General features: G+C 40.0%; 1 protein-coding gene and 1 pseudogene across 1 annotated transcript; one reads left to right on the top strand and one right to left on the bottom strand.

Moving 5' to 3' along the window:
• Window positions 1–42,947: 42,947 nt before the first annotated feature.
• On the top strand, window positions 42,948–104,562 carry LOC135228392 (uncharacterized). Its single transcript, XM_064274170.1, is given in 7 exon segments — window positions 42,948–43,006; window positions 43,091–43,393; window positions 71,917–71,949; window positions 74,069–74,073; window positions 81,738–81,986; window positions 104,025–104,127; window positions 104,213–104,562. Coding segments are annotated over 7 exon segments (1,089 nt in total). The 5' UTR covers window positions 42,948–42,960.
• Window positions 104,563–108,347: 3,785 nt separating this feature from the next.
• LOC135228331 (large ribosomal subunit protein uL18-like) lies at window positions 108,348–109,398 on the bottom strand (annotated as a pseudogene).
• Between the last annotated feature and the right edge of the window lie 34,781 nt (window positions 109,399–144,179).

Here is a 144,179-nt window from a genome sequence, read left to right on the forward strand (position 1 = left end):
GCAGACCATGACAGCTTCTCCAACCCCCCAAACAAAAGATTCAAAATCTTTCCCAAATGAAGACACAATTTTGGAATTATCAGATACAGAATATAAAAAACTAATTTACAGAATGCTTAATGATATCACAAATGAAATTAGGATATCTGCAGAAAAAGCCAAGGAACACACTGATAAAACTGTTGAAGAACTCAAAAAGATTATTCAAGAACATACTGGAAAAATTAATAAGTTGCAAGAATCCATAGAGAGACAACATGTAGAAATCCAAAAGATTAACAATAAAATAACAGAATTAGACAACACACTAGGAAGTCAGAGGAGCAGACTCGAGCAATTAGAATGCAGACTGGGACATCTGGAGGACCAGGGAATCAACACCAACATAGCTGAAAAAAAATCAGATAAAAGAATTAAAAAAAATGAAGAAACCCTAAGAATTATGTGGGACTCTATCAAGAAGGATAACCTGCGGGTGATTGGAGTCCCAGAACAGGGAGGGGGACAGAAAACACAGAGAAAATAGTTGAAGAACTTCTGACAGAAAACTTCCCTGACATCATGAAAGACGAAAGGATATCTATCCAAGATGCTCATCGAACCCCATTTAAGATTGATCCAAAAAGAAAAACACCAAGACATATTATCATCAAACTCACCAAAACCAAAGATAAACAGAAAATTTTAAAAGCAGCCAGGGAGAAAAGAAAGGTTTCCTTCAAGGGAGAATCAATAAGAATATGTTCTGACTACTCAGCAGAAACCATGCAGGCAAGAAGGGAATGGGATGACATATACAGAACACTGAAGGAGAAAAACTGCCAACCAAGGATCATATATCCAGCAAAACTCTCTCTGAAATATGAAGGCGAAATTAAGATATTTACAGACAAACACAAGTTTAGAGAATTTGCAAAAACCAAACCAAAGCTACAAGAAATACTAAAGGATATTGTTTGGTCAGAGAACCAATAATATCAGATATCAGCACAACACAAGGTCACAAAACAGAACGTCCTGATATCAACTCAAATAGGGAAATCACAAAAACAAACAAATTAAGATTAATTAAAAAAAAAAAATACACATAACAGGGAATTATGGAAGTCAATAGGTAAAAGATCACAATAATCAAAAAGAGGGACTAAATACAGGAGGCATTGAACTGCCATATGGAGAGTGATACAAGGCGATATAGAACAATACAAGTTAGGTTTTTACTTAGAAAAATAGGGGTATATAATGAGGTAACCACAAAAAGGCATAACAACTCTATAACTCAAGACAAAAACCAAGAAAAACGTAACGACTCAACTAACATAAAGTCAAACACTATGAAAATGAGGATCTCACAATTTACTAAGAAAAACGCCTCAGCACAAAAAAGTGTGTGGAAAAATGAAATTGTCAACAACACACATAAAAAGGCATCAAAATGACAGCACTAAAAACTTATTTATCTATAATTACCCTGAATGTAAATGGACTAAATGCACCAATAAAGAGACAGAGAGTCACAGACTGGATAAAGAAACACGATCCATCTATATGCTGCCTACAAGAGACACACCTTAGACTTAGAGACACAAACAAACTAAAACTCAAAGGATGGAAAAAAGTATATCAAGCAAACAATAAGCAAAAAAGAAGAGGAGTAGCAATATTAATTTCTGACAAAATAGACTTTAGACTTAAATCCACCACAAAGGATAAAGAAGGACACTATATAATGATAAAAGGGACAATTGATCAGGAAGACATAACCATATTAAATATTTACGCACCTAATGACAGGGCTGCAAGATACATAAATCAAATTTTAACAGAACTGAAAAGCGAGATAGATACCTCCACAATTATAGTAGGAGACTTCAACACACCACTTTCGGAGAAGGACAGGACATCCAGTAAAAAGCTAAACAGAGACACGGAAGATCTAATTACAACAATCAACCAACTTGACCTCATTGACTTATACAGAACTCTCCACCCAACTGCTGCAAAGTATACTTTTTTTCTAGTGCACATGGAACATTCTCTAGAATAGACCACATATTAGGTCATAAAACAAACCTTTGCAGAGTCCAAAACATCGAAATATTACAAAGCATCTTCTCAGACCACAAGGCAATAAAACTAGAGATCAATAACAGAAAAACGAGGGAAAAGAAATCAAATACTTGGAAAATGAACAATACTCTCCTGAAAAAAGACTGGGTTATAGAAGACATCAAGGAGGGAATAAGGAAATTCTTAGAAAGCAACGAGAATGAAAATACTTCCTATCAAAACCTCTGGGACACAGCAAAAGCAGTGCTCAGAGGCCAATTTATATCAATAAATGCACACATACAAAAAGAAGAAAGAGCCAAAATCAGAGAACTGTCCCTACAACTTGAACAAATAGAAAGTGAGCAACAAAAGAATCCATCAGGCTCCAGAAGAAAACAAATAATAAAAATTAGAGCTGAACTAAATGAATTAGAGAACAGAAAAACAATCGAAAGAATTAACAAAGCCAAAAGCTGGTTCTTTGAAAAAATTAACAAAATTGATAAACCATTGGCTAGACTGACTAAAGAAATACAGGAAAGGAAACAAATAACCCGAATAAGAAATGAGAAGGACCACATCACAACAGAACCAAATGAAATTCAAAGAATCATTTCAGATTATTATGAAAAATTGTACTCTAACAAATTTGAAAACCTAGAAGAAATGGATGAATTCCTGGAAAAACACTACCTACCTAAACTAACACATTCAGAAGTAGAACAACTAAATAGACCCATAACAAAAAAAGAGATTGAAACGGTAATCAAAAAACTCCCAACAAAAAAAAGTCCTGGCCCGGACGGCTTCACTGCAGAGTTCTACCAAATTTTCAGAGAAGAGTTAACACCACTACTACTAAAGGTATTCCAAAGCATAGAAAATGACAGAATACTACCCAACTCATTCTATGAAGCCACCATCTCCCTGATACCAAAACCAGGTAAAGACATTACAAAAAAAGAAAATTATAGACCTATATCCCTCATGAACATTGATGCAAAAATCCTCAACAAAATTCTAGCCAATAGAATCCAATGACACATCAAAAAAATAATTCACCCTGATCAAGTGGGATTTATACCAGGTATGCAAGGCTGGTTTAATATCAGAAAAACCATTAATGTAATCCATCACACAAATAAAACAAAAGACAAAAACCACATGATCTTATCAATTGATGCAGAAAAGGCATTTGACAAAGTCCAACACCCATTCATGATAAAAACTCTTACCAAAATAGGAATTGAAGGAAAATTCCTCAACATAATAAAGGGCATCTATGCAAAGCCAACAGCCAATATCACTCTAAATGGAGAGAACCTGAAAGCATTTCCCTTGAGAACGGGAACCAGACAAGGATGCACTTTATCACCACTCTTATTCAACATCGTGTTGGAAGTCTTAGCCAGGGCAATCAGGCTAGACAAAGAAATAAAAGGTATCCGGATTGGCAAGGAAGAAGTAAAGTTATCACTATTTGCAGATGACATGATTATATACACAGAAAACCCTAAGGAATCCTCCAGAAAACTACTGAAACTAATAGAAGAGTTTGGCAGAGTCTCAGGTTATAAAATAAACATACAAAAATCACTTGGATTCCTCTACATCAACAAAAAGAACACCGAAGAGGAAATAACCAAATCAATACCATTCACAGTAGCCCCCAAGAAGATAAGATACTTAGGAATAAATCTTACCAAGGATGTAAAAGACCTATACAAAGAAAACTACAAAGCTCTACTACAAGAAATTCAAAAGGACATACTGAAGTGGAAAAACATACCTTGCTCATGGATAGGAAGACTTAACATAGTAAAAATGTCTATTCTACCAAAAGCCATCTATACATTTAATGCACTTCCGATCCAAATTCCAATGTCATATTTTAAGGGGATAGAGAAACAAATCACCAATTTCATATGGAAGGGAAAGAAGCCCCGGAGAAGCAAAGCACTACTGAAAAAGAAGAAGAAAGTGGGAGGCCTCACCTTACCTGACTTCAGAACCTATTATACAGCCACAGTAGTCAAAACAGCCTGGTATTGGTACAACAACAGACACATAGACCAATGGAACAGAATTGAGAACCCAGACATAGATCCATCCACGTATGAGCAGCTGATATTTGACAAAGGACCTGTGTCAATTAACTGGGGAAAAGACAGCCTTTTTAACAAATGGTGCTGGCATACCTGGATATCCATTTGCAAAAAAATGAAACAGGACCCATACCTCACACCATGCACAAAAACTAACTCCAAGTGGATCAAAGACCTAAACATAAAGACTAAAACGATAAAGATCATGGAAGAAAAAATTGGGACAACCCTAGGAGCCCTAATACAAGGTATAAACAGAATACAAAACATTACCAAAAATGATGAAGAGAAACCCGATAACTGGGAGCTCCTAAAAATCAAACACCTATGCTCATCTAAAGACTTCACCAAAAGAGTAAAAAGACCACCTACAGATTGGGAAAGAATTTTCAGCTATGACATCTCCGACCAGCGCCCGATCTCTAAAATCTACATGATTCTGTCAAAACTCAACCACAAAAAGACAAACAACCCAATCAAGAAGTGGGCAAAGGATATGAACACACATTTCTCTAAAGAAGATATTCAGGCAGCCAACAGATACATGAGAAAATGCTCTCGATCATTAGCCATTAGAGAAATGCAAATTAAAACTACGATGAGATTCCATCTCACACCAGCAAGGCTGGCATTAATCCAAAAAACACAAAATAATAAATGTTGGAGAGGCTGCGGAGAATTTGGAACTCTCATACACTGCTGGTGGGAATGTAAAATGGTACAACCACTTTGGAAATCTATCTGGCGTTATCTTAAACAGTTAGAAATAGAACTACCATACAACCCAGAAATCCCACTCCTAGGAATACACCCTAGAGATACAAGAGCCTTCATACAAACAGATATATGCACACCCATGTTTATTGCAGCTCTGTTTACAATAGCAAAAAGTTGGAAGCAACCAAGGTGTCCATCAACGGATGAATGGGTAAATAAATTGTGGTATATTCACACAATGGAATACTACGCATCCATAAAGAACAGTGACGAGTCTCTGAAACATTTCATAACATGGAGGAACCTGGAAGGCATTATGCTGAGCGAAATTAGTCAGAGGCAAAAGGACAAATATTGTATAAGACCACTATTATAAGATCTTGAGAAACAGTAAACCTGAGAAGAACACATACTTTTGTGGTTACGAGGGGGGGAGGGAGGGAGGGTGGGAGAGGGTTTTTTTTATTGATTAATCAGTAGATAAGAACTGCTTTAGGTGAAGGGAAAGACAACACTCAATACATGGAAGGTCAGCTCAATTGGACTGGACCAAAAGCAAAGAAGTTTCCGGGATAAAATGAATGCTTCAAAGGTCAGCGGAGCAAGCGCGGGGGTGTGGGGAGCATGGTTTGTGGGGACTTCTAAGTCAATTGGCAAAATAATTCTATTATGAAATCATTCTGCATCCCACTTTGAAATGTGGCGTCTGGGGTCTTAAATGCTAACAAGCAGCCATCTAAGATGTATCAATTGGTCTCAACCCACCTGGAGCAAAGGAAAATGAAGAACACCAAGGCCACACGACAACTAAGAGCCCAAGAGACAGAAAGGGCCACATGAACCAGAGACCTACATCATCCTGAGACCAGAAGAACTAGTTGGTGCCCGGCCACAATCAATGACTGCCCTGACAGGGAGCACAGCAGAGGACCCCTGAGGGAGCAGGAGATCAGTGGGATACAGACCCCAAAGTCTCATAAAAAGACCAAACTTAATGGTCTGACTGAGACTAGAGGAATCCCGGCGGCCATGCTCCCCAGGCCTTCTGTTGGCACAGGACAGGAACCATCCCCAAAGACAACTCATGAGACATGAAAGGGACTGGTCAGCGGGTGGGAGAGAGACGCTGATGAAGAGTGAGCTAATTATATCAGGTGGACACTTGAGATTGTGTTGGCAACTCTTGTCTGGAGGGAGGATGGGAGGATAGAGAGAGAGGGAAGCCGGCAAAATTGTCAAGAAAGGAGAGACTGAAAGGGCTGACTCAAGAGGGGGAGAGCAAGTGAGAGTAGGGAGTGAGATGTATGTAAACTTATATGTGACAGACTGATTGGATTTGTAAACGTTCACTTGAAGCTTAATAAAAGTTATTAAAAAAAAATGTCAATATTTAAGAGTTCAAATTAGAAATTCCAGAATTCAGGAGAAATGGTGCATGGATAGTGTGTGCATATGGCCAAAGACAGAAGGAAATAATCAAAGAAGAAATAAAGTTTTCTATGTAAAACGCCATGACGAAATTCAGGCCCAAGAGAGAAGATTTAAAAACTGAAAAAGACTGTGAAGAAATAAATCTTTACAACATACTGCATCTCAGGATGAGAGTAGAGGGCTTCAGGGCAGTGCCAAGCAGACCAAAGATAAGCTGTATTATCAGCACCCCACCCACTGAATCAGTTTTTATACTCCTCAGGTCATGAATTAGCGGAAAGGAATCTCATGAGGAACACTTCTGTTGCTCATGTAGAGAAAAAGCGTGAAGAAGAGAGTGTCTGGTGGGATGAAGAATTATTTTACCAAGGCTTTTGGTCTTTGTCCCTGGAATCTGAGAGGTAAGTTCTACAACATTGAAATATGCTGACTGAATGGAGTGCTTTGTTTATTAAGACAACCCTGGGCTTGGTGAATGAAAGACCCAGGCAGAGGACTGTTTTCGCAAAGGAACAGCCAGCATCCTTTATCCAGTGAGAATGCTAGAGAAAGGGGCCTCCCTTCACTCTTTTTCACCTCGCACATGCAAATACACCTCCCACATGCAAATCCCTGTTAGCTAGCCAGATGAACTCACAGCACACATTGACTTAAATTCAGGTTCCTCTTCGAGTGGGAGTACATTATCTGGGAGACATGGATCTCATCCACGGGAACATGAAGCACCTATGGGTCTTTCTCTTTGTGGTGGCAGCTCCCAGAGGTGAGTGTCTCAGAGATTCAGACATGAAGGTATGGGGATGCTGCATCTGAGCACATGAGTCACTGTGGTTCTCTTTGTCCCCAGGTATTCTGTCTCAGGTGCAGCTGAAGGAGTCAGGCCCAGGAGTGGTGAAGCCCTCGCAGACCCTGTCCCTCACCTATGCTGTCTCTGGATTCTCTCTAAGCAGCTACGCTGTAGGCTGGGTCCGCCAGACTCCCGGAAAGGGGCTGGTATGGGTTGGTGTAATAGATAGTGATGGTTGCACATATTATAACCCAGCTCTGAAGTCCCGGCTCAGCATCACCAAGGACACCTCCAAGAGCCAAGTTTATTTACAACTGACCTCTGTGAATCCTGAGGACACGGCCATGTATTACTGTGCAGGAGGCACAGTGAGGGGAAGTCATTGTGAGCCCAGACACAAACCTCCCTGCGAGGGGCCAGTAGCCAGATGGTCTGTAGGGGATATTCAGGACCCACTCAGCTTAGTGGCCCATCTTGTCAGCAGGTGCAGGGGAAGGAGTCAGGAAATAGTTTCTTCTCAGAAGCTATGGTTTCCCCACCTGTTCAGTGCCTCCCTAGGGACCTCCATGCATAGTGATTCTAGGAAAACTTCGTGACTCTAAAACTGACTGCTTTTCACATAAAGGAGTTTTGTCTGTTTCTCTGCAACTGTTCCAAGACAGGCTCCACAGTAATATTTCTTGATGAGACCTCTGCTTTCAACTTGCTATACTATTTAGTGTCATTGGTAGCCAGGTTTAGAAATATTTAATGCAGGAAATTCTTCTCATTTTCAACCCCAGTCTGCTCCCTACCTTCAGATGAGTTTCCAAATTTTTCATTCTCGTGAGTGCTCCTCAACCGAGGTTCACTCAATGCCTTTAACTTAGAATGACCTGGGTAATGCTGCACACGTCGATATTAGCATCCATCTATTACAGGGGTAATTTAGTGTTTCATAAAATTCTTTGTGTCATTAAGTGGATAGTTCTATTAATAGCTACCATTGATTAATGGCACTCCATCTGATGGGCCCCTGTTGTGCAGTGCTTAAGCACTGGGTTGCTAACTGGAGGTCAGGAGTTCAAACCAACCAACATCTCCGAAGGTCCAAGATGTAGTAGTCTTCTTCTGTGAACATTACAGCCTTGGAAACCCTATGGAGCAGTTGTATTCTATCCTATAGGGACTCTACGACTCAGAATTGACTCTGCAGCATTTTTTTCTTTTCCTGTTTTTGAGCAATAAAGCCCTGTTTCTGCAGTGGTTAAGCACTCAGATGGTAATCAGTCACTCAAAGAAGAAAGATGTGGAAGTCTGTTTTTTTAAGGATTTTAGCTTTGGAAACCCTATGGGGCGATTCTACTCTATATTGTTGTGGTACTGTGTATTGAAATCAACTCCATGGTAATGGTTATGTGCTGGGTATAGTGTTAAATTCTTTACTGGCATTTTATTGTTTCATCATGATAAAAGCCTTATAAACCACGTATTATGTGTTTGTCATTTTACAGACAAGGACACAGTAATTTGGAGAAATTAAAGAAAACTGCTTAGATGCTTACTCATCTATGCCAAGAAATATGCAAGACAGTTTCCTGTCCAACTGACTGGAAGAGATCCATATTGGTGAAGCATATTGAATATACCATGGACTGCCAAAAGAACGAACAAATCCATCTTGGAAGAAGTGCAACCAGAATGCACTTTAGATGCAAGGATGGAGAGACTGCGTCTTACATACTTTGGACATGTTGTCAGGAGGGATGAGTCCCTAGGGAAGGACATCATGCTTGGTAGAGTACAAGGTCAGCGGAAAAGAGGAAGACCCTCAATGAGGTGGATTGACACAGTGGCTGCAGCAATGAGCTCAAGCACAACAACGATTGTAAGGATGGCTCAGGACCGGGTAGTGTTTCGTTCTCTTGTGCATAGGGTTGCTATGACTAGGAACTGACTTGACGGCACCTAACAACGATCTTTATGGGAACCAATCTCCAGATCTTTCTCCTACAGAGCAGCTGGGTGGGTTTGATTTTTGAACCTTTTAAGTTAGCAGCCAAGCCATTAACCATTTTGCGACCAGGGCTCCAGGGGAGGACTAACCAGTAAGCAAGGCTTGCATGGGATTACATGTGTTTTCTCACAAATCTGTAGCACACAATGAAAATCCATGTGATTTTATAGATTTTAGAGAATGCACTTCACCACCAGCGTTTCCAACAGGTTGACAGGGCTATTCGAATACAGTAAAATCTTCAAAAGCTAGAAATTTTGTAAGACTGAAACCTATCAGTCATAAAATACTCCCTGGGTGTTTATGAGGTAGAATTCTTTATAAAGTGGTAGAAAAATGGTAAGCACCTTGTCAAAGGTGGAAACTAATGAGACCCAGAAAAACAGTCTCATCGATTTCCAGCTCTCAAAGGTTAGAGTGAATATGCATACATATTATATTGTTATTTGCTTACTATTTATTCTGTCAACCACAGAGGGAGGAATGTGTTGGAGTATCCAAATACAATGAAAATTTGTCTTTTTCATTTTTAGTTCCATTAGTTAGGACAGTTACATCCTTGAGAGTTGACAACTTTATTTTTATGTAATGCCCATCTTATCCCTAATGATGATCATTTTATTTAAAAGCCTGGAAACCCTGATGGTGTAGTGGTTAAGTGCTATGGCTAATAACCAAAGGGCCAGCAGTTCAGATCTGCCAGTCACTCCTTGGAAACTCTATGGGGCAGTTCTACTCCTGTCCTATAGGCTTGCTATGAGTTGGAATTGACTTCACGGCAAAGTGTTTGGTTTTTGGGTTACTATGAGTCGGAATCGACTTGATGGCAACATGTTTGGTTTTGGAGTTTTATTTAGAAGTCGACTCTGTCTGAAAATAATATTGCTACTCAAGGTTTTTTTGTTTTGTTTTTTGGTCCAGTTTTTCATGGTAATGTTCCTCTATATTTTACTTTTAACCTTTCCACATATGTGTATTTAAAGTGATTTTCTGGCAATAAAATATTTCTGCTATTGCTTTTTTTTAATTCAGTGTGTAAATTAGTTTTTAAATGGTAATTTTATATTAATTTCATTCAAATTTGTTATTCATACCTGGATTAAAATCTAGTACTTTGCTCGGTGTTTTATATTTGTTACAATTCGTTTTACTCCTTTTTTTTCTCTCTTTCTGCTACCTCTTGCTCTAACTTAACATTTAATGACACTATTTGTAACTCTTCTCTTGACATGTTATGTATTTTCTTTTTGAAAAAGATTTTAATTGGTTACTCTTCAGTTTACCATATGCATTTTTAAAACAATCTTACTCTGTCTTCAAATTGTTTTAAGCCCCTTCTTTTATACTATAAGGGTGTCCTAAAAATATACAGGTGTTGAGCCAATATCTGAATTCAAAAACAAAAGCAAAAGTTACACACAGGCATTTTATAGAATAATACTTTACTCACATAGACAAGAGACAGAGCAGGGGTAATTTCAATAGTGGGTGCTGGTCCCCTATAGCCACCGGGTCTCATTCTACAGACGAGGCAGGGATGGTGGTCTGCACACACCCCTCTTTGTACTGCCCTTCATGGACACCATTCCCTCCCATCCAGCAACAGATATAGAAATGGGGTTGTTCAGGTGCTATGTGACATCCATGCAGAAGCAGTTTCTGAGAATGTCGACATGTGCTCAGGGCAAGACTTAAGGAATGAATTCTAGACCATGAGTTACAATGAGATGTGTTTTGGGTCAAGAAGCACAGGGAAAGTAAGTCACTCCACACACTCATCTCATCAAGCAGCCAGACCGACACATCTTGTCCTAAGCACAAAGTTCGTTTGAGGACCACACGGAAAGGCAGCAGACTCCGCTTGGACTGTACCTTTCCACAATTTCCAATTCCTTCTCCCCATCCCTAGTTAACTTTGGAATATGTTACAAGCATACAATGCATAGTGTCTTAGTTATCTAGTGCTGCTATAACAGAAATGCCACAACTGCATGGCTTTAAGAAAGATAAGTTTATTCTCTCACTGTCTAGTAGGCTACAAGTCCAAATTCAGGGTGTCAGCTCCAGGGAAGGCTTTCTCTCTGTGTCAGCTCTGGGGGAAGGTCCTTCTTGCCAATCTTGCCCTGGACTAGGAGCTTCTTTGCGCAGGAGAATCAGGTCCAAAGGATGCGCTCTGCTCCTGTTGCTGCTCTTCTTGGTGGTATGAGGCCCCATGTCTCTCTGCTCGCTTGGCACTTTTATATCTCTAAGGACATTGGTTTAAGATACTCTCTAACCTTGTAGACCTCATCAGTATAACTACTTCTAATCCATTGTATTACATCAAAGAGACAGGATTTACGACACGTAGGAAAAGCACATAAAATGGTGGATCATCACATAAAATGGTGGACAGCCACACAATACTCAGAATCATGGCCCAGCTAAGCTGCACAGATATTTTGCGGGAACATAGTACAACTTATGACACACAGCTATTATTACTTTTTAAAGATTTATCTTTTAGAGCAATTAATACAATTCTAAGTATAACCTGTGTTTATTCCATATTTGACACTTTGTACAGATTTTGATTTCTGGTTTATATTACAATCCTCTTTCTGTAGAATATTTTTAATCATTTTTTGACTGGTTATTGTGCTAGCAATAATTTAATTCAGTTTCAGGCTATCTGAGAAAATGTTCATCTATCATTTACTTAAAAAAATTGTAGTGGTAAATGTACATATAACAAAAAAATTGTCTTTTTAACCTTTCTATATGTACAATTTAGCAACAAGTGACTTAGCATGTTGATCAACTATTACCATTACCTGTTTCAAAATTTCCCCATCACCTATAACAGACACTCAGGATATATAATTCTAGGCTGACTTTTGTTCACTCCCAGCATGAAATACATGACTTCATCATTTCATTACTTCAATGGATTTGAATATAAATCTGCTTTACTTGTTTTCACTGTTTCTCTGTAAGTAATGCAGCTTACTTTCCAACCAGGATGTCTTTGTCTCTGGATCGAAGCAAGATTTATATTTTTAATCATTATTTTATTGTGGTACAATTGACATAGCTTAGTTATCTACTGCTGCTATAACAGAAATACCAGAAGCTAATGGCTTTAACAAACTGAAGTTTATTCTCTCACAGTTTAGGAGGATAGAAGTCCAGAATCAGGGTTGCAGCTCCAGGGGAAGGCTTTCTCTCTCTGTCAGCTCTAGGGGAAGGTCCTGGTCATCAATCTTCCCAGGGATCCTGGGTCCAAAGGACATACTCACTCTTCTTTCCTGGTGGCATGAATTTCCCCTTCACTCAGCTCCGTTCTCTCTCCATTCTCTCTTTTATATCTCAAAAAAAAGTTAACTCAATATGTACCCACAACTGCCTCTTATCCTGCCTCAATAACTTCATAGAGAGTAGGCATTTCAACACACAGGATAATTGCATCAGATCACAAAATGGGGGACAACCACACAATACTGAGAATCACAGCCTAGCCAAGTTGACACACATGTTGGGTGGAGACACAATTCAATACAGAACATAAACTTTGCATTTTAACTGGCTTTATCTGTTAATATGATGACATTGATTAGATTAAAAATCTTCAACAACTTTTATCACTATTGACTTCTAAAACTTTTTCATCATTCCAAACAGAAACTCCATATCCATTAAGCAATAACTCCCCATACTTCTCTGCCCCCCAGACTATGACAATTACCTACCTACCTTCTCCCTGTTCTAGGTAATTCATGTAAGTGAATTCATACACTATTTCTCATTTTGTGTTTGGCTTATTTTACTAGGTATAATATTGTCAAGATTCATCCATATCAGAACAGGTATCAGAACTTAGTTCCTCTTCACGTGCTGATGATTTTACACTGGACATATACACCACTTTTTTTAAACCAACCATCTGTCAATGTGACCTTGCATTGGTTCACTTTTTTTAAAATAATTTTTTATTGTGCTGTAAGTGAAAGTTTACAAATCAAGTCAGTCTCTCACATAAAAACTTACATACAGCTTGCTACATATTCCCAATTACACTCCCCCCCATGAGACAACAAGCTCCCTCCTTCCACTCTCTCTTTTCGTGACCATTTTGCCAACTTCTAAGCCCCTCTCCCCTCCCATCTCCCCTCCAGGCAGGAGATGCCAACATAGTCCCAAGTGTCCACCTGAACCAAGTAGCTCACGCCTCACCGGCATCCCTCCAACGCATTGTTCAGTCCAATCCATATCTGAAGAGTTGGCTTTGGGGATGGTTCCTGTAGTGGGCCAACAGAAGGTCTGGGGGCCACAATCACCAGGGTCCTTCTAGTCTCAGTCAGACCATTAAGTCTGGTCTTTTGTATGAGAATTTGGGGTCTGCATCCCACTGTTCTCCTGCTCCCTCAGGGGTTCTCTCTTGTGCTCCCTCTCAGGGTAGTCATCGGTTGTGGCCGGGCACCATCTAGTTCTTCTGGTCTCAGGATGATGTAGTCTCTGGTTCATGTAGCCCTTTCTGTCTCTTGGGTTCATTATTATCTTGTGTTCCTGGTATTCTTCATTCTCCTTTGATCCAGGTGAGTTGAGACTCATTGATGCATGTTAGATGGCTGCTTGCTAGCATTTAAGACCCCAGACGCCACTCTTCAAAGTGGGTTGCAGAATGTTTTCTTAATAGATTTTATTATGCCAATTGACTTCGATGTCCCCTGAAACCATGGTCCCCAAACCCCTGCTCCTGCTTCGTTGGCCTTTAAGGCATTAGGTTAATTCAGGAAACTGCTTTGCCTTGTTTTAGTCCAGTTGTGCTGACCTCCACTGTGTTGAGCGTTGTCCTTCCCTTCACCTAATGTAGTCGTTGACTGCTATCTATTCAGTAAATGCCCTCTCTCTCCCTCCCCTCTCTCATAACCACAAAAGAGTGCGTTCTTCTCAGTTTAAACTATTTCTCAGGATCTTATAATAGTGGTATTGTACAATATTTGTCCTTTTGCATCTGACTAATTTGGCTCAGCATAATGCCTTCCAGGTTTCTGTGTGTTATGAAATGTTTCAAAGATTCAGCACTGTTCTTTATCAATGCATATAATATACCATAATTTATTTATCCAATCATCCACTGATGGGCACCTTGGTTGCTTCCATCTTTTTGCTGTTGTAAACAGTGTTGTAATAAACATGAAACATGGGTGTGCATATATCTGTCCGTGTAAAGGTTCTTATTTCTCTAGGATATATGCTGAGGAGTAGGATTGCTGGATCATATGGCAGTTCTATTTCTAGCTTTTTAAGGAAGCACCAAATTGATTTCCAAAGTAGTTGTACCATTTAAGATTCCCACCCACAGTGTATAAGTGTTCCAATCTCTCCACAGCCTCTCCAAGATTTAGTATTTTGTGTTTTGTGGATTAGTGGCAGCCTTGTTGGAGTGAGATGAAATCTCATTGTAGTTTTGATTTGCATTTCTCTAATGGCTAATGATCTTGAGGATTTCCTCGTGTCTGTTAGCTGCCTGAATGTCTTCGTTAGTGAAGTGCCTGTTTATATCCTTTGCTCATTTTTTAATTGGGTTGTTTGTCTTTTTGTGGTTGAGTTTTAGCAGTCATGTAGATTTTAGAGATCAGGTGCTGGTCAGAGATGTCGTAGTTGAAAATTTGTTCCCAGTCTGTAGGTGGTCTTTTCACTGTTTTGGTGCAGTCTGTAGATGAGCATAAGTGTTTGATTTTTTTGATTTTTAGGAGCCACCGTTTATCTTGTTTCTTTTCGGCATTTTTAGTAATGTTTTGTGTTCTGTTTATGCCACGTATTAGGGCTCCTAACATTGTCCCTATTTTTTCTTCCATGATCTTTGTCATTTTAGATATTATGTTTAGGTCTTTGATCCATTTGGAGTTAGTTTCTGTGCATGGTGTGAGGTATGGGTCCTATTTCACTTTTTTGCAGATGAATATCCAGTTATGCCTACACCATTTGTTAAAAAAACTGTCTTTTCCCCAATTACCAGACACTTGGCCTTTGTCAAATATCAGCTGCTCATACGTGGATGGATTTATATCTGGATCCCCAATTCTGTTCCATTGGTCTATGTGTCTGTTGTTGTGCCACTACCAAGGTGTTTTGACTACTGTGGTGGTATAATAGGTTCTAAAATCAGGTAGAGTGAGGCCTCCCACTTTGTTTTTCTTTTTTAGTAATGCTTTACATATCCGGTGTTTCACCCCCTTCCATATGAAGTTCATGATCTGTTCTTCTATCTCATTAAAAAAGCCGTTGGAATTTGAATCGGAGGTGCATTGTATCTATAGATGGCTTTTGATAGAATAGACATTTTTACTATGTGAAGTCTTCCTATCCATGAGCAAGGTATGTTTTTCTACTTCTGTAGGTCCCTTTTAGTTTCTTGCAGTAGTACCTTGTAGTTTTCTTTGTATAGGTCTTTTACATCTTTGGTAAGATTTATTCCTAAGTATTTTATCTTCTTGGGGGTTAGTGTGAATGGTATTGATTTGGCGATTTCCTCTTCAATGTTCTATGCACCCTATCATTGGGTACATAAATTTTTTTTTTTTTTATCTTCCTAGTAAATTATCCTTTTAATTATTATATATTGTCCTTCTTTATCCTTTGTGGTGGATTTAACTTTAAAAGTCTATTTTGTCAGAAATTACTATTGCCACTCCTGCTCTTTTTTGATTGTTGTTTACTGGATATATTTTTTTCCATCCTTTGAGTTTTAGTTTATTTGTGTCTCTACATCTAAGGTGTGTCTCTTTTAGGCAGCATATAGACAGATTGTGTTTTTTAAATCCAGTCTGCAACTCTCTGTCTGTTTATTGGTGCATGTACTCCATTTACATTCAGCATAATTATCGATAAGTATGTTTTTTTTTTTTTAGTTTAGTGCTGCTATTTTGATACCTTTTTTTGTGTGTTGTTGACAATTTCATTTTTCCACTTACTTTTTTGTGCTGAGAAATTTTTCTTTGCAGAATGGGTGTTCCCCCTTTTCATAGTAGTTGAATTTATTTTTGTTGAGTCATTATGTTTATCTTGGCTTTTGTTTTGAAGTATGGAATTGTTAGGCCTCTTTGTGGCTACCTCAATATTTACCCTTTTTTGACTAAGTAAAAACCTAACTTGTATCGCCCTACATCGCCGTGGTTTCCTCTCCATATGTAAGATCTATGCTTCCTGTATTTATTCCCTCTTTATTGACTATTGTAATCTTTTACATAATGACATCAATGATCGTCTTTTGAGCAATTTTTTTTTAATTAATCATATTTTGTTTTTGTGATTTCCGTATCTGAGTTGATATCAGGATGTTCTGTCCTGTGACCTTGCGTTGTCTTGGTATCTGAGATTATTGATTTTCTGACCCAAGAATTTCCTTTAGTAATGCTTGCAGTTTTGGTTTGGTTTTTGCAAATTCTCTAAGCTTGTGTTTATCTAGAAATGTCTTAATTTCACCTTCATATTTGAGACAGAGTTTTGCTGGATATAGGATTCTTGCTGGATATAGGATTCTTGGTTTTTCTCTTTCAGTGCTCTATATGTCATCCCATTGCCTTCTTGCCTGCATGGCCTCTGCCAAGTAGCCCGAACTTATTGTTATTGATTCTCCTTTGTAGGTGACTTTTCATCTATCCTTGGCTGCTATTAAAATTTTCTCCTTATCTTTGGTTTTGGCAAGTTTGACGATAATATGACTTGGTGGTTTTCTTTTGGGATCTATCTTGTATGGGGTTCAATGAGCACCTTGAATAGATATCCTTTCATTTTTTACGATGCCAGGGAAGTTTTCTGCCAAGAGATCTTCAACTATTCTCTCTGTATTTTCTGTTATCCCTCCCTGTTCTGGCACTGCAATCACACACAAGTTATTCTTCTTGTTAGAGTCCCACATGATTCTTAGGGTTTCTTCCTTTTTTAAAATTCTTTTATCTGATTTTTCTTCAAATATATTGGTCTCATTTGCCTTATCCTCCATCTCCCACACTCTACATTCCAATTCCTCAATTCTGCTCCTCTGACTTCCTATTGAGTTGTCTAATTCTGTAATTTTACTGTTAGCCTTTTGAATTTCTGAATGCTGTCTGTCTATGCATTCTTGCAGCTTATTAAATTTTTCACTATGTTCTTGAATAATCTTTTTGATTTCTTCCACTGCTTTATCAGTGGGTTCCTTTGCTTTTTCTGTAGATTGCCTCCTTTCATTTCTGAGGTCCTCCCTGATGTCTCGAAACATTTTGTATTTTTTTTTTTTTTATATTCTACATCTGGCAATTCCAGGAATGAATCTACATCTGGGAATGATTTTGATTCTTTGATTTGGGGAGGTTGTAGAAGCAATCATGGTCTGCTTCTTTATGTGATTTGGTATAGACTGCTGTCTCCAAGCCATCTATAAGATACCATAATGTTTTCTTTTGTATTTGCTCACTGAGTCTTTTCTTCTTGTTTTGTTTTGTTACAATACACCCAGATGGGCTAATAGATTGCACTGTCTTGATTGCTGTAGCTTTTGAATCACTTCTGTCCTGTTACTATCTGGCCTGGGCTGTTACCTGGTATATCAGCCTATAAGTTCATTCACTATTCTTGAATAGAATCAGCTCAGGTGTCCTGGTACCGGGTCACGTAGTGTGTGGTATATGCTCTCACCTATTAACTTAGAGGAGTAGTGGTGATGGTTGTATGCACCAGTTTCTAGTAGCGGCAGGAGGTCACACTCAGAGGAGGGCAGGATGCTGACAGTCTTCCCCCAAGTATCAGTGAGGTAGGGGTGGCTCTATTCTCTAGAGTTCTCTGGTGGGTGGGCTCTGCAGCTGTACCGTAGGCACCCAATGCTACAATTAAGAGACGTAAGATGAGATGATGTGCTTGGATGTGCGATCTTTGGATGCTAAAGCTGAATCCCAGGTTGCACTTCTCTGGCCAATCCAAATAACCAAAGTCTCCACTTATGTGGGCCACTCCTGTTGGAGTTACCATCTCCTCCACTTTTTTCTTTGTCTCCATCTCAACTATGGCCTTGTCAAGTTCTAAAAAGGCCAGGGTCCTTTAACAGCTGCAGTATGGCTGTCCTGCCCCATAAATGGCCAAGTTCTTTGGGGAACTCAGATGTGCATGAGTTCAATAGTCTCTATATTTTGAAATTCCCTGAAGTTCACCAGAAACACACATCTACAATGTTACTGGGCTGGCACCCATGAAATGTAGAAAAGAAACCAATCCCTGAACTCCTAGGCCAATGTCTAAGGAAAGTAAGGAAGAAATAAAAAAGAGGAAAAAAACTGGTACTTTTTTTTATTTCCAAAATGTGTACAGCAATCATTACCAAAGTCCTAAGTCCATTATTTCTGACTATAAAGAGAAAAGGAAAAAAGCAATAGTAATCCCCATGAAGACATTGATTATTTCAGGTTTACCACTGATATAATAAATTGTGTTTGTACCCTCACAAATTAAATTTCCTTGAAGCGTTTTCATTTCCCACCCATAATTTGTGAACTAGGAATAGGCTACTGCTTAAGAACAATCTCGAAGATCACATACTATGTTGCCTATTTCCTTTTGCTGTGTATGTTTTCCAGCATGAAGTTCTAATCACACACTTTTTTTCTCCAGCATTGTATTTCTGCTTGGGGCTGTCAGGAGGTTGTGATGTGAGCTGACTCATAATACCCTGGAATATAATCCCACAAGGAAGGGATTGTGTGTTTGATTGGTTTCTTGGTAGGCCATTTGGAAGGTTGGTAATTTGATTCACTGATTTTTCCTAGGTACAGAAGAGTACCTGGTGTGTGACTGACTCTCAGATCTCCAAGTGAATGAATGAGAGCCAATCAATCAATGCAGGTACATTGGGGTTCTGTGACTGATGTAAGATTGCATACGCTGGAATCTGGGGAGGTTCCAAACTCAACCCACACATGTGGCTGCCATCACTTGCACCTCTGCCACCTTCCTGTCTCTAACTTGCTTTAGGAATTAGGTTTGGAGAAATCCCCTTGTGGCGCTTCAGCCCTGTTTATCCAAGAGCTGTTCATGGACCTGAGACCTTTTATCAGCCAGTGACACTGACAGTCAAAAGCCTTGTGTGGTTTCCTGTTTAAATACAACCTCCGTGCCAGGGAACTCCAGAGCCTGCGGAACTAGAGTGACCTTGCTCCACAAATGCCTGTTTCTTCCTCACTATTCCTCTGGTGGTAGTGGGTCTTCCAGGAGATCACTGTCAGGTAGACAAAGTGGGTCACGGAGAATTCATAGAGGGACAGGGTTTTTAATGTGTTTGCTTCCATTCGTCTCCAGGTGTCCTATCAAAGCCCTGAAGGCACAGTGTGTAAGTGCTTGGCTGCTAACCAGAAGTTCAGTGGTTTGAACCCACTGGTGGTTCCTCTGGTGAAAGATATGCCAGTCAGATCCCATAATGTTTACAGTCTTGGAAAACATATGAGGAGTTCTACCCTGTCCTATAGAACTGCTGTGACTTCTTAAGGATTCAATGGCAATGGGTGTGGTGTATGAGTCCTGTTCCAGTTTCAGCTACAGGAGTCAGGCCCTCAAGTGGTCAGGTACTCAGTGACCCTCCCCCTCACCTGCACCATCTCTGCTTACTCAGTCTCCTGAAGTACTGCTACTTGGAATTGGATTAAGAAGCTCCCAGACAGAGGCCTTCAGTGGGTAGGAAGTACAGACAGTATGCATTATACCTCCAAGGCCAACCCAGACATGTCCAATAATCAATTCTCCTTGAACCTGAGCTCTGTGACTCCTGAGGACGCAGACATGTATGACTCTGCCAGGGACACAGTCAGAGGAAAACAATACAAGCAGAAAAATCTGTCTACAGGGCAATGGGAGGAGATGCTGAGGATCACAGAGCACAAGCCCCACAACCAGGAACGGGTGTTGGGATGAGCAAAGATGGACTTTCATACTTTGTACTGAGTTAGCTTTACTTGAACTGCTCAGCATCAGATTCACAGGAAACCCTATTTACACATTGCAGGATTCCATTTTTTCTCTTAATTTTAAACTAATAAAGAAAAAAAATTTTTTTGCACATTCTATACGGAAGGGTGTGCACAATCATCAATCCCTTGTCACCTCAATAAAGATGACTTTCAAAACAGTTCCTATTGTGGTGAAGGAAAAATAAGTTTTGTTTATGTTGTCATTTGCTTTGAGAATCATGTCACTCTTTATAGAGAAGAGACTTTTCTATACATGCCTTTTTCCAGCTGTGGGTCCTTTGTGTGTCCTTTTGTAAAAACAATAATAATAATATTAAGGTAAAATTCACATGATGTAAAATTAAGTGTTTTGAAGTGTAGAGCTCAGTGACGTTTAGTGTATTCACAATGTTGGGCAACAATCAACTCTATGTAGTTCCATGACATGCTCATCACTTGATGTGGAAACCGGAACTCATGAAACAGTCATTCCCCTTCTACACCTCCTTCCAACTCTTGGTAATCACTAATCTACGTCTTCTTCTTAAACTAGAATTTCAGAGTCAATGAAATATCACCCTTGGGAGATGCAGATCCGGGGTCCATAGGGTGCGTGTCAGGTGATGAGAAGAGCTTTCCTGATCCAAAGAAGAATTTTACATCTCTCTGCCTACAGCCTGGTGTTCTAATGTACTTTCATGAGAAGGAAATGGTTCTGGTGTTCAACTCTGTGAGGTACTGGGAAGGTGTCTCATGGCATCATTATCACAAATCTTCCCACAAAGGCCCTTGCTTGACTGCCTTTTGAATAGAGGAAGGCTTATGTACTAGTTTGCTGTTGGCATTGAAGTATTTTTTTTCTGTTAAAAATAATATGTCAATATTTAAGAGTTCAATTTAGAAATTCCAGAATCAGGAGAAATGGTGCATCGATAATGTGTGCATATGCCCGAAGACAGAAGGACATAATCAAAGAAGGAATAAAGTTTTCTCTGTAAGAAGCGATGACAAAATCCAGGCCCAAGAGACAGGATTTGAAAAATAGAAAAAGGCTGTGAATAAATAAATCGTTACAACACACTGAATCTCAGGGCTTCAAAGCAGTGCCAAGCAGACCAAAGATAAGCTGTATTACGAGCACCCCACCCACTGAATCAGTTTTTATACTGAGGTCATGAATTAGAGGAAAGGAATCTCATAAGGAACACTTGAAGTGCTGTTGTAATGAAAATGTGTGAGGAAGAGAAGGTCTGGTATCCAGAGGAACTAGATGGTGCCTGGCTACAACCGATGACTGCCCTGACAGAGAAAACAACGAAGAAACCTTGTGGGAGCAGGAGAGCAATAGGATGTGACCTCATATTCTCATAAAGCGACCAGACTTAATGGTCTGACTGAGTCTAGAAGGAGCCCGGTGGCCATGGCCCCCAGACCTTCTGTTGGCCCAGGACAGGAACCATTCCCAAAGCCAACTCTTCAGACTTGGATTGGACTGGACAATGGGTTGGAGAGGGGTGCTGGTGAGGAGTGAGCTTCTTGGATCAGGTGGGCACATTAGAGTATGTTGGTATCTCCTGCCTGTAGGGGAAATGAGAGGGTAGACGGGATTAGAAGCTGGTGAAACAGACACGAAAAGAGAGAGTGGAGGGAGGAACTGGGCTGTCTCATTAGGGCGAGAGTAATTGGGAGTATGTAAAAAAAAAAAAGAGTATGTAGCAAGGTGTATATAAGTTTTTGTGTGAGAGACTGACTTGATTTGTAAACTTTCACTTAAAGCAGAATAAAAATTATAAAAAAAGAAAGAGAGAGAGAGAGGTCTGGTGGGATGAAAAATTACTTTTACCAAGGATTTTGGTCTCTGTTCCTGGAATCTGAGAGGTAACTTCAAAAACATTCACATATGCTGACTGAATGGAGTATCTTGGTTATTAAGAAAACCCTGTGCTTGGTGAAGGGAAGACCCAGGCAGAGGGTATCTCCCAAGGGAACAGCCAGCATTCTTTATCCAGTGAGAATGCTAGAGAAAGGGGCCTCCCTTCACCCTTTTTCACCTTTATACACAAATGCACCTCCCACATGCAAATTCTCTTAGCTGGCCTGATGAACTCACAGCACATATTTACTTAAATTCAGGTTCCTCCTCATGTTGGAGAACATTTTCTGGGAGACATGGATCTCATCCACGGGAACATGAAACACCTATGGGTCTTTCTCTTTGTGGTGGCAGCTCCCAGAGGTGAGTGTCTCAGAGATTCAGACATGAAGGTATGGGGATGCTGCATCTGAGCACATGACTTACTGTGGTTCTCTTTTTCCCCAGGTATTCTGTCTCAGGTGCAGCTGAAGGAGTCAGGCCCAGGAGTAGTGAAGCCCTCGCAGACCTTGTCCCTCACCTGTGCTGTCTCTGGATTCTTTCTAACCAGCTACACTGTAGGCTGGGTCCGCCAGACTCCCGGAAAGGGGCTGGAATGGATTGGTGGAATAATTGCTGGTGGAAGCACATATTATAACCCAACTCTGAAGTCCCGGCTCAGCATCACCAAGGACACCTCCAAGAGCCAAGTTTATTTACAACTGACCTCTGTGAACCCTGAGGACACGGCCATGTATTACTGTACAGGAGGCACAGTGAGGGGAAGTCAGTGTGAGCCCAGACACAAACCTCCCTGCAGGGGGCCAGTAGCCAGATGGTCTGTAGGGGATATTCAGGACCCACTAAGCTTAGTGGCCCATCTTTTTGGTAGGTGCAGGGGAAGGAAGTCAAGAAAGGGTTTCCTCTCAGAAGCTATGGTTTCCCCATCTGTTCAGTGCCTCTCTAGGGACCCCCATGCATAGTGATTCTAAGGAAACTTCGTAAGTCTAACCTTAACTGCTTTTCACAGGAGGAGTTTTGCCTGTCTTTCTGAATCTGTTCCAGGACAGCCTTCACAGTAATATTTCTGGATGAGATCTCTGTTTGAAATTTGGGATACTATTTAGTGTCATTGGTTGTCAGGTTTGGAAACGTTTAATGCGGGAAATTTTCCTCATGTTCTACTCCAAGCCTGTCTCCTAACTTCAGATGGATTACCAAACTTTTCATTGTCATGAGTGCTCCTCAATCTAGGTTCATTACTTGGGTAATGTTGTACATGTTGATATTAGTATCCATATATTATGGGGGTAACTTTGTGTTACATAAAATGCTATGTGCCATTAAGTGTGCATTTCTCTTAATAACTACCATTAAGGGTTTTCTATTTGCTGGCCCTGGTGGTGCAGTGGTTAAGCACTGGGTTGCTAATTGAAAGGTCAGCAGTTCAAACCAACTGACATCTCCAAGGGGCAAAGATGTATTAGTTTGCTTCTGTGAACATTACAGCCTTGGAAACCCTATGGGGAAGTTCTGTTCTGCCCTATAGGGCCTCTGTGAGTCAGAATTGACTCCACAGCAATGTTTTGGTTGTTGTTATTGTTGAGCAATGAAGCCCTGTTTGCACAGTGGTTCAGCACTCAGATGGTAACCAGCCATGAGCAGAAGAAAGATGTGGAAGTCTGTTTTCTTAATGATTAAAAAATGATTACAGCCTTGGAAATCCTATGGGGCTGTTCTACTCTGTCCTATAGTTTCACTGTGTATCGAAGTCAACTCCATGGCAATGGTTATGAGCTGGGTATAGTGCTGAATTCTTTATTGTCATTTTATTATTTAGTCATCATAAAAAAAAACAGTCTTAAAAACCACATATTATATATTTCTCATTTTACAAACAAGGACACAAATTCGGAGAAATTAATGGAAACTGCTTATGGGATAAAATTGACAATAACAACTGGAAAGATTAGTTAGGAAACAGGGGAAAGGAAGTAGGTGTTAATAGGGAAGGCACAACTCAGAACATCAGGGTGACAATGTATAACTCGAGGAAAGTAATCAATATCACTGAACTGTACATGTAGTAATTGTTGAATTGGTGTATGTTCACTATGTATATTATCTACAATATCAAAAGTAAATTAAAGAAAAGGAAAAATATATTTGCTGTTTTGTTGCAACCTCAGTTCATTGTGTTGAAGTTGTCAGTTTGCACTCTGTCCATGTTTGTTATTCTTTATAAACTTTTTTTCTGTCCCTAAATCTTTAATCTGAATAGTAGCTTTCATTATAATAACCAGAAACTGGAAACAATCCAAACATCCATCAATAGTCAAATAGCTAAATAATTTGTGTATTTTTTTATATGCACAGACTGAGCATCAAAACCAATGCATTTTTGTTAGATATGAAATTATGGATTCAGTCCCACATAAATAGGTTGAGTGAGAGAAGCTAAACAAAAATCAGAACATCCAGTCTCTTATCATTTAGATGTAAAGAAATTATGGCATATGAAATAATATGACAACTATGGTTTCAGGATACCACAATCACATGAGAAGAACTAATTTTCCCAAATGTTATCATTGCCACCAATTGAGGCTGATGCAGAGCTCATTATAATTCTTCTGTTTATACCTCCAGTTGTCATTTTATGATTTCCAAGTTGTACCATCAATGAGCCAAACTGTAGGAAATATTTTGAATTTTATAATAAACATTTATATATTGTACTCAATAAAATATCTCAATGAAATATCTTACTTTACATTTTCACTGTACTCTGATATAATTGGATTTGTCTCACCTTTGCACTTAATTAAGTTACAATATTAATAACAGTTTAAAATGTATTACAGAATGACGTGTCTTCAAAACACTTCTAAGGTATTATCTGATCGAATCACAGATAGTGGCCATCAGGGGGCAGCACTGTCATCCCTGTGAGACAAGAAGGCTTCAGAGCTTTTAGTTCATCTCAGACATTTCTTCCTATCCAGGTAAATTCTGACAAATACCACATTGGTGATCACAACACTAATGGGGATAATGAGCCATTACGCAACTGACTACAGCTAGTGGTGCAGAGACACTTGAAGCAGAGATGGAGGGGTGGTGGAAGGCCATGGAGCTGGCTCATGGCATTGTATCTTGGGCTCACCTATCACTGACACATTTCTCTGTGTAAACAATTGGGTTAGGAAGTAAAGTACTCAGTGTATACTGAGTATTCAGTTCTATTCTGGTGCACAGTGAAGGTGCTCAACCTGTATAAACCTTCCTTGGCTGGGACCTCTTGCTTGACAACATGGTGCTTGACTCCAAGGAGAGACCCATGATTATTAATTTCTGGATGAAATCGCTTCTATCTTCTTATACCATTTTCTGTTGACCTGTGACTTTCAATAACTGACCAGTCAGTGTAAGACAAGAGTTAAATGAGTGGTGGAACAGAGTTTCACTTCTTAAGCGTCCACGACAAGGCTTAACTTACTGAGCACACCAACCCACACCATTCCATTGGCAAATGGACTGTTCTCATGGTGACGTGCTGAATTAACACATCCTCTGGTTTCCATACTTCCTGCTGTGCTTCTGCTCACAGTGCTCTGTGATTCTTTTTACCAAGACAACACTCTAGGCTATTCCATCACCAACCCCCCATATTTGTGCTTCTGGTGTTAACTTCTGTAATTTTTAATCTTCATATCTTGTCAAACATTTTATTCAGAACCTTGGAAATCTCCACACAGTAGGAGTCCAACTTCCTCTCTTGTAATTATACTCACCTGTCTGTCCCATGATACACTTCTGGGGCTGAATCCACCATCCACTTAGAAAGGGACTACAGTAGATAGATACATATGTACTACTGGTAGAAAAGGGCTCCAGGGACAGCTTAACCAGTAAGCAAGTTATGTAAGAGAATAGAGTAAGCAAAGAGTGTGTGGGCTCACTTGTGTTTACTTATTAACTGGTAATAAACAATTTCACATGGGTTTTTCATTTGGTGAAACCTATGTGAAATTGTACACTATAGTTTACTACACTGCCTAAGAGTAAATTATATTTTATCTACAAATGTTGTATTTGTAAATAATGGTATTTACCTTCAGTTGTGCCATTAGTTGTATTTAAATATATTTGTTAATTATGGTTGGAATAGACAGAGGTGCACACAGGAAAACATTCCACTAAGTTTTTGACTTCCTAAAAGCTACTGGAAGAAAAAACAATGTTATTTCGATTGGTGATATTGCAAAGTGGTGGAATGTTCAAGAAAATGCAGTTAAGTCAAGTAGGTTGATAGTGCTCTTCAAATATAATAAAACCTTCAAAAGCCAGCACCTTCATAAAGCTGAAACCTGACAGAGAAGAAAAACTCACTGCGTGTTTATGAGGTAGGATTCTTAAGAAAGAGTGATAAAATAGTGTTAGACACTTTCTCAAAGGTAGGAAACTTGTAAGACCCAGAGAAACAAGACAGTCTCATTGAACTTCAGATAACAAAGCTCCTATTGAATATACATAAAGAAGTGATAGAATTTATTTCCTCATTGTGCCTCAATGAGCACTAAAGGGAATATCATACAATCTCATAGACTTCAATGTGTGTTCCTGCCTTATGCCATGCAACTATACTAAACTTATTTTACCCATGAAAAGAGCTCTTGTATTTTTAGTAAAGTATCTTTCTTTTTATCCTCAGAGCTGTGACATCTATTCAGTGCATGGATTTGTCTTTCCTGCCTACACTTTCCCTCAAAGCATCTCCAGCTATGGAATCACAGAACAACTCACACACCAGTAACTAACTTCACATAACCTTCCCTCCGACAAGAATATACTAATGAAAAAGAATAAGACGAGACTGGCCCAGTTCTTGGCTCATCTACTCCCTTGTGCTACAACCCTAGAGCAGACGGTTGTGGTGTTCAGCAAGGCTAAGTAACGTAACTGATCCAGATGTGGGGTAGTAGACGGGATGCATAACCTAGTTGGGGGTCTTCCAGAGATGCCGGGCACCTGGGCCATCATTTGGAAGAGGGAGAGCTCTAAGGATTTGAGGGACATTGTTTTGTTTTGTCTTTGATCTTCATTAGTAAGTGCTTCAAGTCCTCTTCACTTTCAGCAAGCAAGGTTGTGTCATCTGCTTAATGCAGGTTAATGAGTCTTCCTCTAATCCTGATGCCCCGTTCTTTTTCATATAGTCCAGCTTCTCGTATTATTTGCTCAGCGTACAGATTGAATAGCTATGGTGAAAGAATACAACCCTGGTACAGACCTTTCTTGACTTTAAACCAATCAGTATCCGCTTGTTCTGTCTCAACAACTGCCTCTTGATCACTGTAAACGTTCCTCATGAGCACAATTAAGTATTCTGGAATTTCCATTCTTCACAATGTTATCCATAATTTGTTATAATCCACACAGTAAAATGCCTTTGCATAATCAAAAAGCACAGGTAAACACCCTTCTGGTATTCTCTGCTTTCACTCAGGATCCATCTGACATCAGCAATGATACCTCTGACTGCACGTCCTCTTCCGAAACTGGCCTGAATTTCTGGAAGTTCCCTGTCTATATTGGCCATTTTGAATCAGACAATCATATAATTCTACTATGCTGGGAATGACAACTTGAAGAGGAATGATGTTGCATTCATCATCAAAAAGAACATTTCAAGATCTATCCTGAAGGACAATCCCATCAGTGTTAGGATAATATCCTTATACCTGTAAGGAAGACCAGTTAATACTACATAAATTCATACTAATAAATTCATAAATTCATACTAATATACATTGTAGAAAATCTATACTTACAGAAGTGGTCACTTATGGAATGTCCTCACACAGACCTGTACAGGCAGGCTCCAGCTGAAAACAAGGAATCATGAGAGATAGAGGGGTACAGGGAGAGCTGAGGCACTTCAACAACCCCTTTCAGGCCAGAGCCCAGGAAGATTGGAATAAAAGGATAATCTGCTCAGATCTGTAGTAAAGTAGGAACAGGTAAAAAGCTGAGTTTTTCATGGTTCTGAATAATGACTTAGCATCACTGAGTACAAACTCTGTGTATATCTTACCAGGACAGTCTACATGCACTTTTGTTAGCCTAATGCCAGGTTGGTAGGTATTCACAAGGCCCATTGTAGAGGTGAAGAGGAACCAAGGAAGAGTACAGTGACCTGGAAAAAGTCTTGCAATTCTCAAGGGATTGAGGATGAATATGAACCAAAATCTGTGGTCTCTGGAGCAGCATTCTCCATATAATATATTCTGACCCAATGTCCTCCCAAATGCCACCCAGTGGTATGCTGGGATAAATAAATAGTATGAGTGTGTCAAATAACATGTTCCTGAAAGAAGGAAGAGAAACAGAAGTTAAGTGTTTCCCTAACAAAAGAAAAAGGGTATTTTCATAAGTGTTTATTTTCTCACCATCAAAATGTTCTCTCTCTCTCTGTGATGAAAATACGTATGATCTCCATCTCTAGGTCCCTCAGCATTCAGTAGAGACAGGGTCATGCCTGGGGAGTGAGTCTAACTTTCTTCTTCCAGTTTATTAATTACAGATTGAGACATTACCTGGCTCTTTCCTGATTTCTACCTGGAGCCTCTCACAGTAAAATCAAGCCTGCCCCTTTCAGGTTAAATCCCAGAATCTATATTTTACATACAAATTTTATATTCGGAAATAATGGCATTTAGCTTGAGTTTTGCCATTAGTTGTATTTAAATATATTTGTTGATTGTGGTTGGAATAGACAGACATTCACATGGGAAAACATTCCACTAAGATTTTGACTTGGTCAAAGCTAATGGAAGACAACGCAAATGAAAAACATGGTGATATTTTGATTGGTGATATTGCAAAGCAGTGGAATGTTGTATAAATTGCAGTTAGGTCAAATAAGTTGATAAAACCAAAAAGCCAAACCCAGTGCCTTCCAGTAGATTCCGACTCATAGCACCCCTATAGGACAGAGTAAAACTGCCTTATAGAGAATCAAAGGAGTGGTTGATGGATTTGAAGTGCTTACGTTTTGGTTAGCGGCTGAACTCTAAACCACTACATCACCAGTGCTCCAACAGGTTGATAAAACCAAAAAACCATTGCCATTGAGTCGATTTTGACTCATAGTGGCCTTATAGGACAGGGTAGAACTGCCCCCCTAGGGTTCCCAAAGAGCATCTGGTGAATTCGAATTGCCGATCTTTTCATTAGCAGCCATAGCTCTTAACCACTATGCCACCAGAGTTTCTAATAGGTTGATAGCACTATTCAAATACAGTAAAACTTTCAAAGGCCAGAAGCTTCGTAAGACTGAAAGCTGTCAGAAAATGAAAACTCACTGGGTGTTTATGAGGTAGGATTCTTAACAGAAAGTGGTATAAAAATGGTAAGCATCTTGTCAAATTGGAAAAGTTGTGAGACCCAGGAAACTAAGGCAGTCCCATTGAGTTCCAACCTGCAAATGTTAGAGTGGATATACATGTGTGTGTGTGTGTGTGTGTGTGTATATATATATATATATATATATATATATATACACACTTGTTTTCTTACTACTTGTTCTATCAGCCACAGAGGAAGGAGTGTTGGAGTATCCAAATATAATGAAATTTTGTCTTTGTCTTTTTTTGGTGACATTAACCTGGAGCGTTAAACCTTTGGAGGTGAGAACTTTATTTTTATGTAATGCCCTTCTTACCCCTAAAAACCATCCTTTGTTTAAATATCTATTCTATCTGAAAATAATATTGCTTCTCAAGGTTTTTTTTTTTTTTTTTTTAATCCATGCTTTCATGGTACACACTTCTATATTTTTCTGTTAACCTTTCCACGTATGTGTATTTAAAGTGATTTTCTGGTAAATAACATGTTTCCGATATTGATTTGTTTTTCAATATGTAAATTCATTTTTAACTGGTAATTTTGTATTATTTCCATTCAAAATTCTTCTTGATATACCTGGATTAAAATCTAGCACCTTGCTGGTTGTTTTACTTTTGTTGTAATTCATTTGGCTCCTTTTTTTTTCTCTTTTTCTGCTGCCTCTTGTTTTAACTAAGCACCTAAGGCACTAACTGTAACTCTTCTACTGACATGTTAATTATTTCCATTTTGAAAAATGATTTAATTGGTTATGCTTCAGTTAACAATAAGCATTTTAAAAACAATCTTACTCTGCCTTCAAATTGTTTTATGCCCCTTGTTTTATAGTGTAAGGGCAGTATAACACTATATAGATGTCAAGCTAATATCTGAATTCAAAAAACAAAAGCAAAAGTTACACACAGGCATGTTATGGAATAATGCTTCATTCACATAGAAAAGAGACAGAGCAAGGATAGTTTCAGTAGTGGGTGCTGGCCTCCTATGGCCAGTGGGCCTCACTCCACAGCCGATGTAGTGATATTGTCACACGCACCCCTCTTTGTGCAGTACTTGATGGATATTATTCCCTTGCAACCAGCAACAGATATAGAAATGGGGTCGTCCAGGTGTTATGTGACATGCATGCAGAAGCAGTTTCTGGGAATGCTGACATGTGCTCAGGGCAAGACTTAAGGCATGCATTCTAGGCACTAGGGCACGAGTTACTATAAATGTGTTTTAGGTCAAGAGGCACAGGGAAAGTAAGTCAGCCCACACGCTCATCTCATCAAGTGCCAGACCGACATATCTGGTCCTAAGCAGGAGGTTCCATTGTGGGCCACATGGAAGGGCAGCAGACTCTGCTTGGACTGTACCCTTCCACAACTTTCAATTCCTTCTTTCCGTCCCCAGTTAACTTTTGAACAGTCTACAAACATACGATGCATGCTGTCTTAGTTATCTAGTGGTGCTATAACAGAAATACCACAAGTAGATGGCTTTAACAAAAAGACATTTATGTTCTCATAGTCTAGTAGGCTGCAATCCAAATTCAGAGCGTCAGCTCCATGAGAAGCCTTTCTCTCTGTGTCAGCTCCGGAGGAATGTCCTTCTTGTCAATCTTTCCCTGACTAGGAGCTTCTCTTGAGGAACCCCGGGTCCATTATAAGTTAATGTAGAGTAAGAGCTATGTGTTGCTTAATTTGCTGACCTCAGTGTGTGCTCCCCTATCCCTCTAATAAAGCTCTCATGGCTCACATCTGATTGTGGGCTCTACTGCATATTTGAAATAGATTAACTTGATTAGTGAAACCAATCTAGCCATTGCTGTTTCAATTTTTTTGTTGTTGTTTTTTAACATTAGTAGGATTTCTTTTTCCTTTAGCTGCTTGATGCTCAAGAGCAAGTTTCAGGGTCTCCTCTGACATCCACCTTGGTCTTTTCTTTCCTGTCTTTTCAATGGCCTTTTCCTTTCTTCATGTATGATGTCCTTCATGTCATTCCGCAACTCTCCTGGTCTTCAGTCACCAGTGTTCAATGTATCAAATCTATTCTTGAGATGGTCTCTAAATTCAGGTGTGATATACTCAAGGTCATATTTTGGCTCTCATGGACTTCCTCTGATTTTCTTCAGTTTCATCTTGAACTTGCATATGAGCAAATGATGGTCTGTTCCACAGTCGGCCCCTGGCTTTGTTCTTAGTAATGATATTGAGTTTTTCCATCATCTCTTTCCACAGATGTAGTCAATTTGATTTCTGTGTGTTCCATCTGGCGAGGTCCATGTGTATATGTGTATAGTCACTGTTTATGTTGGTGAAAGACGGTATTTGCAATGAAGAATTCGTTGGTCTTGCGAAATTCTATCATTCGATCTCTGGCATTGTTTCTATCACCAAGGCCATATTTTCTAACTACGGATCCTTCTATGTTTCCAACTTTCACATTCCAATCACCAGTAATTATCAATGCATCTTGATTTCATGTTCAATCAATTTCAGACTGTAGCAGCTGATAAAAATCCTGGAGTCTAGAGAAAACAAAGTATTATAATGACATGTAAAGAGCTGGAGATGGAAAACCAAAAGGGAAGAACATGCTCGGCATTTCTCAAGCTGAAAGAACTGAAGAAAAAATTCAAGTCTTGAGTTGCAATAGTGAAGGATTCCATAGGGAAAATATTAAACGACACAGGAAGCATCAAAAGAAGATGGAAGGAATACACAGAGTCATTATACCAAAAATAAGTACTTGATATTCAACCATTTCAAGAGGTAGCATATGATCAGGAGCCAATGGTACTGAAGGAAGAAGTCCAAGCTGCTCTGAAGGCATTGGGGAAAAATAAGGCTCCAGGAATTGATGGAATATCAATTGAGCTGTTTCAACAAACAGATGCAGCACTGGAGGTGCTCACTCATCTATGCCAAGAAATATGGAAGACAGCTTCCTGGCTGGCTGACTGGAAGAGATCCATATTTATGTCTATTCCCAAGAAAGGTGATCCAACCAAATGTGGAAATTATAGAACAATGTCATTAAAATCACACACAAGCAAAATTTTGCAGAAGATCATTCAAAACCGGCTGCAGCAGTATATCTACAGGGAACTTCCAGAAATTCAGACTGGTTGCAGAAGAGGACGTGGAACCAGGGCTATCATTTCTGATGTCAGATGAATCCTGGATGAAAGGAGAGAATACCAGAAGGATGGCTACCGGTGTTTTATTGACTATGCAAAGGCATTCAACTGTGTGGATCATAACAAATTATGGATAACATTGCAAAGAATGGGAATTCCAGAACACTTAATTGTGCTCATGAGGAACCTTTACATAGATCAAGAGGCACTTGTTCAGACAGAACAAAAGGGATACTGATTGGTTGAGTCAGGAAAGGTGGGCATCATGGTTGTATTCTTTCACCATACCAATTCAATCTGCATGCTGAGCAAATATTATGAGAAGCTGGACTATAGGAAGAAAAATGGGGCATCAGGATTGGAGGAAGACTCATTAACAACCTGCGTTATGGAGATGGCACAACCTTGCTTGCTGAAAGTGAAGAGGAGTTGAAGCACTTACTAAAGAAGATCAAAGACCACAGCCTTCAGTATGGATTCCACCTCAACATAAAGAAAACAAAAATCCACACAACTGGACCAATGAGCAACATCATGATAAACGGAGAAAAGATTGAAGTTGTGAAGGATTTCATTTTACTTGGATCCACAATTAACAGCCATGAAGTACCAGTCAAGAAATCAAAAGACGCATTGCATTGGGGAAATCTGCTGCAAAGGACCTCTTCAAAGTGTTGAGGAGCAAAGATGTCACCCTGAAGACTAACGTGCGCCTGACCCAAGCCATGGTATTTTCAATCACATCATATGCATGTGAAAGCTGGACAATGAATAAGGAAGACCGAAGAATTGACACCTTTGAATTGTGTTGTTGGTGAAGAATATTGAATACAACATGGACCGCCAAAAGAAGGAACAAGTCTGTCTCAGAAGAAGTGTGGCCAGAATGCTCCTTAGAGGCAAGGATGGCGAGACTGCCTATTATATACTTTGGACATGTTGTCAGGAGGGATCAGTCCCTGGAGAAGGACATCATGCTTGGCAGAGTACAGGGTCAGCAGCAAAGAGGAAGACCCTCAATGAGGTGGATTGACACATTGGCTGCAACAATGAGCTCAAGCATAACGATGATTGAAAGGATGGCACAGGACCGGGCAGTGTTTCGTTCTGTTGTGCATAACATTGCTATGAGTCAGAACCGACTCAACAGCACCTAACAGCAACAGCAACAATAGGAGGATTTCCTATAATTTGTGCTTATACCTTTTATCGGAGTGGTATATTTATTTAATATCTGTCCTGTAATTAAAGTATAAACTCCAAAAGATGATTCCACTTCCTTTGGTATTTACAATTTGATCTAGTGACTGGAACAAAAGACATCAAGGTAGTTATTTATTGATAAGCTGAGTAAGTCAGTTGGAAGTGGCAGCCAAGTTATCAGCTTTCCAGAAATAGTTTCCAGCTCTATCTCTGTGACTGTTTTGCACAGCTCCCCACTTCCCCTTTCCCCAAATGCTGCAGTGTAACTTCTACACCAGAACCACAAGATGAGACAATGCGTTAGGATGTGTGATCTTTGGTTGCTAAAGCTAAATCACAGATTGTACTTCTCTGGCCCATCCAAATAACCAGTCTTCACTTATGTCAGTCACTCCTATTGGAGTTACCATCTCCTCCACTTTTTTATTTCTCTCCATCTCATCCATGGTCTTGTCAAGTACTAAAAAGGCTGGGGTCCTTTAACAGTTGCAGGAAGGGTGTCCTGCCTCAGTATGGGCCAAGTTTTTTGAGGGAACTCAGATGTGTATGAGTTCAATAGTCTCCATATTTTGAAATCCCCTGAAGTTCAGAGGAAACACACATCTACAATGTGACTAGGCTGTCATCCATGAAATGTAGAAAACACACCAATCCTTCAATTCTTTGGCCAATGTCTAAGGAGAGTAGGTAAGAAATAAAAATTAAAACAAAGGAAAAAGAGGAGATAATTTGTGCTTTTCTTTCCCAAATGCATCTATCAATCATTACTGAAGTCCTAAGTCCAGGATTTCTGACAATAAAAAGAAAAGGAAAAAAATAAATAAATAAAGATTCAACAAAGGCATTGATTATGTCATCAGGCTTATCATTAAAGGAATAATTTGTTTTTATGCCCTCACAAATGAAACTTCTGTGAAGAGGTTGCATTTACTACCAATAATTAGTGAACTAGCAGCAGACTAGTTCACTAGTTTACAGGAAATAATTCAAGAAGCAACAACATTTTTCACATAAAAAGTCATGACAAAATCCAAGTCCAAGAGACAGGATTTGAAAAAGAGAAAAACAGTACTAATAAATCCACCTTTACAACATAGTGTGTCTCAGCGTGAGAGCAGACAGCTTCAGAGCAGTGTCCAGGGGACCAAATGTAAGCTGGGTTATCAGCATCCCCCCACTGAATCAGTTTTTTATACTCCTCAGGTCATAAATTAGGGGAAAAGAATCTCCTGAGGCACACCTGAAATTCAAACTTCAAATGGCCTTGCAGAGAGAATGTGTGAGGAAAGAAGGTTTGGTGGCATGAAGAATTACTTTCCCCAAGGACTTTGGTCTCTGTCTCTGGAATCTGAGAGGTCACTTCTGAAACTCTGACATATGCTGACTGAGTGGAATGTCTTGGTTATTAAGAGAACACTGGGCTTCATGAAGGGAAGACCCAGGCAGAGGACAATTCTCCCAAGGTAACAGCCAGAATCCTTTATCTAATGAGAATGCTAGAGAAAGGGGCCCCCCTTCACCCCTTTTCCCCTTTATATACGATAACACCTCTCACGTGCAAATCCCTCTTAGGTAGCCAGATGAACTCACAGCACACATTGACTTAAATTCAGATTCCTCCCCATTTGGGAGAACATTTTCTGGGAGTCATGGATCTCATCCACAGGAACATGAAACAGATATGGGTCTTTTTCTGTCTGATAACAGCTCCCAGAGGTGAGTGTCTCAGAGATTCAGACATGAAGGTCTGGGGATGCTGCATGTGAGCACATGACTCACTGGAGTTCTCTTTGTTTCCAGGTATCCTGTCCCAGGTGCAGCTGAGGGAGTCAGGCCCAGAAGTGGTGAAGCTCTCACAGACCCTGTCCCTCACCTGTGCAGTCTCTGGATTCTCTTTAACCAGCAATCATATGAACTGTGTCCGCCAGGCTCCAGGAAAGGGGCTGGAATGGGCCGGTGTTATTTGGAGTAGTGGAGACACAGGGTATAACCCGAGTCTGAAGTCCCGAGTCAACATCACCAGGGACACCTCCAAGAGCCAAGTGTATTTAAAACTGACCTCTGTGAATCCTGAGGACACGGCTATGTATTACTGTGCAACAGACACAGTGAGGGGAAGTCAGTGTGAGCCCAGACACAAACCTCCTTGCAGGGGGCTGGAAGCAGGATGGTCTGTGGGGGATATTCAGGACCCACTCAGCTTAGTGGCCCATCTTTTCGGTAGGTGCAGGGGAAGGAAGTCAGAAAAGGGTTTCCTCTTAGAAGTTACGGTTTCCCCACCTGTTTACTACCTCTCTATTGACCCGCAAGCATAGTGATTCAAGGGAACTTTCGTGACACTAAACTTGACTGTTTTTCACAGGAAGGAGTTTTGTCTGTCTTTCTGCATCTGTTCCAGGACAGGCTTCACATAATATTTCTTGATGAGACCTCTGTTTGGAATTTGGGATACTATTTTATGCCTTTGGTTGCCAGATTTAGAAATATTTAATGCTGGAAATTTTTGTCATGTTCAACTCCAAGTCTGCCCTCTAAATTTGGGGGAATTTCCAAAATTTAATTATCATGAGTGCTCCTGAATCTAGATTCACTGAATGCCTTTAACTGAGAATGACCTGGGTAATGTTGTATATGTCTATATTGGCATCCATATATTACAGGGGTAATTTTGCATTACATAAAATGCTACGTGTCAGTAAGTGGGCATTCCTATTAATAGCTACCATTGACTAGGGTCTTCTATTTGCTGGGCCCTGGTGGTATAGTTGTTACACACTGTGTTCCTAACTGAAAAGTCCAAAGTTTAAACCAATCATCATCTCCAAAGGACAAATATATAGTAGTCTTCTTCCATAAACATTACAGCCTTGGAAACCGTATGGGGCAGTTCTGATCGGTCCTGTAGGGGCTCTATGAGTCAGAATTGACTCAACAGTAATGTTTTGTTTATTTATTTATTTTTGCTGGGCAATGAATTCTTGTTTGTGCAGTGGTTGAACACTCAGATGCTGTCCAAAACGCTGGCAGTTTAAGCTCACCAGTCACTCAGCAGAAGAAAGATGTGGAAGTCTGTTTTCTTAAGGACTACAGTCTTGGAAACCTATGGGGCTATTTTACTCAGTCTTACAGTGTCACTGTGTATTGAAATCAACCCCATGGCAATGGTTATGTGCTGGGTAGAGTGCTAAATTCATTACTGGCATTTTATTATTTAATCAGCATAACAGCCTTATAAACCACATTTTATGTGTTCCTCATTTTACAGACAAGTTTACAGAAATTCAGATAAATTAAAGAGACCTGCTTATAGGATAAAACTGACAGTATGAACTCAAAAGATTAGTTAGGAAACTTCCGGGACAGTGAATTGATGTTAATGGGGAGGCAACAAGTCAGAACACCACACCGAGAATGCACAACTTGAAGAACGCAATCAATGTCACTAAACTGTACATATGGTAACTGTTGACGTGGTGTATGTTCTGCTGTGTATATTGTCAACAATAACAAAAATAAATGAAATTAGAGAAAAGGAAAAAAATGTGCTCTTTTTTTGCAACTTCAGCTCATTGTTGTGTTGAAATTGTCAATTTGCAGTTTGTCCATGTTTGTTATTGTTTTTTTGTTTGTTCGTTTTCCTGTTTCTAAAGCTTCAGTCTGAACAGTACTTTTCATTATAATAACCAGAAACTGGAAACAATCCAAATACCCATCAACAGGAAAATAGCTAAATAATTTGTGTATATGAATATACTGAAATGCTGAGTGTCAAAATCAATGCATTTTTGTCAGATATCAAAATATGGATTCATTCCCACATAAATAGGTGGAGTGACAGAAGGTAAACAAAAATAAGAACAGTCAGTCTCATTTAGATATAAGTAAATTATGGCATAGAAATAATATGAAAACAGCTATGTGTTCAGGCTACCACAATCACGTGAGAAGAAATAATGTTCCCAAATGCTATAGTTGCCACCAATTGAGGCTAAAGTAGAGTTTCTTATCTTTCTTGTATTTATTCCTCCAGTTGTAGAGTTATGATTATCAAATTGAATTATCAATAAATCAAACTATATGAGTTTGAATTTATAATAAGTATTTATTGTACTCAATAAAATATTTTACTTTATATTTTCACTGTACTCTTTGATATATTTGGATCTTCCTCCCCTTTACATTTAAACTGTTACAATATCAATAACAGTGAAAAATGTATTATAGAATGACATCTCTTCTAAACACTGCTAAGGCATTCTCTGATCGAATCACTGATAGTGGCCATCAGGGGGCAGCAGTGTCATCCCTGTGAGACAAGAAGTCTTCAGAGCTTGAAGTTCAACTCAGACAATTCTTCTTGTCTAGGTATATTCTGAGAACTATCTCGTTGGCGACCACAATACTAATGGGGGTCAATGAGCCATTGAGCAACTGAGCACACCTAGTGGTGCAGAGAAACTTGGAGCAGAGATGGTGGAGCGGTGGAAGGCCACGGGGCTGGCTCATGGCACTGTATCCAGGGCTCACCTATCATTGACTCATTTCTCAATGTAAAAAATTGGAGTAGGATGCAAAGTACTCAGCACATACTGAGCATTCTGTTCTATTCTGGTTCATAATGAAGGTGCTCAACCTCTATGGAGCTCCCTTTGCTGAAACCTCTTGCTTGACAACATGGTGCTTACCTCCAAGGAGAGACCCATGCTTACTGATTTCTGGATGAAATCACTTTTACCTTCTTACACCATTTTCTGTTGACCTATGACTATCACTAACTGACCAGTGTAGGACAAGAGCTAAATGAATGGTGGAACAGAATCCCACCTAATTCTCCACGGCAAATCTTTACTGAACTCACCAACATACACCATTCCATTGGCAAATGGACTATTTTCACAAGGACCTTCTGAGCCAGGACCTCCTCTGGTGGATGTATTTTCTGTCTTGCAACTTTTTAGAGTGCTCTGTGATTCTTCTTCCTAAGGCAACACTCTAGGTTATTTCATCACCAACCCCCCATTTGTGCTTCTGGTACCAATTTTTGTAATATTTAATCTTCGTATCTTGTACATTTTATTCAAATCCTTTGACATCTACACACTACAATAGTCCAGCTTCCTCCCTCGTAATTATAATCACCTGTCTGTCCCGTGATGCACTGCTGGGATTGAAACCACCATCCACTAGGAAAGGGGCTAAAGTGGATGATACATATATACTACTGGTAGAAAAGGGCACCAGGGGCAGATTAGCCAGTAAGTACCAGTCCAAATCCAGGGCATCAGCTCCAAGGGAAGGCTTTCTCTCTGTGTCGGCTCTGGAGGAAGGTCCTTCTTGTCAATCTTCCCCTGGACTAGGAGCTTCTCTGTGCAGGAACCCCAGGTCCATTATAAGTTAATGTTGAGTGCTATGTGTTGTTTAATTTGCTGTTCTCAGTTTGTCCTCCCCCATTCCTCTAATAAAGCTCCCATGGTGCACATCTGGTTGTAGGTTCTACTGCATATCTGAAATACATTAACTTGATCGGTGAAACCGTATGTACCCATTGCTGTTTCTTATGTGTATATATATATTTTTGACCCTAGTAACCCAGCCCCAGCAGGATTTCCTATAATTTGTCCTTATACCTTTTAGCAGGGTAGTATATTTATTTAATATCTGTCCTGTAATTAAAGTATAAACTCCAAAAGATGATTCCACTTCCTTTGTATTTACAATTTAATCCAGCGACTGGAACAAAAAACATCAGGATAATTGTTGATATGCTGAGTAAGCAGTTGGAATTGGCAGCCAAGCTATCAGCTTCTGGAAATAGTTTCCAGCTCTATCTCTGTGACTGTTTTTCACAGCTCCCCACTTCCCCTTTCCCCAGGTGTTGCAGTGTAATTTCTACACCAGAACTTTCATGAATGAGAGGGATGTGAATGGGCTGAGATCACTACAATTAAGACCCACAAGATGTGATTATGTGCTTGGATGTGTGATCTTTGGTTGCTAAAGCTAAATCCCAGATTGTACTTCTCTGGCCCACCCAAAGAACCAAAGTCTTCACTTTCCAACGGCACTGGGTTTGGTTTTTTTTTTTTTTTTTTTTTTTTGATCACTTATGTAGGCCACTCATATTGTAGTTACCATCTCTCCACTTTTTTATTTGTCTCCATAACATCTATGGCCTTGTCCAGCAGTAAAAAGGCTGGGGTCCTTTAACAGTTGCAGTAAGGGTGTCCTGCTTCAGTAAGGTCCAAGTTCTTTGAGGGAACTCAGATGTGTATGAGTTCAATAGTCTCCACATTTTGAAATCTCCTGAAGTTCAGAGGAAATACACATCTACAATGTTACTAGGCTGTCATCCATGAAATGTAGAAAACAAACCAATCCTTCAACTCCTAGGCCAATGTCTAAGGAAAGTAGGTAAGAAATTAAAAAAAGAGGAAATAACTTGTGTTTTTCTTTCCCAAATGTGTCTGTTAATCATTACCAAAGTCCTAAGTCCATGATTTCTGACAATAAAGAGAGGAGGAAAAAAAAAAAATCCCCAAAGCCATTGTTATGTCACCAGGCTTACCATTAATGGAATAACTGGTTTTTATACCCTCACAAATGAAACGTCTGTGAAGAAGTTGCATTTCTTACCAATAATTAGTGAACTAGCAGCAGACTCCAGCTTAAGGACAATCATGAAGATGAAACATTCTGTTTTGCTCTGTGTGTTTTCCAACATGAAGTTGCTGATGACATGCTTTTTACTACAGCATTGTAGTTCTGCCTGAGTCTGTGAGGAGGATGTAATGTGAGCTAACTCATAATACCCTGGAATATAGGTCCTACAGGGAAGAGATTGTTTGTTTGATTGGTTCCTTGGTAGGTTGGTTGTTTGATTCACTGATTTGTCCTAGGTAAAGAAGAGTGTCTCTTGTGTGTCTGGCTCTCAGATCTCCAAATGAATGAATGAGATCCAATCAATCAATGCAGGTCAATTGGGACTCTGTGGCTAAAGTAAGGTTGCCAATGGTGGAATCTGGGGAGGTTCCAAACTCAACCCACACATGTGGCTGTCATCACTTGGTCCTCTTCCACCTGCCTGCATCTAACTTGCATCAGGAATTAGCTTTGGAGGTTCCGTTGTGTAGCTTTGGCCCCTGTTCATCCAAGAGCTGTCTATGGTCGTCAAACCTGTAAAACCTCTCTGACCCTCATGGTCTCAATGGGAATGGGTGTGGTGTGTGAGTGCAGTCCCAGTTGAAGCTGCAGGAGTCGGTCCCTCAGGTGTTGAGTTACTCAAAGACCCTCACCCTCACCTGTACCTTCTCTGCTGACTCAGTCTCCTGCAGTACTGCTACTTGAACGGGATCAGGCAGCCCACAGAGCAAGGCCTTCAGTGCGTGGGACATATGTACTACAGGTCTGGGTGGTACTGACACTATGTGCTGTCTGTCAAAGGCCAAATAGTCATCAACCCAGACACATCCAATAAATAGTATCCCTATAGCTGAGCTCCGTGACTGCTGAGGACACTACATATATGGCTCTGCCAGGGTCACAGTGAGGGGAAGACAATGTAAGCACACAAACCTGCCTAAAAGGCAAGAGGAGCTTTGCTCAGCACCACAAAACACAGATCCCAGAACCAGGAACAGGTGTTGGGTTGAGCAAAACTGGACTTTTGAACTGTGTCTTGAGTTAGCTTCTCTTGAACTGCCCAGCAACAGATTCACAGGAAACCCTATTCACAATTTGGAGGATTGTATTATTTATTTTCTCTTAATTTCAAAAAAAAAATTTTTTTTCTTCACATTTTGTAGTAGAGTGTGCACACAATCATCAATCCCTGGTCACCTTAACAAGGATGACTTTCAAAGCAGCTCCTATTGTAGTAAAGGAAAAACAAGTTTTTTAGTTTGTTTTGTTTTCACATTGTCGTTTGCTTTGAGAATCATGTCACTCTTTTCAGAAAAGAGAATTTTCTTTAGATGCCTTTTTACAACTATGGGTCCATTTTGTGTCTTAAAAAAAAAAAAGGTAAAGTTCACATAATTTAAAATTAAACATTTTGAGATGTACAGCTCAGTGGCATTTAGTGCATTCACAATGTTGTGCAACCATCAACTCTATCTAGTTCGAAGACATGCTCATTGCACAACAAGAAAAACCGGAATTCATTAAACAGGCATTCCCTTCCTGCACCTCCTTGCAACCCTTGGCAACCACTAATCTCTGTGTTCTGCTTAAACTAGAATTTCGGGGGTCACTAAAATATCAGCCTTGGTGGATGCAGATCTGGGGTCTGTAGGGCTCATGTCAGGTGATGAACAGAGCTTCTGTGATCCTAAACAGAACTTTGCATTTCTCTGTGTACAGCCTGGTGTTCTAATGTGCTTTGAGGACAAGGAAATGGTTCTGGTGTTCAACCCTGTGAGATATTGGGCAGGCGTCTCATGGCATCATTATCACAAATCTTCCCACAAAGGCCCTTGCTGTTCTGTCTTTTGAATAGAGGAAGGCTTACATACTAGCTTGCTCTTGGCATTGCTCCATATTTTTTTATTTTAAAAATAATATGCCAATATTTAAAAGAAGAGTTCAATTTAGAAATTTCTGAATTCAGGGAAAATGGTGCATAGATATTGTGTGCATATCGCCAAAGACAAAAGGGAATAATCCAAGAAGAAATAAAGTTTTCTATGTAAGAAACCCTGACAAAATTCAGGCCCAAGAGGCAGGATTTGAAAAATAGAAAAAGGAGATGAATAAATCTACCTTTACAACATAGTGTATCTCAGGGAGAGAATACAGGGCTTCAGAGGAGTGCCAAGTGAACCAAAGATAAGCCCTGTTGTCGGCACCCCACCTCCTGGATCAGCTTTTAAACACCTCAGGTCGTGAATTAGAGGAAAGGAATCTCACCAGGCACACTTGAATTGTTCTTGCAGAGACAACCTGTGAGGAAGCGAAGGTCTGGTGGGATGAAGAATTACTTTCCCCAAGGATTTTGGTCTCTTTCCCTGGAACCTGAGAGGTAACTTCTAAAACATTGACATATGCTGACTGAATGAAGCGTCTTGGTTATTAAGAGAACCCTGAGCTTGGTGAAGGGAAGACCCAGGCAGAGGACTGTTCTCCCAAGGGGACAGGCAACATCCTTAATCTAGTGAGACTGCTAGAGAAAGGTGCCTCCCTTCAGCCTTTTTCGCCTTTACACACAAATGCACCTCCCACATGCAAATCCGACAGAGCTAGTCAGATGAACTCACAGCACATATTTACTTAAATTCAGGTTCCTCTTCATGTGGGAGAACATTATCTGGGAGACATGGATCTCATCCACGGGAACATGAAGCACTTATGGGTCTTTCTGTTTGTGGTGGCAGCTCCCAGAGGTGAGTGTCTCAGAGATTCAGACATGAGGGTATGGGGATGCTGCATCTAAGCACATGACTCACGGTGGTTCTCTTTGTCCCCAGGTATTCTGTCTCAGGTGCAGCTGAAGGAGTCAGGCCCAGGAGTAGTGAAGCCCTCACAGACCCTGTCCCTCACCTGTGCTGTCTCTGGATTCTCTCTCACCAGCTATGATGTAGGCTGGGTCCGCCAGGCTCCCGGAAAGGGGCTGGAATGGGTTGGTGCAATAGATAATGGTGGAAGCACATGTTATAACCCAGCTCTGAAGTCCCGGCTCAGCATCACCAGGGATACCTCCAAGAGCCAAGTTTATTTACAACTGACCTCTGTGAATCCTGAGGACACGGCCGTGTATTACTGTGCAAAAGGCACAGTGAGGGGAAGGCAGTGTGAGCCATGACACAAACCTCCTTACAGGGAGCCTCAAGCAGGATGGTCTGTAGGGGATATTCAGGAACTACTCAGGTTAGTGACCCATCTTTTCAGCAGGTGCAGGGGAAGGAAGTCAGAAAAGGGTTTCCTCTTAGAAGTTATGGTTTCCCCACGTGTTTCGTACCTCTCTAGGGACCTGCAAGCATAGTGATTCAAGGGAACATTCATGACGCTACACCTGACTGCTTTTCACAGGAAGGAGTTTTGTCTGTCTTTCTGCATCTGTTCCAGGACAGGCTTCAATATTTCTTGATGAGATCTCTGTTTGGAATTGGGGATACTATTCAATGCCATTGGTTGCCAGGTTTAGAAATATTTAATATTAAATATTTAATGCAGGAAATTTTTCTCATGTTCAACCTCAAGCCTGCCCCCTACCTTCAGATCAATTTCCAAACTTTTAATTCTCATGAGTGCTCCTCAGTCTAGGTTCACTCAATGCCTTTAGCTGAGAATGACTTGGGTAATGCTGTACACGTCGATATTAGCATCCATATATTACTGGGGTAATTTTGGGTTACATAAAATGCTACATATCATTAAGTGGGTATTCCTATTAATAGCTACCATTGACTAAGGGTCTTCTATTTGCTGTGCCCTGGTGGTGCAGTTGTTAAGCCCTGTGTTGCTAACTGAAAGGACCGAAGTTGAAACCAACCAGCATCTCCTTGAACATTACAGCCTTGGAAATCCTATGGGGAGTTCTATTCTGTCCCGTAGGGCCTCTATGAGTCAGAATTGACTCGCCAGCAATGTTTGATTTATTTATTTATATTTTGCTAGGCAATGAAGCCTTGTTTGTGCAAGTCTTGTTTGAACATTCAGATGCTGTCCAAAATGTTGGCAGTTTAAGCTCACCAGGCACTCAGCGGGATAAAGATATGAAAGTCTGTTTTCTTAAGAATTACAGCCTTGGAAACCTATAGGGCTATTTTACTCAGAAAAAAAAAAAAAAAGAATTTTTTTTTTTTTTTTATACTGTCACTGTGTATTGAAATCAACTCCATGGCAATGGTTATGTGCTGGATAGAGTGCTAAATTCTTTACTGGCATTTTATTATTTAATCATCATAACAGCCTTGTAAACCACACATTATATGTTTCTCATTTTAAAGACAAGGTCACAGAAGTTCAGAGAAATTAAAGAAAACTACTTATTGGATAAAATTGAAAATATTAACCAGAAAGATTACTTAGGAAACTTTGGGGACAATGAATTGATGTTAATGGGGAGGGAACAAGTCATAACATCATGGTGAGAAAGCACAACTTCAAGAATGTAATCAATGTGACTGAATTGTACCTGTAGTAATTGTTGACTTGGTGTATGTTTTGCTGTGTATATTATCAACAATAACAAAATTATCAACAATAACTAAGATAAAATAAATTATAGGAAAGGAAAAAAATATTTTCTCTTTTGTTGCACCTTCAGCTCACTCTTGTGTTGAAGTTGTCAATTTGTAGTTTGTCCACATTAGTTATTCTTGTTATTTTTTTTGTTTGTTTGTCTTCCTGTTTCTAAAACTTCAGTCTGAATAGTATCTTTCATTATAATAACCAGAAACTGGAAACAATCCAAATACCCATCAACAGGAAAATAGCTGAATAATTTGTGTATATGAATATACTGAAATGCTGAGCTTCAAAATCAATGCATTTTTGTTAGATATGAAAATATGGATTCATTCCCATATAAATTGATTGAGTGACAGAAGCTAAACAAATATAAAGACAACAGCCTCCTATCATTAAGATATATATAAATTATGGCACAGAAATAATATGAAGACAACTATGCGTTCAGGTTACCACAATCACATGAGAAGAAATAATTGTTCCCAAATGCATCGTTGCCACCAATTGAGACTGATGTAGAGCTCATTATATTTCTTGTATTTCTACTTTCAGTTGTACCTTTATGGTTTCCAAATTGTAATATCAGTGAATCAAACTGTATGAAATAGTTTGCATTTATAATGAATATTTACATATTGTACTCAATGAAATATCTTATTTTACATTTTCACTGTACTCTTTGATAGAATTGGATCTGCCTTCCCTTTGCGCTTAAACTAAGTTACAATATTCGTAGCAGTGAAAAATGTATTATAGATCATCTCTTCTAAACACTTGTAAGGTATTATCTGATCGAATCACTGACAGTGGCCATCAGGGGGCAGCAGTGTCATCCCTGTGGGACAAGAAGCCTTCAGAGCTTGAACTTCAGCTCAGACATTTCTTCCTGTCTAGGTAAATTCTGAAAAATATCTCATTGGCGACCACAATACTAATGGGGGTCAATGAACCATTGAGCAACTGAACACACCTAGTGGTGCAGAGGAAATTTTAGAGTGATCTGTGATTCTTCCTCCCAAGGCAACACTCTAGGTTATTCCATCACCAACTCCCGCCCCCATTTGTGTTTCTGGTGTCAATTTCTGTAATGTTTAATCTTCACATTTTGTACAACATTATATTCAGACCCTTTGACATCTCCACACAATAATAGTCCACTTTCCTCCCTCGTAATTATACTCACCTGTCTGTCCCATGATGCACTGCTGAGACTGAAACCACCATCCACTCAGAAAGGGGCTAAAGTGGATGATACATATGTACTACTGCAGAAAAGGGCTCCAGCGGCGTATTAACCAGTAAGCAAGATAAGCAAGAGCTTACAGTGTCAAGGAGTGCATGAGCTGACTTGTGTTCACTTCCTAATCTGTAGGAAGCAAGTTCACACAGGTTTTTGATGTGGTGAAACACATGTGAAGTTGTACATTACAATTTAGTAAGTGAACGCAAGGAACACCATGCATATCTTGCTTATCAGGTAAGCCACCCCTGCAGGGCTCCTTTGCATTTACTAATAAGAACGTATCCTACTGTATGAAAGAAATATGTACCAACACCCTGCCTAATAGTAACTTTTATTTTACAAACAAATTTTATATTTGGAAATAATGGTATTTACCTTCAGTTGCGTCATTAGTTGTATTTAAATTTATTGGTTAATTATGTTTGGAATAGACAAACATGCATATAAGAAAACATTCCACTAAGTTTTTAACTTCATAAAAGGTAATGGAAGGGGCTGAGCCAAGATGGCGGACTAGGCAGATGCTACCTCGGATCCCTCTTACAACAAAGACACGGAAAAACAAGTGAATCGATCACATACATAACAATCTACGAACCCTGAACAACAAACACAGATTTAGAGACGGAGAACGAACTAATACGGGGAAGCAGTGATTGTTTCCAGAGCCTGGAGCCAGCGTACCAGTCAGGTACGGCACAAGCACGGAGACCTGCTCCACCCCCCTGAACTAACCCCGGGAGGGGGACCAGCTGGTTCCACAGGCGGCGTGGGACACAGCCGGTAGGAGAAGTCCCTGGGAGGCAGTGACTGGTCTTGGAGCAGAAAGAGCAGCATCCGAGCCGGGGAACCGTCCCGCAGGGATTTGGACTGGACGCAGGTAGGCCATAAACACGGAGAGTTGCTCCACCCCCCTGAACTAACCCCGGGAAGGGGACCAGCCGGGTCGCGCGGGCGGCGTGGGACGCAGCCGGTAGAAGTCCCTGGGAGGCAGCGACTGGTATTGGAGCGGGGAGAACAGCATCCCAGCCGGGACACTCGGTTAGGGCACAAGCACGGGGAGCTGCTCCACCCATCTGAACTAACCCTGGGAGGAGGCCCAACTGGTTCTTGGGGGCGGCACGGCCACACGTCTGGAGGGACGAGAAGTCCCCGGGAGGCAGCGACTGATTTTGGAGTCGAGAGTGCACCGTCCCAGTAGGGGAGACTTGACGCTGGGCGTGGGGCTGGCAGCGGAGGATCTGACCGTGACTCCAGCCGGCCAGACCCCCCGGGGGCAATCTCCACACAGCCAGCACACATAGGTGACCCGCCCGCGGGAATCTCAGATATAATAGTCATTCCAAGCAAGACAAGCAACTCTGGCTATATTCTGAGGTGCTACTCTCCTATCTCTCTGTTCCCTCCCCCACCCTCCCCAGGTGGCTTCATTAACATCTGGATAGCCTGAGCCAGAGGGAGAACTCTGATAGGGATCTGACTGTATTTTTTTTTTAGCGGATTTTCTGGAAAAACTAGTTTCCCAGTGATGGCTCGGAGACAACAATCCATATCAAACCACTTAAAGAAGCAGACTGTGACAGCTTCTCCAACCCCCCTAACAAAAGAATCAAAATCTTTCCCAAATGAAGATACAATCTTGGAATTATCAGATACAGAATATAAAAAACTAATTTACAGAATGCTTAATGATATCACAAATGAAATTAGGATAACTGCAGAAAAAGCCAAGGAATACACCAAAAAAACTGTTGAACTCAAAAAGATAATTCAAGAACATACTGGAAAAATTAATAAGTTGCAAGAATCCATAGAGAGACAACATGTAGAAATCCAAAAGATTAACAATAAAATAACAGAATTAGACAACGCACTAGGAAGTCAGAGGAGTAGACTCGAGCAATTAGAATGCAGACTGGGAAATCTGGAGGACCAGGGAATCAACACCAACATAGCTGAAAAAAAATCAGATAAAAGAATTTAAAAAAATGAAGAAACCCTAAGAATTATGTGGGACTCTATCAAGAAGGATAACCTGCGGGTGATTGGAGTCCCAGAACAGGGAGGGGGGACAGAAAACACAGAGAAAATAGTTGAAGAACTCCTGACAGAAAACTTCCCTGACATCATGAAAGACGAAAGGATAGCTATCCAAGATGCTCATCGAACCCCATTTAAGATTGATCCAAAAAGGAAAACACCAAGACATATTATCATCAAACTCACCAAAACCAAAGATAAAGAGAAAATTTTAAAAGCAGCCAGGGAGAAAAGAAAGGTTTCCTTCAAGGGAGAATCAATAAGAATATGTTCTGACTACTCAGCAGAAACCATGCAGGCAAGAAGGGAATGGGACGACATATACAGAACACTGAAGGAGAAAAACTGCCAGCCAAGGATCATATATCCAGCAAAACTCTCTCTGAAATATGAAGGCGAAATTAAGATATTTACAGACAAACACAAGTTTAGAGAATTTGCAAAAACCAAACCAAAGCTACAAGAAATACTAAAGGATATTGTTTGGTCAGAGAACCAATAATATCAGATATCAGCACAATACAAGATCACAAAACAGATAGTCCTGATATCAACTCAAATAGGGAAATCACAAAAACAAACAAATTAAGATTAATTAAAAAAAAATACACATAACAGGGAATCATGGAAGTCAAAAGGTAAAAGATCACAATAATCAAAAAGAGGGACTAAATACAGGAGGCATTAAACTGCCATATGGAGAGTGATACAAGGCGATATAGAACAATACAAGTTAGGTTTCTACTTAGAAAAATAGGGGTAAATAATAAGGTAACCACAAAAAGGTATAACAACTCTATAACTCAAGATAAAAACCAAGAAAAACATAATGACTCAACTAACATAAAGTCCAGCACTATGAAAATGAGGATCTCACAATTTACTAAGAAAAACCCCTCAGCACAAAAAAGTATGTGGAAAAATGAAATTGTCAACAACACCCATAAAAAGGCATCAAAATGACAGCACTAAAAACTTATTTATCTATAATTACCCTGAATGTAAATGGACTAAATGCACCAATAAAGAGACAGAGAGTCACAGACTGGATAAAGAAACATGATCCATCTATATGCTGCCTACAAGAGACACACCTTAAACTTAGAGACACAAACAAACTAAAACTCAAAGGATGGAAAAAAGCATATCAAGCAAACAATAAGCAAAAAGAAGAGGAGTAGCAATATTAATTTCTGACAAAATAGACTTTAGACTTAAATCCACCACAAAGGATAAAGAAGGACACTATATAATGATAAAAGGGACAATTGATCAGGAAGACATAACCATATTAAATATTTATGCACCCAATGACAGGGCTGCAAGATACATAAATCAAATTTTAACAGAACTGAAAAGCGAGATAGATACCTCCACAATTATAGTAGGAGACTTCAACACACCACTTTCAGAGAAGGACAGGACATCCAGTAAGAAGCTCAACAGAGACACGGAAGATCTAATTACGACAATCAACCAACTTGACCTCATTGACTTATACAGAACTCTCCACCCAACTACTGCAAAATATACTTTTTTTTCTAGTGCACATGGAACATTCTCTAGAATAGACCACATATTAGGTCATAAAACAAACCTTTGCAGAGTCCAAAACATCGAAATATTACAAAGCATCTTCTCAGACCACATGGCAATAAAACTAGAGATCAATAACAGAAAAACTAGGGAAAAGAAATCAAATACTTGGAAAATGAACAATACACTCCTGAAAAAAGACTGGGTTATAGAAGATATCAAGGAGGGAATAAGGAAATTCATAGAAAGCAACGAGAATGAAAATACTTCCTATCAAAACCTCTGGGACACAGCAAAAGCAGTGCTCAGAGGCCAATTTATATCAATAAATGCACACATACAAAAAGAAGAAAGAGCCAAAATCAGAGAACTGTCCCTACAACTTGAACAAATAGAAAGTGAGCAACAAAAGAATCCATCAGGCACCAGAAGAAAACAAATAATAAAAATTAGAGCTGAACTAAATGAATTAGAGAACAGAAAAATGATTGAAAGAATTAACAAAGCCAAAAGCTGGTTCTTTGAAAAAATTAACAAAATTGATAAACCATTGGCTAGACTGACTAAAGAAATACAGGAAAGGAAACAAATAACCCGAATAAGAAATGAGAAGGACTACATCACAACAGAACCAAATGAAATTCAAAGAATCATTTCAGATTATTATGAAAAATTGTACTCTAACAAATTTGAAAACCTAGAAGAAATGGATGAATTCCTGGAAAAACACTACCTACCTAAACTAACACATTCAGAAGTAGAACAACTAAATAGACCCATAACAAAAAAAGAGATTGAAACGGTAATCAAAAAACTCCCACCAAAAAAAAGCCCTGGCCCGGAAGGCTTCACTGCAGAGTTCTACCAAACTTTCAGAGAAGAGTTAACACCACTACTACTAAAGGTATTCCAAAGCATAGAAAATGACGGAATACTACCCAATTCATTCTATGAAGCCACCATCTCCCTGATACCAAAACCAGGTAAAGACATTACAAAAAAAGAAAATTATAGACCTATATCCCTCATGAACATTGATGCAAAAATCCTCAACAAAATTCTAGCCAATAGAATCCAACAACACATCAAAAAAATAATTCACCCTGATCAAGTGGGATTTATACCAGGTATGCAAGGCTGGTTTAATATCAGAAAAACCATTAATGTAATCCATCACATAAATAAAACAAAAGACAAAAACCACATGATCTTATCAATTGATGCAGAAAAGGCATTTGACAAAGTCCAACACCCATTCATGATAAAAACTCTTACCAAAATAGGAATTGAAGGAAAATTCCTCAACATAATAAAGGGCATCTATGCAAAGCCAACAGCCAATATCACTCTAAATGGAGAGAACCTGAAAGCATTTCCCTTGAGAACGGGAACCAGACAAGGATGCCCTTTATCACCGCTCTTATTCAACTTTGTGCTAGAAGTCTTAGCCAGAGCAATTAGGCTAGACAAAGAAATAAAAGGTATCCGGATTGGCAAGGAAGAAGTAAAGTTATCACTATTTGCAGATGACATGATTATATACACAGAAAACCCTAAGGAATCCTCCAGAAAACTACTGAAACTAATAGAAGAGTTTGGCAGAGTCTCAGGTTATAAAATAAACATACAAAAATCACTTGGATTCCTCTACATCAACAAAAAGAACACCGAAGAGGAAATAACCAAATCAATACCATTCACAGTAGCCCCCAAGAAGATAAGATACTTAGGAATAAATCTTACCAAGGATGTAAAAGACCTATACAAAGAAAACTACAAAACTCTACTACAAGAAATTCAAAAGGACATACTTAAGTGGAAAAACATACCCTGCTCATGGATAGGAAGACTTAACATAGTAAAAATGTCTATTCTACCAAAAGCCATCTATACATTTAACGCACTTCCGATCCAAATTCCAATGTCATATTTTAAGGGGATAGAGAAACAAATCACCAACTTCATATGGAAGGGAAAGAAGCCCCGGATAAGCAAAGCACTACTGAAAAAGAAGAAGAAAGTGGGAGGCCTCACCTTACCTGACTTCAGAACCTATTATACAGCCACAGTAGTCAAAACAGCCTGGTATTGGTACAACAACAGACACATAGACCAATGGAACAGAATTGAGAACCCAGACATAGATCCATCCACGTATGAGCAGCTGATATTTGACAAAGGACCAGTGTCAATTAACTGGGGAGAAGATAGTCTTTTTAACAAATGGTGCTGGCATAACTGGATATCCATTTGCAAAAAAATGAAACAGGACCCATACCTCACACCATGAACAAAAACTAACTCCAAGTGGATCAAAGACCTAAACATAAAGACTAAAACGATAAAGATCATGGAAGAAAAAATTGGGACAACCTTAGGAGCCCTAATACAAGGTATAAACAGAATACAAAACATTACCAAAAATGATGAAGAGAAACCCGATAACTGGGAGCTCCTAAAAATCAAACACCTATGCTCATCTAAAGACTTCACCAAAAGAGTAAAAAGACCACCTACAGATTGGGAAAGAATTTTCAGCTATGACATCTCCGACCAGCGCCCGATCTCTAAAATCTACATGATTCTGTCAAAACTCAATCACAAAAAGACAAACAACCCAATCAAGAAGTGGGCAAAGGATATGAACACACATTTCACTAAAGAAGATATTCAGGCAGCCAACAGATACATGAGAAAATGCTCTCGATCATTAGCCATTAGAGAAATGCAAATTAAAACTACGATGAGATTCCATCTCACACCAGCAAGGCTGGCATTAATCCAAAAAACACAAAATAATAAATGTTGGAGAGGCTGCGGAGAGATTGGAACTCTCATACACTGCTGGTGGGAATGTAAAATGGTACAACCACTTTGGAAATCTATCCGGTGTTATCTTAAACAGTTAGAAATAGAACTACCATACAACCCAGAAATCCCACTCCTCGGAATATACCCTAGAGATACAAGAGCCTTCATACAAACAGATATATGCACACCCATGTTTATTGCAGCTCTGTTTACAATAGCAAAAACCTGGAAGCAACCAAGGTGTCCATCAACGGATGAATGGGTAAATAAATTGTGGTATATTCACACAATGGAATACTACGCATCGATAAAGAACAGTGACGAATCTCTGAAACATTTCATAACATGGAGGAACCTGGAAGGCATTATGCTGAGCGAAATGAGTCAGAGGCAAAAGGACAAATATTGTATAAGACCACTATTATAAGATCTTGAGAAATAGTAAACCTGAGAAGAACACATACTTTTGTGGTTACGAGGAGGGGAGGGAGGGAGGGTGGGAGAGGGTTTTTTATTGATTAATCAGTAGATAAGAACTGCTTTAGGTGAAGGGAAAGACAACACTCAATACATGGAAGGTCAGCTCAAATGGACTGGACCAAAAAGCAAAGAAGTTTCCGGGATAAAATGAATGCTTCAAAGCTCAGCGGAGCAAGCGCGGGGGTCTGGGGAACATGGTTTGCGGGGACTTCTAAGTCAATTGGCAAAATAATTCTATTATGAAATCATTCTGCATCCCACTTTGAAATGTGGCGTGTGGGGTCTTAAATGCTAACAAGCAGCCATCTAAGATGCAGCAATTGGTCTCAACCCACCTGGAGCAAAGGATAATGAAGAACACCAAGCCCATACGGCAACTAAGAGCCCAAGAGACAGAATGGGCCACATGAACAAGAGACCTACATCATCCTGAGACCAGAAGAACTAGTTGGTGCCCGGCCACAATAGATGACTGCCCTGACAGGGAGCACAGCAGAGGACCCCTGAGGCAGCAGGAGATCAGTGGGATGCAGACCCCAAATTCTCATAAAAAGACCAAACTTAATGGTCTGACTGAGACTGGAGGAATCCCGGCGGCCATGCTCCCCAGACCTTCTGTTGACACAGGACAGGAACCCTCCCCGAAGACAACTCATCAGAAATGAAAGGGACTGGTCAGTGGGTGGGGGAGAGACGCTGATGAAGAGTGAGCTATTTATATCATGTGGACACTTGAGATTGTGTTGGCAACTCTTGTCTGGAGGAGGGATGGGAGGATAGAGAGGGAGGGAAGCCGGCAAAATTGTCAAGAAAGGAGAGACTGAAAGGGCTGACTCAAGAGGGGGAGAGTAAGTGGGAGTAGGGAGTGAGATGTATGTAAACTTATATGTGACAGACTGATTGGATTTGTAAACGTTCACTTGAAGCTTAATAAAAGTTATTAAAAAAAAAAGGTAATGGAAGAGAAAGCAAAGAAAAAACATGGTTATATTTTGATTGGTGGTATTGCAAAGCAGTGGAATGTTCTATAAATTGCAGTTAAGTCAAATAGGTTGACTAAAAAAAAAAAAAAAAACATTGCAGTGGCGTCAATTCTGACTAATAGTGACCCTATGGGACAGAGTGGAACTGACCCATAGAGTTTCCAAGAACCCCTCGTGGATTCGAACTGCCAAGCCTTTTGGTTAGCAGCCTTAGCACTTAACCACTACGCCACCAGGTTTTCTAATAGTGTTATTCAAATAGAATCAAAGCTTAGAAAACCAGCACCTTCATAAGGCTGAAAACTAACAGAGAAGAAAAACTCACTGGGTGTTTATGAGTTAGGATTCTTAATAAAGAGTGATGGAAAAGGGATGAACATGTTGTCAAGGGTGGAAAACTTGTAAGACCCGGGGAAACAAGGCAGTCCATCGAGTTCCAGCTCTCAAAGGTTATACAGAAAATACAGAAAGAAGTAATAGATGTATTTCTTCATTGTGCCTCAATTAGCATTAGAGGCAATATTGTACTATCTCATACACTTCAATATGCATCCCTGGCTTATGCCATGCAACTATATTAAATGTGTTTTACCCAAGAAATGTGCTCTTGTATTTTTAGTAAAGTGTCCTCAGAGCTATTAGATTTATTCAGCACCTGGATTTGTCTTTCTTGCCTGCACTTTCCCTCGGAGAAGCTCCATCTATGGAATTCCTGAACATCGCATGCACCAGCACCTAACCTCACGTAACCCTTCCTCTAACGAGAATATGCCAATGAGAAAGAATGAGATGAGACTGATCTAGTTCTTGGGTCATCTACTTCCTTGTGCCACAACCCTAGAGCAGCTGTTGTGGTGTTCACCTTGGCTAAGTGACTTATCTGATCTAGATTGGGGGTAATAGATAGGATACATAACCCAGTTTGAGGGCTTCCTGAGATACTGGCCATCTGGGCCATCGTGTGGAAAAGGGAGAGCTCTAGGGACTTGAGGGATGTAAGAGTCTGATTTTTTTTTTCTCATTTCAGTCATTTTCACATGCTCACAGATCTCGCCTCATACAGCCTTCTTATATTTCCACAGACATGAGAATCGTTTCCTGACCTAAACATTTATAATATTTATTCAAATTGCATAGAAACCTCTTTCTAACTCTCAGCATGTGCACACAGACACACACATTTGACACACAAACACCAATATGCGCTCATAGTAATATACATTCTAGAAAATCTATACTTACACTAGTACTCACTTATGGAATGTCCATACACAGAACTATGCAGGTAGTTCCAGTTGACAACAAGGAATCATGAGAGTTAAAGAGGTCCAGGGAGAGTGGAGGCAAGTCATGAACCCCTTTCAGGCCAGAGCCCTGGAAGATTGGAGTACAAGGAAAATATGCTCAGATCTGTGCTAAGAGTAGGAACAAGGAAAAAAAATTCTTCATGGCTATGAATTATGACTTACCATCACTGAACACAAACTCTGTGTGCATCTTACCGGAAGAATCTACATCCGCTTCTGTTAGCTTAATGTCTGTTGGTAGCTATTTACAAGGCCTGTTCTAGAGGTGAAGAGCAACCAAGGAAGAGTCCAGGGACCTGAGCTTGAATGTGAACCAAAATCTGTGGTCTCTGGAGCAGCATGTTCCATATAATATGTTCTGACCCAATGTCCTCCCAAATGCTACCCAGTGGTATGTTAGGATAAATAAAGAGGATGAAGGTGTCAAATAACATGAAAGAAGAAAGAGAACTGAAAGTTAAGTGTTTCCCTATCAAAAGAAAAAGGGCATTCTCATAAGTATTTTTTTTTTCTCATCATCAAAGGAACTTCTGTCTGTAAGGAACACATGGATGATCTCCATGTCTACCTCTCTAAGCCGTCAGTAAGGGAAGGGCCATCCCTGGGGAGTGAGTCTAACTTTCTTCTTCCAGCTTCTAAATTTGACATTGAGACATTAGCTGATTCTTCCCTGATTTCTTCCTGGGGCCTCCCACAGTAAAATCAAGTCTTCCTCTTCCAAGTTCAATCCCAGAATCTCACAGGAACCTTCACACTGTGGGCTGGGCTCTCCAGAAATTAGAAATTTGTCTAGAAATGATAAGATTTCCGGTGATGTGCTTCCATCTAGAGATTACATCACCCTGTGAGTATTTTGAGTTTTCAAAAAAGAGACTACCAAGATAATGTTTTTCTAATAGTTGTCAATAATGTGTGTGTGTGTGTGTGTTTTTTTTTTCCTGTCCCCAGATGTCATGTCCCAGGTGCAGCTAAAGGAATCAGCCAGCATTTTTGAGACCAGCACAGACCCACTCCCTGTGCTGTCTCTGGATTCTCCACCACAACCAGTGGTCACTGCTGGGACTGAACACACCGTTCACCTAGCAAGGGACAAAAGTGGATAGACACAAATGTAACACGGGTAGAAAAGTGCTTAACCCATCCCTTCAAAGTTGAATCTCCATCTCCAAAGACATGTCCAGGAACCAGGATTTCCTCAGCCTGAGCTCTGTGAAGGTGGAAGACATGACCCTGTGTGAGTTGCAGTGAGGGGAAGGCATTTGGAGCCTAGATGAAACCTAGGCTGCAGGGAGGCTGGAACGGGGCTATTCTGAAGTGGGTGCTCAGGAATCACAGAGCAGGAGGGACCCAGTACCAGGAGTGAGTGCAGAGGGGCTGAGGAGGGTGCTCTTGTTGGTACCTGGGATTCCCCCCTTTCCTTTCTCTCAGCACTTTCCTCTCCTTCTCAACATTCATCTACCACCAAGTACTTTTCTTGCCTTTTTGTCCCTCTAATTTCTCACATCCTCACAGCAGTCAAGGAAGGAGGAATTAACATCCTCTGTTGCATGACATGTTATTGGTCCATAGCTATCTCTCCTCCAGTTTTCTGAATGAATCTGTTTTCTTCTTGAAAAAAAGACATGCTGAAGATTCTCACCATCACTGTAATTGGGAAACATTTCCCACCCTGAGAAATAGCCACAGGATCTCAGACATAATGTCATGGTTCAATGACATAGGGATTCAGGGGCATAGCTTTCAGGATGGTTTTCTCAGGGTACATGCTTCCTGAGCAGGGAGATTTCTTGTGGCACTGGTGAGCTCCTCCCTTCTGCAATTCATTTTGAGGACAGCAGTAGTTCCATGAACCATGGATATTATTCCCTCCAAAGAAATGGAAACCGATTTCACTCAATCTAATATCTTTTGTTAGCAAATCAGAGAACGAGGAATAAATACTTCCAGGATTTGTGAGTTGTACATGAAGATCATGTTACTGATTCAACATGTTGGTGAGCTGAGGCTTTTCCGCTGTTTCTGGTTATGAAGTCTTATGTTATGAAAGTTCTCCTGTAATGAGATAGTCTGCAGACTCAGTAATGTATAGCAGACACTCAGCTTTAGGGAAAAAGGACGACTAGTGAGTTGGTGGACTTTTGAACAGCAATAGGAATGATTACTACCCAGGCATGAATATCTAGTGTGTGCAATAATAATAATAATAATAAAGAAGAAGGACTTTAATTTGGCATGCAAGCATTCCGCTCCACTACCTACGCTGGTAGTAAAGATGTTTCAGGTGAAGAAATGTTCACCAGAGTTACTGGGTCTTCAAAATCATCCCAATGTATGATAAACATTACTTTGGATCCAGTTTTGTCTGAATTCAGTGTTTTTGTTACACTTCGTTACTGTATCGACATTTTGGGCTATCTAATACATTGAACATCATATAGTTTAATGGAGGTGTGAAATGAATCAGAATGGGTGTGTGACCATTCACAAAGTCTTGGATTCGTGGTGAATATTTTGTATTTATTGATCTGTTTGTGCATCTACTTATCTTTAGTATCTATCTATCTGTCTGTCTGTCAATGTATCATCTATCTATCATCTATCTATCTATCTATCTATCTATCTATCTATCATCTATCTATCATCTATCTATCTATCTAATGTATCACCTTTCTATCTATCACCTATCTACCTATCTATCATCTCTCTGTCTATCTATCTATCGTCTGTCCATCTGTCTGTCCATCCATCTGTACATCTGTCTGTCTGCCTATCTACTGGTCTATCTATGCACCAATCTATCTTTCTATCCTTCTCTGGGAGTAGAGATGCATTGACTCTATTCCTGGCAGTGCCCTTGATTCTTAGCTGCATCTGGATTACTGGCAAAAATATGTCATGATATGAATTAAGAGAACACTGGGCTGGGTGAAGGAAAGACCCAGGAGAGGATTGTTCTTCCAGTGGAAGAGCTAACATCCCTTATTCAGCAAGTATACAGGAAAAAGGGGCCTCCCTTTACCCTTTTTCACCTTTGTATATGAATGCAACTCCCTCATGCAAATCACCCTTAGGTAGCCAGAAGAAATCACAGCACACATTTACTTAAATTCTGGTTCCTCCCCACCTTGAAGAATATTTTCTTGAAGTCATGGACCTCATCCATGAGGCAACAAAACACATGTGGCTATTTCTCATTCTGGTTGCAGCTCCAGAGGTGAGTGTCTTAGAGATTCCGACATGAAGGTCTGGAGATGCTCTGTCTGAGCACGTGACTCAGGGTGGTTCTCTTTGTCCCCAGGTATCCTGTCACAAATGCTGCTGAAGGAGTCAGGTCCAGGAGTGCTGAAGCCCTTGCAGACCTATCCCCCACCTGTTCTCTTTCTGGATTCACTTTATCCAGTGAGATGGATCTGCTATGCTTCAGAAAAGGGTCTAGAATGGGACAGTATAATATGGAATTTGGAAGCTCAGTCTATATCCCAACCCTCGAAACAATATCACTAGGGACACATCCAAGAGACAAGTATATTTAAAACTCGGCTTTGTGAATTCTGAGGACATAGCCTTGTATTATTGTGCCAGAAACACTGTGGGGGAATTCAGTGTGTGCCCAGATATAAACCTCCCTGCAGGGGGCCAGAAGGGAATGGTCTGTGGGAGATATTCAGGACCCACTCAGCTTAGTGGCCCATTTTGTGGGCAGGTACAGGGGAAGAAGCCATGGAAGGGTTTCCTCTCAGAAGCTGTAATTTCTACACCTGTTCAGCACCTCCTAGGGACCCCGTACACAATGATTCTAGGAAAACATTATGACTCTGAACATGACTTCTTTTCACAGGAAGGAGTTTGCCCTGTCTTTCCCATCTTTTCCAGGACAGGCTCCACATCAATATTTTTTGATGAGACTTCTGATTCATCATTCCGGATACTATTTTGTGCCATTTGTTTCCAGATTTAGAAATATTTAATGCAGAAAATTACTGTCCTTTTCAACCTCAAGCCTGCCTCCACCTCCAGATGGATTTCCAATCTTCTCAGTCTCATGAGTGCTGCTCAATCTAGGTTCACACAATGCCTTTAACTTAGAATGACCTGTGTAATTTTGTATACCTCACTATTATCCATATATTACAGGGACAATTTTGCTCCCAGGGACAAATGGCAATTCTTGGAATCACTTTTAATTTTTCACATTTGGGGACAAGTACAGCTGGCACTAGTTTGAAAGTCCAGGAATGCTGATAAAAAACATACTATGCACAAGGCTCTTCCCACAACAAATAATTAAGTCGCCCAAAATGGCAATAGGACTGAGATTGAGGAACTCTAGTATAAAGCCTTAAACCCGGCCGACATTAATAGAAATGTACATCTTCCAAAATTAATGCTGTTTTATGTAAACTGTACTTAGATATACTTGAAGCAAGGAGCCCTTGTGACTCAATGGTTAAGTATTCAACAGTAAGCAAAGATTCTCAGTTCAAAACCACCCAGTGGTTTGTGGAAGAAAAGGCCTGGTGATCTACTTCCATAAACATTACAGCATAAAAAACACTATGGGTAGCTCCCCTGTGCCATATGGGGTCACGAGTCTGAATTGACATGATAGCACCTGATAACAAACCCGAACACAAAACTAGGACCCTTAAAGTTATAGGAATATGCAAACGCTTGGTCAATATATTTACAGTTTCAACAGTACACATATTCCTAAATATTGCAACTTGAAATCTAGCTGGGGAAAGGCATCTGTCTAGTATATTCTTTCTTTTTTTTTTTTTCTTCTCTCATCTGAGAAGTTATTTATTTATTTGTTTCTTTCTTTGTTTATTTATTGCTTGGACAAGTGTCTTACCACTTTTATGAAACAGGAAATGTGTTAGTCCAACCAGTAAAGTAATGAAAGTTATAAAACTGAAAAAAAAAAAGATAACTGATTAAATTCATATTTAGCAATCCAGTGATATTACAGTTGTTGATAATAGTTGTTGGTAGGTTCTGCCAATTTGATTTTCAACTCATATTGACCCAATGTGATGTAGTAGATCCGTTCCACAGGACTTTTTAGGCTGTAGTATTTTTTTATAATATTTATGATAACAAATTACCAGGTTGTTCTCCTACAGAGCAACTGGGTGGGCTTGATCTTCAAAACTTTCAGTTAGTTGCCAAGCACTTAACCGTTTAGTGACCAGGGCTCCTGGGACAGATTAACCACTAAGCATGTTGTGCATGCGTTTACTTGTGTTCACTTACTAACCTGTAGTGCACAGTTTCACATGGATTTTTATTATGCACTACAGAGTAGTGAGTAAACACAGGTAAAACCATGTATACCTTGCTTATTGGGTAGTCTCTGCAGGGCTCATTTAATTTTATTAATAAGAAAGTGTGCTACAGTATGAATGGAAAACATACAGCCTAGGAGTAAAATAATTTTACAAACAAATTGTATATGGGGAAACATGGCATTTACCTTCAGTTTTGCCATTAAAAAAAAAAAATTAGTTGTACTTAAATATATTTGTTAATTATGGGAGAAATAGACAGACACGCATATAGGAAAATATTCCAGTAAAATTTTGACTTTGTCAAAGCTAGTGGAAGGCAATTCAAATAAAAAACATGGTGATTTTTTTTTTATTAACTTTTATTGAGCTTCAAGCGAACGTTTACAAATCAAGTCAGACTGTCACATATAAGTTTATAAACACCTTACTCCGTACTCCCACTTGTTCTCCCCCTAATGAGTCAGTCCTTCCAGTCTCTCCTTTCCTGACAATTTTGCCAGCTTCCAACTCTCTCTATATTCCCATCCCCGCTCCAGACAGGAGATGCCAACACAGTCTCAAGTGTCCACCTGATATAATTAGCTCATTCTTCATCAGCATCTCTCTCCTACCCACTGTCCAGTCCCTTTCATGTCTGATGAGTTGTCTTCGGGAATGGTTCCTGTCCTGTGCCAACAGAAGGTTTGGGGACCATGACCGCCGGGATTCCTCTAGTCTCAGTCAGACCATTAAGTATGGTCTTTTTATGAGAATTTGGGGTCTGCATCCCACTGATCTCCTGCTCCCTCAGGGGTTCTCTGTTGTGCTCCCTGTCAGGACAGTCATCGGTTGTGGCCAGGCACCAACTAGTTCTTCTGGTCTCAGGATGATGTAGGTCTCTGGTTCATGTGGCCCTTTCTGTCTCTTGGGCTCTTAGTTATCATGTGACCTTGGTGTTCTTCATTCCCCTTTGCTCCAGGTGGGTTGAGACCAATTGATACATCTTAGATGGCCGCTTGTTAGCATTTAAGACCCCAGATGCCACATTTCAAAGTGGGATGCAGAATGTTTTCATAATAGAATTATTTTGCCAGTTGAATTAGAAGTCCCCTTAAACCATGGTCCCCAAACCCCTGCCATTGCTCCGCTGCCCTTTGAAGCATTCAGTTTATCCCAGAAACTTCTTTGCTTTTGGTCCAGTCCAGTTGAGCTGACCTTCCATGTATTGAGTATTGTCCTTCCCTTCACCTAAAGCAGTTCTTATCTACTGATTAATCAGTAAAAAACCCTCTCCCACCCTCCCTCCCTCCCCCCCTCGTAACCACAAAATTATGTGTTCTTCTCAGTTTATACTATTTCGCAAGATCTTATAATAGTGGTCTTATACAATATTTGTCCTTTTGCCTCTGACTCATTTCGCTCAGCATAATGCCTTCCAGGTTCCTCCATGTTATGAAATGTTTCACAGACTCGTCACTGTTCTTTATCGATGCGTAGTATTCCATTGTGTGAATATACCACAATTTATTTACCCATTCATCCGTTGATGGACACCTTGGTTGCTTCCAGCTTTTTGCTATTGTAAACAGAGCTGCAATAAACATGGGTGTGCATATATCTGTTTGTGTGAAGGCTCTTATTTCTCTAGGGTATATACCAAGGAGTAGGATTTCTGGGTTGTATGGTAGTTGTATTTCTAACTGTTTAAGATAATGCCAGATAGATTTCCAAAGTGGTTGTACCATTTTACATTCCCACCAGCAGTGTATAAGAGTTCCAATCTCTCCGCAGCCTCTCCAACATTTATTATTTTGTGTTTTTTGGATTAATGCCAGCCTTGTTGGAGTGAGATGGAATCTCATCGTGGTTTTAATTTGCATTTCTCTAATGGCTAATGATCGAGAGCATTTTCTCATGTATCTGTTAGCTGTCTGAATATCTTCTTTAGTGAAGTGTGTGTTCATATCCTTTGCCCACTTCTTGATTGGGTTGTTTGTCTTTTTGTGGTTGAGTTTTGACAGAATCATATAGATTTTAGAGATCCGGCACTGGTCGGAGAAGTCATAGCTGAAAATTCTTTCCCAGTCTGTAGGTGGCCTTTTAACTCTTTTGGTGAAGTCTTTAGATGAGCATAGGTGTGTGATTTTTAGAAGCTCCCAGTTATCTGGTTTCTCTTCGTCATTTTTGGTAGTTTTGTATTCTGTTTATGCCTTGTATTAGGGCTCCTAAGGTTGTCCCTATTTTTTCTTCCATGATCTTTATCATTTTAGTGTTTAGGTCTTTGATCCACTTGGAGTTAGTTTTTGTGCATGGTGTGAGGTATGGGTCCTGGTTCATTTTTTTGCAAATGGATATCCAGTTATGCCAGCACCATTTGTTAAAAAGGCTATCTTTTCCCCATTAACTGACACTGGGCCTTTGTCAAATATCAGCTGCGCATATGTGGATGGATTTATATCTGGGTTCTCAATTCTGTTCCATTGGTCTATGTGTCTGTTGTTGTACCAGTACCAGGCTGTTTTGACTACTGTGGCTGTATAATAGATTCTGAAATCAGGTAGAGTGAGGCCTCCCACTTTCTTCTTCTTTTTCAGTAATGCTTTGCTTATCCGAGGCTTCTTTCCCTTCCATATGAAGTCGGTGATTTGTTTCTCTATCACCTTCAAAAATGACATTGGAATTTGGATGGGAGGTGCATTGTATGTATAGATGGCTTTTGGTAGAATAGATATTTTTACTGTTAAGTCTTCCTATCCATGAGCAAGGTATGTTTTTCTACTTAAGTATGTCCTTTTGAACTTCTTGTAGTAGAGCTTTGTAGTTTTCTTTGTATAGGACTTTTACATCCTTGGTAAGATTTATTCCTAGGTATTTTATCTTCTTGGGGGCTACTGTGAATGGTATTGATTTGGTGATTTCCTCTTCGATGTTCTTTTTGTTGATGTAGAGGAATTCAAGTGATTTTAGTAAGTTTATCTTATAACCTGAGACTCTGCCAAACTCTTCTATTAGTTTCAGTAGTTTTCTGGCAGATTCCCTGGGGTTTTCTGCGTATAAAATCATGTCTTCGGCAAATAGAGATAATTTTACTTCCTCTTTGCCAATCCGGATGTCCTTTATTTCTTTGTCTAGCCTAATTGCTCTGGCTAAGACTTCTAGCACAAAGTTGAAGAAGAGCGGTGATAAAGGGCATCCTTGTCTGGTTCCCGTTCTCAAGGGAAATGCTTTCAGGCTCTCTCCACTTAGACTGATGTTGGTTGTTGACTTTGCATAGATGCCCTTTATTATGCTGAGGATTTTTCCTTCAATTCCTATTTTGGTGAGAGTTTTTATCAGAAATGGGTGTTGGACTTTGTCAAATGCCTTTTCTGCATCAATTGATAAGATCATGTGGTTTTTGTCTTTTGTTGTATTTATATGGTGGATTACATTAATGGTTTTTCTAATATAAAACCAGCCTTGCATACCTGGTATAAATCCCACTTGGTCATGGTGAATTATTTTTTTGATATGTTGTTGAATTCTATTGGCTAGAATTTTGTTGAGGATTTTTGCATCTACGTTCAAGAGGGATATAGGTCTGTAATTTTCTTTTTTTATGGTGTCTTTACCTGGTTTTCGTATCAGGGAGATGGTGGCTTCATAGAATGAGTTGGGTAGTATTCCGTCATTTTCTACACTTTGAAATACCTTTAGTAGTAGTGGTGTTATCTCTTCTCTGAAAGTTTGGGAGAACTCTGCACTATAGGCATTCGGGCCAGAGGTTTTTTTTGTTGGGAGTTTTTTAATTACCGTTTCAATCTCTCTTTTTGTTATGGGTCTATTTAGTTGTTCCACTTCTGATTGTGTTAGTTTAGTTAAAAAAAAAAATTAGTTTAGGTAGGTAGTGTTTTTCCAGGTATTTATCCATTTCTTCTAGGTTTTCAAATTTGTTAGAGTACAATTTTTCGTAATAATCTGATATGATTCTTTTAATTTCAGTTGGATGTGTTGTGATGTGGTCCTTCTCGTTTCTTGTTTGGGTTATTTGTTTCCTTTTCTGTTTTTCTTTAGTCAGTCTAGCCAATGGTTTATCAATTTTGTTAATTTTTTCAAAGAACCAGCTTTTGGCTTTGTTAATTCTTTCAGTTGTTTTTCTGTTCTCTAATTCATTTAGTTCAGCTCTAAGTTTTATTATTTGTTTTCTTCTGGTGCCTGATGGATCCTTTTGTTGCTCATTTTCTATTTGTTCAAGTTGTAGGGGCAGTTCTCTGATTTTGGCTCTTTCTTCTTTTTGTATGTGTGCATTTATTGATATAAAATGACCTCTGAGTACTGCTTTTGCTGTGTCCCAGAGGTTATGATAGGAAGTGTTTTCATTCTCTTTGCATTCTATGAATTTCTTTCTTCCCTCCTCAACATCTTCTATAACCCAGTCTTTTTTCAGCACAGTATTGTTCAGTTTCCAAGTATTTGATTTCTTTTCCCTGATTTTACTGTTATTGATTTCCATTTTTATGGCCTTGTGGTCTGAGAAGATGCTTTGTAATAGTTCAACATTTTGGATTCTGCTAAGGCTTTCTTTATGACCTAATATGTGGTCTATTCTAGAGAATGTTCCATGTGCGCTAGAAAAAGAAAGCATACTTTGTAGCAGTTGGGTGGAGTGTTCTGTATAAGTCAATGAGGTCAAGTTGGTTGAATGTAGCAATTAGGTCTTCCGTGTCTCTATTGAGCTTCTTACTGGATGTCCTGTCCTTCTGCGAAAGTGGTGTGTTGAAGTCTCCTACTATAATTCTGGAGGTGTCTATCTCACTTTTCAGTTCTGTTAAAGTTTGTTTTACGAATCTTGCAGCCCTGTCATTGGGTGCATAAATATATAATATGGTTATATCTTCCTGGTCAATTGTCCCTTTAATCATTATGTAGTGTCCTTCTTTATCCTTTGTGGTGGATTTAACTTTAAAGTCTATTTTGTCAGAAATTAATATTGCTACTCCTCTTCTTTTTTGCTTATTGTTTGCTTGAAATATTTTTTTCCATCCTTTGAGTTTTAATTTGTTTGTATCTCTAAGTCTAAGGTGTGTCTCTTGTAGGCAGCATATACATGGATCGTGTTTCTTTATCCAGTCTGAGACTCTCTGTCTCTTTATTGGTACATTTAGTCCATTTACATTCAGCATAATTATAGATAAGTATGTGTTTAGTGCTGTCATTTTGATGCCTTTTTATGTGTGTTGTTGACAATTTCATTTTTCCACTTACTTTTTTGTGCTGAGACTTTTTCTTTGTAAATTGTGAGATCTTCATTTTCATAGTATTTGACTTTATGTTTGCTGAGTTGTTACGTGTTTCTTGGTCTTTATTTTGAGTTATGGAGTTGTTATACCTCTTTGTGGTTACCTTAATATTTACCCCTCTTTTTCTAAGTAAAAACCTAACTTGTATTATCCTATATCGCCTTGTATCTCTCTCCATATGGCAGTTCTATGCCACCTGTATTTAGTCCCTCTTTTTGATTATTGTGATCTTTTACATATTGACTTCAATGATTCCCTGTTTTGAGCATTTTTTTTAATTAATCTTAATTTGTTTTTGTGATTTCCCTATTTGAGTTGATATCAGGATGTTCAGTTCTGTGACCTTGTGTTGTGCTGGTGTCTGGTATTATTGGTTTTCTTACCAATTTCCTTTAGTATTTCTTGTAGCTTTGGTTTGGTTTTTGCAAATTCTCTAAGCTTGTGTTTATCTGTAAATATCTTAATTTCGCCTTCATATTTCAGAGAGAGTTTTGCTGGATGTATGATCCTTGGCTGGCAGTTTTTCTCCTTCAGTGCTCTGTATTTGTCATCCCATTGCCTTCTTGCCTGCATGGTTTCTGCTGAGTAGTCTGAACTTATTCTTATTGATTCTCCCTTGAAGGAGACCTTTCTTTTATCCCTGGCTGCTTTTAAATTTTTCTCTTTATCTTTGGTTTTGGCCAATTTGATGATAATATGTCTTTGTATTTTTCTTTTTGGATCAATCTTAAATGGGGTTCGATGAGCATCTTGGATAGATATCCTTTCGTCTTTCATGATGTCAGGGAAGTTTTCTGTCAGCAGATCTTCAACTATTTTCTCTGTGTTTTCTGTCCCCCCTCCCTGTTCTGGGACTCCAATCACACGCAAGTTATCCTTCTTGATAGAGTCCCACATGATTCTTCGGGTTTCTTCATTTTTTTAAATTCTTTTATCTGATTTTTTTTCAGCTATGTTGGTGTTAATTCCCTGGTCCTCCAGATGTCCCAGTCTGCATTCTAATTGCTCAGGTCTGCTCCTCTGACTTCCTATTGCGTTGTCTAATTCTGTAATTTTATTGTTAATCTTTTGGATTTCTACATGCTGTCTCTCTATGGATTCTTGCAACTTATTAATTTTTCCACTATGTTCTTGAGTAATCTTTTTGAGTTCTTCAACAGTTTTATCAGTGTGTTCCGTGGCTTTTTCTGCAGTTTGCCTTATTTCATTTCTGGGGTCATCCCTGATGTCTTGAAGCATTCTGTAAATTGGTTTTTTATATTCTGTATCTGATAATTCCAGGATTGTATCTTCATTTGGGAAAGATTTTGATTCTTTTTTTGGGGGGTTGTAGAAGCTGTCATGGTCTATTTGTTTATGTGGTTTGATATCGACTGCTGTCTCCAAGCCATCACTAAGATATAGTAGTGCTTTTTTCTATATTTGCTCACTGAGTCTTATCTTGTTTTGTTTTCTTTCAATATACGTGGATGGGCTACTAGATTGTGCTGTCTTGATTGTTGTAGCCTTTGACTTACTTATGACCTATTACCAGCTGGTTTCGGCTGTTGCCAGATATATATGCCTGAGTCTATTCACTATTCTTGAGTAGAATCTGATTTTGGGTCATCAAGTGTGTGGTGCACCCTAACAACTATCCACCTTGAGAAGTAGTGGTGATAGTTGTGTGCACCAGATTCTATTAGCAGCTGGGGTTCACACTCCGGGGGGGGCAGGATGCTGACAGGCTTCCCCCATGTGTCAGTGAGGTCGGTGTGTCTCTATTCCTAAGGCACCTTGGTGGGAGGACTCTGCAGCTGTACCTTAGGCCCCCAATGCAAGTACCTCTACTTATTGGTAGGTGTCACCCTCCTTAGACCCCTAAGGCAAGAGGCTAGGTGGTCTGGGGGGAGCTTCAGCCCTCGGTTCCCTGTTGTGGGTCAGTTAGGGCTCTGTTGAATAAGCAGAGATATCAGACCTGTGAAAATTGTTTTTCCAGTAAATCTGCTAAAAAAAGTGCAGTCAGATCCCTATCAGAACTGCCTTTGTGTTATAACCGCCACCTTGGTCCCTGTAAGGATGAAAGCCCGAGATTTGGATCATATATGCTTGGCTGGAGCTGGTTCTGTGTTTTTAGTCCAATTAGGGAAGGATTTTTGGTCCCTGGGTTTTTCGTGGTTGCTTCTCTCAGGCCGGAAGAATGGGTTAGGAAAAGACCAGAAAAAACAAAAACAAAATGGGAAAAGCAAAGCCACGGAGCCGGAGCTGTTCTCCCTCTGCCTCAGGAAATTCCAGTGTTAATGAAGCCACCTGGGAAGGGGAGGGGAGGGTTCAGAAAAACAGCAGAGAGTAGCACCCTGGAATATAGCCAAAGTTGCTTATCTTGCTTGGGATGACTATTTTATCTGAGATTCCCGAGGGGCGTGTCGCCTATGTGTGCTGGCTGTGTGGAGATTGTCCCCGAGGGTCTGGCCCGCTGAAGCCGCGGTCAGATCCTCTGCTACCAATCCAAAGCCCAGCGTCAAGGTTCCTCTGCTGGGACGCTGCACTCCCAGCTCCAAAATCAGTTGCTGTCTCCCAGGGACTTCTCCTCCCACCAGCCGCATCGCTGCGCCCCCGCGGACCGGCTGGGCCCCTCCCGGGGTAGTTCAGAGGAGTAGGGCTGTGCCCTGTGTTTGCACTGTGACCAGATGCCACGTTCAGCTCCCCTGTGCCCAGTCCAAAGCCCGGCGCCAAGATTCCCCAGCTGGGACGCTGCACTCCCGTTTCCAAAACCAGTCACTGCCTCCTGAGGACTTCTCCTCCTACCAGCTGTGTGGCCGTGCCGCCCGCGGGGAACAGCTGGGCCCCCTCCCGGGTTCAGCTCAGGGGGCTAGGTCTGCGTCCCATGTTTGCGCCATCACAGATGTCATGTTCAGCTCCCCTGCGCCCAGTCCTAAGCCCAGCGCCAAGGTTACCTGACTGGGACACTGGCTGCAGACTCCAAAAACAGTCACTGCTTCCCCGTAGTTGTTCGTTCTCCATCTCTGTCACTCAGGTCAACTCTTTAAATCTGTGTTTGCTGTTCAGGGATCGTAGATTGTCATGTAAGTGATCGATTCACTTGTTTTTCCGAGTCTTTGTTGCATGAGGGATCCGAGGTAGCATCTACCTAGTCAGCCATCTTGGTCCCGCCTCCCATGGTGATATTTTGATTGGTGATATTGCAAAGCAGTGGAATGTTCTATAAATTGCAGTTAGGTCAAATAGGTTGATAAAACCAAAAGCCAAACCCATTGCCTTTGAGTCAATTCTGATTCATAGCAACCTTATAGAACAGAGTAAAACTGCCTCATAGAGTTTCCAAGGAGTGGTTGATGGATTCAAACTGCCTACCTTTGGATTAGCAGCTGAACTTGAAACCACTACACCACCAGTGCTCCAACAGGTTGATAAAACCAAAAACCCATCACCATCAAGAAGATTCTGACTCACACTGAGCCTGTAGGACAGAGTAGAACTGCCCCATAGGGATTCCAAGCAGCTCCTGGTGGATTCAAATTGCTGACCTTTTGGTTAGGAGCCATAGCTCTTAACCACTATGCCACCAGGGTTTCCAACAGGTTGATAAAACCCAAAACCAAACCAAACCCACTGCCGTCGACTCGATTCTGACTCATGGTGACCCTATAGGGCAGAGTAGAACTGCCCCATAGAGTTTCCAAGGCACGCCTGGAGCATTCAAACTGCTGACCTCTTGGTTAGCAGCCATAGCACTTAACCATTATGCCACCAGGGTTTCCTAACAGGTTGGTAGCACTATTCAAATACAGTAAAGCCTTCAAAAGCAAGAACCTTTATGAGGCTGAAATGTGTAAGAAAATGAAAACTCACTGGGTGTTTATGAGGTAGGATTCTTAATAGAGAGTGATAATAAGTGGTAAGCACATTTTCAAAGGTGGAACACTTGCGAGACCCAGAAAAACAAGGTAGTCCCCTCAAGTTCCAGCTCCCAAAGGTTATAGTGAATATATATATAATATACTTATTTTCTCACTGTTTATGCTATCAACCACAGAGGGAGGAATGTTGGAGTGTCCAAATACAATGAAATTTTGTCTTTTTCTTTTAGTTCCATGACTTAGGACTGTTATACCTTTGAGAGTTCACTTTAGTTTTTGTAAGGCCCTTCTTATACCTAATAATCAGCCTTTATATAAGAATCTACTGTCTGAGAATAATATTGCTTCTCAAGGTTATTTTTATGACTTTTTTTTGTTTCATGTTTTCATGGTATATCCTTCTCTATATTTTACTTTTAACCTTTCCACATATGTGTATTTAAAATGATTTTTCCTAAATAACATTTCCAGTATTGATGTTTTATTCAATATGTAAATTAGTTATTAATTGGTAATTTTATATTATTTCTATTCAAAATTAGTACTGATACTTGGATTAAAATCTAGCACTTTGCTAGATGTTTTATATTTGTCATAATTCATTTTGCTCCTTTTTTCTCTCTGCTGTCTCCTGTTTTAACTTAGCATTTTATGGCACTGTGTATAACTCCTGAACTGACATGTTAATTCTTTTTTGGAAAAACGTTTTAATTGGTTACTCTTCCGTTTAGAATATGCATTTTAAAAACAATCTTACTCTGTCTTCAAATTGTTTTATGCCCCTTCTTTTAGAGTGTAAGAGCATTATAACATTATACAGGCGTTGAGCCAATATCTGATTTCAAAAAAGAAAAAAGCACAAGTTATACACAGGCGTGTTATAGAATAATGCTTTACTCACATAGACAAGAGAAGACAGAAGAAGGATAGTTTCAATAGTGGGTGCTGGTCCCCCATACCCAGTGAATATCATTCTGCAGTGGACACAGGGATGAAGTCTGCACACCCCTCTTTGTGCTGCACTCAGTGGATTTTATTCCCTTCCATCCAGCAAAGAGATAGAAATGGGGTTGTCCAGGTGCTATGTGACACATATGCAGAAGCAGTTTCTGGGAATGTTGACATGCGCTCAGGGGAAGACTTAAGGAATGTGTTCTAGGCCACTAGTTACTAGGAGATGTGTTTTGGGTCAAGAGGCACAGGGAAACTTAGTCAGCCCACACACTCATCTCATCAAGTGGCCAGGCTGACGCATCTGGTCCTAAGCACAAGGTTCAACTGTGGGCCACAGGGAAAGGTTGCAGACCCTGGTTGGACTGTGCCCTTCAACAATTTCCAATTCCTTTTCCCAATCCCCAGTTAACTTTTGAATATGCTACAAACATACAAGGAACAGTGTCTTAGTTATCTAGTGCTGCCATAACAGAAATTCCACAAGTGAATGCCTTTAACAAAGATAAATTTATTCTCTCACAGTCTAGTAGGCTACAAATCCAAAATCAGGGTGTCAGCTCCAGGGGAAGGCTCTCTCTCTGCATCAGCTCTGGAGAAAAGTCCTTCTTGTCAATCTTCCCCTGGACTAGGAGTTCCTCTGCATTGGAACGCCAGGTCCAAAAGATGCACTCTTCTCCCGTTGCTGCTTTCTTGGTGGTATAAAGCCCCATGTCCCTATGCTCGCTTCTGCCTTTCATGTCTCAAAATGAACCGACTTAAGACACTAACGAATCTTGTAGACCTCATCAAGTTAACTGCCTCTAATCCATTTTATTACATCATAGTGGTAGGGTTTACAACATATAGGAAAATCACCTAAAATGGTTGACGATCAGAAAATACTGAGAATCATGGCCCAGCTAAGCTGACAGATATTTTGGAGGGACACAATTCAATCCATAACACATAGCTACTTTTATTTTTTTTTTTAAAGTATTTTCTTTTAGAGCAGTTAAACTAATAAAATTTTAAATATAACCTTTATTCCATTTTTGACACTTTGCATAGATTTTGGTTTCTGGTTTATATTACAATCCTCTTCTTCCAGAATATTTTTAATTATTTCTTGAAGGGTTATTGTGCTAGCAATAATTTCTCTCGGTTTCTGGCTATCTGAGAAAATGTCATTTATCATTTACTTAAAAAAAAATTATTGTAGTAAATGTATGAGCAACAAAAAATTTGCCTTCTTAATCTTCTTCATCTTCTTCACATGTAGCGTTCAGTGGCAAGAGATTTATCATGTTGTTCAACTATTACTATTAACTTTTCAAAAAATTTCCCATCACCTATTACAGAAGCTCAGGGTATATACTTCTAGACTGACTTTTGTTCACTCACAACATGAGATACATGACTCCATCTTTTCATTACTTCAGTGGTTTTGAACATAAGCCTGCTTTACTTCTTTCACTCTTCCTCTGTAAATAATGCTGCTTACTCTCTCATCAAGATGTTCTCTGTCTCTGGGTTGCAGCATGATTTGCATTTTTAATCATTACTTTATTGTGGTACTATAAACATATCTTAGTTTCTAGTGCTGCTATAACAGTAATGCCACAAGCTGATGGCTTTAACAAACAGAAGTTTATTCTCTCACAGTTTAGGAGGTCAGAAGTCAGGAATCAAGGCGCAAGCTCCTAGGAAAGGCTTTCTCTCTGTGTCAGCTTTGGGGGAATGTCCTTGTCATCAGTCTTTCCCTGGTCTAGGAGCTTCTCAGAACAGGGACCCTGGGTCCAAAGGGCTCGCTGTCTCTTCCTTCTTGGTGGCATGAGTTCCCCCTCCATGCATCTCCATTCTCTCTTTTATATCTCAAAAAGATGGGTCAAGATATACCCTAAGCATGCAGATTGAGTCCTGCCTTATTACCATAACTACCTCTAATCCTATTTCATTACCATCGTAGAGAGCAGGACTTACAACACACAGGATAATCACATCAGATCACAGAATGGTGGACAACCACCAAATCCTGGGAATCATGGCCTAGCCAAGTTGACACACATTTGTTGGGGACACGATTCAGTATATAACACTTTGCTTTAGCTGACCTTACCTGTTAACATAGTGACATTGGTTAGATTTAAAATGTTTGACAACCTTTAGGCAAAATTTTTCAGGAAACTATTTCTAAAAAATTTCATCACCCCAAACAGAAACTCTGTACCCATCAAGCAATAACTCTCCATCCTCCTCCCTGCCCCTGCCAGACTCCAATAACTTCCAACCTACTTTCTGCCTATTCTAGGTATTTCATGTAAGAGAATTCATACAATGTTTCTCATTTTGTGTTTGGCTTATTTTACTAGGCATAATGTTTTCAAGATTCATCCATATCACAGTATCTATCAGAACTTAGTTCCTCTTCATGGCCTGATGATATTACACTGTAAATAGATACCACTTTTTAGAACCAATCATCTGTTGATGGACACATGTATTGTTTCACTTTTAGAAAGTGAATAATGTTACCATGAATATTAGTGTGCAGGTATCCATCTGAGTCCCTGCCTTCTACTACTTTGGAAATATTCATAAGAGTAGATTTGATGGCTCAGATAACTCTATTAAAACTACCTATTGCCCCACACCCTGTCTAAATTTTCCTTTAGAACTTTTAGCATATTAATTATAGTTTCAATTTTATGTTTCATTTTATACTTCCAATACAGGTGTCATATGTGAATCTCATTTTGATACTATGTTAATTTTGATTGTTTTCTTGCTCTTTGGTATTCCCCAATTTTATTTCTTTATTTATTTGTGGAAAGACAGATGTGCTCAGTAGTTCAGTAGATATTCACGATATTTTATGTATTAACCTTTCCCTATGACATGATCACACCCTACCTCCTCCTATACCTTTATTGTAGAAGTTTCTATGAATCTAGGTAGGGTTGTAGAAGGTTGTATGATTCTAGGTAGGGTAGCTCATGCTTACCAGGGCAAAAACTTGTTTTTGCTACGCGTACCAGAGACTTCAGATTCCTCTAGTGATACCCTGTTTTTGTCTTCATGCTTGGCTTTGCTCTTCATTTTGTGTCCTCTGCAGAGAAAATGTGTCCCTCTACTCTCCCTGGTGCATCGCTCTGTTATTTTTGCATTATGGTCCTTAGTATTGTGGAAGAGTTTGGACTACTGTGTATTTTTCTGATATGACAATGTGTTGGAGGAAAGGAGGGGGCATATCTATTGAAGTGCTGTTCTGAACAACTCTAGGAATGCCCCAACAGATCATCTCTCCTGCCTCACTGGCTAGAACTACTCACCTACAACTAATTTAACTGATCTGACCATTACCTAGGAACACTGCTATCTTTCTCAAGATAGTTCAGGCTTCCTCATTTTACAACAACTCCAACAATGACTCTTACTTCTCTGCAAACTTCTGGCCTGTCTACTCCCAAAGTTCAGACTTTGTTTTTAATATTCTTATGAAACTTCTTAGAGGGGAAGTAAAGCCATCAGTCAGAAATACCATATCCTCAAAATAAAATCCACCATCCCATTTTCATTCTCCCTCTGGTCATGATACCTGGTTCCCCTCAGTGAGTTCATCACTATTAACCTTCAAAAACATCTTACTTAAATCTTTATCTCTTTTAATTTTTATTCCCAAGTTTCTCCTGTCTTCTAAGTCTTTGACAACAAGTTAAACACAGTCTAGACACCAAGTATAACTACTTGCCATCAACTCAATTCCAACTCACAGCAACCCTATACAACAGAGTAGAACTTCCCCATTGGGTTTCCAAAGCTGTAAAATTTAACGAACACTGACTGCCTCATCTCCTCCTCCGCCCCCGCCCCAGAGTGGTTGGTGGATTTGAACTACTGACATTTTGGTTAGCTCCCAAGAGTTTAACAACTGTACCACAAGGCCCCTATAATACCGGATATAATTGTCTTTAATGCAGTCTACAATTCCCAAAATTGATTTTCAGCCTTAGTAACATAATACTTTCTTCTTTCCTGGGGAGCAATAGAACCTAGGAGCCCATGCACATCCATATAAATATGTGCCCACTTCTTTTATATGTGTTTTGTTTTGTTTGAGGGCCAACTATTTATATCATTATGCCTACTGGTACCTCAGCCCCTGAAGATGAAGACAGGCACTACTTCCTCTGTGCAAACTCAGGCCCCAGAGCCTCCTTGGTGAATAATGGAACCATCAGGACCTGGATGTCAGATGTTTCATCTTTTACTCCACAATCCCATAGCAGGTCAACCTGCTTTTCTAGCTCCTATCCAGATGGTCCCAATTTTTTCTGTTAATCACCTCATCCTATTTCTAGGGACTTTCCTATTGCCTACATTCAGGGATGGGAATGGTTTATTGTTTAGTTTATTTAACGAATAGTGAACAGTAAGTTAAAGATGTGATATATTGGGGGCTCTGTTTATTCAGTTATGTGGACAAAAGGAGTTATAAGAAACATATGGGTCTAAAGCCATCAATGTATGAGTAAGGCCACTGGGCTGAGGTGAGCAGACATGCTACAGTAACACAGGTGACACAGGAAAGGACCAGAGCAGGTGTTCCTTGTGCAATCCCAATGTTCCTAGATAAGGGCTCATGGAAGTGCTCTTTCCTTCCCAGTGGGTGCTTACAAAACTAATTACGGTGATAATAATATCTAACATCACTGGGTTCCTACTATAAAGTTCACACATGAAGTTACTTCCGTGATTCCCAGTTTATATCTCTTCAGACTGAGTATGAGAGGTATAAGTCCAAATCCTCAGGGTCACACAGTGAGGAAGGACAGAAATGTGCTGTACTTTCCACCACCTTTTATTTGTAGGATCTCAGCCCCAGTTTCAGGATTCAATGACACATCACCACTGGAGGGCAGCTTTCAGAAGTTTTTTTCTGTATAACCTGCCCCCTGGGGTAAAGAGTGTCCTTCTCTTCATGGTGATCTTGTGCCTTCTGCGAATCATTCTGAAGGCAGCTCTATTGACATGTCCAGTCATGTTATTTTCATGAAATACATGAATGTAGAATGTATAAATGTAAGAATTAATAAATGAGAGAAGGAAAGTTGAAGGATTAATGAAAGTGTGAATATTGATACAAGGACTGGAAGAAGCAGGGTCTGTTTCTTCCAGGTATTAAAGTTCCTCCACGAGGCTCACTACCCTTCCTGCCTTGTGCCCCTGGTCTGCACATAGGCCCTTCTGCCCAGTGCACCTACAGAGCTCACTACAAGTTAAGTAGTGAACATACCTCAACCTGGCCTTCTAGCAAAGACTCTTCTTCTCTCGAGACATGGCCAGAGACCAGTTCTCCCAGCAACTGACCTCTGTGACTGCTGTGGACAAGATCATGTATTATCCTACAAGAGATATATTGAAGGAAAGGCAGTGGGAGACCAGACAAGAATCTTGCTATAGGGAGAGGTAGGGCTTCAGGGGGTGCTGAGGGTCCACAGATCATAGGGCCCATCTGTTGAGAAGAAGCATAGAAGCCTAGGAAAAGATTTCTTAAATTAGTGTGATATTTCTTTTACCTTCACAGAAAATATCTTTCCCACAGACCTTCCTGTTCTTATAATTGTGTATGTGTGTATATGCGTGTTGGTGTGTGTTACTATGTATGCATGTGCTTGTGTGTGTTAATGTAAGTGCATTATTATAAGGGCTAGTGTGTGTTGTTATGTGTGTAGTAGCATATGTCCTAATGTTTGTTTTCTCTACTGTCATAATGTCAGTGTGTGTTAGTATCTGTTTCTAGGTGTGTTAAATTTTTGTTAATGCATCTGTATGTTTCTATTAGTGCAGGTGGGTAATGTGTGCATGTTTGCTTGTGTGAGTATTGTGGTAATGTGGTGCATTAAAGTATGTGTTAGTATTTGTGTTTGTGTGACTTAGTACACTTGGGTATGTTAGCATATGTGTTAGTGTGCAAATGTTTTTACGTGAGTCTGTGTGTTAGTATGCATTCACATTACTGTGTGCATTATTGTGTGCATAGTAATATGAATCCTTTGGTGTGTCTATATTTGTATGTATATGTTTTCAGGGCTGTCTTTTTTCCCGTTTGTTCTGGCATGATTTTAATGAGAGAAGGGCCCGTTTTTAATAATTTTTTAAATATATATCAGATGCTGAAGCAATCTGCCTGAGAACTCTGAGTTCGACTTTATATTATATTCCTGTATGTCTTTTCAAGGTTTCCATGACTGAGAGCTGACTCAACAGCAACTAACAACAACAAATACCACATTTCCTGAAGAGTAAATGTTTCCTCGGTGATAACAACTACCAAAATGAGTTCTAATACTGACCTTATATCTTCTACTTGGGCATCATTAATGCTGACAGGGGTAATTGAGTGTGCACTGGAAATCTAGTATCCAGAGACCCTTGTACTTAGAGGAAGGCTCTCTGGCCATAGTGAATGACCTATCAGGCCCAACTATCCAGCCTACTCTGCTGTGCCTCAAATGCATGGGTCATGGGATCGCCACAGTTTTCAGCCTCTAGCCACTGACAAAAACAGCCAGGTCTCTGACTGCCTGGAGTAAACTCCATTATAAGTCATTTCATGATAAGTTAATGTAGGGTAAGTGCTATGTGGTGTTTAATTTACTGTCCTCAATGTGTGTTCCAGTTCCTGGAACCAAGCTCCCGTGGCTCACAACTGGTTGTGGGCTCTACTGCATATTTGAAATAGATTAACTTGATCATGAGACCACATCTACAGATTGTTGTTTCATAACTTTTTTTCCTTAACCCTACTAGGATTTATATGTCCTCTAATTAAACCATAAAGTACTAAAGATGATTCCACTTTCTTTTGGATTTAGAGTTTCACACAAAAGAAGTCAGGATAATTATTTATTGAAATGCTGAGTAAGTTAGTTGGAAGCAGCAGCCCAGCTCTCAGCTTTGCAGAAATAGTTTCCAGCTCTATGGCTGTGACTGGTTTTGTACAGCTTTCCACCTGCCCTCCCTGTGCTTCCTGCATGCTGAGCACCTCCTGCAGCCCAGGCTCCTCCTGCCTCTCTGCATGTGTTAACCCTACCTCACCTCACTTTCTGTGCACAGAACACTGGCCTGAGCACCAGATTTCCAAATTGTTCAACTATACAAAGGTGGTACAATTGTTCTTGACAGGTCAACATGGTCCTGTCGTGTGCCTTTGTAAATGGGATAGTTGAGCAAGCCAGAATCTTGGCTGCTGTCATTCACATGAGCTAGAAAAAGTCAAACCTAGAACTAAGCCAATGAAAGAAGTAAAGGGAGAGAGAGCCTGTGTTGAATGGCTTCATGCACCCCTTGATTAGAAAAAAGATGCCGGCCATGAATGACACTAATGTCTCAGTGTGACTGAAATAAAGGAGAGGAAGGTGGTTGTAGAAAACAGGCTGGAAGGGGAAGAAGCCCAAGGTGGTCACAAGAACACCTCCTTGACCTCTCCCTGCACCTCCTCCGTTTGGTGGCCCTAAGTGCCCCTGCAGCCCAGTCCCCTCCCAGTGGCAGGTTTGTGTCTGGGCTTGCACTGATTCCCCACATTGTGACTCTCACACAGTAATACATGGCTAAGTCCTTGGCAGCCATAAAGCTCAGCTGTAGGGAGAACTAATTTTAGACATGTCTCTGGAAATGGGTAGTTGACACTTCAGAGATAGAGCACTGGCTGTGCCTCTGTTATAGAACATTTTCAGGAACCACTGCAGTACTTCCTTGAGGCAGGCAGATCTAGTTCCAGGAGTAACCACTGATTGTGACAGAGAATCCAGAAACAAACAGATGGGAAAAAGATTCTGAGAGGCCTTCACCAGCCCTGGGCCTGACATCTGTAGTCTCAGCTTGGAGAAAGCATCTGGGGAGAAGGACATCATGGTGAGTCTCTTCCATCGAGGACTCTGCAGGTCCTAGAGCCCCTGAGACACCCAGAGAAGCAACCAGCAGGCAGAGGAGGGTCAACACTGTCTAATTGACCATCTGAAGGATGAAGACCACCACACACATCAGCCTGGCACCTACATAGCTGTGAAAGCCCCAAGGGAGATTTGCATGGGGGGTGGGAGGATACAAGGGAGTACAAGGAACTGAGCTGAGTGACAGTCACTGGGTCTTCCTGGTTCCTGGTGATGGGGATGTGTAAGAGTGCCTCTTGTGTCTGGCCTTCAGATCTCCAAAGGAATGAATGAGAGTGAATCAATCAATGCAGGTACATTGGGACGCAGTGACTGATGTAAGATAGCAAATGCTGTAATATGGGAAGTCTCAAACTCAACTCACACGTGTGGCTGCCATCACTTGCACGTCTGTTACCTGCTTGCATCTAACTTGACTCAGGAATTAGCTTTGGAGGAATTCCCTGTGGAGCTTCAGCCCTTGCTCATCCAACAGGTGTTCATGGTCTTCAGACCTTTTATCAGCCAGTGACACTGACAGTCAAATACCTTGTGTGGTTTCCTGTTTTAATGCATCTTCCCTGCCAGGGGACTCCAGAGCCTCTTGAGCTAGGCTGACCTTGCTCCAGAAATGCCTGCCTCCTTCCTCATTATCCTTCTAGTGGTGGTGGGTCTTCCATGAGGTCACTGTCAAGTAAAGTGGATCGCAGAGAATTCACAGGGGGACAAGGTGTTTAATGTGCTTTCTTCCTTTCATCTCCAGGTGTCGGATCAGAGCCCTGGAGCCATGGTGTTTAAGCACTCAGCTGCTAACCAGAAGTTCAGTAGTTTGAACCCACCAGTGGCTCCTCTGGTGAAAGATATGCCAGTCAGATCCCATAGTGTTTAGAGCCTTGAATAACATTTGAGCAGTTCTACCCTGCCCTATAGAACCACTATAACTTACTATGGACTCAGGGGCAATGGGTGTGGTGAGTTCTGTCCCAGGTGTAGCTGAAAGAGTCAGGCATTTAGGTAGTGAGTTACTCAAATACCCTCCCCCTCACCTGCACCATCTCTGCTGACTCAGTCTCCTGAACTACTGCTACTTGGAACTGGATCAGGCAGACTCCAGAGTGAGGCCTTCAGTGAGTAGAAAGTATGTACTACAGGCCTGGGTGGTACAGAGAGTATGCACTGTCTCTCCAAGGCTGACTAGTCATCTACCCAGTCATGTCCAATAAAAAGTATCCCTATAGCTAAGTTCTGGTACTGCTGAGAACGCAGACATGTATGACTCTGCCAGGGACACAATGAGCGGAAGAAAATGTAAGCACATAAATCTGCCTACAGGGCAACAGGAGGGGTTGCTGAGACCACAGAGCACAGACCCAGAACCAGGAGCATGTGTAGTATTGAGCAAAAATGGACTTTCATACTGGGCCTTGAGTTAGCTTTACTTGAACTGCCCAGCAACAGATTCACAGGAAACCAATTTACAATTTGGAGGACTGTATTATTTTCTCTTAATTTCAAACAAACAAACAAAAAAAAACTTTTTTTTTCACATTGTATACTGGAGTGTGCACACAATCATCAATCTCTTTTCACGTTAACAAGGATGACTTTCAAAGCAGTTCCCATTGTGATGAAGGAAAAACAAGTTTTTTGGGTTTTTTTTTGTTTGTTTGCTTCTAGAGTCCTATGACTTTTTCCAGAAAAGAAAATTTTCTATACACGCCTTTTTCTACCTATGGGTCCTTTGTGTGTCTTTTTGTAAAAAAAGAGATAAAATTCACATAATGTAAAATTAAATATTTTGAAGTCTATAGCTCGGCGGCATTTAGTGTATTCACAATGTTGTGCAACAATCAACTCTTTCTAGTTCCACGACACACTCATCACCCGAAGTGGAAACCGGGAACTCATTAAACGGTCACTTCCCTTCTACACCTCCTTCCAACTCTTGGTAAACATTAATATATGTGTTCTCCCTAAACTTGAATTTCAGGGTCACTGAAATACCACCCTTGGGAGATGCAGATCTGGGAACCATAGGGCACGGGGCAGGTGATGAGAAGAGCTTTCATGATCCTAAGCAGAAATTTGCATTTCTGTTTTCAGACTGGTGTTCTAATACGCTTTCAAGACAAGGAAATGGTTCTGATGTTCAACTCTGTGAGATATTGGGTAGGCATCATTATCACAAATCTCCCCCACAAGACCCTTGCTTTTCTGTCTTTTGAGTAGAGGAAGGCTTACATACTCGTTTCCTCTTGGCATTCGTGTATTTTTTTCTATTAAAAACAATATGTCAAAATTTAAGAGTTCAAATTAGAAATTCCAGAATTCAGGAGAAATGGTGCATAGATAGTGTGTGCATCTGGCCAAAGACAGAAGGAAATAATCAAAGAAGAAAGAAAGTTTTCTGTGTAAAATGCCATGACGAAATTCAGGCCCAAGAGAGAGGATTTAAAAAATAGAAAAAGACTGTGAAGAAATAAATCTTTACAACATACTGCATCTCAGGGTGAGAGTAGAGGGCTTCAGGGCAGTGCCAAGCAGACCAAAGATAAGCTGTATTATCAGCAGCCCACCCACTGCATCAGTTTTTATACTCCTCAGGTCATGAATTAGAGGAAAGGAATCTCATGAGGAACACTTCTGTTGCTCATGTAGAGAAAAAGCGTGAAGAAGAGAGTGTCTGGTGGGATGAAAAATTATTTTACCAAGGCTTTTGGCCTTTGTCCCTGGAATCTGAGAGGTAAGTTCTACAACATTGAAATATGCTGACTGAATGGAGTGCTTTGTTTATTAAGACAACCCTGGGCTTGGTGAATGAAAGACCCAGGCAGAGGACTGTTTTCCCAAAGGACCAGCCAACATCCTTTATCCAGTCAGAATGCTAGAGAAAGGGGCCTCCCTTCACTCTTTTTCACCTCGCACATGCAAATACACCTCCCACATGCAAATCCCTGTTAGCTAGCCAGATGAACTCACAGCACACATTGACTTAAATTCAGGTTCCTCTTCGAGTGGGAGAACATTATCCGGGAGACATGAATCTCATCCACGGGAACATGAAGCACCTATGGGTCTTTCTCTTTGTGGTGGCAGCTCCCAGAGGTGAGTGTCTCAGAGATTCAGACAAGAAGGTCTGGGGATGCTGCTTCTGAGCACATGACTCGCTGTGGTTCTCTTTGTCCCCAGGTATTCTGTCTCAGGTGCAGCTGAAGGAGTCAGGCCCAGGAGTGGTGAAGCCCTCGCAGACCCTGTCCCTCACCTGTTCTGTCTCTGGAGTCTCTCTAAGCAGCTATGCTGTAGGCTGGGTCCTCCAGGCTCCCGGAAAGGGGCTGGAAGGGGTTGGTGCAATAGCTAGTAGTGGAAGCACATATTATAACCCAGCTCTGAAGTCCCGGCTCAGCATCACCAGGGATACCTCCAAGAGCCAAGTTTATTTACAACTGACCTCTGTGAATCCTGAGGACACAGCCATGTATTACTGTGCAAGAGGCACAGTGAGGGGAAGTCGGTGTGAGCCCAGACACAAACCTCCCTGCAGGGGGCCAGTAGCCAGATGGTCTGTAGGGGATATTCAGGACCCACTCAGCTTAGTGGCCCATCTTGTTGGCAGGTGCAGGGGAAGGAGTCAGGAAATGGTTTCCTCTCAGAAGCTATGGTTTCCCCACCTGTTCAGTGCCTCCCTAGGGACCTCCATGCTTAGTGATTCTAGGAAACCTTCCTGACTCTAAAACTGACTGCTTTTCACAGGAAGGAGTTTTGTCTGTCTTTCTGCATCTGTTCCAGGACAGGCTCTACAGTAATATTTCTTGATGAGACCTCTGTTTGCAACTTGGGATACTATTTAGTGTCATTGGTAGCCAGGTTTAGAAATATTTAATGCAGGAAATTCTGCTCATTTTCAACCCCAGCCTGCTCCCTACCTTCAGATGCATTTCCAAATTTTTCATTCTCTTGAGTGCTCCTCAACCTAGGTTCACTCAATGCCTTTAACTTAGAATGACCTGGGTAATATACATGCCGATATTAGCGTCCATGCATTACAGGAGTTATTTAGTGTTTCTTAAAATGCTTTGTGTCATTAAGTGGGTATTTCTATTTATAGCTACCATTGATTAATGGCATTCTATCTGATGGGCCCTTGTTGTGCAGTGCTTAAGCACTGGGTTGCTAACTGGAGGTCAGCAGTTCAAACCAACCAACATCTCCGACAGTCAAAGATGTAGTAGTCTGCTTCTGTGAACATTACAGCCTTGGAAACCCTATGGAGCAGTTGTATTCTATCCTCTAGGGACTCTACGAGTCAGAATTGACTCCACAGCAATTTTTTCTTTTCCTGTTTTTGAGCAATAAAGCCCTGTTTCTGCAGTGGTTAAGCACTCAGATGGTAATCAGTCACTCAAAGAAGAAAGATGTGGAAGTCTGTTTTTTTTAAAGATTTTAGCTTTGGAAACCCTATAGGGCTATTTTACTCTATATTATAGTGGTACTGTGTATTGAAATCAACCCCATGGTAATGGTTATGTGCTGGGAATAGTGTTAAATTCTTTATTGGCATTTATTATTTAATCATCATAAAAGCCTTATAAACCACATATCATGTGTTTTTCATTTTACAGACAAGGACACAGTAATTTGGAGAAATTAAAGAAAACTGCTTAGGTGCTTACTCGTCTATGCCAAGAAATATGGAAGACAGCTTCCTGTCCAACTTACTGGAAGAGATCCATATTTATGCCTTTTCCCAAGAAAGGTGATTCAACTGAATGTGGAAATTATAGAACAATATCATTAATATCACACATAAGGAAAATTTTGATGAAGATCATTCAAAAATTGCTGTAGCAGTATATTGACAGGGAACTGCCAGAAATTCAGGCTGGTTTCAGAAGAGGACATGGAGCCAAGGATATCATTGCTGATGTCAGATGGATCCTGGCTGAAAGTAGAGAATACCGAAAGGATGTTTGCCTGTGTTTTATTGATTATGCAAAGGCATTTGACTGTGTGGATCATAACAAATTATGGATAACATTGCGAAGAAAGGGAATTCCAGAACATTTAATAGCGCTCATGAGGAACCTTTACACAGATCAAGAAGCAGTTGTTCAGACAGAACAAGGGGATACTGAATGGTTTAAAGTCAGGAAAGGTGTGCGTCAGGGTTGTATTTTTTCACCAGACCTATTCAACCTGTATGCTAAACAACCCGAGAAACTGGACTATATGAAGAATGGGACATCAGAATTGGAGGAAAACTCATTAACAACCTGTGTTATTCAGATCATACAACCTTGCTTGCTGAAAGTGAAGAGGACTTGAAGTACTTACTAATGAAGATCAAAGACCACAGCCTTCAGTATGGACTGCACCTCAACATAAAGAAAACAAAAATCCTCACAAATGGACCAATGAGCAACGTCATGATAAACGGAGAAAAGACTGAAGTTGTCAAGGATTTCATTTTGCTTGGATCTGCAATCAACAGCCATGGAAGCAGCAGTCAGGAAATCAAAAGACACATTGCTTTGGCTAAGTCTGCTGCAAAGGACCTCTTTAAGGTGTTGAAGAGCAAATATGTTACCTTGAAGACTAAGGTGTGCCTGCCCCAAGCCATGATATTTTCAATCACATCATATGCATGTGAAAGCCGGACAATGAATAAGGAATACTGAAGAAGAATTGATGCCTTGGAAGTGTGCTGTTGGTGAAGAATATTGCATATACCACGGACAGCTAGAAGAACAAACAAATCCGTCTTGGAAGAAGTACAACCAGAATACTCCTTAGAAGCAAGGATGGCGAGACTGCATCTTACATACTTTGGACATGTTGTCAGGAGGGAGGAGTCCCGAGGGAAGGACATCATGCTTGGTAGAGTACAACGCCAGGGGAAAAGAGGAAGACCCTCAATGAGGTGGATTGACCCAGTGGCTGCAATAATGAGCTCAAGCATAACAACGATTGTAAGGATGGCTCATCACCGGGCAGTTTTTCCTTCTCTTGTGCATAGGGTTGCTGTGAGTAGGAACTGACTTGATGGCACCTAACAACAATCTTTATGGGAACAAATCTCCAGGAATTCCTCCTACAGAGCAGCTGGGTAGGTTTGATTTTTGAACCTTTTAAGTTAGCAGCCAAGCCATTAACCATTTTGCGACCAGGGCTCCAGGGGAGGATTAACCAGTAAGCAAGGCATGCATGGGATTACTTGTGTTTACTTAGAAATCTGTAGCACACAATAAAAATCCATGTGATTTTATAGATTTTACAGATTACAGTTCACCACCAGCATTTCCAACAGGTTGACAGGGCTATTCGAATACAGTAAAATCTTCAAAAGCTAGAAATTTTGTAAGACTGAAACCTATCAGTCATAGAAAACTCACTGGGTATTTATGAGGTATAATTCTTAATAGAGAAAGTGGTAGAAAAATGGTAAGCACCTTGTCAAAGGTGGAAACCAATGAGACCCAGAAAAATTGTCTCATCGATTTCCAGCTCTCAAAGGTTAGAGTGAGTATACATACATATTATATTCTTATATGGTTACTATTTATTCTGTCAACCACAGAGGGAGGAATGTGTTGGAGTATCCAAAAACAATAAAAATTTGTCTTTTTCATTTTTAGTTCCATTAGTTAGAACTGCTACATCTTTGAGAGTTGACAAGTTTATTTTTATGTAATGCCCATCTTATCCTTAACAATCATCATTTTATTTAAAAGCCTGGAAACCCTGATGGTGTAATGGTTAAGTGCTATGGCTAATAACCAAAGGGCCAGCAATTCAGATCTGCCAGTCACTCCTTGGAAACTCTATGGGGCAGTTCTACTCCTGTCCTATAGGCTTCCTATGAGTTGGAATTGACTTGATGGCAACGTGTTTGGTTTTGGAGTTTTATTTAGAAGTCTACTCTGTCTGAAAATAATATTGCTAGTCAAGGTTTTTTTGTTTTGTTTTTTGGTCCATTTCTTCATGGTAATGTTTCTCTATATTTACTTTTCACCTTTCCACATATGTGTATTTAAAGTGATTTTCTGGCAATATAATATTTCTGCTATTGTTTTTTTTAATTCAGTGTGTAAACTAGTTTTTAAATGGTAATTTTATATTATTTTCATTCAAAATTATTATTGATACTTGGATTAAAATCTAGTACCTTGCTAGGTGTTTTATATTTTTTGCGATTCGTTGTACTCCTTTTATTTCTCTCTTTCTGCTACCTCTTGTTCTAACTTAGCATTTAAGGACACTATTTGTAACTCTTCTATTGACATGTTATGTATTTTCTTTTTGAAAAAGATTTTAATTGGTTACTCTTCAGCTTACCATATACATTTTTAAAACACTCTTACTCTGTCTTCAAATTGTTTTAAGCACCTTCTTTTATAGTATAAGGGTGTCTTACTAATATATAGGTGTTGAGCCAATATCTGAATTCAAAAACAAAAGCACAAGTTACACACAGGCATTTTCTAGCATAATACTTTACTCACATAGACAAGAGACGGAGCAGGGGTAATTTCAATAGTGGGTGCTGGTCCCCTATAGCGAGCGGGTCTCATTCTACAGTCGAGGCAGGGATGGTGGTCTGCACACACCCCTCTTTGTACTGCCCTTCATGGGCACTATTCCTTCCCATCCAGCAACAGATATAGAAATGGGGCTGTTCAGGTGCTATGTGACATGCATGCAGAAGCAGTTTCTGAGAATGTCGACATGTGCTCAGGGCAAGACTTAAGAAATGAATTCTAGACCATGAGTTACTATGAGATGTGTTTTGGGTCAAGAAGCACAGGGGAAGAAAGTCAGTCCTCACACTCATCTCATCAAGCAGCCAGACCGACACATCTTGTCCTAAGCACAAAGTTCAATTGAGGGCCACACGGAAAGGCAGCAGACTCCGCTTGGACTGTACCTTTCCACAATTTCCAATTCCTTCTCCCCATCCCTAGTTAACTTTGGAATATGTTACAAGCATACAATGCATAGTGTCTTAGTTATCCAGCACTGCTATAACAGAAAGGCCACAAATGGATGGCCTTAAGAAAGATAAGTTTATTCTCTCACTGTCTAGTAGGCTACAAGCCCAAATTCAGGGTGTCATCTCCAGGGAAGGCTTTCTCTCTGTGTCAGCTCTGGGGGAAGGTCCTTCTTGCCGATCTTGCCCTGGACTAGGAGCTTCTTTGCTCAGGAGGATCAGGTCCAAAGGATGCGCTCTGCTCCTGTTGCTGTTCTTCTTGGTGGTATGAGGCCCCATGTCTCTCTGCTCTCTTTTATATCTCTAAGGACATTGGCTTAAGACACTCTCTAACCTTGTAGACCTCATCAATATAACTGCTTCTAATCCATTGTATTACATCATAGAGACAGGATTTACGACACATAGGAAAAGCACATAAAATGGTGGATCATCACATAAAATGGTGGACAGCCACACAATACTCAGAATCTTGGCCCAGCTAAGCTGCACAGATATTTTGGGGGGACACAGTACAGCTTATGACACACAGCTATTATTATTTTTTAAAGAATTATCTTTTAGAGCAATTAAATTAATACATTTCTAAATATAACCTATTTTTTTCCATATTTGACACTTTGTACAGATTTTGGTTTCTGGCTGATATTACAATACTCTTTCTATAGAATCTTTATAATCATTTTTTGACTGGTTATTGTGCTAGCAACAATTTAATTCACTTTCTGGCTATCTGAGAAAATGTTCATCTATCGTTTACTTTAAAGAAATGTAGTGGCAAATGTACATGCAACAAAAAAATTTTTTTTTAACCTTTCTATGTGTACAATTTAGCAACAAATGACTTAGCGTGTTGATCAAATATTACCATTACCTGTTTCAAAATTTTCCCATCACCGATAACAGACACTCAGGTTATATAATTCTAGGCTGACTTTTGTTCACTCCCAACATGAAATACATGACTTCATCATTTCATTACTTCAATGGATTTGAATATAAATCTGCTTTACTTGTTTTCACTGTTCCTCTGTAAGTAATGCAGCTTACTTTCTGACCAGGATGTTCTTTGTCTCTGGATCGAAGCAAGATTTATATTTTTAATCTTCATTTTATTGTGGTACAATTTACATAGCTTAGTGTTTTCTTTTTTTAGTTATCTAGTGCTGCTGTAACAGAAATACCACAAGTTAATGGCTTTAACAAACTGAAGTTTTTTCTCTCACAGTTTAGGAGGATAGAAGTCCAGAATCAGGGTTGCAGCTCCAGGGGAAGGCTTTCTCTCTCTGTCAGCTCTAGGGCAAGGTCCTTGTCATCAATCTTCCCAGGGATCCTGGGTCCAAAGGACACACTCACTCTTCTTTCCTGGTGGCATGAATTTCCCCTTCACTCAGCTCCATTCTCTCTTTTATATCTGAAAAAAAAGTTAACTCAATATGTACCCACAACTGCCTCTAATCCTGCCTCACTAACATCATAGAGAGTAGGAATTTCAACACACAGGATAATCTCATCAGATCACAAAATGGGGAACAACCAGACAATACTGAGAATCACATCCTAGTCAAGTTGACTCACATTTTGGGCGGGGACACAATTCAATACAGAACGTAAACTGCATTTTAACTGGCTTTATCTGTTAATATGATGACATTGATTAGATTAAAAATGTTCAATAACTTTTATCACTATTGACTTCTAAAACTTTTTCATCATCCAAACAGAAACTCCATATCCATTAAGCAATAACTCCCCATCCTCCTCTGCCCTCCAGACTATGATAACTGCCTACCTACCTTCTTCCTGTTCTAGGTAATTCGTGTAAGAGAATTCATACACTATTTCTCATTTTGTGTTTGGCTTATTTTACTAGGCATAATATTGTCAAGATTCATCCATATCAGAACAGGTATCAGAACTTAGTTCTTCTTCACGTGCTGATGATTTTACCCTGTACATATACACCACTTTTTTTAAACCAACCATCTGTCAATGTGACTTTGCATTGTTTCACTTTTTTTTAATAATTTTTTATTGTGCTTTAAGTGAAAGTTTACAAATCAAGTCATTCTCTCACATAAAATCTTATATACAACTTGCTACATATTCCCAGTTCTCTCCCCCCGCCCACCATGAGACAGCCCGTTCCCTCCTTCCACTCTCTCTTTTTGTGACCATTTTGCCAACTTCTAAGCCCCTCTCCCCTCCCATCTCCCCTCCAGGCAGGAGATGACAACATAGTCCCAAGTGTCCACCTGAACCAAGTAGGTCACGCCTGACCAGCATCCCTCCAACACATTGTGCAGTCCAATCCATGTCTGACGAGTTGGCTTTGGGGATGGCTCCTGTAGTGAGCCAAGGGAAGGTCTGGGGGCCATGATCACCAGGGTCCTTCTAGTCTCAGTCAGACCACTAAGTCTGGTCTTTTTTATGAGAATTTGGTGTCTGCATCCCACTGTTCTCCTGCTCCCTCAGGGGTTTTCTGTTGTGCTCCCTCTCAGGGCAGTCATCGGTTCTGGCCAGGCACCATCTAGTTCTTCTGGTCTCAGGATGATGTAGTCTCTGGTTCATGTAGCCCTTTCTGTCTCTTGGGCTCATTATTATCTTGTGTTCCTGGTGTTCTTCATTCTCCTTTGATCCCAGTGAGTTGAGACTCATTGATGCAAGTTAGATGGTCGCTTGCCAGCATTTAAGACCCCAGACGCCACTCTTCAAAGTGCGTTGCAGAATGTTTTCTTCATAGATTTTATTATGCCAATTGACTTCGATGTCCCCTGAAACCATGGTCCCCAAACCCCTGCTCCTGCTTCGCTGGCCATCAAAGCATTCAGTTAATTCAGGAAACTGCTTTGCTTCAGTTTAGTCCAGTTGTGGTGACCTCCACTGTGTTGAGCGTTGTCCTTCCCTTCAGCTAAAGTAGTCGTTGACTACTATCTATTCAGTAAATGCCCTCTCCCTCCCTCCCCCCCTCATAATCACAAAAGAGTGCGTTCTTCTCAGTTTAAACTATTTCTCAAGATCTTATAATATTGGTCTTATACAATATTTGTCCTTTTGCATCTGACTATTTTCACTCAGCATAATGCCTTCCAGGTTTCTCTATGTTATGAAATGTTTCAAAGATTCATCACTGTTCTTTATCAATGCATATACCATAATTTATTTATCCATTCATCTGTTGATGGGCACCGTGGTTGCTTCCATCTTTTAGCTGTTGTAAACAGTGCTGTAATAAACATGAAACATGGGTGTGCATATATCTGTTCGTGTAAAGGCTCTTATTTCTCTAGGATATATTCTGAGGAGTAGGATTGCTGGATCATATTGTAGTTCTATTTCTAGCTTTTTAAGGAAACACCAAATTGATTTCCAAAGTAGTTGTACCATTTTAGATTCCCACCCACAGTGTATAAATGTTCCAATCTCTCCACAGCCTCTCCAACATTTAGTATTTTGTGTTTTTTGGATTAGTGCCAGCCTTGCTGGAGTGAGATGAAATCTCACTGTAGTTTTGGTTTGCATTTCTCTAATGGCTAATGATCTTGAGGATTTCCTCGTATCTGTTGGCTGTCTGAATATCTTCTTTAGTGAAGTGTCTGTTTATATCCTTTGCTCATTTTTTAATTGGGTTCTTTGTCTTTTTGTGGTTGAGTTTTAGCAGTCATGTAGATTTTAGAGATCAGGTGCTGGTCAGAGATGTCATAGTTGAAAATTTTTTCCCAGTCTGTAGGTGGTCTTTTTACTCTTTTGGTGAAGTCTTTAGATGAGCATAGGTGTTTGATTTTTAGGACCCCTGCTTATGTGGTTTCTCTTTAGCATTTTTAGTAATGTTTTGTGTTCTCTTTATGCCATGTATTAGGGCTCCGAACGTTGTCCCTATTTTTTCTTCCATGATCTTTATCGTTTTAGATTTTATGTTTAGGTCTTTGATCCATTTGGAGTTAGTTTTTGTGCATGGTGTGAGGTATGGGTTCTGTTTCATTTTTTTGCAGATGAATATCCAGTTATACCAGCACCATTTGTTAAAAAGACTGTCTTTTCCCCAATTAACTGACACTGGGCCTTTGTCAAATATCAGCTGTTCATATGTGGATGGATTTATTTGTGGATTCCCAATTCTGTTCCATTGGTCTATGTGTCTATTTTTGTACCAGTACCAGGCTGTTTTGACTACTGTGGTGGTATAATATGTTCTAAAATCAGGTAGAGTCAGTCCTCCCACTTTCTTCTTCTTTTTTAGTGATGCTTTACCTATCTGGTGTTTCTTCCCCTTCCATATGACGTTCATGATTTGTTCCTCCATCTCATTAAAAAAACCTTTGGAATTTGGATCGGAAGTGCATTGTATATATAGATGGCTTTTGGTAGAATAGACATTTTTACTATGTTAAGTCTTCCTATCCATGAGCAAGGTATGTTTTTCCACTTATGTAGGTCCCTTTTAGTTTCTTGCAGTAGTACCTTGTAGTTTTCTTTGTATAGGTCTTCTACATCTTTGGTAAGATTTATTCCTAAGTATTTTATCTTCTTGGGGGCTACTGTGAATGATATTCATTTGGCGATTTCCTCTTCAATGTTCTATGCACTCTATCATTGGGTGCATAAATATTTAATATGGTTATATCTTCCTAGTAAATTATCCTTTTAATCATTATGTAGTGTCCTTCTTTATCCTTTGTGGTGGATTTAACTTTAAAAGTCTATTTTGTTAGAAATTAATATTGCCACTCCTGCTCTTTTTTGATTGTTGTTTGCTGGATATATTTTTTTCCATCCTTTGAGTTTTAGTTTTTTTGTGACTCTAAGTCTAAGGTGTGTCTGTTTTAGGCAGCATATAGACAGATTGTGATTTTTTAATCCAGTCTGCAACTCTCTGTCTCTTTGTTGGTGCATGTAGTCCATTTACATTCAGTGTAATTATAGATAAGAATTTTTTTTATGAGTTTAGTGCTGCCATTTTGATGCCATTTTTTGTATGTTGTTGACAATTTCATTTTTCCACTTACTTTTTTGTTCTGAGAAATTTTTCTTTGCAGAATGTGTGTTCCTCCTTTTCATACTAATTGAATTTATTTTTGTTGAGTCATTATGTTTATCTTGGTTTTTGTTTTGAAGTATGGAATTGTTAGGCCTCTTTGTGGCTACCTCAATATTTACCCTTATTTGACTAAGCAAAAACCTAACTTGTATTGCCCTATATGGCCTTGGTTTCCTCTTCATATGTAAGATCTATGCTTCCTGTATTTAGTCCCTCTTTTTTGACTATTGTAATCTTTTACATAATGACATCAATGATTCTCTTTTGAGCAATTTTTTTTTTTTTAATTAATCATATTTTGTTTTTGTGAGTTCCGTGTCTGAATTGATATCAGGATGTTTTGGTCTGTGACTTTCTGTTGTGTTGGTATCTGATATTGATTTTCTGACCCAAGAATTTCCTTTAGTAATTCTTGCAGTTTTGGTTTCGTTTTTGCACATTCTCCAACCTTGTGTTTACTTATAAATGTCTTAATTTCACCTTCATATTTGCGAGAGAGTTTTCCTGGGTATATGATTCTTGGCTGGCAGTTTTTCTCTTTCAGTGCTCTATATGTCATCCCATTGCCTTCTTGCCTGCATGGTTTCTGCCGAGTAGTCTGAACTTATTTTTATTGATTCTCCTTTGTAGGTGACTTTTCATCTATCTTTGGCTGCTGTTAAAATTTTCTCTTTATCTTTGGTTTTGGCAGGTTTGACGATAATATGCCTTGGTGATTTTCTTTTGGGATCTATCTTGTATGAGGTTCAATGAGCACCTTGGATAGATATCCTTTCATTTTTCACGATGCCAGCCAAGTTTTCTGCCAAAAGATCTTCAACTATTCTCTCTGTATTTTCTGTCATCCCTCTCTGTTCTGGAACTGCAATCACATGCAAGTTATTCTTCTTGTTAGAGTCCCACATGATTCTTAGGGTTTCTTCTTTTTTTTGGTCTCATTTGCCTTATCCTCCATCTCCCACACTCTACATTCCAATTCCTCCATTCTGCTCCTCTGACTTCCTACTGAGTTGTCTAATTCTGTAATTTTCTTGTTAGACTTTTGAATTTCTGAATGCTGTCTCTCTATGCATTCTTGCAGCTTATTAAATTTTTCACTATGTTCTTGAATAATCTTTTTGATTTCTTCCACTGCTTTATATGTGTGTTCCTTGGCTTTTTCTGTAGATTGCCTTATTTCATTTCTGAGGTCATCCCTGATGTCTCGAAACATTTTGTATAATAGTTTTTTTATATTCTACATCTGGCAGTTCCAGGAATGAATCTACATCTGGGAATGATTTTGATTCTTTGATTTGGAGGTTTGTAGAAGCAATCGTGGTCTGCTTGTTTACGTGATTTGATATCGACTGCTGTCTCCGAGCCATCTATAAGATATCATAATGTTTTCTTTTATATTTGCTCACTGAGTCTTTTCTTCTCGTTTTGTTTTGTTACAATACATCCAGATGGGCTACTAGATTGTGCTATCTTGACTGTTGTAGCTTTTGAATCACTTATGTCCTGTTACCATCTGGCCGGATCTATTACCAGGTACATAAGCCTATAAGTCCATTCACTATTCTTGAATAGAATCAGCTCAGGTGTCCTGGTAGCGGGTCACCTAGTGTGTGGTATATGCTCTCACCTATTAACTTAGAGGAGTAGTGGTGATGGTTGTATGCGCCAGTTTCTAGTAGCGGCAGGGGGTCACACTCAGGGAAGGGCAGGATGCTGACAGCCTTACCCCAAGTATCAGTGAGGTAGGAGTGGCTCTATTCTCTAGAGCTCTCTGGTGGGTGGGCTCTGCAGCTGTACCTTAGGCACCCAATGCTTGTACCTCTATAGATTTGGTAGGCGTCACTATTCTCAGACCCCTTTAGCAGGTGGCTAGTTATTGTGTGTGGAGGCTCAGCCCTCAGTTCCCTGGTGTGGATGAGTGAGGGCTCCGTTTAATAGGTAGAGAGGTATGTGACCTCCAAAACTTGCCTTTCCACTGCTCAGCTAAAACAATTACAGTCAGATCTCTATCAGAATTGCCTTTACTTTATAATAGTCACCTGATTCCCTGTAGGGATGAAAGCCAAAGACTCTGGGTCTCTTATGCCTGGGTGGAGCTGGTTCTGTATTGTTATTCCAGTTTAGGGAAGCCAGGGAAGGATTTTTCCTTTGATTGTTAAATGCTGCTTTTCTCAGGCCAGGAGAATGGGTTAGAAAGAAAGAAAGAAAAAACTAGCAGTGCACTTCACTCTCTGGACCAGGGAATTCCAATGTGAATGAGCCAGCCAGGGCAGGGAGGGGAGGGATCAGATAGATAGTAGAGAGTAGTGCAGCAAGATAGACAAATTTACTTCACTTGTTTGGTGAGGACAGTTTTTTCTGAGATTCCAGAGGGATGTGTAACTTGTGTGCGATGGCTGTATCCCCCCTGAGACTGCCCCAAATGGTTAGGGCTGCGTCCCATACTTGTGCCATCTCAGGCAGCCACAATTAGCTCATTCATGCTTAGTCCAAAGCCCAGCACCAAGGTTTCCTGCCTGGGATGCTGGGTTCCTGTGTCCAAAACCAGTCGTTGCTTCCCTGTGGTGTTTCGTTTGCCTGTCAGCTTGTCGGTGTACAGCCTGCGTGTGCTGGCTGGGTTCTCTCTAAGGTTGGTCTTAGGGGTTAGGCCTGTGTCTGTGCTTACACCATCTCAGTAAGCTACAATCAGCCCCACCACTCTAGCACCAGGAAACCGTGAGGGCTCAAGGCTGCGGCATGGCACACTGGCTCTGGAAGCAGTCGCTGCTTCAGCATGTGGCTTTTCCCTCCCCTGTCACTCAGGTCAACTTCTTAGTTCTGTGTTTGATGGTCAGGATTCATAGATTGCCCTGCATGTAATTGATTCACTTGTTTCTTCTAGTCTTTGTTGCAAGAGGGAGAAGCAGAAGCTTCTACCTAGTCAGCCATCTTGGTCCTACCTTGTTTCACTTTCTGTAAGTGAAAAATGTTACCATGAAAATTAGTGTGCAGGTATCCTTTTGAGTCTCTGTTTTCAACTATTTTGGAAATATTCATAGGAGTTGAACTGATAGCTCATATCTCTGCTGAAATTACCTATTGCCCTGCAGTCTGTCTACTTTTTACTTTAGACCTTTTAGCATAATAATCATACTTAGCTTAAATTTTGTGTTTAATTTCATACTTCCAATACATGTCTCATATGTGAATCTCATTTGATGATATGTCGATTATGATTTGTTTCTTGCTCTTTGGTTATCCCCGTCCCCCTTTTCTTTTTGTGGAAGATGAATATGCTAGTTAGCTCAGTAGATATTCACTTGTTATTTGATATATTAATTTTTCCCTTGCATACGATCACACCCTATCTCCTTTAATGTAGAGATTTGTATGAATCTAGGCAGGGTTGCATTTGGAGTTAATTTTTCTCATGGCTACCACAGAAGAAAATCATTTTTGCTACAACTACCAGAGACTTCAGATTTTTCTAGAGACATCCTGTTTTTGTCTTCACGCTTGGACATGGTCTTCATTTTGTTCCCTCTACAGAGAAAATCCATCTCTCCATTCTCGCTGGTGCATTCCTCTGTTATGTTTACATGATGGTGATTAGTATTGTGGAAGAGTTTGGGCTATAGGTTATTTCTCTAATATGACAAGGTACTGTAGGATACGAGGCAAGATATCTTCTGAAATGCTCTTCTGAATGACTACGAGTGCCCCAATGGGTCATCTCTTCTGCCTCACTGGCTAGAAACTATTAGTCTACAACAAATTCCATTGATCTAAACATTACCTGGTGGTGGGTAAAGATTACCTAGAAACACTACAATGTTTCTCAGGAGAGTTCAGGTTTCCATGTTTTACAGACTCTAACAATGACTCTTAATTCTCCACAAACATCTGGCCCCTCCATTCCCAATGTTCAGACTCCATCTTAATTATCCTATTAAACTACTTACAGGGGAAAAATTCCAGCAGTCAGACCTCCCATATCCTCAAAATAAAACCCACCACCACATTTTCATTCTTCCTCTGGTCACGATGACTTTTTCTTCTCACTGGGTTCATCATTATTAACCTTCAAAAACATCTCACTTAAATCTTTTTCTCTTTTATTTTTTATTCACAAGTTTCTTCTGTCTTCTAGGTCTCTGACAAGCTGAACACAGTCTAGACACCAGGTATAACTCGTTGCCATCAACTCAATTCCAACTCCTGGTAACCCTATACAACAGAGTAGAATTTCACCATTCAGTTTCAAAAGCTGTAATTTTAATGGAAAATACTCCTGTATCTTCCCTCCTCCACAGTTTATCTGGTGGATTTGAACTACTGACATTTTGGTTAGCTCCCAAGAGCTTAACAGCCACACTACAAGGCCTCTTTGATACCAGATATAATTGTCTTCGATGATCTCTGTAATTGCCAAAATATGTTTACAGTCTTAGTAACTTAATACTTTCTTCTTTTCTGGGGAAGAACAGACCCTGGGAGCATATCCACACCCATGTGAACATATGCCCACTTTTTTTACTGTATGTGTGTGTAGCTATCTATCTATCTATAAATATGTACATATACATACACATGTACATAGACATATACAGATATATACATACATATACACACATACATATATATATATTTTTTTTTTCCTCTCAGAGCCAGCTTTTTATATCATATACCTTCTGGAACATCAGCCCCTGAAGACCAAGGCAAACACTACTTCCTCTGTGCAAACTCAGGCCCCAGAGCCTCCTTGGTGAATAATGGAACCATCAGGATCTGGATGGCAGATGTTGTGTTTTCCACTCCACAATCCCATAGCAGGTCAACCTGCTTTTCTAGGTCCTATTCAGATGGTCCAGATTTTCCTGTCAATCATCTCATCCTGTTTCTATGGACTTTAGTATTGCCTATGTTCAGGCATGGGGAAGGTTTATTATTTAGTTCATTTAACTAATAGTGAATAGTTAGAGATGTGACATATTAGGGGCTCTGTTTATTCAGTTATGTGGAGAAAAGGAATTATAAGAAACTCAGGAATCTAAACCTATCAATTAATGAGTGAAGCCACTGGGCTGAGGTGGATTGACATGCTACAGTCACACAGGTGCCACAGGTCAAGGTATGAGCAGAGAAGGTATTCCTTATACAATCCTGATGTTCATAGATGATGGCTCACACAAATTCTGTTTCCTTCCCAGTGGGTGCTTCCAAAACTAATTACCATGATAAGAACACCTAACATCACTGGGTTTCTACTATAAAGTTCACACATAAAGTTACTTCCAGGATTCCCAGTTTGCATCTATTCAGACTGAAGCTCAGAGGTGCGAATCCAAATCCTCAGGGTCACACAGTGAGAAAGGACAGAGAGAGAAGTGCTGTACTTTCCACCAAAATTTATTTGTAGGATCTCAGCCACAATTCCAGGATTCAGTGACATATCATCTCTGGAGGGCAGCTTTCAGACGGTTTATTCAATATAACCTGCCTCCTGGGATAAAGAGTTTCCCTGTGTTCATGGTGATCTTGCGCCTTCTGCAAATCCGTTCTAAAGGCAGCTCTATTGCCATGTCCAGTTATGTTATTTTCCCTAATGTACTGGATATCGTCCTAAATGTATGAATGTAGAATGTATAAGAACTAATGAATAAGAGAAGGAAAGGGAAGCGATTAATTAAAGTGTAAATATTGATACCAGTATTGGAAGAGACAGGGCCCGTTTTCTTCTAGGTATTAAATTTTCTCCATGGGGCTCACCACCCTTCCTGCCTTGTGTCGACTGGTATGGACATGGGACCTTCTGCCCAGTGCACCTACAGAGCTCACTGTAAGTTAAATGGTGAACATACCTCAGCCCATCCTTCTAGAGAAGACTCTACTTCTCTAGTGACATGTTCAAGGACCAATTCTCCCAGAAACTGCTGTGTAGCAAATCATGTATTACCCTACAAGAGATATAATGAGAGAAAGGCAGTGGGAGACCAGACAGGAACCACCCTGCAGGGAGAGTTTGGGCTGCAGGGGGCGCTCAGAACCCACAGAACATAGGACCCATCTGTTGAGAAGACGCATAGGAGCCTAGGAAAGGATTTCTTAAATGAGCATGATATTTCTTTTACCTACACAGAAAATATCTTTCCCATAGACCTTCTCATAATTGTGTAATGTTTCTACATGTGGGTTGGTGTGTGTTACTTTTATACATGTGTTTGTGTGTGTTAATGTGGATGCATTATTTTGAGAACTAGTGTGTGTTATTCTGTGTGTAGTAGCATGTAATGTCTGTGTTTCTTCTATTGTTATAATATCAGTGTGTGTTTCTCTGTGTGTTAATCTGTTTATACATCCTTCTGTTTCTGTATTAGTGTGGGTAGATGAGGTGTGCATGTTTGTTAGTGTATGTGTGCTAATGTGGTGCACTATGTATGTGTTAATATTTGTGTTAGTGTGCCTGAGTATTCTTGTGTATGTTAGTGTGTGTGTTAGAATGCAAATGTTTTTATATGAGTCTGTGTGTGTTAGTGTGTGGTCGCATTACTGTATGTAATTACATTACTGTGTGCATAGTAATACGTAAGCATTGGTCTCTCTGTATTTGTGTGTATATTTTCTCTGGGCTGTCTTTTATCCTATTTGTTCTGGCATAATTTTACTATGAGAAGGGCCTTAGTGTCACTTAATAATTTTCAAAATTAGATTATATATATATCAGATGCCAAAGCCTTCTGCCTGATAGCTCTGAGCTCTGAATTCTAATTTATGTCATATTCCTCTATGTCTTTTCAAGGTTTCCATGACAGAGAACTGACTCAAGAGCAGCTAACAACAACAAAAGCCACATTTCCTGGACACTAAATATTTCCCCCGTGATAACAACTCCCAAAATGAGTTCTAATCCTAATCTTGCATCTTCTACTTGGGCATCTTTAATATTGATGGCAGTAATTCAGTGCACATTGGAAATCTGGTACCCAGAGACCCTTGTGCCTAGAGGAAGTCTCTCTGGCCATAGAGAATGGCCTATCAGGCCCAACTATCCAGCCAAACCCATTTGTGCCTCAAACGCATGGGTCATGAGAACTCCAAAGTTTTCAGCCTTTTACCATTGACAAGACAAATGTTTAAAACAGCCAGATCTCTCATTGCTAGGAGTAAACTCCTTTAAATGTCATTTCATTATAAGTTAATATAGAGTAAATGCTCTGTGTTGTTTAATTTGCTCTCCTCAGTGTGTACTTCTCCCATTCATCTAATAAACCTCCCACTGCTCACATCTAGTTGTGGGCTCTACAGCATATTTGAAATAGAGGAACTTGATTAGTGAAGACACATCTACCCACTGCTGTTTCAGTTTTTTTTTTTTTTTTTAACCCCAGGAGGACTTCCTATAATTTGCACTTACACCTTTTATCAGGGTGGTATATTTATTTAATGTCTGTCCTCTTATTAGAGTATAAACTACAAAAGATGATTCTACTTTCTTTTGTATTTCCACTTTAATCCAGTGACTGGAACAAAAGAAGTCAGGATAAATATTTATTGATATGCTGAGTAAGTCAGTTGGAAGTAGCAGCCAAGCTCTCAGCTTTTCAGGAAGAGTTTCCAGCTCAATCACTGTGCCTGTTTTTGCACAGCCCTCCACCTCCCCTCTCCATCAGATGTTGTACTCCCTGTGCTTCCTGCATGAGGAGCACCCCCTGCAGCCCAGGCCTCTTCTGCCTCTGTCTCTGGGTCACCCTGCCTCCACTCACTTTCCATGTGGGCACAGAAAACTGGCCTGAGCACCAGATCACCAAATTGTTCATCTGTACAAGGACGGTGCAATTGTCCTTGACAGAGCCAACATGGTCCTGTGGTTTTGCTTTGAGAATGGAATACTTAAGCAGGCCAGAATTGTGGGTGTTGTCGTTCACATGACCTAGAGAAATCAGACCTAGAATTAAGCCAATGAAAAAAGTAAAGGGAGAGAGAGCCTATGTTGAATGGCCTCTCCCTTGATGAGAAAAAAAAATGCAGACTCTTAATGACCCTGATATCATAGTGTCATTGAAAGAAAAGAGAGTAGGGTGGTCATGGAAAATAGGCTGGAAGGAAAGGAAGCCACAGGTGCTCAAACAAATGTCTCCCTGGCCTCTTCCTGCACCTGCTCCTAAGTTTGGTCCCTTCTGTTTGGTGTTCATAGAAGAGATTGGAAAATGGTCCCTGCCTGCATTCATTTGCTTATCAATACCCCATTCACTACAGTGGGGGCACGTGAAGAGTATAACTTCTACACTAGAACCTTCATGAATGAGAGGGATGTCAATCTGTTAATATCACTACAACTAAGAGACACAAAATGAGATGACTTGCTTGGATGTGTGATCTTTGGGTGCTAAAGCTGAATCCCAGGTTGCACCTCTCTGGCTAATCCAAATAACCAAAGTCTCCACTTATGTGGGCCACTCCTGTTGGAGTTACCATCTCCTCCACTTTTTTCTTTGTCTCCATCTCATCTATGGTCTTGTCAAGTTCTAAAAATGCTGGGGTCCTTCAACAGCTGCAGTATGGGTGTCCTGCCCCATAAAAGGCCAAGTTCTTTGGGGAAATCAGGTGTGCATGAGTTCAATAGTCTCTATATTTTGAAATTCCCTGAAGTTCACCAGAAACACACATCTACAATGTTACTGGGCTGGCACCCATGAAATGAAAAGAAATGAATCCCTGAACTCATAGGCCAATGTCTAAGGAAAGTAGGGAAGAAATAAAAAAGAGGAAAAAACTGGTTTTTTTTTTTTATTTCTAAAATATGTCTAGCAATCATTACCAATGTCCTAAGTCCATTATTTCTGACTATAAAGAGAAAAGGAAAAAAGCAAGAATAATTTCCATGAAGACATTGATTATGTCAGGTTTACCACTGAGAGAAGAAATTGTTTTGTATCCTCACAAATTAAACTTCCTTGAAGGGGTTTCATTTCCTACCAATAATTTGGGAACTAGGAATAGGCCACAGCTTAAGGACAATATCGAAGATCACATATTCTGTGGCTTATTTCCTTTTGCTGTGTATGTTTTCCATCATGAAATTCTAATCACACACTTTTTTCTCCAGCATTGTATTTCTGCTTGGGGCTGTCAGGAGGTTGTGATGTGAGCTGGCTCATAATACCCTGGAATAGGAAGGGATTGTGTGTTGGACTGGTTTCTTGGTAGGTCAGTTGGGAGGTTGGTTATTTGATTCACTGATTTTTCCTAGGTACAGAAGAGTACCTGGTGTGTGACTGACTCTCAGATCTCCAAGTGAATGAATGAGAGCCAACCAATCAATGCACGTACATTGGGGCTCTGTGACTGACGTAAGATTGCATATGCTGGAATCTGGGGAGGTTCCAAACTCAACCCACACGTGTGGCTGCCATCACTTGCACCTCTGCCACCTTCCTGGCTCTAACTTGCTTTAGGAATTAGGTTTGGAGAAATCCCCTTGTGGCGCTTCAGCCCTGTTCATCCAAAAGCTGTTCATGGACCTCGGACCTTTTATCAGCCAGTGACACTGACAGTCAAAAGCCTTGTGTGGTTTCCTGTTTAAATACAACCTCCCTGCCAGGGGACTCCAGAGCCTGCTGAACTAGAGTGACCTTGCTCCAGAAATGCCTGTTCCTTCCTCATTATTCCTCTGGTGGTAGTGGGTCTTCCAGGAGATCACTGTCAGATAGACAAAGTGGGTCACAGAGAATTCACAGAGGGACAGGGTTTTTAATGTGTTTGCTTCCATTTGTCTCCAGGTGTCCTATCAGAGCCCTGAAGGCACAGTGTGTAAGTGCTTGGCTGCTAACCAGAAGTTCAGTGGTTTGAACCCACTGGTGGTTCCTCTGGTGAAAGATATGCCAGTCAGATCCCATAATGTTTACAGCCTTGGAAAACATATGAGCAGTTCTACCCTGTCCTATAGAACTGCTGTGACTCCTTATGGACTCGATGGCAATAGGTGTGGTGTGTGAGTCCTGTTCCAGTTTCAGCTACAGAAGTCAGGCCCTCAAGTGGTCAGGTACTCAGTGACCCTCCCCCTCACCTGCACCATCTCTGCTGACTCAGTCTCCTGAAGTACTGCTACTTGGAATTGGATCAAGAAGCTCCCAGACAGAGGCCTTCAGTGGGTGGGAAGTACAGACTGTATGCATTATACCTCCCAGGCCAACCCAGACATGTCTAATAACCAATTCTCCTTGAACCTGAGCTCTGTGACTGCTGAGGACGCAGACATGTATGACTCTGCCAGGGACACAGTCGGGGAAAAACAATATAAGCACAAAAATCTGCCTATAGAGCAATGGGAGGAGATGCTGAGGATCACAGAGCACAAGCCCCACAACAAGAACGGGTGTTGCGATGAGCAAAGATGGACTTTCATACTTTGTACTGAGTTAGCTTTACTTGAACTGCTCAGCATCAGATTCATAGGAAACCCTATTTACACACTGGAGGATTGCATTATTTTCTCTTAATTTCAAACAAAGAAATCTTTTTTTTTTTTCACATTCTATACGGAAGGGTATGCACAATCATCAATCCCTTGTCACCTCAATAAGGATGACTTTCAAAACAGTTCCTATTGTGGTGAAGGAAAAATAAGTTTTGTTTATGTTGTCATTTGCTTTGAGAATCATGTCACTCTTTATAGAGAAGAGACTTTTCTATACATGCCTTTTTCCAGCTGTGGGTCCTTTGTGTGTCTTCTTGTAAAAACAATAATAATAATATTAAGGTAAAATTCACATGATGTAGAATTGTTTTGAAGTGTAGAGCTCAGTGACGTTTAGTGTATTCACAATGTTGTGCAACAATCAACTCTATGTAGTTCCATGACATGCTCATCACTTGATGTGGAAACCAGAACTCATTAAACAATCATTCCCCTTCTACACATCCTTCCAACTCTTGTAATCACTAATCTATGTGTTCTTCTTAAACTAGAATTTCAGGGTCACTGAAATACCACCCTTGGGAGATGCAGATCTGGGGTCCATAGGGTGCGTGTCTGGTGAAGAGAAGGGCTTTCCTGATCCAAAGAAGAACTTTACATCTCTCTGCCTACAGCCTGGTGTTCTAATGTACTTTCATGAGAAGGAAATGGTTCTGGGGTTCAACTCTGTGAGATATTGGGAAGGTGTCCCATGGCATCATTATCACAAATCTTCCCACAAAGGCCCTTGCTGTACTGTCTTTTGAAGAGAGGAAAGCTTAAGTACTAGGTTGCTGTTGGCATTGGTGTATTTTTTTTTCTATTAAAAACAATATGTCAATATTTAAGAGTTCAATTTAGAAATTCCAGAATTCAGGAGAAATGGTGCTTAAATAATGTGTGCATATGCCCAAAGACAGAAAGACATAATCAAAGAAGGAATAAAGTTTTCTATGTAAGAAGCTATGGCAAAATCCAGGCCCAAGAGACAGCATTTGAAAAATAGAAAAAGGCTGTGAATAAATAAATCTTTAAAACATACTGAATCTCAGAGCTTCAAAGCAGTGCCAAGCAGACCAAAGATAAGCTGTATTACTAGCACCCCACCCACTGAATCAGTTTTTATACTCAGGTCATGAATTAGAGGATAGGAATCTCATGAGGAACACTTGAAGTGCTGAGGTAAAGAAAATGTGTGAGGAAGAGAAGGTCTGGCGTCCAGAGGAACTAGACGGTGCCCGGCTACAATCGATGACTGCCCTGACAGAGAACACAACAGAGAACCCCTGAGGGAGCAGGAGAGCAGTGGGATGCGACCCCATATTCTCAGAAAAAGACCAGACTTAATGTTCTGACTGAGACTAGAAGGAGCCCGGTGGTCATGGCCCTCAGACCTTCTGTTGGCCCAGGACAGGAACCATTCCCAAAGCCAACTCTTCAGACTTGAATTGGACTGGACAATGGGTTGGAGAGGGGTGCTGGTGAGGAGTGAGCTTCTTGGATCAGGTGAACACTTGAGACTGTGTTGGTATCTCCTGCCTGTAGGGGAGATGAGAGGGTAAATGGGATTAGAAGCTGATGAAATAGACATGAAAAGAGAGAGTGGAGGGAGGAAGTGGGCTGCCTCATTAGGGCGAGAGTAATTGGGAGTATGGAGCAAGGTGTATATAAGTTTTTGTGTGAGAGACTGACTTGATTTGTAAACTTTCACTTAAAGCACAATAAAAATTATTAAAAAAAAAAAAAAAGACAGAGAGAAGGTCTGGTGGGATGAAGAATTACTTTTATCAAGAATTTTGGTCTCTGTTCCTGGAATCTGAGAGGTAACTTCTAAAACATTCACATATGCTGACTGAATGGAGTATCTTGGTTATTAAGAAAAACTTGGGCTTGGTGAAGGGAAGACCCAGGCAAAGGACATCTCCCAAGGCAACAGCCAGCATCCTTTATCCAGTGAGAATGCTAGATAAAGCGGTCTCCCTTCACCCTTTTTCATCTTTATATACAAATGCACCTCCCACATGCAAATTCTCTTAGCTAGCCTGATGAACTCACAGCACATATTTACTTAAATGCAGGTTCCTCCTCATGTTGGAGAACATTTTCTGGGAGTCATGGATCTCATCCACGGGAACATGAAGCACCTATGGGTCTTTCTCTTTGTGGTGGCAGCTCCCAGAGGTGAGTGTCTCAGAGATTCAGACATGAAGGTATGGGGATGATGCATCATGAGCACATGACTCACTGTGGTTCTCTTTGTCTCCAGGTATTCTGTCTCAGGTGCAGCTGAAGGAGTCAGGCCCAGGAGTGGTGAAGCCCTCGCAGACCCTGTCCCTCACCTGTTCTGTCTCTGGAGTCTCTCTAAGCAGCTATGGTGCAGGCTGGGTCCGCCAGGCTCCCGGAAAGGGGCTGGAATGGGTTGGTGCAATAGCTGGTAGTGGAAGCACATACTATAACCCAGCTCTGAAGTCCCGGCTCAGCATCACCAGGGACACCTCCAAGAGCCAAGTTTATTTACAACTGACCTCTGTGAATCCTGAGGACACGGCCATGTATTACTGTGCAGGAGGCACAGTGAGGGGAAGTCGGTGTGAGCCCAGACACAAACCTCCCTGAGGGGATCAGTAGCCAGATGGTCTGTAGGGGATATTCAGGACCCACTCAGCTTAGTGGCCCATCTTGTCAGCAGGTTCAGGGGAAGGAATCAGGAAACGGTTTCCTCCCCGACCTGTTCAGTGCCTCTCTAGGGACCCCCATGAATAGTGATTGTAGGGAAAGTTCATGACTCTAAACTGACTGCTTTTCACAAGAAGGAGTTTTGCCTGTCTCTCTGCATCTGTTCCAGGACAGGCTCCACAGTAATATTTCCATATGAGACCTCTGTTTGCAATTTGGGATACTATTTAGTGTCATTGGTAGCCAGGTTTAGAAATATCTAATGCAGGAAACTTTTCTCATTTTCAACCCCAGCCTTCCCCCTACCTTCAGATGAATTTCCAAAATTTTCATTCTCATGAGTGCAACTCAACCTAGGTTCACTCAATGCCTTTAACTTAGAATGACCTGGGTAATGCTGCACACATCGATATTAGCATCCATGTATTACAGGGGTAATTTTGTGTTACATCAAATGCTGTGTGTCATAAAGTGGGTATGTCTATAAATAGCTATCATTGATTATGGGCATTCTGTTTGCTGGGCCCTGGTTGTACAGTGGTTAAGTGCTGGGTTTGTGGTTAAGTGGTTAAGTTTGTGTCTGTTCTGGGTTGCTAACTAGAGATCAGCAGTTGAAACCAACCAGCATCTCTGAGGTGCAAAGATGTAGTAGTCTGCTTCTGTGAACATTACAGTCTTGGAAACCCTGTGGAGCAGTTCTATTCTATCCTATAGGGACTCTATGAGTCAGAATTGACTCCACAGCAATGTTTTTTTTTTTGTTTGTTTGTTCGGATTTTGGTTTTTTTTTTTTCTTTTTTTGCAGTTTTTGAGCAATGAAGCCCTGTTTGGGCAGTGGTTAAGCACTCAGATGGTAACCAGTCACTCAAAGAATGTGGAAGTCTGTTTTTTAAGGATTTTAGCCTTGGAAACCCTATGGGGCTGTTCTACAGTGTCCTATAGTGGTACTGTGTATTGATATCAACTCCATGGTGTTGGTTATGTGCTGGGTATAGTGATAAATTCTGTATTGGCATTTTACTATTTAATCATCATAAAAGGCTTATAAACCACGTATTATGTGCTTCTCTTTTTATAGACGAGGACACAGAAATTCGGAGAAATTAAAGAAACCTGCTTAGGTGATAAAATTGACAATAGCAAATTGAAAAATTTGTTAGGAAACTTAGGGACAGTGAGCTGATGCCAATGGGGAAGGAACAACTCAGAACATCAGGGTGAGAATGCACAGCTTGAAAAATGTAAACAATGTCACTGAATTGTACATGTAGTAATTGTTGCATGGTGTGTATATTATCAACAATAACAAAAATAAAATTATAGAAAAGGAAAAATATATTTGCTATTTTCTTGAAACTTCAGTTCATTGTTTTGAAGTTGTCAGTTTGCAGTTTGTTCATGTTTGTTATTTTTTTTTTTCCTGATCCTTAATCTTCAGTCTAAATAGTAGATTCCATTATAATAACCAGAAACTGGGAAAACCCAAATATCCATCAACAGGCAAATAGCTAAATAAATCGTGTATATGCATATGCTGAAATACCAAGCATCAGAATCAATGTGTTTTTGTTAGATATGAAAACATGGATTCAGTCCCACATAACTAAGTTAGTGAGAGAAGCTAAACAAAAATAAGAACATACAGGCTCATATCATTTGAATACAACTTATGGCAAATGAAATAACATGAGGACAACCATGCGTTCAGGCTACCAAAATCACACGAGAAGAAGTAATGGTTCCCAAATGCTGTAACCGCCACTAATTGAGACGGATGTAGAGATCATTGCATTTCTTGTGTTTATACCTCCAGCTGTGATTTTATGAATCCCAAATTTTATTATCAGTGAGTCAAACTCTGTGAAATATTTGGAATTTTTAATAAATATTTACATAGGTTGTTGTTGTTAGGTGCCTTCGAGTAGGTTCCGACTCATAGAGACCCTACGCACGACAGGACAAAACACTGCCTGGTCCTGCGCCATCTTTTCAATCGTTGTTTTGCTTGAGCTCATTCTTGTAGCCACTGTGTCAATCCACGTCATTGAGGATCTTCCCCTTTTCTACTGAACCTGTACTCTGCCAAGCATGATGTCCTTCTCCAGAGACTGATCTCTCCTGACAACATGTCCAAAGTATGTAAGACCCAGTCTCACCATCCTTGCTTCTAAGGGGCATTCTGGTTGTACTTCTCAGACAGATTTGTTCTTTCTTTTGGCAGTCCATGGTATATTCAATGTTCTTCACCAACTTGACAACTCAAAGGCATCAATTCTTCTTCCATTTTCGTTATTCATTGTCCAGCTCTCACATGCATATGATGAGATTGAAAATACCATGGCTTGGGCCAGGCACATCTTAGTCTTCAAGATGATGTCTTTGCTCTTCAACACTTTAAAGAGGTCCTTTGCAGCAGATTTACCCAATGCGATGCAGATTTACCCAATGCGATGCATCTTTTGGTTTCTTGACTGCTGCTTCCATGGCTGTTGATTGTGGATCCAAGTAAAATGAAATCCTTGACAACTTCATTTTTTTCTCCGTTTATCATGATGTTGCTCATTGGTCCAGTTGTGAGGATTTTTGTTTTCTTTATGTTGGGGTGCAATCCATACTGAAGGCTGTGGTCTTTGATCTTCATTACTAAGTGCTTCAAGTCCTCTTCACTTTCAGCAAGCAAGGTTGTGTCATCCGCATAGCGCAGGTTGTTAATGACCCATCCTCCAATCCTGATGCCCTGTTTTTCTTCATATAGTCCAGCATCTCATAATATTTGCTCACCATACAGATTGAGTAGGTATGGTTAAAGAATACAGCCCTGACACACACCTTCTTGACTTTCAACCAATCAGTATCCTTTTCTTCTGTCTGGACAACTGCCACTTGATCTATGTAAAGGATCCTCATGAGCACAATTAAGTGTTCTAGAATTCCCATTCTTCATAATGTTATCCTTAGTTTGTTATGAACCACACACTCAAATGGCTTTGCATAGTCAATAAAACACAGATGAACATCCTTCTGGTATTCTCTGCTTTCAGCTAGGATCCATCTGACTTCAGCAATGATATCTGTGGTTCCACGTCCTCTTCTGAAACCGGCCTGAATTTCTGGCAGTTGCCTGTCGATATACTGCTGCAGCTGTTTTTCAATGATCTTCAGGAAAATTTTGCTTATGTGTGATATTAATGATATTGTTCTATAATTTCCACATTCGGTTGGATCACCTTTCTTGGGAATAGACATAAATATGGATCTCTTCCAGTCAGTTGGCCAGGAAGCTGTCCTCCATATTTCTTGGCATAGACGAGTGAGCACCTCCAGTGCTGCATCTGTTTGTGGAAACATCTCAATTGATATTCCATCAATTCCTGGAGCCTTGTTTTTCACCAAATGCCTTCAGAGTAGCTTGGACTTCTTGCTTCAGCACCATCAATTCCTGATCATATGCTGCCTCTTGAAATGGTTGAACATCGACTAATTATTTTTGGTATAATGACTCTGTGTATTCCTTCCATCTTCTCTTGATGCTTCCTGCATCGTTTAATTTTTTTCCCATAGAATCCTTCACTATCGCAATTGGAGGCTTGAATTTTTTCTTCAGTTCTTTCAGCCTGAGAAACACCAAGCGTGTTCTTCCCTTTTGGTTTTCCATCTCCAGCTCTCTGCACGTCATTATAATACTTTACTTTGTCTTCTCGAGCCATTTGAAATCTCCTGTTCAGTTCTTTTTTTTTTTTTTTTTGCTTGGTCAATAAGTTTATTACTTTATCTGAAAAATCTTCATAGAAAATTGTGGTTTGGTTTAGCTCTCAGCAGCCCGCTCCTGAGCTCTGAGGAAGCTTGCCTTCTTCTGAGCTACCCGATCTTTCTTCTGGGCAAGAGACATTTTGGGACAATTCCACCTCTTCTTTTTAACATCTTTCTTAGGCTTCTTATCATAAACTGGATTCTCTCTTATAGCAGCATGTGCTTTCTTGTACATCTCCTCCATGTCTGGAGTTACATTGTTCTTTATGTATTGAGAGAATTGTTTCTTATAAGCATCTTCGTCTTCTTCCATTAGGTATCGCATATAATCTGCAACCTTCTGACCCATGATGTGTTTCCGATGTACTTCTGCATTGAATTCCTTGCTTTCTGAATCGTAACCAGGGAATCGTTTGGTACTGTGAGGGATGGACAAGCCTCCATCCACTGCTCCCTTCAGAGCCCCAAAAACTTTATTCCCAGGGGTAGTTCTGGCAAGACCTGCATCCAAATAGCATATGAAGGCACCAGGTTGACCATCAATGCTTTCCACATTGTATTCATCTCCGATTACCTCCACTTGGCCTTCCTAGATCTTGTCCATTCCAAACCTATTGAGAAGCCTGCGGGCCAACAGCAGACCAGTACAATACGCAGCAGCATAATTTGTCAGGCCAACTTTCACACCGGACTTTGGGAGTTTGTGAGCATATGCTGTGCAGACTATCATATCCTCTTCTATACGGGTATAAGCAATCTGTCAAATGATATCTCTGTTGGTTACACGAACTATCATCCTGCATTTGGCTGTGTTGTATTTATTTTTTTTCCTGAATTACCAAGCATTTCCAAGCATAGTAATCAGTTTTACCCTCTCGTCTTCTTCTAAATTTCACTTGGTATCTCTTGAAGTAGGCCTTGTTCTTCACAACTTTAACAAACCCCATCCTGTGGAACGGGGACCGCCGTCCACGAATTGCCACAGACCTGCAGGCCCAGCAGCTCTATGGGGGGGAAAAGCCTGTTCAGTTCTTTTACTTCATCAATTCTTCCTTTTGCTTTAGCTCCTCAAGGTTTGAGAGCAAGTTTCGGAGTCTCCCCTGACGTCTATCTTGGTCTTTTCTGTCTTTTCAATGACCTCTTGCTTTCTTCATGTATGATGTCCTTGATGTCACTGTACAACTCGCCTGGCCTTTGGTCACTAATGTTCAATGCACCAAGTCTGTTCTTCAGGTGGTCTCTAAATTCGCGTGGAATATACTCAAGTTCATATTTTGGCTCTCATGGACTTGCTCTGATTTTCTTCAGTTTCAGCTTGAACTTACATGTGAGCAATTGATGGTCTGTTCCACAGTCAGTCCCTGGCCTTGTTCTGACTAATGATATTGAGATTTTCCATCGTTTCTTTCCATAGATGTAATCAATTTGATTTCTGTGTGTTTTATCTGGCGAGGTCCGTATGTATAGTCTCCATTTATGTTGGTGAAAGTAGGTATTTGTAATGAAGAAGCCGTTGATCTTGCAAAATTCTATCAATCTCCAGCATTGTTTCTATCACCAAGGCCATATTTTCCAACTACTGATCCTTCTTCTTTCTTTCCAACTTTCACATTAAAATCACCAGTAATTACTAATGCATCTTGATTACACGTTCGATCAATTTCAGACTGCAGCACCTGATAAAAATATTTTTCTTCATCATATTCAATTCATGCAGATCTTTTTTGGTTTATTGCAGCAGTGTTTTGTAGTTTTCTTTGCATAGGTCTTTTACATCCCTGGTTAGATTTATTCCTAAGTATTTTATTCTTTTAGGAGCTATTATAAGTGGTATTTTCTCCTGTTTTCCTTTTCATCATTCTCTTTATTGGTGTGTAGAAATCCAACTGATTTTTGTATATTTTTTGTGTGTGTCCTACTAATCTGCTGAATCTTTTTATTAGTTCCAGTGGAGTCTTTTGGGTGTTTTATGTATAGTATCATATCATCTGCAGACAGAGATAGTTAACTTCTTCATTACCATTTAGAATGACATTTGTTTCTTTTTCTTGCCTTATTGCTCTAACTAGGGCTTCCAGCACAATGTTAAATAGGCTTGGTGAAAAAGGGTATCCTTGTCTTTTTCCTGTTCTCAAGGGGAAAGTTTTCAGCCTCTCTCCATTAAGAATGATGTTTGCTGTTGGTTTTGCACAGATGCCCTTTATTATGTTGAGAAATTTCACTTCTATGCCTATTTTATTGAGATCTTTTACCAGAAATGGGAGTTGGACTCTGGCAAATGCCTTTTCTGCATTGATTGAGATATCATGTGATTCTTTTATTTTACTTATGTGGTGGATTATGTTGATTGATTTTCCAGTGTTTAACCATTCTTGAGTACCTGGTATTAATCCCATTTTATCCTAGTGTATTTTTTTTTGATATGATGCTGAATTCTATTGGCTAGAATTTTTTATTACCTTTTTGATCTCTTATCTTGTTATGGGTCTGTTCATAATTTCAACATCAGTTTGTGTTAGCTTGGGTAGGTATTGTGTTTCTAGAAATTTGTACATTTTCTCTAGGTTTTCAAATTTGATGGAGTGTAGTTTTTCATATTATTCATTATGATCCTTTTTACTTCGGTTGGGTCTGTTGTAATGTACCCCATTTCATTTCTTATTTGGGCTATTTATGTCCTCTCCTATTTCTCTTTTGTCAACTGCCAGGTGGCTTGTCAATTTTGTTGATCCTTTCAAAGAATCACCTTTTTGTTTTATTGATTCTTTCTATTGATTTTCCATTTCATTTACTTCTGCTCTGATTTTTATAATTTCCTTTCATCTGTTGACTGTGGGCTTCTTCTGCTGTTCTCTATTTGTTCAAGTTGTGTAGCTAATGTTTTGATTTAGAGTCTTTCTTCTTTTTTGATGCATGCATCTACTGCTGTAATTTGGCCTGTGATCTCTGCCTTTGCTGTGTCCCAAAGGTTGAAGACGATGTGCTTTCATTCTCATTTGATTCTAGCAATTTTCTCATTCTCAGCATACTAGACCATATATTAGTCCAATTCAAAATGACCAATACCAATTCAGCTCACTAATGTCTAGGGTATTGATGTTTATGCATTCCATTTCATTTTTGATGATTTCCAATTTTCCTAGATTCATACTTTGTACATTGCATGTTCTGGTTATTAGTGAATGTTGGCAGCTATTTCTTCTCATTTTGAGTCATGCCACATCAGCAAATGGATGTCCCCAAAGCTTGGCTCTATCTGCGTCATTAAGGTCAACTCCAGTTTGAGGAGACAGCTCTTTCCCAGTCACATTTTGAGTGCCTTCCAACTTGAGGGTCTCATCGTCGAGCACTGTATCAGACAGTGTTCCCCTGCTATTCATAAGGTTTTCAATGGCTAATTATTTTCAGAAGTAGACTGCCTGGTCCTTCTTCCTTGTCTGTCTTAGTCTGGTAGCTCAGCTGAAACCTATCCACCATGGGTGACCCTGCTGATTGAAATACTGGTGGCATAACCTCCAGCATTACAGCCACACACAAGCCCCTACAGTATGACAAACTGACAGATGCGTGAGGGAGACATGCAATAGATGCTCAATAAGTGGTTGCCAATTTTAGTAATAAACAAGACAGCATCTACATGAAAGAGAATTTTAAAAAATCTGTTATTTAAAACGATATGTCAATAAATGGGTATTTATAGTAATACCTACCATTGACTAAGGGTCTTCTATTTGCTGGGCCATGGCGGTGCAGTGGTTAAGTGCTGGGCTGATAACAGACAGGTCAACACTTCAAACCCACCAGCCACTCAGCAAGACGAAGATGTGGCAGTCTGCTTCCATAAATATTACAGCCTTGGAAACCATATGCAGCAGTTCTACTCTATTCTATAAGGCCTCTATGAGTGAGATTCGACTCGACAGCAATTTTTTTTTTCTGGGAAATGGAATCTTGGTGACCCAGCACTTAAGCACTCAGATGCTGACCAAAATGTTGGCAGTCCAAGCCCACCAGCCACTCAGCAGGAGAAAGATGTGCAATTCTGTTTTCTTAACAATTACAGCCTTGGAGACTATGGGGCTGTTGCACTCTGTCCTGTAGGGTTGCTATGTATCCAAATCAACTCCATAGCAACAGTTATGTTCTGGGTATGGTGCTATTTATTGGCATTTTCTTATTTAATCATTAGAACAGCCTTATAGACCACGTATTTCTGTATTTCTCATTTTATAGACAAGGACACAAAAATTCAAAGAAACTAAAACAACCCACTTATGGGATAAAACTCACAGTAGCAACTCGAAAGATGGGATAAGAAACTTAGGGGACAGTGAGTTGATGTTAATCGGGAAAGAACAGCTTAGAACATCAGGGTGAGAATGTTTGCAAAACTCAAAGGTTATAATGAATGTCACTGAATTGTATGTGCAGCAATTGTTGAATTGGTGTATGTTCTGCTGTGTATATTATCAACAATATCAAAAATAAAATAAATTATAAAAAAAGGAAAAATATGTTGGCTGTTTTGCTGTGACTTCAATTCACTGTTGTGTTGAAGAAAATTTGTCAATTTGTAGTTTGTCCATGTTTGTTATTCTTGTCGTTGTTGTAAGAAAATTACAGTCCCTTATTTTCCCTGCTCTTCAATCTGAAAAGCAGCTTTCATTATAATAACTAGAAATTGGAAACAATCTAAATATCCATCAACAGGCAAATAAATAAATTTCAGTATATGCATATACCGAAATACTGAGCATCAAAATCCATGCATGCTTATTAGATATGAAAATATGGATCCATTCCCACATAAGTAGGTGGAGTGAAAGAAGTTAAACAAAAATAATAACATACTGTCTCATATCGTTTAGATATAAATTATGGCATATGAAATAATATGATGACAACTATGTGTTCAGGCTACCACAATCCTATGAGAAGAAATGATTGTTCTCAAATGCTGTCATTGCCACCAAAGAAGGCTGATGTGTAGCCCATTGTATTTCTTGTATTTATACCTCTAGTTGTACTTTTGTAATTTTCAATGTTAAACTCCATGAAATACTTTGAATATTGTGGTATTTACATATTGTACTCAAAAAAGTTTTTTTTTACTTTACATTTTCATTGTACTATTTGATATAATTGGATTTACCTCACCTTCCACATGGTGGAAGGCCATGTGGCTGACTCACAGCATTATGTCAAGGGCTTAGCTATCGTTGACTCATTTCTCAACATAAAAAATTGGGGTAGGAAGTTAATTACTTACTACATATTGAATATTCAGTTCTATTCCAGTCCACAATAGAGGTGTTCAACCTCTATGGAGCTTCCTTTACTGGGACCTCTTGTTTGACAATATGATGCTTGTCTCCACAGACAGACCAACCATGTTTATTGATGTTGGGATGAAACCCCCCCTCTACCTTCTTACACCATTTTCTCTTGATCTGTGACTCTCCCTAGCTGTTCATTGTAGGACAAGAGTTAAATAATGGGGGAACCACAATTTCTTCTATTAAGTCCCCATAACAGGTCTTAATTTTTTTTTTAGTACACCAATACTCACCATTCCACTGCAACATGGACTCTTCTCATGGTGATCTGCTGAGCCAGCACATCCTCTGGTGGCCATATTTCCTGTACTACATCTTCTCACAGTGCTGTGTGATTCTTCTCTCCAAACCAACACTCCATGCTATTCCATCACCAACCCCCTAAATTTGTGCTTCTGGTGTCAATTTCTGTCCAACATTTTATTCAGATCCTTTTAAAGCTCCACACAGTAATAGTCCAACTTCTTCCCTCATAATTATACTCATCTGTCCCACGATGCAAAAAGAAGTGGTAGAGTTCATTTCCTAATTGTGCCTCAATTAGCACTAAAAGAAATATTGTACAATCTTGGAGATTTCAATGTATGTTCCTGGCTTATGCCATGCAGCTATATTAAATGTACTTCATCCATGAAAATTGCTCTTTTATTTTCAGTCAATTGTCCTCAGAGCTAAGACATATATTCAGCACATGGATTTGTCTTTCTTGCTAGCACTACCACTCAGAGCACCTCCGTTCATGGAATACCTGAACACCTCAAAAACCAGTACCTCACCTCAAATAACCTTCCCTCTGACAAGAACATACTTACAAGAAATCAGCTGGACTGGTCCAGCTCTTGGTATCCTACACTCCCCCGTGCCACATCCCAGAAGCATCTGCTTGTGGTATTTGGTTGTGGTGTTTGGCTTAAGTGACTTCTCAGATCCATAACTGAGGTAGTAGAAGGTAAGTATAACCTAGTTTGAGGGCTTCCAGAGATACTGGTCACCTGGGCCATCGAGTGGAAAAGGGAGAGCTCTAAGGACTTGAGGGATACAAGAGTTTGATTTTTCCTCATTTCTGTCATTTCCACTTGCTCATTGCCCTCTCACAATACAGACTTCTTACATTTCCACAAACTTGAAAATTCTTTCCTGGCCTAAATCCATCCTGACATAAGCATTTATAATTTCCTTTGAAATTGCATGAAAATCTTTTAAATCTCAGCATGTGGACACGTGCATACACACACACTCATATTTGACACACAAAAAAACAAACATGCACTCATACTAATACGCATTCTACAATATCTATACTTACACAAGTGGTCACTTATGCAATGTCCACACACAGAGCTGTGCAGGAAGGTTCCAGCTAAAAACAAAGAATCATGAGAGTGAAACAGGTACTGGTGGAGTTGAGGCACCTCTTGCAACCCTTTCAGGCCAGAGCCCAGGAAGATTGGGGTGCAAGGAGAATCTGCTCAGATATGTGAGGTAAAAAGCCAGGTTCTTCGTGGTTATGAATAACGATTTACCATCACTGAATACAAACTCTATGTATATCCTAGCAGAAGAATCCACATCCACTTAGGTTAGCCTAATGTCAGATTGATAGGTATTCACAAGCCCCATTGTAGAGGTGAGGAGCCACCAGAAAAGAGGTCATACAGTTCTCAAGGGACTGACTTTGAATGTGACCCAAAATCTGTGGTCTCTGGAGAAGCATGCTCCATATAATATGTTCTGACCCAGTGTCCTCCCAAGTGCCACTCAACTGTACCGTAGGATGAATAAAGAAGATGGGCATGTCAAGTAATATATGCCTGAAAGAAGGAAGAGAAGGGAAAGTTAGGTGTTGCCCTATCAAAAGAAAAGGAGGGTTCTCATGGAAGAAGATATTATTTTCTCATCATCAAAATGTCCTCTTTCTCTCTCACTATGAAATTAAAACAAATATGATCTCTGTCTCTAGGCCCCAGCTCTCAGTAAAGGAATGGCCATCCCTGGGGAGTGAGTCTGACTTGCTTCTTCCAACTTCTAAAATAAGACTGAGATCTTTCCTGGCTCTTCCCTGATTTCTACCTGTGAGGCCTTTCACATAAAAATCAAGCCATCTCTTTCCAGGTTGAATCCTAGAATCTGACATGAACCTTCATGCTGCGGACTGGATTCTCCAGGAATTATGATCTTTGTTTGGAAAATCATGAGGTTTCTGATGATGTGCTTCCAACTAGTGATCACTTCACCTTGTATCTCAGAGGTTTCCTAAATGAGACTACCCGAATGAGGTGTCTGATATTTGTCAATGATTTTTTTTTTCTCTTCCCAGATGTTACGACCCAGGTGCAGCTAAAAGAGTCAGTCCCAGAATTTGTGAAACTGTCGAAGGCTGGCTCCCTCACCTGAGCTGTCTCTGGATTCTCCAGCACAACCGGTGGTCACTGCTGGGACTGAAAAAAAATAGGGGAAGGAAATAAGGTGGACGGATATATATGGACTAGTGGTAGAAAATCATTTAACCCATCTCTCTGAAGTTGAGTCTCTATCTCCAAAGGCATATCCTAGAATCAGGACTTTCTGAGCCTGAGTTCTGTGACAGTGGAAGACATGGCCCTGAGTGAGTCACGGTAAGAGGGAGGCAATGAGAACTCAGATGAAAACCTGGGCTCCAGGGTGCCTGGAAAGGTGTCTTTCTGAAGGAGGTGCTCAGGATCCACAGAGCAGGAGGGATTCAGTGCCAGGAATAGGTGCAGAGAGGGGCCGATGTGGGTCTTCCTGTTTGTATCAGTGGTTTCCTCCCTTTCCTAGCTCTCAGCTGTTTCTTCTCCTTTTCAACATTCATCCGCCACAAAGTACTTTCCTTGCTTTTTTCCTTCTAATTTCTCACATTCTCACTGCAGCAAAGGAAGAAGGAAATAGCATCTTCTGTTGCCTGAGATTTTACTGGTCGGTAGGAATTACTCTTACTCCAGTTTCCTTAACGACCTTTTTCTCCCTCTACTTTACACACCTGCTAACAATTCTCACCCTCCCTGTGATTGGGAAACATTTCACATACTGATAAACTGCCATAGGATCTCAGACATAATCTCAGAGTTTAGTAACAGAGGGGCTCAGGGGGGCAGCTTTCAGGAGGGCTTTCCAAGGGGACCTGCTTCCTGGGTAGAGAGTTTCCCTCCAGCAATGGTGAGCTCATTCCTTTTGCAATCCATTTTGAGGACAGCTGTGATTCCAAGAAGCATGAACATTTTTCCCTTCAAAGTAATGGAAACTATTTTCACTCAATTCAATATCCTCCATTAGTGACTCAGAGATCAAGGATTGGATACCTCTAGGTTATGTGAGTTGTGCACAAAGACCGTGTTACTGACTCAACATGTTGGTGAGCTAAAGACTTAATGCCGTTTCTGGTCCTTAAAGGTTTATGTTCCTCAAAGTTCTCTTCCAAGGAGATAGTCTACAGACTCAGTAATTTATTGCAGACACTCAGCTTCAAGGAAAAAGGGTAACTAGGAGGTTGCCGGGCTTTCAACAACACAAGGAATGATTACTCTCTAGGCAGAAATGTCTAATATACACCAAAAAAAGAAACAAGAAACACTTTATGTTGGCATGAAGATTTTACCCTCTACAGTAACACTTGAATATATGTAGTAGTAAGGGTGTCTCAGGTGAGGAAATATTCACCCAAGTTAGTGACTCTTTCCAAGGAATTTCAATATATGACAAACATTACTTTGGACCCAGTTTTGCCTGAATCTGATGTTCTTGTTTCATTTAGTTGCTGTATCAACACTTTGGAATATCTGATGGCTTAAACACGAGCTAATTGAGGTATGAAATGAATCAGAATGATTATGTGACCATTCAGAGAGTCCTGGAGTTGTGGTAACTATTCAATATTTATTGATCTATGCCATGGGTTCAGTTGTGCCCCCCCACCCAAATGTGTCTATCAGTTTGGTTGGGCCATGATTCCCAGTATTGTGTGGTTGTCCTCCATTTAGTGATTGTAATTTTATGTTAAAGAGGATTAGGGTGGGATAGTAACACCCTTGCTCATATCACAACCCTGATCCAAAATAAAGGGAGTTTCCCTGCGGTGGCCTGAGCCACTTTTATCTTACAAGAGATAAAAGGAAAGGGAAGTAAACAGAGTTGGGGACCTCATACCACCAAGAAAACAGTGCCGAGAGCAGAGCATGTCCTTTGAACCTAGGGTTCCTGCTCAGAGAAGCTCCTCCACCAAGGGAAGATTGATGACAAGGACCTTCCTCCAGGGCCGACAGAGAGAGAAAGCTGTCCCCTGGGGCTGAAGCCCTGAATTGGATTTTAGCCTACTTTAATGTGAAGAAATAAATTTCTCTTAGTTAAAGCCATCCAGTTGTGGTATTTCTGTTATAGCAGCACTAGATGACGAAGGAAATCTACTTACCCATTTATCTGTCTATCTTTATCTATCTATCTGTCTGCTGTATGTCTGCAAGTCTATCTGTCTGTCTGTCTCTCTACCTATCTCTAGATCTATCAACAGATCTATAGTACATAGACAGATCTATCTAATGATAGATCTATCTGCCTATCTATCTCTCTTTCCATCCCTGGTAGTAGAGGTACCTTGACTCTATTCCCAGAAGTGTCCTTGATCTTTAACTGCATCTGAATTTCTAGCAAGAATATGTCCTGGCATGGATTAAGAGAACCATGGACTTGGTTAAAGGAAGACTCAAGGAAAGGACCTTTCTCCCAAGGGAACGGATAGCATCTTTTATCTAATGAGAACACTAGAGAAAAGGACCTCCCTTCACACTTTTTTACATTTACATACAAAAGCACCACCCACGTGCAAAACCCACTTAGGTGACCAGAGGAAATCACAGCTCATATTCTCTTAAATTCAGGTTCCTCCTCACCTTGGAGACTATTTTCTGGGAGTCATGGGCCTCATTCACAAGAACTTGAAACACACATGGCTCTTTCTCTTTCTGATGGCACTTCCCAGAGGTGAGTGTCTCAGAGATTCAGGCATGAAGGTCTGGGGATGCAGTGTCTGAGCACATGATTCACTATGGCCCTCTTTATCCTCAGGTGCCCTATTCCCGGTCCAGCTGAAAGATTCAGGCCCAGGAGTGGTGAAACCCTTGGAGACCCTCACCTGTGGTGTCTGGATTCTCTTTAACCTACTCTGCTGTGAGCTGGGTCTGCCAGGTGCCAGGAAAGGGGCTGGAACGGATCGGTATAATACAGAGTAGTGGAAGCATAGACTATAACCCACCTCTCAAGTCCCGAGTCAACATCACCAGGGACACTTCCAAGGGACAAGTTTATTTAAAATTGAGCTGTATGAAACCTGAGGACATGGCCATGTATTACTGTGCAAGAAGCTCAGTGAGGAGGAAGGCAGTGTGAGCCCAGACAAAAACCTCCTTACAAAGGCCCAGAAGGGGAATGGTCTTTAGGGGTTATTCAGACAGTACCCACTAAGCTTCATGGCTCATCTTATCAGCAAATGCAGAGGAAGGAAGCCAGGGAAAAAGGGTTTCCTCTCAAAAGCTGGTCACCTGGTCATCTCCTCTCTAGGGACTTCCATGCACAGTGATTCTAGAGAAACTTCATGACTCTGGATTACAGGAATGAGTTTTGTCTGTCTTTCCTCATCTCTTCCATGACAGGCTCCGTAGCAATACTTCTTGGTGAAATTTTCAATTCATGATACTATTTTAGTGCCATTGGTTGCTAGATTTAGAAACATTTAATGCAGGAAGTTATTCTCCTGTTCAACCTCAAACCTGACCCCACCCTCAGATAGACTCCCAATCTTCTCATTTGCATGAGTGATCGTCAATCTAGTTTCACTCAACATCTTTAACTTAGAATGACCTGGGTAATATGCATACCAGCATCTATACATCTCAGGGACAATAGGCAATTCTTGGAGTCACTTTTAGTTTTCTAAACTGGGGGGAGGTGCTGCTGGCACCGGTTTTAGAGTCCAGGAATGCTGATAAAAAACATACAATGCACAGGGCTGCTCCTCACAACAAGGAACAATGTAGCCCAAAATGGCAATAGTGGTATGATCGAGGAACTCTAGTAAAAAGCCTTAAACCTGGCCAGCATTCATAGAAATGTACATCCACCAAAAGGAGATGCTGTTGTATGTAATTTATATTAGATAAACCTGTAGCAAGGAGCCCTGGTGGCACAATGTCTAAATGCTCGACTGCTAAGCTAAATGTTGTCAGCTAGAAACCACCCAGTGGCTCTGGGGGAAAAAAAGACCTGGTGATCTACTTCCATAAAGATTACAGCCTAGAAAACCCTATGAGTAACTTTACTATGTCATGTGGAGTCAGCATGAGTTGGAATCGACTTGACACCACCTAAAAACAAACTTGGACCAAAACAAACCAGGACCCTTACAGTTCTACAAATATGTAGACACTTGGTCAATATATTTTACTTTCACCAGTACACACATTCCTAAATACTGCAGCCTGAAATCTAGTCAGGTGTCTTAGTTATCTAGTGATGCTATAAGAGAAATACCACAAGTGGATGGCTTTAACAAATTTATTCTCTCACATAGTCTAGAAGGCTAGAAGTACAAATTCAGGAGTCAGCTCCATGAGAAGGCTTTATCTCTCTGTCAGCTCTGGAGAAAGTTTCTTGTCATCAGTCTTCCCCTGGACTAGAATCTTCTCAGTGCAGAACCCTGAGTCCAAAGGATACACTCTACTCCTGGCTGGCAGTGCTTTCTTGGTGGTTTGAAGTTCCCCTGTCTCTCTGCTTGCTTCCCTCTTTTATATCTCAAAAGAGATTGGCTTAAATTGTAGATTATTCTTGTAGGTTGAGCTTACATAATTGCCGCTAATCTCATTAACATGGTAGAGACAGGATTTACAATGGAAAATCACATCAGATGACAAAATGTTAGACAAACACACAATACTGGGAATCATGACTTAGCCAAGTTCACAGATATTTTGGGGGGACACAAATCAATCAGTGACACCAGGGAAGGGCTTCAGTTCATTTATTATGTTCTTCTATTTTTCTTTTTCCATCTGAAAAATGGTTTTCTTTTTAAACATGGAAAAGTGTCTTAACAGTTTTATGAAACAGGAATCGTGTTAATACAACCAATAAAGTAATGAAAATTATAAAGTTGAAGAAAATTTGTCTAATTACTTAGTAAATTCACAATTAATAATTCTCTAATGTTATGGTTGTTGGTAGGTGCCATTGATTTGATTTTTGACTCATTATGACCCTATGAGATCCAGTAGATCTATTCAATAGGATTTCCTAGGCTATAATCTTTATGGGAAGAAATCTTCAGGCCTTTCTCCCACAGAGCAGTTGGGTGGGTTTGAACCGTGAACTCTTCAGTTAGCAGCCAGGCACTAAACCACTGTGAAACCAAGCCTTCAGTGGCAGATTAACCAGTAAGCAAGGTACACATAGTCTTACAGTAATCAAAGTACACACAGGCTTACTTGTGTTTACTTCCTATTCTGTAGTGAGAAATTTCACATGGGTTTCACCACATCAAACACCCATGTGAAATTGTTCACTACAGATTAGTAAGTGAACACAAGTAAGCCCCTAAGCACCCTGCTTATCGGGCAATCCACCCCTGCAGGGCTTCTTTAAATTTATAGATTAGAAAGTGTGCTACTGTACGAATGAAAATACACCAATGCATAATCCATAAGTAAATACTATTCTACATAAAAATTTTATATTTGGAAATAATGGCATTAATCTTCACTTGTGATATTGTTGTTGTTGTTTTTAGGTGCTGTCCAGTCAGTTCCGACTTACAGCCATTATTTACAACAGAACAAAACAGTGCTCAGTCCGGTACCATCCTCATAATCTTTCAAAGGCTTGTGCCCATTGTTGCAGCCATTGTGTCAATCTATCCCATTGATGGTCTTCCTTTTTTAGGCTGACCCTCTGCTTTACCACACATGATGACTTTCTCCAGAGAGAGCATCCTGACAAAAAGTTGAAAGTATGTGAGAAAAATTCTCTCCAACCCTGTGTCTAAGGAGCATTCTGGCTGTACTTCTTCCAAGACAGATTTGTTAGTTCTTCTGGCAGTTCATGTTGTAGTCAACATTTTTTGCCAACACCATAATTCAAAGGCATCGAGTCTTTGGTATTCCTTAATCGTTGTCCAGGTATCACACGCATATGAGGTGGCTGAAAATACCGTGGCTTGGGCCAGGTTCACTTTAGTGTTTAACATGCCATCTTTACTTTTTAACACCTTATAGAGGATTTTTGCAGCTTATTTGCCCAATGCAATATGTCCTTTGATTTCTTGACTACTGCTCCCATAGGCATTGATTATGGCTCCAAGTAAAATGAAATCCTTGATAACTTCAAACTTTCCTCTGTTTATCATGATGTTGCTTGCTGGTCCAGTTGGGAGGATTTTTGTTTTCTTTACGTTTAGGTGTAATCTACAATAAAGGCTGTAGTCTTTGATTTTTATCAGTAACTGCTTCAAGTCCTCTTCACATTCTGCAAGCAAGGATGTGTCATCTTCATATCACAGATTGTTAAGAAGTCTTCCTCCAATCATGATGTCCCATTCTTCTTCAGAGAGCCCAGTTTCTCTGATTATTTGCTCAGCATACAGATTGAATAAGTATGGTGAAAGAATACAATCCTGACAAACACCTTTCCTGATCTTAAACCACACAATATCCCCTTGTTCTGTTCATACAACTGCCTCTTGATCTACACACAGGTTTCCTATGAACACAATTAAGGCTTCTGGAATTCGAATTCTTCATAATGTTATCGATTGTTATGACCTACACAGTCGAATGCCTTTGCATAGTTAATAAAACACAGGTAAACACCCTTCTGGTATTCTCTGCTTTCAGCCGGGATCCATCTGACATCAGCATTGCTATCTCTTGTTCCACATCCTCTTCTGAATCTGGCTTGAATTTCCCTGTCAATGTACTGCTACAACCACTTTTGAATGATCTTCAGAAAAATTGAACTTGTATGTAATATTAATGATATTGTTGGATAATTTCTGCAATTTGTTGCATAACCTTTCTTTGGAATGGGCACAAATATGGATCTCTTCCTGTCACTTAGCGAGGTAGCTGTCTTCCAAATTTCTGGGCATAGACAAGTGACCACTTCTAGTCCTGCAGCTGTTTGTTGAAACATCTCAATTGGTATTCTGTCAGTTCCCGAAGCTTTGATTTTCGTCAATGCCTTCAGTGCAGCTTGGACTTCTTCCTTCAGTACCTTTCGTTCTTCATCATATGCTACTTCCTGGAATGGTTGAATCTTGATCAATTATTTTTGGTACAGTGCCTCTCTGTATTCCATCCATCTTCTTTTGATGCTTTCTGTGTCATTAGTGCCATTAGTCGTATTTAAATAAATTTGTTAGTTATGATTTGAATAGACAGACATGCACATAAGAGAAATTCCACTAAATCTTAGACATGGTAAAAGATAAGAGAAGATTAATCAAAAAAACAAAACAAAACATAGTGACATTTTGATTGGCGATATTCCAAAGCAGTGGAATGTTCTCTATATAGGTGATAGTGTTATTCAATTACAGTAAAACTGGTGCTGGTGAAAGCTAGAACTTTTGTAAGGCAGAAACCCATCAGAGAAAAACTCGCTGTGTGTTTATGAAGTAGGAAGGATTCTTAATAGAGAGCGATAGAGCAGTGGTAAGAACCTCATCAAAGGCGGAAAACTTGGAGACCCTGAAAACCAAGGCTATCCAGTTGAGTTCCAGCTCTCAAAGTTCATGCTGAAAATATATATATACATACACATATGTATATATATATATATTTTTTTTACTACTTGTTCTATAAACCATAAGGGGAGGAGTGTTGCAGTATCCAAATACAATGGAAATTGTGTTTTTGCCTTTTCAGTTCCATTAGTTAGAACTGTCACAACTTTCAGAGAAGACAATTTTATTTTTATGTAATGCCCCTCTTATCCCTAATAATCACCCTTTATTTAAAAGTCTACTCTGTCTGAAAATACTATTGCTACTCAAGGTTTTTTTTTTTTTATTGGTCCATGTTTTCATGTTATATGATTCTCTTATTTTACTTTTAGCCTTACTTTTACATATGTGTATTTAAAGTGGCTTTCTTGTAAAAAAAAAAAATTACTTTTTTATCCAATGTGACAACTGCTGTTTTTGAACTGGTAGTTCTATATCATTCCCATTCAAAATTAGTATTGTTATACTTGGATTAAAATCTACCACCTTGCTAGTTGTTCTACATTTGTTCTAATTCTCTTTGCTCCTTTTTTTTCTCTTTTTCTGTTACCTGTTATTTTAACTTAATATTTTATGATACTATTTATAGCTCCTCTACTGAAATATATATATATATTTATTTATTGGTTATCCTTCAGTTTACTATAAGCATATTTAAAATAATCTTACTCTGCATTCAAATTGTATTATACCCCTTCTACTATAGTGTTCCCCCACGTGTCTGTCAGTTGGTCATACTGTAAGGCCTTGCATATTGCTATGATGCTGGAAGCTATGCCACTGGTATTCATAAAAAACTGGGTCACCCATAGAGGATATGTTCCAGCTGAGCTTCCAGACTAAGACAAACTAGGAGAACCGGCACTGTACTTCCGAAAAGAATTAGCCAGTGAAAACCTCATGAATAGCAGTTAAAGATTGTCTGACATAGTGCTGGAAAATGAGCCCCTGGGTTGGAAGGCACTCAGAAGATGACTGGGGAAGAGCTGCCTCCTCAAAGTAGAGTCGACCTTAATGACACGTATGGAGTAAACCTTTCGGGACTTTCGTTTGCTGATGTGGCACGACTCAAAATGAGAAGAAACAGCTGCAAACATCCATTAATAATTGGAACCTGGAATGTACGAAGTATGAATCTAGGAAAACTGGAAATCGTCAAAACTGAAATGGAATCCATAAACATTGAGATCCTAGGCATTAGTGAGCTGAAATGGAGTGGTATTGGCCATTTTGAATCACACAATCACATAGTCTACTATGCTGGGAATGGCAACTCAAAGAGGAATGATGTTGCATGCACCGTCAAAATGAACATTTCAAGATCTATCCTGAAGTACAACACTGTCAGTGATAGGGTAATATCCATATGCCTACAAGGAAGACCAGTTAATACAGCTGTTATTCAAACTGATGCACCAACCACTAAGGCCAAAGATGAAGAAATAGAAGATATTTATCAGCTGCTGCAGTCTGAAATTAATTGAACATGTAATCAGCACGCATTGATAATTACTGGTGATTGGAATGCAAAAGTTGGAAACAAAGAAGAAGGATTGGTAGTTGGAAAATATGGCCTTGGTGGTAGGAACAATGCCAGAGATTGAATGATAGGATTTTGCAAGACCAATTACTTGTTCATTGCAAATACGTTCTTTCAACAACAAAAATGGTGACTATACACATGGACCTCACCAGGTGGAATATACAGGAATCAAATTGACTACATCTGTGGAAAGAAATGATGGAAAAGCTCAACATCATCAGTCAGAACAAGGCTAGGGGCTGACTGTGGAACAGACCGTCAATTGCTCATATGCAAGTTCAAGCTGAAACTGAAGAAAATCAGAGCAAGTCCCTGAGAGCCAAAATATGATCTTGAGCATATTCCACCTAAATTTAGAGACCATCTCAGAACAGATTTGCCTCACTGAACACTAGTGAGAGAAGACAAGACCAGTTGCGGAATGACATGAAGGACATCATACATGAAGAAGACAAGAGGTCATTGAAAAGACAGGGAAGAAAAAAAGACCATGATGGTTGTCAGAGGAGACTCTGACACTTGCTCTCAAACATCGAGTGGCTAAAGCAAAAGGAAGACCTGATGAAGTAAAAGAACTGAAGATTTCAAAGGGTGGCTCAAGCAAAGTATTGTAATGACATGTGCAAGGAGCTGGAGATGGAAAACCAAAAGGGAAGAACACGCTCAGTGCTTCTCAAGCTGAAAGAACTGAAGAAAAAACTCAAGCCTCGAGTTGCAATAGTGAAGGATTCTTTGGGGGAGAATATTAAACGACGCAGGAAGCATCAAAAGAAGATGGAAGGAATACACAGAGTCATTATACCAAAAAGAATTAGTCGATGTTCAATCATTTCAAGAAGTAGCATATAATCAGGAACCAACGGTACTAAAGGAAGAAACCTAAGCTGCTCTGAAGGCATTGGCAAAAAATAAGGCTTCAGGAAGTGATTGAATAGCAATTGAGATCAACAAACAGACGCAGAGCTGGAGGTGCTCACTTGTCTATGCCAAGAAATATGGAAGACAGCTTCCTGGCTGACTGACTGGAAGAGATCCATATTTATGTCTATTCCCAAGAAAGGTGATCGGACCAAATGCAGAAATTATAGAACAATATCATTAATATCGCATAAAAGCAAAATTTTGCTGAAGGTCATGCAAAAACGGCTGCAGCAGTATATTGACAGGGAACTGCCAGAAATTCAGGCAGGTTTCAGGAGAGGATGTGAAACCAGGGTTGTCATTGCTGATGTCAGATGGGTTCTGGCTGAAAGCAGAGAATACCAGAAGGATGTTTACCTGTGTTTTATTGACTATGCAAAGGCATTCGGCTCTGTGGATCATAACAAATTATGGATTACATTGTGCAGAATGGGAATTCCGGAACACTTAATCGTGCTCATGGGGAACCTTTACGTAGATCAAGAGGCAGTTGTTCCGACAGAACAAAGGGATACTGATTGGTTTAAAGTCAGGAAAGGTGTGCGTCAGGATTACTTCTTTCACCATACCTCTTCAATCTGTATGCTGAGCAAATAATCCGAGAAGCTGGACTATATGAAGAAGAACGGGGCCTCAGGATTGGAGGAAGGCTCATTAACAACCTACGTTATGCAGATGACAAAACATTGCTTGCTGAAAGTGAAGACTTGAAGCACTTACTAATGAAGATCAAAGACCACAGACTTCAGTATAGATTGCACACCAACATGAAGAAGACTTAAATCTTCACAACTGGACAAATAAGCAACATCATGATAAGGAGAGAAAAGATTGAAGTTGTCAAGGATTTCATTTTGCTTGTATCCACAATCAACAGCCATGGAAGCAGCCGTCAAGAAATCAAATGACGCATTGCATTGGGGAAATCTGCCGCAAAGGACCTCTTTAAAGTGTTGAAAAGCAAAGATGTCACCTTGAAGACTAAGGTGCGTCTGAACAAAGCTATGCTATTTTCAATCACATCATATGCATGTAAAAGCTGGAGAATCAATAAGCAAGACTGAAGAAGAATTGACGTCTTTGAATTGTGGCATTGGTGAAGAATATTGAATATACAATGGATTGCCAAAGGAACCAACAAATCTGTCTTGGAAGAAGTACAACCAGAATGCTCCTTAGAAGCAAGGATGGTGAGATTGTGTCTTACATACTTTGGACATGTTGTCAGGAGGGATTGGCCCCTGGAAAAGGACATCATGCTTGGCAAAGTACAGGGTCAGTAGAAAAGGGAAAGACCCTCAACAAGGTGGATTGACACAGTGGCTGCAACAATGAGCTGAAGCATAACAATTGTAAGGATGGCACAGGACTGGGCAGTGTTTTGCTCTGTTGTGCATAGGGTCGCTATGAGTCAGAACTGACTTGATGGCACCTAACAACAACAATATAATGGAATGGCTTTGTAATAGTATATTTTTCTCTTGCCAATTTCTGAATTCAACAACAAAAGCAGAAGCTACACACAGGCATTTTATGTAACAATGCATTACTCACATAGAGAAGAGACAGAGCAACGAAAACTTCATGGTTGGTGCTAGGCCCCTATGGCCAGTGGATTTCACTCTGTAGCTGATGCAGGGATGGTGGTCTCTGCATGCCCCTTTTTCTTCTGCAGTCCATGGACACTCTTCCCTCCCAACCAGCAACAGATATAGAAATGGGGTTGTCCAGGTGATATGTGACATGCATGCAAAAGCGGTTTCTGGGAATGTTGTCATGAGTTCGAGGCAAAACGTAAAGAATGCATTCTAGGCTACCAGTTACTATGAGAAGTGTTTTGTGTCAAGAAGCCCAGAGAAAGCTCATCAGCCCACACGCTCATCTCATCACGAAGACAGGCTAACACATTCGGTCCTAAGTACAAGATTCAATTGTGGGCCACAGGAAAATGTGGCAGATTGCTCTTGGACTGCACCCTTCCACCATTTCCAGTTCCTTTCTCCCATTCCCAGTTAACCTTTGAATATGCTACAAACATATACCCACTCACTGCTGTCGAGTCGATTCCGACTCGTAGCGACCCTATAGGACAGAGTAGAAATGCCCTATAGAGTTTCCAATGAGCGCCTGGTAGACTGGAACTGCTGACCTGTTGGTTAGCAGTTGTAGCACTTAACCACTATGCTACCAGGGTTTCCACAAAGAGATAATGCATAGCTATTACTACTTTTTAATAATTATCTTTTAGTATTATTACTTTTTTAGAATTATCTTTTAGAACAATTAAACTAATAAAATTTTAAATATAACCTTTATTTATTTCATTCATGACACTTTGTGTAGATTCTAGTTTCTGGTTTATAATTCCTCTTCCTGTAGAATATTTTTAATAATTTCTTGAAGGGTTGTTGTACTAGCAAAAATTTCACCCATTTCCTGGCTATTTTTTTTTTTTTTATCATTTACTTAAAAAAAATTGTAGTAAATGTATATACAACAAAACACTTGGGTTTTCAACTTTCTCATATGTACAATTCAGTGGCATTGAATTTATCATGTTGCTCAACAATTACCATTACCTATTTCCAAATTTTCCCATTACCTGTAACAAAAGCTTAGATTACATAACTCAAAGTTGACTTTTCACTCCCAGCACAAAACATATGACTCCATCATTTTCTTGCTTCAATGATTTTGAATTTCATTCTACTTTGCATGTTTTCCTTGTTTTTCTGTATGTAATGCAGCCTACACACCCATCGAGATGTTCTTTGTCTTTGGAGTTCAGTGTAATTTTCTTTTTCAATCTTTATTTTATAGTGGTGTAATAGACATAACATAAACTTTCCATTTTAACTGACTTTATATGTTACTGCAGAGGCACGGCCAAGATGAGGGAATAGTCAGACACTTGATGTCATCCCTCTTACCATAAAGACCACTCAAAAAAGTTAATTGATTATATATGGCATTCTCATAATCCTGATCATGAAAGACAAAGCTAAAGAATTGGACTCTTTGGCAGGGAGAAGGAGAGACAATACAAAAGCAGCAGGGAAGAGCCAGTTGCCAGATTACTGGTACCCTGTTGGCTGGGTCAGCCTCCCCATGTGGACTGAGGTGAGCAGTACCTTTCAGAATGCTCTCCTCTCTGATATCAGTCCAGCCATATTCAACAAATGCCATGGACCCTAAGCCAGGAACTCAAGGCAGGTCGGGAGTTCTTGCCCTTTTGCACAGCCACTAGCATAAGACCACCATGTGTCTGTCAGTTTGTCATACTGTGGGGGCTTGTGTGTTGCTGTTATGCTGGAAGCTATGCCAATGGTATTCAGATACTAGCAGGGTTGTTCATGGAGGACAGGTTTCAGCTGAGCTTCCAGACTAAGACAGACTAGGAAGAAGAACCAGCAGTCTACTTCTGAAAAGAATTAGCCAGTGAAAGCCGTATGAATAGCAGCAGAACATTGTCTGATATAGGGCTGGACGGTGAGCCCCCAGGTTGGAAGACACTCAAAAGACGACTGCGGAAGAGCTGCCTCCTCAAAGTAATTGACCTTAATGACGTGAATGGAGTAAAGCTTTGGGACTTTCATTTGCTGATGTGGCATGACTCAAAATGAGAAGAAACAGCTAAAACCATCCATTAATAATCGGAACCTGGAATGTATAAAGTATGAATCTAGGAAAATTATAAATTGTCAAAAATGAAATGTAAGACATAAGCATCGCTATCCCAGGCATTAGTGAGCTGAAATGGACTGGTATTGGCCATTTTGAATCACACAATCATATAGTCTACTATGCTGGGGATGACAACTCAAAAAGGAATGGTGTTGCATTCATCATCAGAAAAAACATTTCAAGATCTATCCTGAAGTACAATGCTGTCAGTGACAGGATAATATCTATGCGCCTATAAGGAAGACCAGTTAATACACCTATTATTCAAATTTGCACACCAACCACTAAGGCCAAAGATGAAGAAATAGAAGATATTTATCAGCTACTGCAGTCTGAAATTGATCGAACATGCAATAGGGATGCATTGCTAATTACTGGTGATTGGAATGCAAAAGTTGGAACCAAAGAAGAAGGCTCGGTAGTTGGAAAATATGGCCTTGGTGATGGAAACAATGCCCGAGATCGAATGATAGAATTTTGCAAGACTAATGAATTCTTCATTGCAAATACCTTCTTTTGCCAGCATAAACCGTGACTATACACATGGACCTTGCCAGATGGAACACACAGAAATCAAATTGAGTAGATCTGTGGAAAGAGATGATGGAAAAGCTCAATATCATCAGTCAGAACAAGGCCAGGGGCCAACTGTGGAACAGACCATCAATTGCTCCTATTCAATTTCAAGCTGAAACCGAAGAAAATCTGAGTAAGTCCATGAGAGCCAAAATACAACCATGAGTATATCCCACCTGAATTTAGAGGCCATCTCAAGAATAGATTTGACTCGTTGAACACTAATGACTGAGGACCAGATGAGTTGTGGCATGACATCAAGGACATCATACATGAAGAAAGCAAGAGGTGGCTAAAAAGACTGGAAAGAAAGAAAAGACCAAGATGAATGTCAGAGGAGACTCTGAAACTTGCTCATGAACATCAAGCAGCTAAAGCAAAAGGAAGTAATCATGAAGTAAAAGAACTGAACAGATTTCAAAGGGCAGTTCATGAAGAAAAATTACAATATTATAATGTCACATGTAAAGAGCTGGAGATAGAAAGCCAAAAGGGAAGAACACACTCAACATTTTTGAAGTTGAAAAAAATGAAGAAAAAATTCAATTCTGGAGATACAATACTGAAGTATTCTGTGAGGAAAATGTTAAACAACACAGGAGGCATCAAAAGAAGACGAAAGGAAAAATACAGTCACTATAACAAAAAGAATTAGTCGATATTCAACCATTTCAAGAGGTGGCATATGATCAGGAAATGATGGTACTGAAGGAAGAAGTCCAAGCTGCTCTGAGGGCATTGGCGAAAAACAAGGCTCCGGGAATTGATGGAATATCAGTTGAGATGTTTCAACAAACAGATATGGCACTACAGGTGTTCACTCGTCTTGCCAAGAAATATGGAAGACAGCTTCCTGGCCAACTGATCGGAAGAGGTCCATATTTATGCCTATTCCCAAGAAAGGTGATCCAAACGAATGTGGAAATTATAGAACAGTATCACACGCAAGCAAAATTTTGCTGAAGATCATTCAAAAACGGCTGCAGCAGTATATCAACAGGGAACTGCCAGAAATTCAGGCCAGCTTCAGAAGGGGATGTGGAACCAGGGATATCATTGCTGATGTCAGATGGATCCTAGATGAAAGCAGAGAATACCAGAAGGATGTTTATCTGTGTTTTATTGATTTATGCAAAGGCATTTGACTGTGTGGATCATAATAAACTATGGGTAACACTGCGAAGAATGGGAATTCCAGAACACTTACTTGTGCTCATGAGGAACCTTTACATAGATCAAGAGGCAGTTGTTCGGACAGAAGAAGGGGATGCTGATTGGTTTAAAGTCAGGAAAGGTGTGCGTCAGGGTTGTATTCTTTCACCATACCTATTTAATCCATATACGTTTTGGCCATTGTTCAGGGAGCCATCTTGATGATACAAGTCCTGATGTCTACCTTTGCTTAGCCAATGAAATAAAGCTTCTTCTTTTGCTTTCACAAGTTTCATCTCTCTATGGCCACACCAAGCTGACCCCAAACAGTCTGGTTACACTCTCTGGTCAGAAGTTTTACCCAAGTTGCAAATTGTACATTAAGTAAGCTTCAATCCATTTATATTGTTGACTTAATATTGATTTTATATTGATAACCCTACGGGCAAAGCATTAAAAAAAAAAAAAAAAAACTGAATGTGTGGGCACTGCATAATTTCCAAGTTTCCTTTCTCTACTGTCAGATATTTAATCTCACCTGGAAATGGAGAAGTGTCTATTTCCCTGAATCAAACCAGTGTTAATGAGATCTACCAATCATGGAATAAGATGAAAGAAGGTAGAAAGTTGGCACTGGCTCTTATGCCAGCTCAGCAGAGACTGGAATTGTAGCTCATGTTGAGTCAGTTGCTTTGATATATGGTAAAATCAGTTCATGTCTTAGGAAAAAGATTGATATTAACTGGAAGATCACATGAAATAAGAATCAATAAGAGGTGGGCTTTCTTTTTAGATGTTCTGTCCATAAAGGAAAGTGGTGTATTGAAGTCCCCAACTATTATTGTCGAATAGTCTATTACTCCTTTCATATTAGTCAGTATTTGTTGCATATATTTTGAACATTGATGCTATCTGCATATATATTTATAACTCTTACATCTTGTTGCTGAATTGACTCCTTTATAATTATACAATGTCCTTCTTTATATCTTATAATCGATTCTGATTCAAAGTCTATTTTATCTGAGATCAGTATGGCCACTGCTGATCTTGTTGTTTACTAGTTGCATGGAATATTCTTTCCAACCTTTTGCTTTGTGTCTGTTTGTATTCTTATGTCTAAGGTGTATGTATGTCTGGTAGTCAGAATAAGGATGCATTATTTATTTTTTATTCATTTTGTCACTCTCTGTCTTTTGAATGGGAGTTTAGATCATACTTACATTTAAGGTGATTACTTAAAATGAAGTGCCTACTTCATTCATTTTGCTGATCTTTTTTTCTGGGTCTTATATGTTCTTTATCCCATTACTTCCATAATTCTGTTATTTTTTTAATGCGTTTAGCTGTGTGTGTGTGTTGAGCCTTTTTCATTTCTTCCTTTTTTCCTTCTGTGTATTTTCCATGTGTATTTTCTTAGTGGTTACCACAAGTATTACATTGAATAACTTACAATTACAGTAAACAGACATATGCACATCTATGTTCATTCACAGTAGCAAAAAGTGAAAATATGTATCCATGAACAAATGAATGGATGAGTAAAATGTGGTATACATACAATGGAATACTACCCAGCAATAAAGAAAATAAACTTCCAAAACATGGATAAGCCTGGAGGACATCATGGTGCATGAAATAAGTCAATCACAAAACAAAACCAATAAATAAATATTGTATGTTCTCACTTTTATAAAATGACATGAACAAGTAAACACTCATTAGGGGTTACCAGGGATGGAGGGGAGGGGAATTTACTATCTAGGTAGTAGATACTTGCTACTTTTGGTGATGGGAAGTGTAACAATGAATGACAGTGGAGTGTACACAGCTCGATGACTGATGTTAGTAAAAAGAAAGACCTGTTGGTAATTGCTATAGCATATATAATTTTCATTCAATAATTTTAAAACAACAGCACAATCAAAAGTATATGTGTGGAAGAGGAGGGACCAAGATGGCAGACTAGGTGGAAGCTACCGTGGATCCCTCTTGCAACAAAGACTCGGAAAAACAAGTGAATCGATCACATACATAACAATCTATGAACTCTGAACAACAAACACAGATCTAGAGATGGAGAACGAACAAATACGGGGAGACAGCAATTGTTTTCAGAGCCAGGAGCCAGTGTACCAGTCAGCAGATTTTCTGGAAAAACTAGTTTCCCAGTGATGGCTTGGAGACAGCAGTCCATATCAAACCACATAAAGAAGCAGACCATGACAGCTTCTACAACCCCCCAAACAAAAGAATCAAAATCTTTCCCAAATGAAGATACAATCCTGGAATTATCAGATACAGAATATAAAAAACTAATTTACAGAATGCTTCAAGACATCACAAATGAAATAAGGCAAACTGCAGAAAAAGTCAAGGAACACATTGATAAAACTGTTGAAGAACTCAAAAAGATTATTCAAGAACATAGTGGAAAAATTAATAAGTTGCAAGAATCCATAGAGAGACAGCATGTAGAAATCCAAAAGATTAACAATAAAATTACAGAATTAGACAACGCAATAGGAAGTCAGAGGAGCAGACTCGAGCAATTAGAATGTAGACTGGGACATCTGGAGGACCAGGGAATCAACACCAACATAGCTGAAAAAAAATCAGATAAAAGAATTTAAAAAAAATGAAGAAATCCTAAGAATCATGTGGGACTCTATCACGAAGGATAACTTGCGTGTGATTGGAGTTCCAGAACAGGGAGGGGGGACAGAAAACACAGAGAAAATAGTTGAAGAACTCCTGACACAAAACTTCCCTGACATCATGAAAGATGAAAGCATATCTATCCAAGATGCTCATCGAACCCCATTTAAGACTGATCCAAAAAGAAAAACACCAAAACATATTATCATCAAACTTGCCAAAACCAAAGATAAACAGAAAATTTTAAAAGCAGCCAGGGATAAAAGAAAGGTCTCCTTCAAGGGAGAATCAATAAGAATAAGTTCATACTACTCAGCAGAAATCATGCAGGCAAGAAGGCAATGGGACGACATATACAGAACACTGAAGGAGGAAAACTGCCAACCAAGGATCATATATCCAGCAAAACTCTCTCTGAAATATGAAGGCGAAATTAAGATATTTACAGATAAACACAAGCTTAGAGAATTTGCAAAAACCAAACCAAGGCTACAAGAAATGCTAAAGGAGATTGTTTGGTCAGATGACCAACAATATCAGGTACCAGCACAATACAAGGTCACAAAACAGAATGTCCTGATATCAACTCAAATAGGGAAACCACAAAAACAAACAAATTAAGTTTAATTCTAAAAAATAAATAAATAAATAAAATAATACACATAACAGGGAATCATGGAAGTCAATAGGTAAAAGATCACAATAATCAAAAAGAGGGACTAAATACAGGAGGCATTGAACTGCCATATGGAGAGTGATACAAGGCGATATAGAACAATACAAGTTAGGTTTTTACATAGAAAAATAGGGATAAATAATAAGGTAACCACAAAAAGGAATATCAACTCCATAACTCAAGATAAAAGCCAAGAAAAACGTAACGACTCAACTAACATAAAGTTAAACATTATGAAAATGAGGATCTCACAATTTACTAAGAAAAACGTCTCAGCACAAAAAAGTAAGTGGAAAAATGAAATGGCGAACAACACACATGAAAAGGCATCAAAATGACAGCACTAAAAACTTATTTATCTATAATTACCCTCAATGTAAATGGACTAAATGCACCAATAAAGAGACAGAGAGTCACGGACTGGATAAAGAAACACGATCCATCTATATGCTGCCTACAAGAGACACACCTTAGACTTAGAGTCACAAACAAACTAAAACTCAAAGAATGGAAAAAAATATATCAAGCAAACAATAAGCAAAAAAGAAGAGGAGTAGCAATATTAATTTCTGACCAAATAGACTTTAGACTTAAATCCACCACAAAGGATAAAGAAGGACACTATATAATGATAAAAGGGACAATTGATCAGGAAGACATAACCATATTAAATATTTATGCACCCAATGACAGGGCTGCAAGGTACATAAATCAAATTTGAGCAGAATTGAAAAGTGAGATAGACACCTCCACAATTATAGTAGGAGACTTCAACACACCACTTTCGGAGAAGGACAGGACATCCAGTAAGAAGCTCAATAGAGACACGGAAGACCTACTTACAACAATCAACCAACTTGAGCTCATTGACTTATACAGAACTCTCCACCCAACTGCTGCAAAATATACTTCTTTTTCTAGTGCACATGGAACATTCTCTAGAATAGACCACATATTAGCTCATAAAACACCTTTGCCGAGTCCAAAACATCGAAATATTACAAAGCATTTTCTCAGACCACAAGGCAATGAAACTAGAGATCAATAACAGAAAAACTAGGGAAAAGAAATCAAATACTTGGAAAATGAACAATACCCTCCCAAAAAAAGACTGGGTTATAGAAGACATCAAGGAGGGAATAAGGAAATTCATAGAATGCAACGAGAATGAAAATACTTCCTATCAAAACCTCTGGGACACAGCAAAAGCAGTGCTCAGAGGCCAATTTATATCGATAAATGCACACATACAAAAAGAAGAAAGAGCCAAAATCAGGAACTGTCCCTACAACTTGAACAAATAGAAAGTGAGCAACAAAAGAATCCATCAGGCACCCGAAGAAAACAAATAATAAAAATTAGAGCTGAACTAAATGAATTAGAGAACAGAAAAACAATTGAAAGAATTAACAAAGCCAAAAGCTGGTTCTTTGAAAAAATTAACAAAATTGATAAACCATTGGCTAGACTGACTAAAGAAATATAGGAAAGGAAACAAATAACCCGAATAAGAAACGAGAAGGACCACATCACAACAGAACCAAATGAAATTAAAGGAATCATTTCAGATTACCACGAAAAATTGTACTCTAACAAATTTGAAAACCTAGAAGAAATGGATGAATTCTTGGAAAAACACTACCTACCTAAACTAACACATTCAGAAGTAGAACAACTAAATAGGCCCATAACAAAAAAAGAGATTGAAACGGTAATCAAAAAACGTCCAACAAAAAAAAGTCCTGGCCCAGACGGCTTCACGGCAGAGTTCTACCAAACCTTCAGAGAAGACTTAACACCACTACTACTGAAGGTATTTCAAAGCATAGAAAAAGACGGAATACTACCCAATTCATTCTATGAAGCTACTATCTCCCTGATACCAAAACCAGGTAAAGACATTACAAAAAAAGAAAATTACAGACCTATATCCCTCATGAACATAGATGCAAAAATCCTCAACAAAATTCTAGCCAATAGAATCCAACAACACATCAAAAAAATAATTCACCCTGATCAAGAGAAATTTATACCAGGTATGCAAGGCTGGTTTAATATCAGAAAAACCATTAATGTAATCCATCACATAAATAAAACAAAAGATAAAAACCACATGATCTTATCAGTTGATGCAGAAAAGGCATTTGACAAAGTTCAACACCCATTTATGATAAAAACTCTTACCAAAATAGGAATTGAAGGAAAATTCCTCAAAATAATAAAAAAAAAAAAAAAAAAAATTTATTTTTTTTTATGCAAAGCCAACAGCCAATATCACTCAAAATGGAGAGAACCTGAAAGCATTTCCCTTGAGAACGGGAACCAGACAAGGATGCCCTTTATCACCACTCTTATTCAACATCGTACTTGAAGTCCTAGCCAGGGCAATTAGGCTAAACAAAGAAAAAAAGGGTATCCGGATTGGCAAGGAGGAAGTAAAGCTATCACTATTTGCAGATGACATGATCGTATACACAGAAAACCCTAAGGAATCCTCCAGAAAACTACTGAAACTAATAGAAGAGTTTGGCAGAGTCTCAGGTTATAAAATAAACATACAAAAATCACTTGGATTCCTTTACATCAACAAAAAGAACACCGAAGAGGAAATAACCAAATCAATACCATTCACAGTAGCCCCCAAGAAGATAAAATACTTAGGAATAAATCTTACCAAGGATGTAAAAGACCTATACAAAGAAAACTACAAAGCTCTACTACAAGAAATTCAAAAGGACATACTTAAGTGGAAAAACATACCCTGCTCATGGATAGGAAGACTTAACATAGTAAAAATGTCTATTCTACCAAAAACAATCTATACATATGACGCACTTCCGATCCAAATTCCAATGTCATATTTTAAGGGGATAGAGAAACAAATCACCAATTTCATGTGGAACTGAAAGAACCCCCGGATAAGCAAAGCATTACTGAAAAAGAAGAAGAAAGTGGGAGACCTCACTCTACCTGATTTCAGAACCTATTATAAAGCCACAGTAGTCAAAACAGCCTGGTACTGGTACAACAACAGGCACATAGACCAATGGAACAGAATTGAGAATCCAGATATAAATCCATCCATGTACGAGCAGCTGATATTTGACAAAGGACCAGTGTCAGTTAATCGGGGAAAAGATAGTCTTTTTAACAAATGGTGCTGGCATAACTGGATATCGATTTGAAAAAAATGAAACAGGACCCATACCTCACACCATGCACAAAAACTAACTCCAAGTGGATCAAGACCTAAACATAAAGACTAAAACAATAAAGATCATGGAAGAAAAAATAGGGACAACCCTAGAAGCCCTAATACAGGGCATAAACAGAATACAAAACATTACCAAAAATGATGAAGAGAAACCAGATAACTGGGAGCTCCTAAAAATCAAACACCTATGCTCATCGAAAGACTTCACCAAAAGAGTAAAAAGACCACCTACAGATTGGGAAAGAATTTTCAGCTATGACATCTCCGACCAGTGCCTGATCTCTAAAATCTATATGATTCTGTCAAAACTCAACCACAAAAAGAAAAACAACCCAATCAAGAAGTGGGCAAAGGATATGAACACACATTTCACTAAAGAAGATATTCAGGCAGCCAACAGATACATGAGAAAATGCTCTCGATCATTAGCCATTAGAGAAATGCAAATTAAAACTACAATGAGATTCCATCTCACACCAACTAGGCTGGCATTAATCCAAAAAACACAAAATAATAAATGTTGGAGAGGCTACGGAGAGATTGGAACTCTCATACACTGCTGGTGGGAATGTAAAATGGTACAACCACTTTGGAAATCCATCTGGCGTTATCGTAAACAGTTAGAAATAGAACTACCATACAACCCAGAAATCCCACTCCTCGGAATATACCCTAGAGATACAAGAGCCTTCACACAAACAGGTATATGCACACCCATGTTTACTGTAGCTCTGTTTACAATAGCAAAAAGCTGGAAGCAACCAAGGTGTCCGTCAACGGATGAATGGGTAAATAAATTGTGGTATATTCACACAATGGAATACTACACATCAATAAAGAACAGTGACGAATCTCTGAAACATTTCATAACATGGAGGAATCTGGAAGGCATTATGCTGAGTGAAATGAGTCAGAGGCAAAAGGACAAATATTGTATAAGACCACTATTATAAGATCTTGAGAAATAGTAAAAACGGAGAACACATACTTTTGTGGTTACGAAGGGGGGAGGGAGGGAGGGAGGTAGAGGGTTTTTTATTGATCAATCAGTAGATAAGAACTGCTTTGGGTGAAGGGAAAGACAACACTCAATACATGGAAGGTCAGCCCAGTTGGACTGGACTAAAAGCAAAGAAGTTTCCAGGATGAAATGAATGCTTCAAAGGTCAGCGGAGCAGGGGCTGGGGTCTGGGGAACATGGTTTGAGGGGACTTCTAAGTCAATGGGCAAAATAATTCTATTATGAAAACATTCTGCATCCCACTTTGAAATGTGGCGTCTGGGGTCTGAAATGCTAACAAGCGGCCACCTAAGATGCATCAATTGGTCTCAACCCACCCGGAGCAAATAAAATGAAGAACACCAAGGTCACACGACAACTAAGAACCCAAGAGACAGAAAGGGCCACATGAACCAGAGACCTACATCATCCTGAGACCAGAAGAACTAGTTGGTGCCCGGCCACAATCGATGACTGCCCTGTCAGGGAGCACAATAGAGAACTCCTGAGGGAGCAGGAGATCAGTGGGATGCAGACCCCAAATTCTCATAAAAAGACCATACTTAATGGTCTGACTGCCACTAGAGGAATCCCGGCGGCAATGCTCCCCAGACCTTCTGTTGGCACAGGACAGGAACCATCCCCTAAGACAAATCATCAGACATGAAAGGGACTGGTCAGCCGGAGGGAGGGAGATGCTGATGAAGAGTGAGCTAATTAAATCAGGTGGACACTGGAGAGTGTGTTGGCAACTCTTGACTGGAGGGGGGATGGGAAGATAGAGAGAGAGGGAAGCTGGCAAAATTGTCACGAAACGAGAGACTGAAAAGGCTGACTCAATAGGGGGAGAGCAAGTGGGAGAAGGGAGTAAGATGTGTGTAAACTTACATGTGACAGACTGGATTTGTAAATGTTCACTTGAAGCTTAATAAAAGTTAATTAAAAAAAAGTATATGTGTGGGTATATGTACATATGTATGCATATATGTGTACAGGTATGTATATGTGTGTATATATAAAATGTATGCATATATATACATATATGCACCTATGTGACTGTGTGCATATATAGTCATATGTAAAATACAGCACATATGGGAAAAATGGATACAACTTAGACCTAACCAAACACCTCATGGGATTGGATTTCTGGTTTTGAATGATTAAGTCCACAGTCTCATTGGACACCTTGGTCAATGGGCATAATACAGTTCATAAAGATATGTTCTACAGCCTAGTTTGCTGAGTAGTGTCCAGGGTCCTAAAACTTACAAACACCTACCCAAGATAAAACTATTGGTTTCTACTCATCCAGAGCAAAAGAGAGAGAAGAAACCTGAAGACTCAAAGGAGGAAGTAGGCTGCAGGATTAAAAATCTATGTGAACTATGGCCTCATCCACCATGAGGCCAAAAGAACTAGATGGTGCCCAGATTCCACTACATACTTAAGGGCCACAATAGATGGACCCTGATGCAATGGGAGAAAATTATGGAACAGAACCTCATATTCCTGAAAAAGCAAACCAGACCTACTGGACAGGTTGAGACTGGAGGAATCCCTGAGAATATTGTCCTGAGATACTCTTCAAAACTTGAATCAAAACTAACACCTCAGGTCACCTTATAACGAAATAAGAAACAGGCTCAGAAAATTACGAATATCAACAGCAAGTATTGTACACCTTTAAAAAATCACCTACATGAGACCAAATGGTCAACAATTACATTAAATCAATACAGAACAAAAATGTAATGTGGCAGAGAAACTAGATTAATGGAAACAGAACAACCAGAATGGAAACAATGGGAATGTACATTCCTTGTGAAGAATGTAACCAACATCACTGAACACCTTGTGCAGATTGTTGAAAGAGAACCTAAACTTCTGTGTAAACCTTCACCAAAAACACAATAAAACGCTGTTAAAAAAGAAGAGGAAGATTTCTCTCTAGGGTAAATAAGTGTGTTAGTTCAGGTCCTCTGAGTAGAAGACAGCAAGTAGGATTAACAAGCAACAACATTCCTCTTCAAGAGACTACCTGAAGGAACTGAAGCCCCAAAACTGGAACATCCCAGAGTCTAGGAGTTGGTGTGTGTGATGATGGCAAGAAAAGCAGTGAAGGGAGGTAGTGTGAGACTGTTACCACAATTTGACGAGTTAGAGCCACCTGCCACAAACAGCCAATTCTTGAGACAGGGGTGAGGTGGGTAGCAAGAGCTTTATTATATATACCGGTTTATGGAGACAGAGGGGACTGATCTCCTGAACCTGTCTGTCTCAAAAAACTGTAGTTCAGCTGGAGTTTTATAGGGAAAAGGGGACATGAGTTTTAGGAACTTGTGGAATGTCCATTCTCTTTCTGTGTGGTTTAGGTGATCACATCTCAAACACGTCGATCTTTCCCTGCCATTATCCCATAAGCCCAAGGTGTGACTGGCGCCATCCTGATGAGCATTGTCCTGTTTGACAGTCTTAGATCGATATCACTTGTTTTTCCATGGTCCTAGGGGAAACACTGGTTAACATTTAAGTTTTAGAGGCACTAACAGCAAAACCATACTTGGAGACAGAGAAAGGCTAGGAAAAAGAAAAATGGCATAGGTTCTGTTCAAAATACGGCTGAGCAGCCTTTTCCAAGACCAGACCTAATCTACTACACAGGGAAGACTGGGGTGTGTGCTGTAAGGTCTCAGGAAAACCAGGAACAGGGCCCAGCTCAGGAGCAAGTGTGGAGGGAAGAAGGAATGGGTTTCCCATCAGGGTCTGGAGCTTTCCCGTTCCTCCTGAAGCCTTCTCTGCTTCATGGTTCTGAGACCCCTTCCTGCTTCTGATCCTCATCGGTTAGATTCGTTAAACATCTAGCAAGGCATGCATGGGCTTAATGGCGTTCACTTCCTAATCTGTAGTGCACAATTTCACCTAGGTTTCACCATATCTTTGATTTAATCAAATTGTGCACTACAGATTAGGAAGTAAATGCCATGAAGCCCATGTGCACGTTGCATACTGTAAGCCAGTGTATACTGTGCTTTCTGGTTAATCTGTCCCTGAGAGGGCAGATAGCAGAGTGTCATGGAGGAGGAGAGGTGACACCATGATATTTTCTTTGGCCCCTTGTTTGTATCCTGGGAGCCCCAGAATGGTCTCCGTGTCTCTCCATCAAAAGAGAACTGAGGGAAATATCTTAACACAATGTTTGCTTGGGTTTCAGGGTAGAACAGAGATTTTTAGGGGCAGACTAGAAAACTAATAAGGGTGAAATGTTCTCCATGTTGAACTTCAAACTTCTCTTATGAACAAAGTTATATTGTCAAAAAGGAAGGAACAAGGTCCAAGTTTAACATGAGCACTCAGGGCCCAACACCTTCATCTTTGACTTGAAACTGTGGACTTGAGAGACAACTCTGAGTAAAGACCACACTGCCTGAGACCTGGATCCCCTACTGAGGTAGCAAAAAGTCCAGAGCAACCCCAGGGTTCTAGCGCTCACGTGGTAGTTCTATTTGGAAGCGGGCATCTGGAAAGCCAGAGACCTCAAAACCCTCTCTATAGACACTTTATAACTACAACATAACCTGGATTCCTCACAGAAACCGAGGAGGGGACCCTCTGTGATGATCCCCAGGTTCCTGTGGCTGTAGATTAATGCAGACCTTCAACCCACCTTCTCCTGGGTGTGGGCTGAGAGATATACTGGGGTGGGAGAAGTACTGCTTTGCTCTGTCCAGGGCCAACATGCTGGAACCAGTGGGGGGGGGGGCGGTGAGGGAAGGAGGACTGATATGGGTACAGGAACATTGTCCTCCCCTTCCCATTTGTCTCAAGACCGACATCTTTCCCTGGCTTGGGCTTCTACACTTATATGGTCTGGGAGTCTCACCTAGAGAATAGGGCAAAAATATGCAAAGTAGAGGACATCCCATTTAAATCCACAGTCAGCCTCCACAGGAGAGTCTCCTTCACCAGCCAGCTGGGGTCCTCAGTGCTGTCTCTTTACATCCTTCTTCCAAGATGGGGCCTGCCACCATCCTTGCTCTTCTCATGGCTGTTCTCTCAGGTCAGAGATGGCCCAAGGTTTGAGGTCACAGAGTGGGTGAGAGGAGGTAACTTCTGATCTCCGAGTCCTGCTTCTGTTTTTGAAGACATCCAGTGTGAGGTGCAGCTGGTGGAGTCTAGAGGAGACATGAGGCATGCCTGCGTAGCCTCTGAATTCACCTTCAGCAGCTCCTTCAGCAACTACTGGATGAACTGTTTCCATCAAGCCCCAGGAAGGGGCTGCAGTAGATGGCTGTGATGAGTCCTGATGGAAATCCTAAGATATACACAGAGTATGTGAAGCACTGATTTACCCTCTCTGAGACAAAGCCAAGAGCATGCTGTATCTACAGATGAGAAGTCTGAGACACAAAGACATGGCCATATATTACTGTAGGGGAGACACACACATCAGAGAGCATGGACATAAACCTTCCCTGCAGGAGACCCCAGGAGGCTGAGATGGTGTTGGTCATGGGTGCTCAGTTCAGCTGTAGAAACAGGTGCAGAGGGAAGGGCAGGCCTCTCTGAGGACATGTGGTTTCCTCTTGAGCACAGAGAGTAGTTTCTCCAGTGCCTCCAATCTTCATAAAACTTTCACAAAACCACCATTGAAAATTGTTCTTCTGAGGCAACTAATTTTTCATACCTAAAAGCACTTCATAAAGTGTGTCATCCCAATGATGAGCTAAAATCAGATTGTCTCTGGTGTCTGGATGGAAAGCTGAGGCAGGAACCAGAACTTGGAGAAGATGGGTAGATTCAAGGATAAACAATGAGAGATAATGGATTTGAGGCACATCATGTTCCCTGGATTATTTTATCCTCTACTCATTGTTTCTTTTCTTTCTCCTGATATACCAAGAAGTCTTTAGTGACATTTTTTTTTATTGTGTTTTAAGTGAAAGTTTACAAATGAGGTCAGCCTCTCATACAAAAATTTACGTACACCTTGATAATATACTCCTAATTGCTCTCCCTCTGATGAGATAGCCCAGTACTTCCCTCCCCTCTCTCTCCTCGTGTACATTCAGGTAGCTTCTAACTTCATCGACCCTCTCATCTCCCATCCTGACCGGTGATGCCAATGTAGCCTCCTGTGTCTACTTGTTCCAAGAAGCTTGTTCTTCACCAGTCTCCTTTTCCATCCCCTCTTCCAGTCCAATTCCTGTCTGAGGAGTTGGTTTTGGGAAAGGTTCCTGCCCTGGGGTAACAGAAGGTCTGGGGC

The sequence above is a fragment of the Loxodonta africana genome, chromosome 21, assembly GCF_030014295.1.
Source record: "Loxodonta africana isolate mLoxAfr1 chromosome 21, mLoxAfr1.hap2, whole genome shotgun sequence".
Lineage (NCBI taxonomy): Eukaryota > Metazoa > Chordata > Mammalia > Proboscidea > Elephantidae > Loxodonta > Loxodonta africana.